General features: G+C 45.8%; 1 protein-coding gene and 1 long non-coding RNA gene across 3 annotated transcripts; both read right to left on the bottom strand.

The window, feature by feature from the left end:
* Window positions 1-21,142: 21,142 nt before the first annotated feature.
* Window positions 21,143-26,807, bottom strand: LOC131382238 (uncharacterized). The gene is made up of 2 exons (XR_009211537.1): window positions 26,273-26,807; window positions 21,143-21,381 (listed from the first exon to the last, which is right to left on the bottom strand). It is a non-coding gene; the product is annotated as an uncharacterized LOC131382238 (long non-coding RNA).
* Window positions 26,808-89,809: 63,002 nt separating this feature from the next.
* STK35 (serine/threonine kinase 35) lies at window positions 89,810-131,909 on the bottom strand. 2 transcript variants are annotated; one of them, XM_032142368.2, is made up of 4 exons: window positions 131,616-131,909; window positions 130,427-131,024; window positions 116,349-117,098; window positions 89,810-89,947 (listed from the first exon to the last, which is right to left on the bottom strand). In XM_032142368.2, the coding sequence occupies exons 1-3, from the start codon at window positions 131,907-131,909 to the stop codon at window positions 116,386-116,388; spliced, it is 1,605 nt and encodes a 534-aa protein (XP_031998259.1). In that variant the 3' UTR covers window positions 89,810-89,947; window positions 116,349-116,385. The 2 variants fall into 2 exon arrangements, with proteins under 2 accessions (XP_031998259.1, XP_058288961.1); XM_058432978.1 differs by having other exon boundaries at window positions 131,239-131,703.
* Window positions 131,910-144,179: the final 12,270 nt, after the last annotated feature.

The following is a 144,179-nucleotide window of genomic DNA, read 5'->3' as shown; positions in this document are numbered from 1 at the left end:
ACTTTTTATTCTGTACCTTTCAGTACTATTTGGATTTCTACCATGTGCATTTATTACTTTTTAAAATAAAAGAAATAGTTTGGCTGGGCGAGGTGGCTCACGCCTGTAATCCCAGCACTTTGGGAGGCTGAGGCAAGCAGATCACCCGAGATCAGGAGTTCGAGGCCAGTCTGGCCAACGTGGTGAAACCTCATCTCTACTAAAAATAATAATAATAATAATAATAATACGGAAATTAGCCGAGCATGGTGGTGCGCACCTGTAATCCCAGCTACTCAGGAGGCTGAGGCAGGAGAATCGCTTGAACCCAGGAGGCAGAGGTTGCAGTGAGCCGAGATCATGCCATTGCACTCTAGCCTGGGCAACAGGAGCGAAACTCCACCTAAAAAAATAAATAAATAGTTTAGTGAATCTCAGAAAGTTAAAAAATAGTTTTTAAGAAAAAGAAAAACTGAGAAAAAACTGCTAGCGGTACAGCATAGATGATGAGTGGGGAGAAAAGAGTAATTCTAGTTGTCCCTTGGTATGTGCAGAGAGGGGGTGAAGGGAGGAATTGGTTCCAGGACCCCGATGGGTATCAAAATCCAAGGATGCTCAAGTCCCTTGTGTAAAATGGCATGGGATTTGCATACAATCTACACACAGCCTCTCCTGCATTTTAAATTATCTCTAGATCACATATAATACTTAATACAATGTAAACTATGTAAATAGTTGCTATACTATATTTTTAAAGTTTGTATAATTTTTTATTGTATTGTTATTTAATTTTCTTTTTTAAAAAAATACTTTTCTATTAAAATAATTTTTTTATCCTAACCCAACATAGATGTATTGTTATTTTTGATTGTGTTTTATTTTTCAAAGATTTTTGATCCAAAATTGGTTGAATCTGTGGGTGTGGTATGGAACTTGTAGATACAGAGGACCAATTATATAGAGAAAGACCCATTACTGGCAGGGCGAGTTAGCTCACGTCTGTAATCCCAGCACTTTGGGAGGCCAAGGCAGGCGGATCACCTGAGGTCAGAGGTTTGAGACCAGCCTGGGCGACATTGTGAAAACCCGTCTCTACCAAAAATACAAAAAATTAGCCAGGTGTGGTGGCAGGCTGAGGCATGAGAATCTCTTCAGGAGAATCTCTTGAACCCTGCAGGCAGAGGTTGCAGTGAGCCGAAATCGCACCATTGCACTCCAGCCTGGGCAACAAGAACAAAACTCGTCTCAAAAAAAAAAAAAAAGAGAAAGGCCTATTACAAAGCCACTGTCCTATAGCAAGATGACAAAATTGAACTAAGGAAGTGGCAGTAGGGCTAAGGAAGAAAACTGAGAGATATTTAAGCAGTAAAAACTCCGGGACTTGGCAACTTGTTAAGTTGCAGGGGGTATAACAGAGGTAGATGTTAAGAGTAACTTCCGCAATAGGAGAGATGGGGGAGCTGTTCACTAGGAACATGTGTGCAAAAGAAACAGCCAGAATGTGGGGAGGATAATGAGTTCAGTGTTGGACATGCTAGGTTTGAAGTATCTTAGGACATTCAGATACAGGTGACCTATTAGAAAAGTGAGTGTAAGGTTTTTGATCATAAACAATTCCATTTACCTTATTGATGGCAATTTACTAAGTTCTAACAATGAAGAATGAAATGAGATTAGCTTTCTGTGTAGTAAAGCATCCACATAGAGGGCCTGAGATTGCTATCCTGAGAAAGGCCTGCCTCGAAAGGCTGGATCTTGGCTGACTTCTGCGAACTTGCCTGGTAAAGAGTTCCTATACTGATATGAAACTAAATGATAAGAGTGGCTCACTAGGCCTAGGTCATATTTGTGCAAACAACATGGTTTATACTTATACTGAATACCAGTTTTCCTTCTGGAAGTCTGGAGTGTTTGTACATGCTAGGCAGAGGGTGTCTATGCGACCAACCCCCGTGTAGAAACCTTGGGCACTGAGTCTGATGAGTTTCTCTGGTAGACAACATTTTTCTTTTTTTTGAGATGGAATCTTGCTCTGTTGCCCAGGCTGGAGTACAGTGGTGCCATCTTGGCTCGCTGCAGCCTCTGCCTCCCGGGTTCAAGTGATTCTCATGCCTCAGCCTCCCAAGTAGCTGGGATTACAGGTGTGTGCCACAATGCCCAGCTAATTTGTGTATTTTTAGTAGAGATGATTTCACCATGTTGGCCAGACTGGTCTTGAACTCCTGACCTCAGGTGATCTGCTGGCCTTGGCCTCCCAAAGTGCTGGGATTACAGGTGTGAGCCACTGTGCCCAGCCTGGTAGACAACATTTGTTGTGTGTTGCCATAATTTGTTGCTGGAGGAATTCAGCATATCCTTTGTGACTACTGGGAGAAGACCGAGGAAGCTCCTGGTTTTCTCTGGACTCCCCCACATACCTCTCCCCTTCATTGATTTCTCTTTGTACCCTTTCCCTGTGATCAATCTTAGCCACAAGTATAACTATATGCTACACCCTGTAATTCCTTCTAGCAAATTACCAAACCTGTGGGTAGTCTTAGAAACCCTCAACACATCTTCCTTCAGGTGGGGCTGAGGAGGGAGACACACTCAAAATCTACATCTGCACGGTCTCTCTGTTCTCCTCACCATCCACCAATGTCTCTCTGTCCTAATTCCTAATGAAGATATAACTTAAATGTTCATTTTTTAAAAGCCCAGAGTTTCTCATAAAAAAGATGTGGTGCAGTGGCTCACACCTGTAATCCCAGCACTTTGGGAGGCCAAGGCAGGCGGATCACTTGAGGTCAGGAGATCGAGACCAGCATGGCCAACATGGTGAAACCCTGTCTCTACTAAAAATACGAAAATTAGCCAGGCATGATGATGCATGCTGTAATCCCAGCTATTCAGGAGGCTGAGGCATGAGAATTACTTGAACCTGGGTGGAGGTTGCAGTGAACCGAGATTGTGCCACTGCAGTCCAGCCTAGGTGACAGACCGAGACGCTGTTTCAAAAAAAATAGGTGTGGTGCAAGCAAGGGGTGCTCCTGCGGCATAGGCCTGTCCTGTAACATGGGTCTTACTGACTCCGTAGCGTGCCTCAAACCAAGCTGCTCATTTCTGAGCTTTGGCAAAATGTTTGGTGATGACTGCATGGGCCTCTAAGTGCCTATTAATTCTGACAGTCTATGCCTTTGTGATTGTTACATATTGGAATGGTTTGGGATTCTCCTGAGACAAATCTCAACCAAGGAAACAATGGCTGATTGACACAAAGCCTGTAAAAGGAGGTGCAGGAAGAATTTTCCACCCCGGCCAGAGTCCAAACTAGCCCCTATTAACATGTGATGAATGAAGGGTGATGCACCCAGGACTTTTGATCTTTATAATCCCCAAGCTGTCCAGTTCAGGAAACTGCTCATTCTCCCAGCCAGGCCCTGGCTCCAGGAGGTCTCAGTCATAAAGGCGTGTCTCAGGGAGGAGCCACTAGGACAAGCAGTGGTTCCTTATGCTGGCTCTGCTCTGAAAACTGCCAAAGCATCACTTAGCAGTGATGCTTGTTTGAGAAACATGGGGGTTGGATGGCCTTTTTGTGTTATAAGTCAGAATTTTTGTTGCAGCCACACCTTGTAAGGCCATATCACCAGCTGGAATAAAAGATGAGGCCTCACAAGCCTTTCATTGTCCACCTCCGTCATCCAAGGGACTGACCTCCTTCCTAGAGCTTTACAGTAGTCATGTCATCTTTTCCTTTTTATTCTCTCTGACAACGCTTCACTCCTCCCAGGAAGATATAACAACGCCAGTCTTGAAAGTAACAACCCTACTCAGCTCCAGATAGCAGAGCTTATTGGGCTATGAAAGGTACGGCGAGAATGCTACTCACACAGTTTCATGCGTGCATGGATAAGTCAGTCATTGATTTTCCCATATAATTATAGAGACCATCTAAGTCTTTGTAAGTCCTAGCCTTTTCTTAAAGAATCCTTAATCTTAATTCTCTCATATAGTTATCTGAGTCTAGCGTTGCCTGTAATCTGGGTCTTTCTCTTGGCAGTTTATTAAGAGATCTCTACTTTCTTCTTATTCTATTTCTACTCAGACTAGAATAGTCCTGCTATATTCCATTACCTTGCAGAAACACCCTTAGTTCTGAGACATTAAAATCCAGAAAGACTCGGTTTCAAATACCACCTGTGGACTTTGGAAGGCTACATAATGTCTCTGAACTTTGTCTTCCTCACTTATGAAATACGGGGCTATGAGGAATAAATGCAAGAATTAATGTACCATACTTGGCCTCATGCCTTACATACGGCAAGCACTGAATACAGGGGAGCTAGTTTATTATACCACTTGCCACAGCTAAGCCCTTCTGAGCCTCCAGTTCTCTTTAATCTCTGAAGCTCAGGTTTTAGAGGCCCCCACATTGACAAAAGCATTGGCTTTTTCTTCCATTTCTTTCTCTTATCTTTGATAACTTGCTATGTATTTTCTCTTTTCTTATCTCCTTATAGATAATTCTCTGAGACACCTGAGTTCTGTTGGCACTTGCACCCTTAGCTTAGAATTTTTTTTTTTTTTTTGAGACAAGAGTCTTGCTCTGTCGCCCAAGCTAGAGTGCAGTGGTTCTATCTCAGCTCACTGCAACCTCCACCTCCTGGGTTCAAGCAATTCTCCTGCCTCAACCTACCAAGTAGATGGGATTACAGGCACCCGCCACCATGCCCAGCTAATTTTTATATTTTTAATAGAGACGGGGTTTCACCATGTTGGCCAGGTTGGTCTTGAACTCCTGACCTCAAGTGATCCACCCACTTTGGGGTCCCAAAGTGCTGGGATTACAAGCGTGATCCACTGCACCTGGCCGCAATCTTTATTATAAGTACACACTATACTTCCTTCTTACCCATTCATTCTTAACACTGCCATCTTAAGTCAATCAGCATATGCTCATAGAGAACAAGACTACAGGCAGCATTTTTATGTCAAATAGGACACCTTAATTTTTCTTCACATGAATCACTAGGAGTTAGTGATAAATGAGGGCTTCCAGTCAAAAAAATTGTTTCCTGATTTAGTTTGAGTTTTGTAATGCTTGTAACAAGGATGTATGATTGATTGAGATATCTAAACAATGAATTTTCTTTTTTGGACATATGCTGCACACATTCTAGATTCTTTTTTCCTCCTGAGATTCTGTTTAGGCCTCACCCCTTCGGCAAGAATAACAATAATCATATGGCACGTTGTCTACATGTGTGGGTTTCTGGAATCTACAGAGAAAAAATAAGTGTGAAACCCCTATCACGAATCTAGCCAGTATAGCTCCAAGGAAAGGCAAAAGAGAGCTCTTAAATGTTAGAGTCAGCCGGGCGCGGTGGCTCATGCCTTTAATCCCCGCACTTTGGGAGGCCGAGGCGGGTGGATCACTTGAGGTCAGGAGTTGGAGACCAGCCTGGCCAACACAGTAAAACCCCATCTCTACTAAAAATACAAAAATTAGCCAGACATGGTGTTGGGCACCTGTAATCCCAGCTACTCGGGAGGTTGAGGCAGGAGAATCACTTGAACCTGGGAGATGGAGGTTGCAGTGAGCCAAGATTGCACCACTGCACTCCAACCTGGGCAACAGAGTGAGACTCTGTCAAAAAAAAAAAAAAAACAAATTGAGTCAAGAAACAGTAAGGTTTAGCCATCAGGAAAATACAAATCAAAACCACAAGGAGGTATCACTTCCCACCCACTAGGACGGCAATCACCAAAAAGACAAATAATAACAAGGATTGGCAAGGTTGTGGAGAAATCAGAGCCTTCCCGCAATGCTGGTGGGAATGTAAAATGGTGCAGTTGATTTGGAAAACAGTTTGGCAGTTCCTCAAAAGTTTAAACTTAGAGTTACCATATGTTTCAGCAATCTCACTCCTAGGTATATACCCAAGAGAAATGTCCGCATATGTCCACAGAAAACCTTGTATATGCATATTCATAGTAGCATTATTCATAATAGTCAAAAAGTATAAATAACTCAGACGTCCATCAACTGATGAATAAGTCAAATATAATGTATCCATATAGGAGAATATTATTCAGCAATAAAAAGGAATGAAGTACTGATACATGCTACAACACAAATGAACTTTGAAAACATTGTGAGAAGTGAAAAGAGCCAGACACAAAAGACCACATAGTGTATTGTTCCTTTTATAGGAAATGGACAGAATAAGCAAATCCACAGAGACAGAAAGTGGATTTGTGGTTACCGGCAGCTGAGGAGGATTGGGGGAAATGGGACTGACTCATCAGTACAGAGTTTCTCTTCAGGGCAAGGAAAATGTCCTAAACTCAATTGTGGCGATGGGTGTTCAACTCTGTGAATGCACTAAAAACCATGTAATTGTATGCTTTCATTAGGTGAGTTGTATGGCATATGAATTACATCTCTAGAAAATGGTTATATTAAAAATAAAAAGGCCAGGTGTGGTGGATCACCCCTGTAATCCCAGCACTTTGGGAGGCCAAGGCAGGCAGATCACTTGAGATCAGGAGTTCGAGACCAGCCTGGCCAACATGGCAAAACCCCATCTCTACTAAAAATACAAAAAATAGCCAGGCATGGTGGCGCATACCTGTAATCCCAACTCCTTGGGAAGCTGAGGCAGGAGAATCACTTGAACCTGGGAGATAGAGGTTGCAGTGAGCCAAGATCACACCACTGTACTCCAGCCTGGGTGACAGTGAGATTCCACCTCAAAATAAATAAATAAGCAGTACAAGATCTTATCTTGATGACAAAGACCAAAGATCAAAAGACAGTTTGTATAGCTGCAAGCCCTAGGCTAGTAGCAGCATGAAACTGGTAATATGTGCTGTAAGAAGGCACTCTAAGAAAATCCAAACCTTCTTAAACAGATAAAAGTGGATCATCTAAAAAGATACTTCAATACCACCTTGCCTAGGCTGTTATAAATTATTCTGCAAACCAATCTGGATTGTTCAGGAATAATATTTATAAGTTAAAAGCTAAATCTGTATCCAATGCTGTTTAGCAATCACACCAGGTAAAGGTGTTATTGGCCCATTGTGTGTACTTCACGCCCTGTGAACAACCCATAGGTCATTCTAATCCCTGACTAGGAGTTGTTTATAGGATCTGATTTAGCACTCTGCCTGTAACATGGCAGCTAAAATCAGCTTAGCCATCTGTCTTAAATGTTCTCAGTTCACCTCTTCCTATGAGTAAGTAGCAAAAGTAAAAAATGGTGTTCCTATATTCAGTAATAACCAACTGAAAAAATATAATAAATAAGGCCCTACTGACAACGGCAACAAAGAATACCAAACGCATGAGACCTACATATGGGAACTATAAAATTGTACTGAAGGACATAAAACAGAAGGCCTGAATAAAAGGAACGATATTCCATGTTCTATGGGAAATTTGGTACTGAAAAGAAATCAATCCTCTCCAAATTATTCCAAAGGTTCAATATAATTCCAGTGAAAATTCTAGTGGAAGCATGAGTGTGTGAGAGTGTTGTGTGTGTGAGCATGTATGGGCATGCATGCATACGCATGTAGACAAGCATGTTTGCAGGGGTTGAGGGCACAATTTGGACAAGCTAATTTTCCAGTTTTCTTGAATGAGACTATAGCCAAGGGTTTTTTGGAAAACAAAAACAGTGAGAATGAAATGAAGAAAGATCTTCTACAGAATTAGAGGAACAGAATAGAAACCAGAAATAGGCCCTTATATTTATGAGAAATTTGTATACGATATTGGGGTAACTAGCTAGCGTGAGAGGCCATGGCCTGGCCTGCTACTGAAGAGGCCCCAAGATGGAAATCTCTATTGCATTGAAAGCCCTTATATTAAATTGAAAAGCTCTAGGCTCATAGCACAGGTAAAAATCTGTTAACAAGGATGCAGACATCGAGACATCTAGAAATCAAGTGTAGATCACAGGGCGGTTATGGAATAGTGACACTGTCATGTGAGGCAGAGCTGGAAGCTATTGTATTAATGATATGACTCCCCATAATCCTGGGTTTGAAAGCAGGGGAGATACAGCAGACTCCTCTAATTCAGTCCTGGCTGTCTAATCTCTGCAATCTCGGTGAGACTGAGCAATAGGTGGGCCTTAGGGAGCTGTGACCTCTTCCCTTTAAGGAACTAAGTAAATGCTTTCCACCACTAACTACATGTTAGGTGTCTTAATTTCTGCAGACTCAGAAACTAACAGGGGTGCCCAGGTGTGGCGGCTTATGCCTGTAATCCCAGTACTTTGGGAGGCCGACGAGGGAAGATTGCTTGAGCCCAGGAGTTCAAGACCAGTGTGAGAAACACAGTGAGACCCTGTCTTTAAAAAAAAAAATAAAAAAAAAATAAATATTTAATGAACCAACAGAGGTCTTGGCCTCCCACACCTCTCCACTGGGAAAAGTGAAAAATTAAACCTCTCACTCTTTTTTTTAAAATATATTTTCTTCTGTAATTAGGGTTAAATATGAACTCTCCCTCACTCTAGACACAAAAATTAATTCCAAATAAATTAACCTTCTGATGCAACAATTCAACTTATAGGAATTTCATCTACTGAACACTCATAAAAATTGGATCAAAATATGTGAAATATTTACTACAGTAATATTTCTATTGGCCAAAAGAGTAGAAAATAATAGTTAATCTATGTTGAGGACTTACTATGGCTTTGATTGAAGCTCTTTACACAGAGTCCCTCACTTGATCTTCACAATAACGCTATGAGATAGGTGGTATTGTTATTTCCATGTTATAGGCAGAGAAACAGTGGTGCAGAGAGGTAATGATACTATCCAAGGTCATGTGTCTGGGTTTGCACTCCGAATATCTGGCTCCAAAGCTCACTCTTTTAACTAGAACTCTTCACTGCCTCAGTCCAAATGTCCATTCTTCATTCATTTATTCAAGAAACGTTAACTGAGTGCTGCCATGCTCTAGGCATTGGGATAAGCACTGGAGACACTATGAACAAAAGTAGATATGGTCGGGTGCAATGGCTCTCAAAATCCCAGCACTTTGAGAGGTTGAGGCGAGTGGATCACCTGAGGTCAGGAGTTCAAGACCAGCCTCGTCGACATGGTGAAACCCCATCTGTAATAAAAACACAAAAATTAGCCGGGTATGGTGGCTTACACCTGTAGTCCCAGCTACTGAGGGACTGAGGCTGAGAAAGGCAGGAGAATCGCTTGAACCCAGGAGGCAGAGGTTGCAGTGAGCCAGGATCACACTACTGCACTCCAGCTTTACAGCGAGACTGTCTCAAAAAAAAAAAAAAAAGTAAATATGGTCTCTCCTGTCATTGAGCTTACAGTCTAATGAGAGAACAAGACATACAACAATGTATACTTATAAACTGTGATGAGTGCAAGGAAGAAGGATATACAGTGCTTTCCTGTGAGACCATTTAATAGGTCACATGATGAAATGCAGGGTTTGGGGAACGTTTCCCTGAAGATGCCACATCAGAGCTGAGATCTGACAGGGGAGTAGGTATGTGTATGTGTGGAGAGCGTGAAATGTATTAGTGAAGGGAACAGCTTGTATAATGACCCTGTGGCAGGAGGAAATGTGGTATAATCACTTACACCAGTCACCACAAGCACGATTTTAGGGCCCTGGCTTCTAAGAAACCTATGCATGCCATCCTTTTTGCAACCTCCAAGCCAGAGGGTACTAGAGCTTGGAAGGGTGAAGGGTTACAGCAGTTTGGGCTATGCCTCTAGGGGATGGGAGAGAAGAAGGAGTCAATACATTCCAGTTGCTGGGCTGGGACTTAGCATTCTTTGCGTGCAAACAGCACTTTGAGTAATACACATCTGCAAGATGGAATGAGTCTGTTCTGGTTTAGAGGAAGGCCACTGTAGACCAGGCCTTCAGACATGTTCCCCTCCAGAAAGGAGACACAAAGACAGATGGGAACAAATAAATGACCAGAGACAGAACTCAGTTCCAAACATACACCATGGTAACAGTAGGAGGTCCTGGCTGCTTCCAAAAGTCAGACAAAATCACACATCCACCTGCCCTCCACTGGAAAAGAAGCTTCCCCAGACTCAATTCCCTGTTCACTCCATAAACACTTGGTAGCAGCAAAGCACAGGACTGCATGCTGCAGGCAACAGAAAGAAATACTGTATGTACTTCTATATCTCATAGTGTTACCAGAAAGGGGTCTTGATCCAGACCCCAAGAGAGGGTTCTTAGACCTCGTGCAAGAGAGAATTCAGGACGAGTCCATAGAGTAAACCGAAGTCATCAAGTTTATTAAGAAAGTAAAGGAATAAAGAATAGCTACTCCACAGGCAGGGCAGTAGTGTGGGCTGCTCGACTGATTATAGTTATTTATTGATCATATGCTAAACAAAGGGTGGATTATTCATGAATTTTCCAGAAAAGGGGTGGGCAATTCCCAGAACTGAGGGCTCCTCCCCCTTTTTAGACCATATAGGATAACTTCCTGATGTTGCCATTGCATTTGTAAACTATCGTGGTGCTGGTGGGCGTGCCTTTTAGCATGCTAATGCATTATAATTAGCATAGAATGGAGAGTAAGAATGACTGGAGGTCACTTTTGTGGCCATCTTGGTTTCAGTGGGTTTTGGCTGGCTTTTTTACTGCAACTTGTTGTATCAGCAAGGTCTTTGTCACCTGTATCTTGTGCCAAGCTCCTATCTCATTCCGTGATTTAGAATGCCTAACCTCCTGGGAATGCAGCTCAATAGGGCTCAACCTTATTTTACCCAGCTCCGATTCAAGATGGAGTCGTTCTGGTTCAAATGCCTCTGACAATAGGGCCTCAAGTTATTTTTGAATAACGAGCAGTACAAATAAATAAACATAGCAAGAAAAACAAGGCATACACACAAAAAGGTCAAATTCTGCATAAAATACTTTGTGAACAGACCATATTAAAACAAACCAACCAAAATGCCATAAATAATAAAACGACTGGAAAGAAATATTTCTTAAAAAGTATAAATTATGTTTTGCCTCTCAAATGTGGAATTATATAGGGCTTTTTACTTTTTATTTTTATTTTTTGAGATGGAATCTTGCTTTGTTGCCCAGGCTGGAGTACAATGGCATAATCTTGGCTCACTGCAGCCTCTCTGCTTCCCAGGTTCAAACGATTATCCTGTCTCAGCCTCCTAAGTAGCTGGGATTAAAGGCGCGTACTACCACACCCAGCTAATTTTTGTGTTTTTAGTAGAGACGGTTTCACTATGTTGGCCAGGCTGGTCTCGAACTCCTGACCTTAGGTGATCCACCTGCCTTGGCCTCCCAAAGTGCTGGGATTACAGGCGTGAGCCCCCACACCCAACCTATAGGGCTTTTCAAAGCTACGTTTTTATATTTCCCGAAATTCTAAAACAAGCACAGACTTCATTTTTTATGGCGAGATAATAAACTTTATTTAAATTAATTAATTAATTCAATGGACATTCATTGAGTGTTCTAGGTACTAGGGATTCAGAAGTGTGTTTGGCATCTGAAGGAACGGAACAGGCAGTGTGGCTGAGGCCAAGGGAGGGAGAAAGGGAGGAGTAGGGAGTTTGGAAGGTAGCAGGATTATAAAGGCCCTTGTAAAGCATGAAAAGATTTTGGGTTTTATTCTAAATGGAATTAACTAAAACACTAAGCAAGGGTTAAATGAGGTTGGGTGTGGTGGCTCACACCTGTGATCCCAGCACTTCGAGAAGATTGCTTAAGCCTAGGAATGAGAGACAAGCCTGGGCAACAAAGTGAGATCCTCATATCTATGAAAAAAAAAATTATATAGGCGGTGGTGGCATATGCCTGTAATCTCAGCTACACAGGAGGTTGAGGCAGGAGGGTCACTTGAGCCCAGGAGATCAAGGCTGCAGTGAGCCATGATTGTGCTACTGCACTCTAGTCTGAGTGAAAGAGCAAGACCTCGTCTCAAAAAAACCAAAAAGGGAAAAAAAGAGTTCAAATGCCCTTGCAGGAGAGATAGCAAAACAGTATAAAATTACATAGTTCAGATAGTGCAGTTAGGACTTTAGAGGAGGGTGAGGACGCTGGGCAGGAGCAGTTAGGGAAGGCTTCAAAGGAGGAGGAAAATGTTGGCTGGACCTGAAGGATGATGTCTCAGGCCGATGAGGAAGGTCATGTGGGCAGAGGACATGCCACAGCCCTTTCCTTAACAAAATCAAAACCAGAAGCCTAGCCTTAGAGATGAATATTTTAAAGGAAGGAAGCTCTGTATTGATAATGGACAACAAGACCTTTTACTTGAGATAAAAATAAGTAAAAAAAAAAAAAAAAAAAGATGGCTGGGAATTGTGAAAATGTTGTCTGATATACCCATATTTGTTCCCATAAGAACCCAGAGTTTGTTAAGCCTCCTGGCTCTTAAGAATATTCACACTAGGGAGGAAAAGAGAATCCCACTAGAGAGCTGCCCAGAGTTTTTGTGCTTTTCTGAACCTATGGAACAATGAAGAAGAGCTTTCAATCAATGAAGAAGAGCTTTCAATTCTTTTTTTTTTTTCTTTTCTGCTTTCTTGTTATTCTTTTAAGTGAGACCTGCCCAGCCATCAAATACAGGCTTTTGACTGAATGCAACACAACACAACCATAAGATATGTGTTCTGAAAAGATAAATAGGGCTTGGCTCCCCCAAGTCATTGTAACGGTACAATTTTAGAGTACTTCAGGGACAGACAAAGTGCCAGGCACAACATCAAGTCAACCATGAGGGTCACTCAACAAGCAATTACTGCACAAGGGGCCAGAGAAGCAAGCAAGGGGGAGGAGGCCAGGGTAGTGTTATAAAAGTAACTGAAGAATTCTTGTGTTTTGTCCTCCCACCAAACAGAAGGCAGCGTGGGCCCAGCATTACTGATCCCCAACCTAGCAACAGAAAGCAGCTCAGTGGGCTCATTCCTCCCTCAGATCTAACAAGAGCCCTTCCAACAACACCAGGTGAGCCTGGCAGTACTCACACAAGGTATAGAGGGGGAGTTCTGCTTCAAAAAAAACGAAAAAAGGCAGCCAAGGGAAGTGCTCTTCTTACCTGCTGGGCCTGAGACTTCCATACCTCACCAAGAGATACTAGGGTAGTGGGGTGGCACTGGTGGGAGGGACTCAGCCATAACAAGCAGCCCAGCCCAGCCCAGTCTAGGAAGCCTCTCTATCCTCATAGGCCTGAAACTCCATTCCCCCAACCCAGGGACATAGGAGGTAGCCCATGGCACCAATAAAAGAGATTCTGCCGGCCGGGTGCAGTGGCTCATGCCTGTAATTCCAGCACTTTGGGAGGCCGAGGCAGGTGGATCACAAGGTCAGGAGTTCGAGACCAGCCTGGCCAATATGGTGAAACCCCATCTTTACTAAAAATACAAAAATTAGCCAGGCATGGTGGTGGGAGGCTGAGGCAGGAGAATCACTTGAACCCCGGAGGTGGAGGTTGCAGTGAGCCAAGTTTGTGCCACTGCACTCCAGCCTGGGCAATAGAGTGAGACTCCATCTCAAAAAAAAAAAAAAAAAGAAAGAAAGAAAGAAAAGAAAAGAAAAGAAAAGAAAAAGAAAAAAGAGATTCTGCCAAAAGTGCATGGCCTAAGAAGCCTCTTTGTCTCCACAGACCTGAGACTCCACTCATCAACGGAGAGAAATCTAGTGGCCCTGGTCTGGGGAAAGTCCTTCTGCCCCCTCAGGCAGCACCAGCAAAGACCTGTGAGAGCCCCAGCAGTGCCAAATACACCAAACAGACCCGAATAACATTGTAAAGGCTCTGAAAATGAAACTGTCATGTAAACCACAGTCCACGAAAGTGGGCCAGGACCTGTGTGCTAAATGTAAACACAGTGAGTGCCTACTAAAATAAAATATTTAAATAGGACCCTGAATATCCTAACATAACAGACAAAATGTCTGAGACACAATTTTAAAAATCATCTGTTATACCAAGAACCTGAAAAATCACAACTTGGATGAGAAAGAACAACCAGTCAACTGATCCCAACCAAGGTGAATTAAATGTCAGAATTATCTGAGAGGATTTTAAAGCAGTTGTCATAAAAATGTTTTAAAAATCAATTACCAATTCTCTTAAAACAAATAAAAAATAGAAAATCTCAGCAATAAATAGAAGTTATAAAAAAGAACCAATGAAAATTACAGAACTAAAAATACAGTAACAGAAATAGAATTCTCAACAGATAATCTCAATATTAGAGGGGAGATGACAGAACAGAATCAGTGAACTTTAGGACAGACCAACGAATTTAACTAATATGAGAGTACAGAAAATGGACTGAAAAAAGAATGAACGGAGCTTCCAAGGCTTGTGAGACTATAACAAAAAAGCCAATATTTGTATCACTGAAGTGCCAGAAGGAGAGGAGAATAAAGGGCCTAAAATAGTATTTGAATAAATAATGGCTGAAAACTTTCCAAATTTGGCAGACACAAATCTACAGATTCAAAAGCTGAGCAAACCCCAAAGAGAAACCCAAAGAAATCCATACCACAACACATGATAATTTAACTTCTGAAAACTGGAGACAAACAAAACATGCTAAAAGCAGCCAGGGAGGAACTATGCACCACTTATAGGGGAACCCAATATGAATGACAGCAGATTTCTCATCTGAAAGCATGGAGGCCAGGTGGAAGTGGCACAACATTGTTCAAGTGCTGAAAGAAAAGAACTGTCAGTCATGAATTCCGTATCTGGCAAAATTATCCTTCATGAATAAAGGGGAAATAAAACCATTCTCAGACAAAGGAAAGCTAAAAGAATTTGACACTAGCAGTTAAATCCTTAAAGATTGGCTAAAGAAAGTTCTTCAAATAAAAAGGAAATTATAAAAAAAGGAATCTTGGAGGATCAAGAAGGAAGAAAGAGCAGTGGAAACAATCAGAAATATATATACATAAAATAGACTATTCTCATCATGAATTTTACAAGTCATATTCACCTATTCTAACAAAAAATAAAAGCCTATCTGATACTCATGCAAATTATATTTAAAATCATGGAAGGTAAATAGACCCAAATGAAAGTAAGATTTCCACACTTCACTCAAAAGGGTTAAGTCACATACGTATAGTGTAATACTGACAGCAGCCTCTAAAAGAATTATACAAAGAGATACACTTGAAAGTCTTGCAAATAAATCAATATGAATTTCTAAAAGATGTTCAAGAAACCCAAAGAAAGACAAGAGAGAGAAACAGAGGAATAAGAACAAGAGGGAAAAAAAACAGAAAACAATAAAATTGCATACCTAAGAGGTAATTAGTAATATCAGTAATTTATCAGTAATTAGTAATATCAGTAATATTAGCTAATATTAGTAATTATCTTAAGTGTAATTTCGCTAGATACAACAATCAAAAGACAGAAATTGGCAGAGTGATTTTAAAAAGACCCAAATATATGCTGCTTAGAAGAGACTCATTTGAAATTCAATAACATAGGTGGGATGAAAGTAAAAGAATATAATGTTAATTTTAAAAAATCAGGAGTAGCTACATTTATATCTGATAAGGTAGATTCAAAGCAAAGAAATTTACTAGAGACAAAGAGGAACATTACATAATGATAAAAGAATCAATTTACCAGAAAGACATAACAATTCTAAATGTGTATGCACCAAATGGCAAAAGCAAAAGCAAAAAATGATAAGAGTTGAAAGGAGAAATAGATAAACCCACATTATAGTTGGGGACTCCAGCATCCCCCTCTAAGCAACTGATATGGTTTGGATTTGTGTCCTCCCCACCAAATCTCATGTCGAATTGAGGAGGGGGCTGGTGGGAGGTGATTGAATCATGGGGTGATTTCCCTCTTGCTGTTCTCATGATAGTAAGTTCTCATGAGATCTGATGGTTTAGAAGTGTGTGGCACTTCCCCCTTTGCTCTCTCGGGCTCTCCTGCTCCACCATGTGAAGATTGTGCCTACTTCCCCTTCGCCTTCTGCCCTGACTGTAAGTTTCCTGAGGCCTCCCGGTCATGCTTCCTGCCAAGCTTGGGAACTGTAAGTCAACTAAACCTCTCTTCTTCGTAAATTACCCAGTCTCAGGTAGTTCTTTATAGCAATATGAGAACAGACTAATACAGCAACTAATAAAATGACTAGATGGAAGATCAGCAATGATAGAGAAGAGCTGAACAACACGATGCTCATTTTAGGGCACGCTTTTCATTCTCTGGGAGAAACTTGTCTACCTCAAAGAGATTCGTACTTTGGGAAAATCCCTTGAGGAGCTCACCATGTCCCTACCCGCTGAGAGCACAAACAAGCACAGAACAGGCTATGTTAGAATCAGCACAGAAACTTCATATGTATAAGTATCATACATAGGTCCTTAAGGTCGGAGGAAACCTTAAAGGTCATTAGCCCAATGCAGATCCCAATGCAGTTATTTATTTCTTAAGTTATTGCCTCCACCAAACAATCTAGCTCTGTAATGTCCAACTAAGGGCAAGAGAAGGCAACTTTCCCCTTTATGGGCCATCGTAACTAATGCTCAGTGTCAGTGAGGGAAAAAGAATCACCACCATGGCTATAGCCCATACTCCAACAGGCCTCATGACAGAAAGCTTGCTGCCTCCCATTCTTTCTTTGGTTGTTAGAAAGTTTTTTCTTATAAAATGAGAAAAATGTTTCCTGCAATGTTGTTAGGTAGTTCCAATTAGTACAGTCTCAAGAAGATGACAATATGGGCCAGGCATGATGGCTCACGCCTGTAATCCCAGCACTTTGGGAGGCCGAGGTGGGCAGAACACCTGAAGTCAGGAGTTTGAGACAAGCCTGGCCAACATGGTGAAACCTAGACTCTACTAAAAATACTAAAATTAGCTGCGTGTGTTGGTACACAACTGTAGTCTCAGCTACCCAGGAGGCTGAGACAGGAGAATTGCTTGAACCTGGGAGGCGGAGGTTGCAGTGAGTGGAGATCATGCCACTACACTCACTCTGTTGCCTGGGCAACAGAGTGAGACTCCATCTCAAAAAAAGAAAGAAAGAAAGAAGATGAAAATATGTATAAATTGCCCTAAAATATTTATACCTCCTCAACCAGCAAATCAGAAATGTGCACTAAGACTGATTACAGATGTTTATAGCAACATTGCCTATCACAGACAAATCTTGATTAAACCTTACTGTCCAACAAAAGAGGACTGGTTGAATTAAATTACAGTATACTCATGGGATGAAATCCCATCCAATCACAATAATTACAGATCCTATTTTAAAAGAATACTTAAAGGCAGGGCACAGTGCCTCATGCCTGTAATCCCAGCACTTTGGGAGGCCAAGGCAGGATTTCTTGAGCCCAGGAGTTCAAGACCAGCCTGGGCAACATGGTGAAACCCCACCTCTACAAGAAATACAAAAATTGTCTGTGTATGGTGGCACATGCCTGTAGTCCCAGCTATCTGGGAGGCTGAGGTGGGAGAATCACTTTAGCCTGGGAGGTCAAGGCTGCAGTGAGCTGTAATTGTCCCACTACATTCCAGCCTAAGTGACAGAGTGGGACCCTGTCTCAAAAAAAAAAAAAAAAAGTACTTAATGACATGGGGAAAGCTTCATAATATATTTTAAAGTAAAAAAAAAAAACAGATGTTACATATACATGTATACATATACAAGTATAAACAAAATTAATAAAATAAAATATGCAATTAATATACTATTAACAGTGACTATCACTAACATTAGAGGGAGATTTATTCAGTGCTTTTGTTTTCCTCTTATTTTATAAAAGTTTCACTTCTGTAATCAGAGAACAACACAGTTTTCTTTTCGTTGTTGTTGTTTTTTCTTTTCTGAGACAGGGTCTCACTCTGTTCTCCAGGCTAGAGTACAGTGGCTTGATCATGGCTCACGGCAGCCTCAACCTCCTAGGCTCAAGCAATCCTCTAGCCTTAGCCTCCTGAGTAGCTGGGACTACAAGTGTGTGCTACAACGCCCAGCTAATTTTTACTTTTTTGTAGAGATGGGGATCTCACTTTTTTGCCCAGGCTGGATTCAAACTCCTGGGCTCAAGTGATCCTCCCACCTGGGCCTCCCAAAGTGCTAGGATTACAGGCATGAGCCACCACACCCAGCCTTTATTTTGATTTTGACTTAAGAATTTTACTCTTCCTCACAACAGCAATTGGCCTACCTCTTGCTGTCCCTTTCCTCCCATCCATCCTTCACCAGTCCCCTGGGGCTCTGAAAGTTTGAATTCCACTGCTCTCACCTTGCCTGGCCCCAGGATGCTCCTGTCTCCCTAATTATTACTTTAGCCCAAATACGACCCACAATCCCCTTTCTTCTTTCTCTTCAGCAGGCTAAGACAGGATGGCACTTTCTAAAATCAATTGGGAGAATGAAAAGAAAATAATTAGAGAGAATACTAGCAGCAACAAAAGGGGCGTGGCAAGAATCGGCCTGCTCACCCAACATGCCGTCTACCCCTGTGCTGTCTAATATGGCAGCCATTAGTCACATGTGGCTACTGAGCACTCGAAATGTAGCTGGTCCAAGCTGAGATGTGCTGTATGTGCAAAATATGCATCAAATTTTGAAAGCTTTATTTATTTATTTATTTTTTTGAGATGGAGTCTTGCTCTGTCGCCCAGCCTGGAGTGCAATGGCACAACCTCAGCTCACTGCAACCTCTGCCTCCCGGGTTCAAGCAATTCTCCTGCCTCAGCCTCCCAAGTAGCTGGGATTACAGGTGCCTGCCACCATGCTTGGCTAATTTTTGTATTTTTAGTAGAGACAGGGTTTCACCATGTTGGTCAGGCTGGTCTCAAACTCCTGACTTCTCAGGTGATCTGCCCTCTTCAGCCTCCTAAAGTGCTGAAATTACAGGCATGAGCCACTGCGCCCGGCCTGAAAATGTTATTTTAAAAAAGAGTGTAAAATATCTCTTAAGTAATTTTTATATTGATTACATGCTGAAATGATTTTGGATGTATTGGGTTAGATAAAATAAATGTTTAAACATTGATTCACCTAGGTTTCTTTTTTTACCTTTTAAAAAACGTGGCTACTAGAACATTGAAAATTATGTATGTGGCTTTATTTCCATTGGACGGTGTTGCCCTAGGGGTTCTTCCCCCTTTCTCCCTTGTCTGCCTCTCCCAGACGGGTTACAAAACTAAATACTCATTTTCCCATCTCTCTTTCAGCTAGGGATGGTCATAGTGACATAGTTCTGGCCAAGTGGAAGGCTGCTGGGGTGGGGATTTGGATGGGATTCTGGGAAAGTTTTGGCTTTCCTGATTTAAAAAAAGACTGACACAATACACCTATTAGAATGAGTAAAATCTGGAACACTGATGACACCAAACACAGGTGAGGATGTGGAGCAACAGACACTCCCATTCATTGCTGGTGGGAATGCAAAGTGGTACAGTTATTTTGGAACACAGTTTGGCAGTTTCTAACAAAACTAAACATACTCTTACAATCTCACTGCTTGGTATTTACCCAAAAGAACTGAAAACTTATGTCCATATAAAAACCTGCACACAGATGTTTGCATCAGCTTTATTCATAATTGTCAAAACATGGAAGCAACTAAGATGTCCTTCAGTAGGTAATTGAATAAACTATGGTACATCTAGACAATGGAATATTATTTAGTGCTCAAAAGAAATGAGTTATCGGCCAGGTGCGGTGGCTCATGCCTATAATCCCAGCACTTTGGGAGGCTGAGTCAGGCGGATTGCCCGAGCTCAGGAGTTCACAACCAGCCTGGGCAACACAGTGAAATCCCGTCTCTACTAAAATACAAAAAAATTAGCTGGACGTGGCAGCGTGTGCCTGTAGTCCCAGCTACTTGGAGGCTGAGGCAGGAGAATTGCTTGAACTCGGGAGGCAGAGGTTGCAGTGAGCCAAGATTGTGCCATTGCACTCCAGCCTGGGCAACAAGAGTGAGACTTCATCTCAAAAAATAAAAACAAACAGACAAACAAGAAATGAGTTATTAAGCCATAGAAATACATGGCTTGATATGTATTGCATGTTACAATATGCATATTACTAAATGAAGAAAAAATCAGAAAAGGCTGCCTACTATATGATTCCCATTATATGACATTCTGGAAAAGGCAAAACTACGGAGACAGTGAAAAGATCAGTGGTTGCCAGGGGTTGGGGGAAGGGAGAGATGAATAGGTGAAGCATTGAAGAGGATTTTTAGGGCAGTGAAACTACTCTCTATAAGACTATGAGACTATAACGGTGAATGCATGTCATCACAGGAGTATCCAAACCCACAGAATGTACAACACCAAGAGTGAGCCCTAATGTAAACTGTGAACTTGGGGTGACTGTGATGTGTCAATACAGGTCCATCAGTTGTCACAGAAATACCACTCGATTCAGGGATGTTGATAATGGAGAGACGGTGGGTGTGGAGGGGTGGGTAGGAGGTGTATGAGAAATCTCTGTATCTTCCACTCAATTTTGTTGTGAATCTAAGAAAAAAAAAATCTAAAGCCACTTAAATAAATAAAGTCTTAAAAGAGAACAAAAATGTTAAAAAAAAAAAAAAAAAAGACCCAGCTGGCATTGTCCCTTCCTCCCTCGTCCCATTTCTTCCTGTCCCGAATGAAGACTTAATGCCCAGAGCCGAGGCAGGCAATTCGTGGCCATGAGAACAAAAGCCAGCCTGCCAAGGGAGGGGAGATGTGAGGCCTGAATTCTTGCTGGCAACGTTTTGCAACTGAACCAAGACCAATTCACATCTCTTGTTATGAGAGAAAAATAAAGCCCTGCTTTTCTGAAGGCACCTTAAGTGGTATTCTGTTTCTTGCAGCTGCACATATTCCTAAATGACAGAACAGGCAAGTCTCCATAGGACAGGCCTCTGGCCCTAAGCCAACACACATGTAGCCTCTGTAGCTGCCACAAGCTTCCTAGCTGCCTTCTCTAGGCTCTTCCCCCTGGACTCCTCTACTCGCACAAGGCCCCCACCTTCATTCATGCCCACACGGGAACTATCTCACCTCCTTGTAGATCAAGACCCAAGAGGCCCAGTTTTAAAACTTCTGAAACCCCCTAGGCTGTTTCAGTTTTTGATCTGGGGAACCGTGGTGGTGGGGTATGCTAACCTCATCTCCAGGTCACACGCCTCCAAGGGGAAGTAGTCAACACCATCAAGATCTACAGGATAATACTTTAATTACAAAAAGCACAAATTATGTATCATTGGAACCAGCAAACATACAGTAGCAGGAAGGATGCTCCCAAGGCTTTTCAGTCATCAGAGGACACACTCAAGCCCCACCTGAGTCTTCTCCCCATTCCATCGGCCATCCCTGCTCAGGATGTGGTGCCAGGGCCATTCCCAACAGATTCTTCCGAGTAGACTCCAGTTCGTCTAATTCTCCTTCAAGGGTGCTCCTGGGAGAAAAGAAAAGGCTGCTAATTTTCATGACACAAACTCTTCTCACAGCATGGAACTACCAAGACATCAAAATACACCAGCTGCCTGAACCTGAAGTGCAGCCAAACAGAAATGAGATTTTTGTGGATGCTAATAGGAACTATGCAGCTTTAGCACCAGGGATCATTTGCTCTAGTTCTAGATCCAACTTGTGTGACTGTGGGCAAGTGACTGTTATGAGAAAACCTCAGCTAAAACACCCTCCTGGTCTCAGACCTTCTGACACCACCTTAGAGCAGTTCCTTCTCCATCGTGAAAAGCAGCTGAATTGGCAAACTGTGACTGTGACAAATGTCTCATTAAACAGCGCCCTTCATCCAGGTGTGCAGGCCCAAGTCTTGAGGTCACTGTCAATTCCTCTTTCTCTCCCACCCAACATGGAACTCATTAGCAGAACGTATAAGGTCTGCCTTCAAAATGCATCCCAAGTCCAAGTGCTTCTCACCTTTCTTTACTATGCCAGTCCAAGCTATTGTCACCTCGCACCTGGACCCTTCTAAAAGCCTCCTTGGTCTTTGCTTCCACTCTCACTCCCTAAGTTCTATTCTCTACCCAGTAGCCAGAATGTCCCTATTAATCAAGTCCTGTCATTCCTCTGCTTTCACCTCTCCAATGTCCTCCCATCTCCTTCTGAGTAAAATCTAAAGTCCTTTCCATGGCTCCAAGGTCCTGGAAATCTAGACCCCCGCCTCTTGTCTACCTCCACTGGCTCTGTCATTCCCTCCTCTCCAGCTGCTCTGGCATCCTACCTCAGAGACTCTGCACAGCTATTTCTTCTGCTTAGAAGATTCTTCTACCATTTATCAGCCCTCACTTCCTTCAGCCGTCTGTTCATTCTACATCCTTGGAGAGGCCCTGCATGGCACATATTTTACTCTGTCTCCTCCCACTAGAATGTAAGCTCTTTGATGGCAGGATCTTTATTTTGTTTCTTGCTCTATCTCCAGCCCCCTAGTAGAGTGTCTGAGAATGTGCTGAATGAATGAATAAATACTGCAAATGCAAAAATAGCTTGCTCAAAGTCCAACAATGGTGCTGACTGGCTTTCAGAGTCTCTATTGAGGAATAAAAAGAAATTTGTTCTTCAGTGTTCCAGAGATGTCACAGGGCTCACTTTGGTTGAACCAGAGGTAGGATGCCCCAAGCTCTACCTGTATAGGTAGTTCTTCTCCCCAGAAGCAGCTCCTGGCAGGATGAGGGAGTCCTACGAATTCTAAAACCCCCACAGAACAGTATTTAAAAAGTGCTAAATTAGAGGTTTCTAAAGGCTTCTCTAACCCAAAACTCAAACACAGTGAGTGGATCAGAAGAAGCAAAAAGACCTTCCCTGGTCTGTCCTTCCCCTACAGCTGCTACACTTCTCTGGAAGTGGCCACAGAGGGACAAAAGAAGGAACCTGATGCCCTGTCACATTATCACCCTGATAGAGTTGCAGTGCTAAACTCTGATTGAGCCCTGCTGTTTCAGAAGTGTAATGTCAAGCAACGCACTAATGAGATGAGGAAACTGCATCAAGGAAGCCAGCTCATCCTTGGGGAAATGAGAACATACTGCCTGACGTCAGCATGACACCCAACTCCTATCTTAGCACAGGCTACGGATATTATGCTGCTGTCAGCTTCATTACGGAAACAATACAGAAATCTGCAGCAGACATTACTCCCAGCTTCTGGACTGTGAATCAATGACACCAATGCTTCAGGAGCCAAATTGGAAGGCTAGACAAAGTCATCAAACTTGAGGATTCAACAAGGTAATGGGACTGAATATGGTTTCTGGCGCAGAGCTGCTATTAGTCAGGGCAATGTGAAATTCACTGCTACTAGAGCTTCCTGGGTGGATTCACTCATTCATTCAACAAACATTTGCTGGCAATAAAGAGATCTGCCAGGCAATAAAGAGAAGAAAAAGACTACAAAAGATTACCCTGCCTTTTGTAAACTAACAATGTAATAACCATGATGACAGTGCTAAAAAAGAGCAGCCAGCTGGGTGTGGTGGCACACGCCTGTAATCCCAGCATTTTGGAAGGCCAGGGCAGGAGGATGGCTTGAGGTCAGGAGTTTGAGACCAGCCTGGGCAACACAGTAAGACCCCATATTTATTTACGTATATTTTTAAAAAGAGCAGCCAATATTTTTTTGAGCACTTGTCCTAGCAGGTGCTATTTGTTTATTTGTTTGTTTGCTTTTTACTTTTTGTTTTTGAGTCGAAGTCTCTGTCACGCAGGCTGGAGTGCAATGGCACGATCTCAGCTCACTGCAACCTCCGCCTCCTGGGTTCAAGCGATTCTCCTGCCTCAGCCTCCTGAGTAGCTGAGATTACAGATCTGCACCACCACGCCCGGGTAATTTTTGTATTTTTAGTAGAGACGGGGTTTCATCATGTTGGTCAGGCTGGTCTCGAACTCCTGACCTCATGATCTGCCTGCCTCAGCCTCCCAAAGTGCTAAGATTACAGGTGTGAGCCACCATGCCCGGCCATGCTGGATTCTTTAAGTGCAAGATCTCACACTGTCATCACAACAGCCCTGGGTATTACTGTCCTTGTTTTGAAGATGAAGAAACTGAGGCTCAGACATTGATTCAAAATCACAGCAGGGCTCAAATCCCCTGACTATAAAAGCCAATGCCCATAACTGCTAGGAAACACTGCTTACTCTAACCTAGTGCATTAATCTAAGTAGGATAAATAGGGACCTCACATTCTGGTGAGTGAAGGGAGGGTTTCTGAAAACACAAAGAAGGCCAGGTGCGGTGGTTTATGTCTGTAATCCCAGCACTTTGGGAAGCCAAGGAGGGAAGATCCCTTGAGCCCCGGAGTTCAAGACCAGCCTGGGCTACATAGAGACACCTCACCCGTTCCTACAAAAATGAAAATATAATTAGCTGGGCATGGTTGTGTGCGCCTGTGGTCCCAGCTACTAGCGAGGTTGAGGTGAAAGGATCACTTGAGCTCTAGAGGACGAGGCTGCAGTGAGCTGTGACTGTGCCACTGCACTCCAGCCTGGACAACAGGGTGAGACCCTGTCTCAAAAACAAACAAACAAACAAAAAACAAAGGGCCAGGCACAGTGGCTCACACCTGCAATCCCGGCACTTTGGGAAGCAGCCAAGGCGGGCAGATTTGAGATTAGGAGTTCAAGACCAGACTGGCTAACATGGTGAAATCCCATCTCTACTAAAAAATACAAAAATTTAGTCGGTCATGGTGGTGAATGCCTGTAACTACTTGGGAAGCTGAGGCACAAGAGTTGCTTGAGCCGGGGAGGCAGAGGTTGCAGGTTGCAGTAAGCCAAGATCATGCCACTGCACTCCAGCCTGGGCGACAGAGCTCAAAAAAAAAAAAGAGAGAGAGAGAGAAAGAGAAGAATATGGTGAATATGATGTTCTTGCCAATGGAAGAAGTCGGTCTAGGAGCCCAAGTCTGGGAATCCATAACGGGCCGGATTACACTGCAAGCAATAATGAATGTAGCTGCCAACATACATCTTATTTCCAACTGAGAAATAAGAAGGCCTCAGAGGGGAAAATTCACTTTCCCAGACTTTTTAGTGGAGTGGAGGGGTAGAATCATTCTCATTTGACCCCCGTACATCTTAACATTTCTACTTATTAGAAATTAAAGTATAAATTAAGACGCTTACTCTCCCTTCTCAGAATCCCATAGCTTTTCATTTGTAACTTCCTCAGAGCACCTGCCATCTTCTCTTACTACCCTGGAGAGTTGCTGACAGATGCTAATTTAGTTTTACTAAATATATTACCTTACCGGAAAGGCTAAACATGCATAATCGATAATACCAGCTACCCTTTGTTGAAAGAGGCTTACAGATGGATGAGGAAACAGTGACCTGCCCAAGTAGCATAACCAAGACCAAAATCCACCTGACTCACAGCCCAGTGATCTTTTAAGGACACGATCCTGCCTCTTCTATAGAACCATGTAAAAGGCTGAAAAACTTTGGGAAATAAAAGGAGAAATGCAGGCAAATGTTTCTGTAATCCAGCCAGAGGCTAAGAGTCCTTGTAGCAGGACGAGTGCAATCCTTTCCAACCTCACAAGGCAAACAGACGATAATAGTTGTCAAAAGACAAAAATTGCAAGAAATTTAGTTTAAAATCTTAATTGGCTTATATTTGCATTCTAGAATCAGCCGATGCCTCGTTCTATAAAACAGAGTGAGTGCTCTGATGAGCTGAGCTGAGGAGGCTGGCTTTATAGACAGAAAAGGGCTGAAGAAAGCAGAAACACAAAACAAAAAGCGAATTGGTGGTTTCAAAGTTATTTTCCTTGTAAAGGTTAAAGCAGAGAGGACTTCCTCATCATGCCAGCTAAAGCTGGTTTATTTGGGGATTTGGCTATATTAACTGTCTCTCCTAATTTCTAGGAAAGTCAAATAAGCAACTTAGTTTCAGCTTGGTGGCATGGAACTTCAGCATAAGTGACTCCATGTTGGGTTGATCTGTTGGACATAGTGCAGGAGCTCAGTCCAAACCAATAGCCTCTTATAAATTTTATTTAACGTAGTGATAACAACAATATGACCATGGCAATAATAGAGGCAGCTTACTATGTGCCTGGCACCATTCTAGGGACTTCACAATTTTTTTTTAATGTCCTAAGTTCTTGAAGGCAAGGGACTTTACAAATATTAACTCCTATAATTATTATAACGATATTAAGTGGGTACTATTATTATCCCCACTTTTTAATGAGGCAAGGTTGAGAGGTCAACTAATTTTCCCCAGGCAAGCCCATGAGCGCTTGCCATGTGCTAGAAACTAAGTCCAGAAATTGTACTAAGTACAATTAACTCGTTTAATACACAAAGCAACCCCAAGATACCTGCTATCATCATCACCACTTTCAGAGGGAAACAACAGAGCTCAAGGCAGCCTGAACCCGGAGCCCGCGCTTAGCCACCAGCTGCGTGGCTGAGGGCAGGGCGAGCTGACCCAGGCTGGGTGCGCGTGGGGCGGGGGCTGGGTAGAGATCTGTTCGCTCGAGTCCTCAGCAAGGGCCGTACTGGACGTCAGCTCTGAGTGTGACCAAGGCCCTCGGCTTCTCCAGATCTGGACGCCCCAGCCCGGGAGCTCCGTGCTAGGGAGCCTCCGAGCAATGCGGGCCGCTACTGCCCCCTGCCGCCGCCCGGGCCTTGCAGGGAGAGCTTGCCCGCAGCAGAAGCGCACGGCCACCAGGCCCCGGCAGCTCCCAGCCACGACCACCCAGATACCCCGCAGAGGAAACAGAAGCCGCCGCCCGGCACTTTCTGAACTCCTCTCTCCGCCCTCAGGTCCCTGCGGCCTCCCGTCGCCTTCGTCACTTCTCGTGGGCTGGCGGATAGAGCCCAGCGGCTCCCCACCCACTCGGCTCGCAGCCCACGCTCCCAACGCCCGAGTTGCCATGGTGAAGGACGCGGGAGAAACGCCGGAAGGGGCACGGACCCCAGGGGGAGCGCAGAGGAGGCCACGCGGGTCCTTCCTCCACCTGAGCTCGGGCACTTCCGGTCTCGTAGGCGTCGGGGAAAGCTCTTTGTGGACTTAGCTGCGGGCTTAGCATCTCCGACATGAAGGGAAACGGGGGCTGGAGGACGCAGAGTCTCTCCCTGGGCTGCTCGAAGTCCAAGGCTGTAACCCGGCTCCTGTCTTCATTTTCCCACCGTCAGTGCTGGCTGCCTGCAGTTGCCATGGTGACGCGGGCCGCGGAGCAGGGCAAGGTCCCAAGTCGGATGCAGTTGCTGCTAGCCGTCGCCACTCTCCTCCCCCAGGCTGTGGGTAGTAGACGTCAAAAGAGATACACCAGAGCGCGACCCAGACTCAGGACCGCCGGGGTGGGGGCTGCTTCAGGCATTGGACACACTTCCTGGGCCCCTCGTGACCGCACCCTCCCGGCCTCACACCGCGGGGTGGGTTTGCACGAGGGTGGGCCGAGCCCTGTCGCTGAGCGACACTGACCTTTTCAAGGCCGCCTAACTTTGGGTACAATGGATGTCTCGTACTGAATTTTAATCAGCTTCTTACTGGAGGACATTAATATTTGTTCAATCTTTTGTTACTACAAAAAATACTAGAGTAGTGTGGTAATATCCTTGTATGTACGTGCACACGTGCAACTTTCTCTGTAAATTTCCAGAAGTAAAATTTCTATGTCAAAGGCCAAATGCAATTTTAATTTTCATGAATGTGACTAAATTGCTCTTCAAAGACACTAGCAAATTTACATCTCCACCAAAACTGGAGTCCGATAATTTTAATTAGGATTATATCAACAGTGATGAACTGTTGCAAAAGAATTTTCCAGAGCATTTGCCATTAAACCAATTCTTTGATCAGTTTTTTTTAATACAACATAGTTAAATAGTATCCATATCCATTTTTATTTTATGGAAATTGTCTTTACTGAGTGATTCTTTTACATATAAATTTCATGATAAAGATTTTACTTCTTTAAAATTTGTATGTCGAATTTTACTTTGGTTTCCATCATTGTGATATTTTGTATTTCATGCTCATTTTATTGAAAAAGAAAAAAAAAAGGCAACCCCGACATTCAGAAGCTAGCCTGGCATCACAGGTCCACCATGTTATCCTCCTATTGTACATAGCATCACAAAATAACAACCTCAGATACGGTTACAGACAGCATGATAAAGTGAGACATAGCAAATCTACTTTGAAATTTTGTCTAAGCACAGACAAAAACACGGTCACTGTGCCACTCACAAAATACCAAACACCCCTCTTGGAGAAAATGAGTGTCAGTCTTGCTGTGTCGCCCAGGCTAGAGTACAGTGGCAGGATCTCGGCTCACTGCAAGCTCTGCCTCCCGGGTTCATGCCATTCTCCTGCCTCAGCCTCCCAAGTAGCCGGGACTACAGGTGCCCGCCACCACGCCCAGCTAATTTTTTGTATTTTTAGTAGAGATGGAGTTTCACTGTGTTAGCCAGGATGGTCTCGATTTCCTGACCTCGCGATCCACCTGCCTCAGCTTCCCAAAGTGCTGGGATTACAGGCGTGAGCCACCGTGACTGGCCCCCTGCTAACTAATTACAGTTTTATCTTTCTTCTAGTTTGCCTTCTCTATAGATTAGATTTATTGAGATACCCAGTCATGGAATTGGCTCCTGCTTCTTGACCATGTCCAATCTAGGGCGAATTCAACTTCCATAGGCCCTCCTTAAATTACCCATAAAAGCTCAAATCCAGTAATAGGTTCTTTATAACACCTCTTTTCGAAGATGCCCCCCATAGTTCTGTCACGGTATGTACTCTCTCTCAATGCAACCCAACTTGTTCAACTACAGGTGTGTCCTGGTGGTCTTTGGCTAAAAGGCATTGACACTAGCAAGTTCCATTTTCTTTTCTTTCTTTTTGAGACACAGTCTCACCCTCTTGCCCTAGCTGGAGTGCAGTGGCGCCATCACAGCTCACTGCAGCATCAACTTTCAGGCTCAAGCAATCTTCCCACCTCAGCCTCCCAACTAACTGGGACTACTGGCGTGCACTACCACCCCCGGCTGATTTTCATTTTTGGAGACAGGCTTTCACTATGTTGCCCAGGCTGGTCTCGAACTCCTGGGCTCAAGGGATCTGCCTGCCTTGGCCTCTCAAAGTGCTGGGGTTACAGGCATGAGCCACCACGCCCAGCCGCCATAGTTCCATTTTCTTTGGCAAAATTTTGTGGGTCCAAAATCCTGTCAGTGGCAGTCCTCTATAAATGTTTAGTAAGGAGTAAATTTTACATGGGCAGTCTGTTTTAGTTTGCATTGATTATTTCAACCAGATCTGATTTCCTTTGCTTGTAACTTCCAGTGTTACCTTTAAGATGTGAGTCTTCTGAGTTCTTTTTTTTTTTTTTTTTTTGAGACGGAGTCTTGCTCTGTCGCCCAGGCTGGAGTGCAGTGGCGCAATCTCAGCTCACTGCAAGCTCCACCTCCTGGGTTCACGCCATTCTCCTGCCTCAGCCTCTCCGAGTAGCTGGGACTACAGGCGCCCGTCACCACGCCTGGCTAATTTTTTTTATTTTTAGTAGAGACAGGGTTTCACCGTGGTCTCGATCTCCTGACCTCGTGATCCGCCCGCCTTGGCCTCCCAAAGTGCTGGGATTACAAGCGTGAGCCACCGCGCCCGGCCTGAGTTCTTTTCATAACAAATTTCACAGGTGCCATCTTAACCATTGTCAATTTTATTTTGTATGATTTGTAGACAAATCATACAAAATAAATGAATACCGGTGATAGTAATTATGAATCAGACAGAAGGTTGATAATTTTTTCATCTGCTGCTTGACTCAAGAACCTTCAGTAGGGCAGTGATGTAGGACCTGGATACATAGCGAAGTAAAAATGGTCTGCTTCAACTGGCAGGCTTACTGTGTGCACCATGCCCTTTACCAGGCACTGGGAACACAGGTCCTGCCATGAAAGTAATTCACAGTCTAATCAGAGCGATATAGCAGCTGGCTGGCCTCAACTTGCCAGATGGATGAGAATGAAAAGGGCCTTCCAAATGGAGGAAACTCATTGCCAAATGCAATGAGTTTATTTATTCATTAAATATTTATTGAATACTTACTTTGCGCCAGGAATTGGGCTGAGCATTGGGGATGCAGGAATGAGCATCTTCCATGTGGCCCCTGCTCTCCAGAAGCTCTTGGTCTGGTGAGGGAGATGCATATGAAACAATCGCTCTAGTGACTGCAATGTGTAATAACCACTGCAGAGAAAATCCAGAGTTCTGTGGGAGCCTGGAACAATGGCAACCTGACAAGTGGGGGTCAAGGAGGACTTCACTGAGAAACTCACTTTTAATCTATATGAAGGATGAGCCAGACAAAGAAGAGGTTGTTCTTGGCAGAGGACATAATTCATACCCTGAAGTGGGAAAAGACTTGACCCTTCTCATGGGATGAAAGCAAGCCAGTGTGGCTGGAATGAAGTGGGTTGGAGGAGGCTGTTGGGGTATGAATGAGGTGGACCGATATCTGACCCTGCAAGGGCTTGTCCACCACCCTAAGTTGTTTGCATCTTAATTCAAAAGCAAGAAGTCAGGGAAGAGTATCAAGATAAGGAGTGGGGCGATTAGATTATAAATGCATTTTTACTATGTCTATGGGAGAATGGATTGGGCGGCGGCAGGGGGGATGATAAACACCATGGAACCAATTAGAAGAACACTGTAGTTGTTTACAGGAGCAACAATCACAATTGACCAGTTGGCACTCAGAGGAGGGAAGTATCCACTGGAGCATTGAGTGTGGAAATGAGATTGGAATGGATTGAGGAGTGTGTGAGGTGAGGAATATCTGTGAAAAATATGAGAAACCAACTCAGTTATGGACTGAATTGCACACCCCCAAATTCATCTTAAATCCTAATGATTCTGAATGCCACTGTATTTGGAGATAAGGCCTTTAAAGAGGTAATTAAGGTTGAATGAGGTCATATGGGCAATGACCTCATATTGACCTCATCCAATATGACTAGTATCCTTCTAAGAAGAGACACCCAGGTTGCACACACAGAGGAAAGACCACGGGGGGATACATTGAAAAGATTGCCATCTGCAAATCAAGGAGAGAGGCCTCAGGAGAAACCAAGCTGCCAACACCTTGATCTTGGATTTCCAGCTTCTAAAACTGTCAGAAAATACATTTCGGTTGTTTAAGCCACTCAGTCTGTGGTATTTTGTTATGGGAGTCCTGGCAGATTAATACGAACCCAAATGTCCATATAATGAACAGTTGGGAAATTATAATGCATCCATACTATGGGAAAGAGTCTTACCCTAAAATATGCCCATGCAAGTTCAAGATTTTGACTTTAGAAAGAGTTTCATTTTCATTAAATTTCTTTTCTTTGGCTTGTGAGGATTTCACTGCATTAGCAAAGACCGATACTGAGCCTCTGGAGCAGCCTCCACACAGTCTTCTTGACGGTGACATAGTTAGCGCAGGTTTAAGTAACAGACTCAGGCATCACTTGCATTGTTTCCTTTGTCTCTCTTATACTGTTTTTTAAAAAAATTTTATAACTTTGAGAATCTGTGTGTATTTTGTTTCTGAAATTGTGCAGTACCTGTGTACCATCGGTTGAAATAGTAATTATCTTTTCCATTTATGAAAATTCACCCTATGAATTTTCTTAGGAACAAATTAACCTTGTAATGAGAGGGACGACTGCTGAATTCTATGCAAATATTTAAAAGAATAAGGTGGGGAAAATTGAGGTAGAGCTATATATAGTGACATGAAAAGATGCCCAAACCATATGGCTGAGTGAAGAAAAGAGGTGTATGTAGATTATGAAGCTTTTTTTGTTTTTTGAGGGTTTTTTTGTCTTTTTTTTTTTTTTTAAGATAAGGTCTCACTCTGACTCGCAGGCTTGAGTGCAGTCGTGTGATCATGGCTCACTGCAGCCTCAACCACCTGGGCTCAAGCGATCCTCTTACCTCAGCCTCCCAAGTAGCTGGGACTACAGGCACATGCTACCACGCCCAGCTAATTTTTGTATTTTTTATACAGATGGGGTTTTGCCATGTTGGCCAGGCTGGTCTTGAACTCCTGGCCTCAAGTGATCTGTACACCTCGGCCTCCCGAAGTGCTGGGATTATAGGCGTGAGCCACTGTGCCCGGCTCTCTTTTTGTTTTCTAATACATATAACTATTTGTTAGTAGATGCTTAGGGGAAAAAATCTGGAAACAGATACAGCCAATTTTTAAAGTATTGTAAAAATCATATCATTTAGGGATCTAGGTTTTGCCAAATGAGCCCTGTTGATGAGTTGATAACCTCCTCTAGCAGAGAAACTGTAACACATGGTAATACACTGAAGGCCAAGAAGTCAGTGAAAGAGCCACGGGCTACCACTCTGACGCCCCCATGCTTACCACCCATGACACATGACCCAGTGTGGCCTTTGGGGTCAGGCCACGTAGCAAACACTAGTAAAACTTAGTGTCTCTCCTAGTTTCAAATAAACATAACCATGAATATAAATGCTAATATTTTCTCATCCCAGTGGATCATCTTGAGCGAACACTGATATTTCTATAACTCTTCAGATAGAGCACTCTACAAATGGATTGGAGGGTGATTCATTAGCATAGTATGTATATGCAATCAGAATACAATTTTGGGTGTAAAACATCCACTGTATATGATTCAGGGAACACAACTGTTCTGAGAAGGGAAGCACCAACACTATCAGGTATTTGTTTTCTGAGAAAGGAGGAAGATAGACTTTGATGAACTCTAGGATGGCTTCCCACTGACTCTCTAAAACCCCTGGACCTCTCTAAGCCATTGAGGAAGCAGTTGAAGTGGCTGTAGTGGAATGAAGTGGTCTCTTTAAAGAAAATTGTATCCAGAGTGACTGTTAACCAGTGTGATACATGGCAGTCTTTGAAATAAATGTCTTTAAAGTCATTCAGTGTGATTCTATGTAGCTCTTCCACATTGAAGATGTTCTGTTTTATAAAAACCTAAATTTAATAAAAGAATTTAATAACTATCCCCTTATGATACATCAAATATTACTTTTCAGACTTTTAGCTACTTCTCCTGGAGGCAGAGTTTCCATAAAGAAGTCTCAGCTAAATGCTAAGCACTGTTACCAAGCAAAGAAATGAAGATTGAACATCACCAAAGCAATTGTGTACATTTTTGGAAAATAATTTTATTTGTCAGAATGAAATTCACAGCCCTTTTAAGCAAAAAGTAGGCACATGATTAAAATGGCATTGAATTAGATGAAAAAAGTTAATCAAGCAATCTTTATTGAAACCGTCTGTGCTAGGGTTCGTGAAGGAAGCATTGTAATCCTGGCTGACATTTATCATGACATTTATTGTATCTTGTGCCAAGCGGACCCAGATCAAAAGGTGGGTTATCTGTGCAGCTGTCCAAAGCACTAATCCATAAGCAGCACTGAAATGTCAAGGGAACAAATGGGAAACTGGTGCCAGTTACCTGAGCATTTTACAGGATTCCTTCAAAGTTGGCAAACTAAGTTGGTTTCACTCCCACCAATTGTAGGCAGCACATTCCAGTGATGTGACAGGGAGTAGGGGTGTGTTGGGGAAGGGGGTGAGGTCAGGACTTTCAAGCTGGGACTACCCGAAGTTGAAGGAGGAGCCAGCACGTGGAGACATCAGGCACAGGGACAGTGGTGTAGACAACCCCATCCCAGGTGATGAGGGGCTGGAGCACAGGGAACCTGGGAGAGAGGCGCCAGTGAGGTCGGGAGGTAGTCGGAAGCCACAGGAAATAATTTTAATATTATCTGAGCTGTGATGGGAAAGCATTGACTTTTTCAACAGGGAAGTGACATGAGCTGACTCACCTTTGAAAGGACCCATTTGGCTAACGGCTGGAGAACGGCTCCAAGAAGGCAAGAGTAGAGGCAGAGAGTGCATAATGAGAGGCCATGGAGGTGAGAAGTGAGGGTGATGCACTTGGGATGATACTTCTCTTTAGAGCCAGCAGGGTTTGCTGAATACAATAGTTGCTTCCTAACTGGGCAGGGCTGGGCTGGGGCTTCCATGCTGTCTGCTACACTGCAGCCTCCTGGCAGCAGCCAGACAGATTTTTCTGAAATATAAATCAGAATATTACCTTAAAACCTTCAAGTGAAATAACCTAAATGGTTCCCAATAGGGAACTGGGTAAATAAATAACAGTACCTTATGCAATGCAATACCATGCAGTCAAGACAAACAAATGACAATGCAAACACTCTACCAATACTGCCGCAAATGCTCTCCAAGACAAGAATTCAAAAAAACAGAGTGTGAATATTATGCTACCATTTGTAAAAGAAAAAGAGAGGATGCATGTGTGTGCACATTTGATTTTATATGTGTGTAATATCTCTGTAAGAAAACACAAGAACTTTGTACCTAAATGGCTTCCAGGGAGAAGATCTGGACAGTAACGGGTTAGGGTGGGAGGGAGACTGTCTGCCTTTGGTACTTTTGAGTTTTGAATCCTATGACTGTAAATAGTCATATCATCTGTTTAACAATAAGTCAAATTAAAATTTTTACATGAATTTGGCCGGGTGTGGTGGCTCATGTTTGTAATCCCAGCACTTTGGGAGGCCAAGGCAGGAGCATTACTTGAGGTCAGGAGTTCAAGATCAGCCAGGCCAACATGGTGAAACCCCATTTCTATTAAAAATATAAAAATTATCCGAGTGTAGTGGTGTGCACCTGTAATCCCAGCTACTAGGGAGGCTGAGGCAGGAGAATTGCTTGAACCTGGGAGGCGGAGGTTGCAGTGAGCTGAGATTGTACCACTGCACTCTAGCCTGGGCGACAGAGCCGGACTCTGTCTCCTACCCCCCACAAAACTTTTTTACATTAATTAAATAACTAACTCACTTATCTCACTTCCTGTCTTCACTTAACAGAAAATCTAGACTCCTCAGTTACAAGGCCTCGTAACTCAGCCTGCCTGTCTCTGCCTTCATCCTCTAGCACTTTCTCACTGAGTTCCAGCCACACCAGCCTCCTCTTGATCCTCACTATGGCGAGCTTAGTTCCTTCTGAGGAGTTTTGCTCTTGCAAAGAAGAGGTGTGTACTTTGACCTCTCAGGATAGCCCTATATGGCTCTACTCAGAAGTCATTTCCTCAGAAAGGACTTTCCCAACCTCGATTTAAATTTGCTACCCCTCACCTTCATTATTGAAAACCCATGTTCCAGCCAGGCACGGTGGCTCACACCTGCAGTCCCAACACTTTGGGAGGCTGAGGCGGGCGGATCACTTGAGGCCAGGAATTTGAGACCAGCATGGCCAACATAGCAAAACCCTGTCTCTACAAAAATTAGCTGGGCATGGTGGTGCGGGCCTGTAGTCCCAGCTACCCAGGAGGCTGAGGTAGGAGAATCTCTTGAACCCAGGAGGCGGAAGTTGCAGTGAGCTCAGATTGGACCACTGCACTCCAGCCTGGGTAAGAGAGTCAGACCCTGTCTCAAAAAAGAAAAGAAAAGAAAAGAAAACCCATGTTCTACTGTCTTCACAGCAATCGCCCTATCTGAAATTATGTCATTTACTTGCTTATTTACTGTATGTCTCCCCATTATGCTCAGCTGCCACCATCATCTTGATGCCAGGTGCCAGGAACGGTGCCAGGCTCATACTAGACAGCAAATATTTGTGAATGAATGAATATTTTTCTTTTTACTTCAATCTCTTGGTGGTCCTCACTGTCATAATATTTTAATAGCTCTCGTCGTATTATTTTATAGTGTATAGGGACAGCATACAGACTACAGTTTTAATCCTGGCTTTGCTTCTTTTTAGATCTGTGAACTTGGGCATGTCATGAACCTCACTGGATTTTGTAAAGATTGAAAAAAGATCCAAGGAATAAAGAGCTGGCTCTGAAAAGCCTCAGTGTGAACAGTATGAATGGGAAGGACTGCTGCCTATTTCAGGACGAGAGATGGGTCTAGTCAGGGCAGGTGACCCGCCCAAGGTCACGTAACCAGGGGTCCAGAGGTCTCCACTTCCTGGGCTTCCAACTCCACGCTCTGTGTGTGATTGTTGGCGTTGTCTCCTTATCATTTCTAATCCTACAAGAGCCCCTGCCTCTCCTCCACTGGGAATGGAGTCTACGTTTATGATCAACAAATAACCCTCATTACTGGGAATTGGTAGTTTGTCTTTTGATTTTCTTCTGGTAAATGAGTGATATGTTTGGGCCTGGAAAACAGTACACAGAGTTTCTAGACAACATCATGAAATTAAATGCTGTGACACACTGACTTAGGGAAGCTGTTCATCTCGCCGTTTCTTAAAAGGAATGAAACGGTCGATCAGCTTTGCCTCTGCATATTTATTTGTTATAACTGATAGAAACACTAACATTTGGAGCCAGAGAATTGAACCTGTATTCTACTCTAAGTGCCTAAATACAAAGTCATTTTCCAGACATCGTGTTCATATTTTATTTTCTCAATTTAGACTGTAGTCCGCAGGAATAAGGGCTGGATTTATAATGACCTGGAGGAGGTTGTGAATCTCTGAAATTTGACAACAGATGTCACTAGTGCCACATTGCTCACAGAGCCATCTTGCTACCTGGCATTTCAGAATTCATACATTTTCTTTGGCATAATAAAACATTTTTACAAAAATGCAGCAGCTTATTGTTAAAAATGTCTGCCTCCTGTGCCAGGCACTAATACCATGTCTGACCTCATTTATCCCTGCAATGGCTTTAGAAAGTCACAACATAATCCCCATTTTATAGGCAGGGAAACAGGCTTAGAATGGCCTAGTATTGCCTAAGGTCATGCAGAGAATGACCCATGCCTATTTGTCTCCAAAGCTGTGTTCTTCCCGTGCTGCTATCTTTGATTAAAGTTCAGCATCGCTATAAACAGCCCCCGAAGTGTGCCATCCTTGAAGGGTGTCTACCTTGCAGCCGTCCATCTGAGCCAATTAGAGCTACTCAAATTAGGAGTGTTGCACTGAAGCAGATGAATAGAGGCGGAGTGGGCTGAAATACAGAATTTAATCGAGCAAAATGATGGCACAGAAGTTCCCAGAAGCAGAATCCCAATAGGCCCCCTAGCCTGCAGCTCCCTGATGCTAAGTCACTGACATTTGAAAAGCTTGCTCCTTAACAAATTATGCATCCCATTTTCTTTTTCCACCTCCTCTCTGTGAAGCAGCAATCAGCTTTGTCATTCATTCTTCAGGAAACTAGCCAGGATATGCCAGGGAGAGTGCAACTGAGAGCTTAAGATGTCTCTGTCTTGAAAAATCTGGGAACAAAGAAGCTGTTGTTGTGCCTTCGACTCATGTCACTTTTCAATAGGTGTAGAGAATGTGTTCATCGTACAACCAAAACTCACGTGAGGTTGGGGATGGAAAAGGGGGAGGCATGGAGGTCATTCTTGGTGTTTAGGGGTGCAAGGGGGGCACTAACATTTACTCTTCCCTACCTGTGGGGCAAATGCCTTACACATGTGCTCCCATTTAATCCAATGGCCCTGCTAAATAGCTATGTGTGCCCTTCCCATTTCAAGGATGGAGAATGAGAGGCTGAGAGGTTGCATGACTTAGTCAGGACCCAGAGTCTGGATTTAAATCAAGTCCCCCTGACTGAAACCATCTCATTCTGCTGTGAATCCCCATCCTTTGTATTACCAGTGCCAGCCCCTCTGCCATGCCCTTCTCCATGGTAGATCACCAGAGATGTGACTCCCACATCCAAGCTCTGATCTAGGCTGGGCAACCATGGATGGCCACGCCATCCCTCTGATCCTCAGTTTCCAATGATAAAAGTCAAATGTTAGTTGTTAAAGGCTCAAATCACACATGGTCTATTCAACATCGTTGCTGGAGCTCCTGCTTTGGGTTGGGCGTTAGTGCCAAGCTTAGAGGAGCAGAGAGTCTTACACTTGTTCGTGGGGCCTAGGTGATGTTTTGCAATCTATAAAGCACCATCCAACAGTAAGTTCCTATGAAGTGAATGTCGTTACCTCCCTGAAATGTGGAGGAGGCTCCTTTTCTTACAGTACCCTAACACTAGGGCGGAATTTTTCAAACAGAGCATCAACTAAGAAACTAGAGAAAAATATACTCTCCAAAAAGCAAAGAAATAAGAGAGTTTGCCAAAGACAGATGCAGGGTCTCACCCTTTAAAAGCCTTTAAGTCTAGTGGACAATTATATGGGCAACGGGCGAGAGAGGACAGGAGGAAGAGAGTTTTCCCCTACAGGGGTCCAGATGCGATTTTGGTGCAGAGAGTCTCTGCTGCCCACTTCTTGTTGGGACTGCTTTCTTTGCTCAGGCAAAGGACTTCTGCCTGTTTATTAATCAGTTCATCATCCATAGATTCATTCATTCGTTCATCATTCATTCATTCATGTCATTTCTCCTATATCCAACATTTAGCATTAACAGCTTACACGCTACAACTAACTTCAGAAGAATAATTCCTGTTCAAACACAAAGAAAGGATGCTTTTTCGCATGAAGGTACTTACAACAGGAAGCTGCAAGTGTAAAATTTCTCTGTGATTCTGTGTCCTCCATTAACCCAGCTCTGTTCCCCACATAGGGCTCCTCACTCCACAGGTATTAATAATCAGGGAAGGAAGGAAGAGAGAGAACAGGGCCATGTTTGACAAATGGGAACCCAGGAGGGCTGAGCCCACCAGAGTCGTCTGGGTGACTCTGAGGCCGATTCTGGTAGTGCGGAGGAAGTGTCCAGTGCAGACTTGGCCCTCTGGAGGAGACAGAGCCACCAGGAGCCCACAGCCACATGGTGGAGCACTCCTGGCATGTCAGGGATGGGGCAGAGGGCTGAGGGCTCTGTGCACCAGGGCATCTGCACCCTTCATTCCATTAGTATGTGAGGCTCCACTAGCTCCCAGCAAAGTACTTTGCTCAGGGCCCCACTGGCACTGAGTAATACAAACCCGGACTGCAAGGTGATTCAAACCTAGACTCATTTAACTCCACTCTGCTCTCCAGCCTACTCTGCATAAAAATCACCCAGAGGCAATGGTTTTAAAAAAAAAAAATGCAGAATCCAGAGACTCATCTGCTCCCTCAGCTTAGGACCCTGCAGATCTGGGCTGGGGAGCACAAATCCGCTTTTTTTGGGGGGGCCCGGAGGGGGAAGGAGTCTTGCCTTGTTGCCAGGCTGGAGTGCAGTGGCGCAATCTGGGCTCACTGCAAACTCCACCTCCTGGGTTCAAGCAATTCCCCTGCCTCAGCCTCCTGAGTAGCTGGGACTACAGGCGCGCACCACCACGCCCAGCTAATTTTTTGTATTTTAGTAGAGACGGGGTTTCACCACGTTGGCCAGGATGGTCTCGATCTCCTGACCTCGTGATCCACCCACCTCGGCCTCCCAAAGTGCTGGGATTACAGGTATGAGCCACTGCACCTGGCCAGAAGTCCTCATTTTTGACAAGTAGCCAGGTGATTCTGATAAGGGCTGTCCACTCTGACCCGGGTACAAACAAGGAGGGTTCAACACATCTGAGCGTTTGTCAGAATGACCCCAGAAAAACCTGAGCAAAGATTAACTCAACACCTACTATGTACCAGGCACTCTTCTGAGGACAAGGGAACTCACTAAATCTTCCCAGCAAATTCATGAAGTGGGAGCTGTCATCATCTCTTACCTCATATTCCATTATAATAATTGTATTATATGTTATAAATCAGGAAAGGGAGCAATGTAAATTGAGGTCAAGGAAGACCTCTCTGACATATAAATGAGGAAACTGAGGAATACAGGGGATACCTAACTTGCTCAATGCCCTAGAACTTTTTTTTCTTTTTTTTTGAGACAGTCTTGCTCTGCCACCCAGGCTGGAGTGCAGTGGCACCATCTTGGCTCCCTGCAACCTCTGCCTCCCGGGTTCAAGAGATTTTCCCACCTCAACCTCCCAAGTAGCTGAAATTACAGGCGTGTGCCAGCATGCCTGACTAGTCTTTGTATTTTTAGGAGAGGCGGGGTTTCACCATGTTATATTTTTAGTAGAGAGGTGGTTTCGCCATGTTTCAAGACCAGCCTGGCCAACAAGATGAAACACTGTCTCTACTAAAAATACAAAAATTAGCTAGGTGTGGTGGCTCATGCCTGTAATCCCAGCTACTCAGGAGGCTGAGGCAAGAGAATCACTTGAACCCTGGAGGAGGAGGTTACAGTGAGCTGAGATCACACCACTGCACTCCAGCCTGGGTGACAGAGCAAGACTCTGTCTCCCAAAATAAATAAATAAATAAAAATTAAAAAATAAAAATAAAAAAAGAAATGCATCACCTGTATTGTAGGAAATTCAGGCAGGCCCCCCCAAGACTCGCTGAATCAGACACTGTGGGTGCGGGGCTCAGCCATTTGGGTTTCATCACAGCTTCAGGTAATGCCAATGCCTGCCCAGGTGTGAGAACCACTGAGCTATTAATAGATCATCTCGTGGGTAGGTGGGTGATGTCCTGCAACCCCCAAGTTGGCCTCCACCATGTCCTCTTGGCCTTGAGGTTTCTGAGGGTTTTTCTTCATCTCCTAGTTGAGTTCTCCAGTTCATTCCACACATAATCAATAGATTGACAGTGGGGGAAGGCGGAATTCAGAACGTTCTTCTGTTTTGAAAACAATCCCACAGCCAGAAGCACCTCCAGAGAGAGACATCCTGAGTGAGTGTGACAGCGGCCCGCTTGACCCGCCTGAGGTGTGGGCGAATGGGCACAAGTGGCTCTTAAACAGATTAATTTCTGGCTCCATTGTTTCTGAATGCAGGTTTCTGGCAGGACCTCAAAGAGGTGGCTCCGAACTAGTTTAAGCACACAGCGACAAAGATGTGCAGCTGTCAACTTGCTTGCCCTCTGAGGTTGGGGTGTGATGCCCTGCGCTCTACCCTCAGGCTCTAGCCCAGGGCCTTCCTGCCCTTTGGCAAGTGTGTGCCCTTCCCCTGCTTACAATATTCTTCCCCAGGTCTTTGCAGAGGTCTGCTCTGTCACTGTATGAAGGTCTCTGTTCAAATGCCACCTCATTAGAGAAGCCTCCCTGGCCACTATAGCCAAAGTAACCTCCCCCCAACCCCATTCTACTCAATCTATTTTAGTTTTCTCCCTCTTGACATTATTCAACCTACTTATCTGTTTCTTTTTCTTCCTTTTTTTTTTTTTTTTTTTGAGACAGAGACTTGCTCTGTCGCCCAGGCTGGAGTGCAGTGGCACGATCTCAGCTCACTGCAATCTCCACCTCCTGGGCTCAAGTGATTCTCCTGCCTTAGCCTCCTGAGTAGCTGGGACTACAGGAACACACCACCACATCTGGCTAATTTTTGTATTTTTAGTAGAGATGGACGGGGTTTCACCATGTTTGCCAGGCTAGTCTCGAGCTCCTGACCTCAGGTGATCCACCCACCTTGGCCTCCCAAAATGCTGGGATTACAGGCATGAGCCGTGGTGTCCGGCCTGTTTCTTATGTACTCACTCAGTCCCCCACAACCAGAATATATTTCATGAAAGCAAATACTTTGTTTTGCTCACGACTGAATCCCCACCTGCTAGAACAATAGTAAACACATGTTAGAGACTGAATAAATCTTTGATGAATAAATGGATGAGGCTATCAAGATAAACTTGGCTGAAGTAACCAGCTGCTTTGGGCAAGTTTCGACACAGCTTTGGGATTCCTGCCCTTGGCCTGGTGCTACAATCCAGGTCAGAATGAATAATCTTTCATTCATATTCCAAAAAATATTAAGTGAATCCTTACCAAGTACAAGGCTCTAACTAGGCATTAGAGATATAATGATTATCAAAAACAAGCAATGCTCCTGGAGCTTACAGTCCAAATGCTACCAAACAAGCACACAAACAAAATACGAATGTGGAGCAAGCAAAGAGAACTGCTGCCCCGAATCCCTCTAATGGAAAGACGGTGAATGTGGGGCAAGGAAAGGTAACTGCTGCCCCGAATCCCTCTAATGAAAGGACCTGATCTGGTTTGGGGAGATAGGGACAGCTGCCCCAAGGAAGTGACGAATAAGGAGTTAAGAGTGGAGAGGAGTGGGGCCGGGCACAGTGGCTCACACCTGTAATCCCAGCACTTTGGGAGGCCGAGGCGGGCAGATCACGAGGTCAGGAGATCGAGACCATCCTGGCTAACATGGTGAAATCCCTTATCTACTAAAAATACAAAAAAATTAGCTGGGCATGGTGGTGGGCACCTGTAGTCCCAGCTACTCGGGAGGCTGAGGCAGGAGAATGGTGTGAACCCAGAAGGCGGGGCTTGCAGTAAGCTGAGATCACACCACCGCACTCCAGCCTGGGTGACAGAGCAAGACTCCGTCTCAAAAAAAAAAAAAAAAAAAGTGGAGAGGAGGAAGGATGATGGGGAGAACATTCTAGACAGGGTGAACAGTATATGGAAAGGTCCTATGGCAGGATAGAGAAGCCTGGTAGTGTGAGAGAGCAGAAGGACGCTAGTGTGTCTGGAGCAGAGACAGTAACAGGGAGGGTGATCTGAGAGAGCCCGGGTGGATGAGGCTCATCAGTCATAATAGGGGATTTTGCTTTGATCCTAAGAGTGGATTAGAACTACTGATACATTTTAAACTGGGGTGGCAGTGGCAAGTGGGTGAAATGATCAGATTTTTGTTTTAAAAAGGTCTCTATGGCAGATGATTTTGCATGCATATATTGCTCAAAGGGCCATATACACACATATTATAGGTGGTAGGTAAGAACTCTGGAACGGAACACCTAGGTGCAAATCCTGGCTTTATTACTTACTATCTGTGTATCCTTGGGGGAAATTATTTAACCTGTCTATGCCTCAGTTTTCCTTTGTGCAAAATGGGGATTGGTCGGGTGCCGTGTGCTCACACCTGTAATCCCAGCACTTTGGGAGGCTGAGCGGACGGATGACTTGAGGTCAGGAGTTGGAGGCCAGCCTGGCCAACATGGCGAAACCCTGTCTCTACTAAAAACACAAAAATTAGCTGGGCATGATGGTGCGTGCCTGTAATCCCAGGTACTCGGGAGGCTGAGGCAGGAGAATCGCTTGAACCTGGGAGGTGGAGGTTGCAATGAGCCGAGATTTCTCCACTGCACTCCCGCCTGGGCGACAGAGCAAGACTGTCTCAAAAATAAAATAAAAAAAGAAAGATGAAGATAATGATAGTTAATGGTAATACGTATCCTGTAGGGTAACTGTGAGGCTGACAGCAGCTAATAATACATGTAAGGAGTTTAGAACAGTGTTTGACTCACAGTATACATTCAATAATGTTTGTTACTATTATTATAACATTTAATGTTGACTGGTATTGTTATGCTATTGAGCAGATTAAAAACTGAAGTACAGAGAAGTTAAAGCATGGGCCCAACGTTTTTAGGCAAAGTAACAGAGACAAAATTCAAACCCTAAGCTCTACATTATCAGACTTCTCAGTAGCAGAGATAAATAGGACCGGTTGGGTAGGTCAGTTCCCAGTCCGAAGCACCAAAATGAATCAAGAACATTTGTGGGGACAGACCAAAAGGCAAATAGCTCTAAAGTAATTAAGCTACCCTGACAATAGTTATTCATTAGTTTGCCAATATTTTATACATATACTAAGTAACAGCCCCAGTGCTGGAGAGTGGAAATTCTAAGACAAAATAGACATGTGATCTTGACTTAAAGAGATTACAGTCTAGTGGAAGAGATATGCCAATAAACAGAAAAATGGAACGCTAGAGTGTCACAGGTGTTGTGAATGAATATCTTTTAGGCTAGGCCTTACCTGCTGTCACCTTTCTAGATGGAAAAAAACTCTGCTGGCCTTGGTTCAGTCCTCATTAAGTTTAAGATCAATCAGGATGCTATTGGCCATGAGCTACAGAAATGTACAATAAGGATTTTTAAAAAATTTTTTATGTTTATTTACTTATTTATTTTTTTGAAACAGAGTCTCACTCTGTCACCCAGGCTGGAGTGCAGTGTTGTGATTTCTGCTCACTGCAACCTCTGCCTTCTGGGTTCAAGCGATTCTCCTGCCTCAGCCTCCCAAGTAGCTGGGATTACAGGCGTCCACCACCATGCTCAGCTAATTTTTTGTTTTGTTTTGTTTGTCTGTTTGTTTTTTGAGATGGAGTGTCCCTCTGTTGCCAGGCTGGAGTGCAGTGGCACAATCTTGGCTCACTGCAACCTCCGCCTCCTGGGTTCAAGCGATTCTCCTCCCTCAGCCTCTTGAGTAGCTGGGACTAGAGGCGCGTGCCACCATGCCTGGCTAATATTTGTATTTTTAGTAGAGACGGGGTTTCACCATGTTGGCCAGGATGGTCTCGATTTCTTGACCACATAATCCTCCCGCCTCGGCCTCCCAAAGTGCTGGGATTACAGGTGAGAACCACTGCGCCCAGTCAGGAATTTTTTTTAACCTCACATAACAAGAAATTGAAGAAGTCAGTAGGCAGGGAAACTCCAGGGTTGGCTAATTAAAAGATCTGAGTCCCATCTTTGAAACAGTTTCTGGAATAGCCATCTGAGGAGCTGTGTAGATATTTCCCTGGTGAATAAAACAGTACCTTGTAAAAATTATTTTTAAAAAGAAGCATTTAGAGTCTCTGGAGACTGTCTTAAACATATATAGCAAATAGTGCAGGCACGGTGGCTCACGCCTGTATTCCCAGCACTGTGGGAGGCTGAGGCAGGCAGATCACGTGGAGTCAAGAGTTCGAGACCAGACTGACCAACATGGTGAAACCCCATCTCTACTAAAAATACAAAAATTAGCTGGGTGTGGTGGCACACACCTGTGTAATCTCAGCTACTTGGGAGGCTGAGGCAGGAGAATCTCTTGAACCTGGGAGGCGGAGGTTTTAGTGAGCCGAGATCATGCCACTGCATTCCAGCCTGAGTGACAGAGCGAGACTCCATCACTCTATCACTCGCTCTAGGAAAAAAAAAATAAAATAAAGAAGAAAAAAGGCATATAGCAAATAAAGAAACATTTCATGGTAAGAATAGCATGCATCTGGGGTATCTGAGCCATAGCCTGTTCCTTTCCCCTTCCCAGCTCAGCACGATGAAGCTCTGCCACAGGTGGGTACAGACAAGAACATAGGATTTCCTCTTCCCCCAGATCCTAGCTGAGGGCAGGAATATATTGCAGGTTACCAGAAACACTTATTCCCCTAGCTCTGTGTTGTAGAAGCTACATTCCAGGCAAGAGCAGCTGAGAGATCTGGAGTTCCTTCCTCTACCCAGTCCCTGCTCATTCACAGGGTAGGATCTCTACCCGAGACTTGTCAGTCTGAGAATACTGGGACCCTGATTGCCCTCGTTTCATGTTGCTTATAAGGGGGAAATTCTGCACTGGGAGAGGAAAACTGAGGAGACCAGAGACAGCCACCACCACAAGCACACTACTTGTAAAGTCTGGATGTTGCTGCAAGAGGAAGAGGCTGCTGTCTTCACCCCTAGCTCTGAAGCAGTGGTGTAGAGATTTTGTCCAGAGGGAGAGGCCGGCCTTCAGAACAGAGAGCTTCAATGTTCTCCCCCAGGGGAACAGGCTTTATTGTGAACAGAGTGTAGAGGGGAGTTCAAATCAAATGATATGAACAAACAAAGAATGAATGTGGGGCAAGGAGAGGTAACTGGTGGTAATTAAACAATGGATCTTTTGGTGGTAAGCAATTACGAGGAGACAAGTAGCTTCTTGAAAAAAAGAAGCTAAACCTAAACCATCTAGTAGTTTAACATGAAGAATCAGGGAAAGAGACAGTTAAGAAGAGCTCTTTTGGGATCAGAACAAGACTCAAAAACTGGCCTTAAAGACTACCCCTGTAAAGGAGCCCAAATGTCACAGAATCCTATTGTAGAGCAATTTTTGCCTCACAGCACTGTCAAAAACAATAGAACAATCAACCATCAACTGGTAGAGGCTAATATCTAGGTATGATACCAACAGAGGCAGACAGCATAACAGAGATAAAAGAAAAAGACAAAGACAGCCCTGCTAAAACCAGTGGCATCCTAGAAAGGCTGTGCTCGTGCCCAAGGCTGAGCTCTCTGAGGAACAACATCAGATGCTGCACCCTGTGGGGGAAATAGACTTTCCTGAAATATAAAAAGAATATTTATTATGGAAGTAAGCTTTATTTCTCTTGTCCTTTCATATTGGGAGAAATATTGAATACATAAAAAGAGTCCTGGATTTCTCTAGCAAAGTTACTAACCAAATAAACAAGCAAACAACAAATCTGTGGGAGCATGGAGAATTGGTATTCAGAGTTGCTACAACATATTATATAAAATGTCCACTTTTCAAAAAAATTGTTCAGTACCATAGGAAAGGTAAAAAAATATTGTGAGACATGCAAAGAATTATATAAATATGTGGACAAGCAACAAAACACTCTAAAGCAGCACTCAGATTGGAATTTATAGCTGTTAATATGTATATTCAAAAAGAAGAAAAACCTCAAATCAATAGCCTCATGCTCTACTTTAAGAAACAAGAAAAAGAAGAGCAAACTAAAGCTAAATGAAAGAAATAGTAAATATAGAGTAGAAAGAAGTGAAATAGATAGAAAAACAATAGAGAAAAACCCAACAAAACCCAAACTAGTTCTTGGAAATATGAACAGCATTGATAAACTTTTAGCTAGATTGATCAAAAAACAAAAAAGAGAGAAAAAAACTCGTATTACTAAAATGAGGAATAAAAGGGGGAACATTACAAAATCTAAAAAGGAATATTGTTAACAATTATATACCAATAAGTTAGGTAAACTAGATGAAACACACAGATTCCTAAAAAGAAACAACCACCAAAACCATCTCAAGAAGAAAGAAAATCTGATAGATCTATAACAAGTAAAGATACTGAATTGGAAAACTTATCACAAAGAAAAGTTCTGGCCCAGATGGCTTGGTAAACTCTACCAAATGTTTAAGTAAGAACTAACATCAATCTCTCACAAACTCTTCAAAAAAATACAGAAAGAGAGAACACTTCCCAACTCCTATGAAACCAATATTACCCTGATACTAAAATCAGGCAAAGACATTACAAGAAAATTACAGATCAATATCTCTCATAAATATAGATGCAATAATCTTCAACAAAATTCCTGTAAATCAAGTCTAGCAACATATAGAAAGTAAAGTATTATAAACCACAACCAAGTGGGATTTATCCCAGGAATGCAAGGCTGGTTTGACATCCAAAAATCAATTCATGTAATATACAATATTAATAGAATAAAGGAGAAAAACAACATGGTCATTTCAACAGAGGCAGAAAAGCATTTGGGAAAATACAACACTTTCATGATTTTAAAAGATCAACAAGCTAGAAACACAGAAGAATTTTCTCAACTTGATAAAGGGCCTCTATCAAAAACCCACATTTACCATCATTCATAATGATGAAAAACTGAATACTTTCCCCTTAAGATCAAGAGCAAGAAAAAGATGTCCATTCTCAACACTTCTATTTGCCACTTCTTTTTTTGTTGTCTTTTGTTTGTTTGTTTTATCCTTAGCAAACTAACACAGGATATTTGCCACTTCTATTCTGGAGGTTATAACCAGAAAAAATAGGCAAGAAAAATAAATACAGACATTTAACTTGGAGAGGAAGAAGTAAAACTATTTTTACTAAACATGACATAATTTTGTATAGAGAAAACCGTTAAAAATCCACTCAAAACTATTATAATAAATGAGCAAGTCAGCAACTATGCAGGATACAAGGTAAATATACAAAAATCAATTTTATTTCTACATGCCAGCAACAAACAATCTAAAAATGAAATTTAGAAAACAATTTAAGAGATAAACCTGGAATCCCTTTTTTTTTTTTTTGAGATGAGTCTTGCTCTGTCACCCAGGCTGGAGTGCGATCTCGGCTCACTGCATTCTCTGCCTCCCAGGTTCAATCCTGGGAAGCTGGGATTACAGGTACGTGCCACCACGCCCAGCTAATTTTTGTATTTTTTAGTAGAGACGGGGTTTCGCCATGTTGGCCAGGCTGGTCTTGAACTCCTGACCTCAGGTGATCCACCCACCTTGGCCTCCCAGAGTGCTGGGATTACAGGCGTGAGCCACCAGGCCCAGCCCAAAACCTTCTAGATATTTAAATAACACTTGTAATATATTGACCCTTAAGCCTCCTTAAATGTACCAAATCAGTTTACACACTTAACAAAATTGCTTATACTTTTTAATGTAAAATCATAAATCTAAACCAATTACTCAATTACACATTTCAATTAAAATAATGAATTAATCTCTTAGATACTCCAGTATGCCCCAAAATCTTAAATATTACAAGTATTAAAAAAAACTAGACATGAACAAAACTAGTCAGATAATTAAAGTACCTAAAAAGAAAACCAATTATATTAAATTTATTAATACAGTTAAAAATGTTTAAGTTAATTGCAAAGGCTTCCTTAAACTTGGTTATTAAAGTTTACTAGATCTAGAGGTTAAAAAAGTAAGAATTATAAGCTGGATTTAAAGGTTTAAAGAACTAGGATTTTCTTAGAACTAATAATTTCTAACCTTAATACATTTAATATTAAATCTAAAGTAATCAAAAATAGTTTTATCCATGTATAAAAGCCATCCTCAGGAGTCGTAAACTGATGTTTCAGGGATGGGCACATGACTCACTGGAGCCAATGAGATAGAAGAAAATGCCAGGATTTCTGGAAAGTGAAGTTTTTTTTTCCCCCATAAAGCCTACCAGCACATGCCTTTTCTCTTCCCTTAGTCAATACTGTAGATGATACGAGGTCTAGAACAGGAGAACCATCATCTGCCCAGGAGAACCATCATCTGCCCAGGAGACAGGAGAACCATCATCTGCCCAGGAGAACCATCATCTGCCCAGGAGAACCAAGACCTATTTTATGATGGTGTAAATGTAGGGCCATAGGAAGAAGCTAAGCAATACAATGCTGTGAGAGCCAAAGGAAATGGGCCCTGAGTGACATCATTTGATGTCATCAACCTTTACCTGAACCTACACCTAGGCTCTTTGGTTACATGGTTCTATAAATCTCCTTTCCTGTTTAATTCCATTTTAGTTGAATTTTCTGAACATGTCCTGACTAGTAGAAGGATCCAGCGGAGTGCAACGGATTGAACCTGGATTTGGATTTAGACATAAATGGGTTCAAATCCTGACTTGGCACTCACTCGCTGTGAGGGCTTGATCAATACTTCTCCTCTCTGGGTCGCAGACCTCTTCTGAAAAATAGCAATAACTCCTCCACCCATATACCTAAGGTACCCACCATAGTGCCTCTGCAATACCATACATGCCTAATCAGTGTGTTCATTTAGCATGTTATAGGTGCTAGGGACCAATTGGGAGCAGAGTCCCTGTGCTCATGGATAAGCCCATTCTTGCCCTCTTTCTCTTTTTAGTTTTGTATGCTCACGTCATGTATGTCCCAAAAGTAATTGAGGAGCTGAACTGAGTCACTTCTTCCCATCCACCAGCAACGCAGAGTCCAAGTTATTTCCCTCCCCAAGACACTAGTGCATTTTCTTCCTCTGACAAGACTCCCAGGATCCCTTTGGTTGATGTTGTAGTTATTTGCTTTCACAGTTTATGGTCCTCACTGAACTCAGGGCATCTCACTGACACCCAGCATAGGACCTGGTATACAGCAGGTATTTAATAAGTGTTTGATGAATAATCAATTTAAACACAAACAAAGCTCTTAAAACTCTCATCTTGTCTGTTTTCTTATACATATAAGATAGGGACAGTAGTTACCTGCTCTTGATGGATTCTTCTTGCCCATGAATGCCTACTCTGGTTCCTGCAAGCTAGAGGCATTGCACCCCTTCTCAGCTGTCTCACCTCATGTTTGATCACCCATCTCTCCAGTGGGATCCTGAAGCTGTTGGTGATTAAGGGACTAAAACCATAGCAAGCTAACAGCTGATGTGGTGGCATCCATCACTGGAGTCATTTTTCTGCCTTGGATATGCCAGTGGATGAGATTGAAATACACCATTAACTTTGATGCTTCACTGGAGGGCTGTTTTGTGCCTTCGGTAATGAGACTTGGCAGTTCTTTTCTATTCTCTACCGGGGCTAGAGCTCAGCCTGTGATTCCAGGCATCTGATTAAATTGTCCTCTGAATTTGTCTTTAATTCTCAAACATGAGTAAAACCAAGTCCTTTGGGAGCAGTTTCCTTCATCCACCTCTATACCAGTTAGAAATGTGTTCAGTGCAAGAAACAGAAAAGCTAACTGTATTGGTTCTAAACCAATAGAGGTTTGTTTTTCTAATATAAGAGGCCAGAGGCAGATGGCTGCTAGTTTTGGTTCAGCAGCTCAACTATGTTGAGACATGACTCTGATTCTCTTGACCTTTCACTCATGGTAAAGAGATGGCTGCCACCACACCAACCATCGTGCCTGTGTTCAAGACAGAAGGGGGAAAAAAAAACTTCAAGAACCCCCACCCTCACCCTACATCCAAATTGGCAGACTTTTCCTTAGGTTTCGTTAGCCAGAAGTGGGTCACAAGGCCACCCTTAGCTAGCTTTGAGCAATTGCGATTCATGTCTCTTCCTGGGTATGTCTACCTCAGCCTTCTTCAGATGCTGCTGCAGCTGTGCTCAGGGATTAGTGCTTGGAGTTGCAATCTTCTATGTTCTCATCCAACCCCCGTGTGAGCTGGGGCCTCCTTGCCTCTCAAGATCTAAATATGATTGGCTAGAACACTTGGCTGTTAAAGATTTCCTCAAGGTATCCTTGAATTTCCAGGGTTGGGTAGGAAGATTGCTGATGCCCTCAATGTCAGTTCCAGCTTTGGGCACCTGCTTTCCCAAGTGGTGTTTCTGTTTCACACTGAGTGCCTTCCAATGTCTCTCATTCTGCTCCATCCTCTCCACTATCACCACCCTGTGCTCCTTCAGCCAAAGAAAAGAAAACAAATGAGTAACAGTCAATCATAAAGTCTTGGGACTTTGATATTTGAGACAAAGCTCAGCCAATCACAAAGTCTTATCACACCTCCCCTTCACCATGACCTTCTTTATGTATATACATCCTGAGGTGGAGAGTTTCATCTTCTTTTTGTGTGCAGTGAGCATGTATAAATGAGTATGAGTTCATATATAATCTCACACAAGGCTTCCATGCCCATCATCTCACCAGATTTCTCAGGAATCCTTGGGTAGGTGTGAGAAGGTCCCCCCTGCACCCGGACCTGCCTGACTTTGAGCCCATTTGCCTTTGAGTTTCAACCCTGAGTCTTAGAGAATCCCATTACAAGAGTTAGGATTTTTTGTTGCAAATAACAAGACCTTGCCCCACAACCCCCACCCAACTTCAGCTTAAGGGAACAAAGTATACAGTGACACAGCTGTTTTTCCTGATGCTCCAAGGACAAAGGTAGAGCCCAGACCTGGGACCCAGAAGTCCTGCAAGAGACTGTCACTCACTTCATTCTGCTGTACCCTTCCTTCAATGTGAACTGGCTTTCTCTACTTCTCTGCCACAACCACCAAGAGCTGTAATGCTTTTATATAACAGCTCCTCCATTCAAGAGACCAACCCAAACTAAGCTCTTTGTCACAAATCAATATTCCCAGGAAAGAGATTGGTTCAACCAGGATCAAGGATCTAATCAGCTATGGTGGGAGGAATGGGGTCACATTGTTTAAATATGACAGCCTAGTGAGCTTAAAACCAAGCTCCAGTGAGTTATCTGGGAGCATGCAGGCTATTAAGAATTTCATTTCAGCTGGGCCTGGTGGCTCAGGCCTGTAACCCCAGCACTTTGGGAGGCCGAGACCAGTGGATCACTTGAGGTCAGGAGTTTGAGACCAGCCTGGCCAACATGGTGAAACCCCGTCTCTACTTAAAAAATACAAAAATTAGCTGGGTGAATTGGTGCATGCCCATAGTCCCAGCTACTCCGGAGACTGAAGCAGAAGAATCACTTGAACCCCAGGAGGCGGAGGCCACAGTGAGCTGAATTGGCACCACTGCACTCCCGCTTGGGTGACAGAGCAAGACTCAGTCTCAAAAAAAAAAAAAAAAAAAAAAAAAATTCCTGATAAAATTGAGGAGCATTGCAAGAAAATACTTCCTTTTTAATCCATCCCCTTCTTCCTTCTTTGACTTTGGTTTTATGAAATGACAGCAGCTATTTTGCAACCATGAGATAGACAACAAATCTGAGGACAAAAAGCCAACACAGCTGTATCAGTTAGCTTTTGCAAACAAAATATTCCAAAATGTGGTCGCTTAAAATAACATTTATTGCTCAGGATTCTGTGGGTCAGAAATTTGGGCTGGATTCAGTTGGGCTGACTCATCTCTGCTCCACACGGTATTGCCTGGGATTCTTTTTATGTCTGGGGTGTCCAATGGAATGGCTGAGTCTCCCTCCGTGAGGTGGAGGTTGACCTAGGCTTGTTCACACAGCAGCAGCACTTCAAGAGGACAAGAGTGGAGGCCTAGGCTTAGAACATTCACACTCTCACTTCCATTGCATTCTACTGATCAAAGACAGTCACATAGCCGGCCTGGGTTCAGGAGGTGGAGAAATAGACTCTATGTTTTGATGGGGCCATTTGCAATCGAGCACAACAGACAAGGATGGTTGAGAAAAACAGAAAAAGTCTGGCCAGAGATGACACCTTTCTTGAGCTGTTGCAACAATGCAGAACAGCCCTCCTTCAGACTTCATTATATGATTATACAGTTAAATGTCCTGTTTTAAAGAAGGCAGTCTTTTACTTGCAAAGGGGTCCCTAGCTTATACACAAGAGATAAGAATAATATCTATTCATCAGAGTGTTGGGAGATGAAACGAGATATGTACGTAAAGCCCTTAGCAGAGCTCCTAGGATATAGTAAGCACTCAGGAAAAGTTTACAGGTATTGGCAATTATGGCGGACTGGTCCATCCCAAAAAGGCATTAGCTGTTCTCATCCTAAACAGAACACACACGCTTTATGGACTTCAATTAGCAACTTCCAAAGGGGACAAGCATATGCCGAGCCCAGCCCCACAGGGACCATATAGGCCAGTTACTAGGGGTCAGTATGGACTGTGGTTAGGAGGTCAGCTGCTGCAGAAAGCTGGGGTCCCATAGGAAACTAAAACTTCAGGCCCACAAAGAGGGGTTCCAGCTCCAGTTCTAAGCAGAGAGGCTGGAGGAAATCACTGAGGTTTTTTCGATGGGGAAACAGAGGTCCAGGGAAGAGAGATGACATGTCCAGACTCACACAGTGAGTTAGGAACCAAGTCACAAGAGAACTCAGCCTCCTGACTCACAGCCTAGAGCTCTGATCATTAAACTATGTCCACTCAGAAACTGTTTTGCTCTTTCCCCACCAAAAATGGAAATTCTCGAAGGGTTATACCTTGGGGATAAAGATGTGGCTAAAAGGCAAAACTGGAAGTAAAAGTACTTGCCCATGAATAGTGATGGGTTGTGGCCAAGCTTCTGGAGGACATGGTCTGTTTCTTGGCCTGGATGTTGGATGCTGGATATATGGGTGTGTTCATTCTGTGAAATCCATAGAGCTGTGTGTTTATGATCTATGTTATATTTCAATTTAAAAATATTTAAAAACTGCTTCTCCAAGATCTTATCCCTACTAGAGCGCTCATGGAAGGCAGACACAGCCTGGTGTCATGGAGAAGGCATTGAATAAAGGCTCTGGAAATTTGGGTTCTAGACTTGCCCAACACTTGCTAGCTGGGCAACCTTGTCTTAATGGCCTCAATGTCTGCTTCCTGATTTCTGAGACAGGAATACCAACACTTCTTCCACTAAAGCTTAGGCTGGTTTGGGGGCAAACAAGATCATAGATGTGAAAAGACTTAAGAAACAATCAGGTATGTGTGCTACGTGCTGTGCATGTGAGCATGCATCATTCTCCTTTTGCAAGTGATTGTGTGGGGCAGTGGGAGGGGGGCTGTTCCGGCTCAAAGTGGGTGACTCAGTCCTCACAGAAGCAAATTAGAACCTGGCCTTGTGCATCAGCTGTGCTGAACCTCAGAATCCCGTTTGTGCGAGGGCTGCAGATCAAGGCAAAACCAAGACAAATGTGATTTCACTGGGGCAGCCGGTCTCTGTGTCTCAGGCATGCGTACCCTCTGCGGAAGCTGAGGCTCCGCTGACATCACCGTGATTAGCACCCTCCTCCACACTGGGACAGTAGGAGGCTGTTCCAGGTCATCAGGCCTGAGGGAGGGGTAGATGGAGCGCTCCTAGACTGGCAGAGCCAGTGGAGGGACTGTCAGTAGCAAATTAAAAGTCTCTGGCAATCTGGGTCCTCATCTCTCATGCCATCAGTGTCTGTGAAATTGTAATTTATGGCTAGAATTAAAGGCTAAAAGGAAAATACCATTGGCATGAGACCAAGGGCTGAGGTGGGGCAGGAGTGCAGGTAGGTTAGGGACTGAGCGGCGGGGGCACCGGCTGCTGCCAAGAGCTGTGGGTGGACTGAGGTCTGAGAGGTCAGTTCCAGGTCAAGTGCATTCTGAGACCCCTCTCCACATGCACACCCAGCCCCCTTCACTGTGCTCCACTTACAGCTCTCACTAAGACCCACTTCATTTTTAGTGTATTTCTGGCACTCCTGCATCCCTCAGGGCCCTTCCACCCTTCTCTCCGCCCATAGCTGCTCACGGCAGCACCACTGACTCTGCCTGAGGACTTCCTCCAGCTGCAGGAGCCGCTCAGCCTGCACGGGCCAGCCCAGAAGTGCCCAGGAGCTGAGGGCCCTGGGAGCAGCCCTTGGCCACTAAAAGAACAAAAGGTGCTGGATAGATACCACCATTCCCCTCGCTCCACAGGTGAGATGCCAGCCCTGTAGTCATCAATGTTCTCCAGAGAAACAGAAGCAAAGGGAAATCTACACACAGACATAGATAGAAAACGATTTATTATGAGGGATTGGCTCATGTGATTATGGAGGCGGACAAGTCCCGCTATCTGCCGTTTGCAAGCTGGAGGAGGCCCAGGAAAACTGGTGGCGTAGTTAGTTCCAATCTGAGTCTGAAGGCCTGAGAACCAGGTGCTTCCTGTCTCTCTCAAACAATCTACTTATGCTCAAATCCTAACTCAGGGTCTGCTTCTGAGAGAACCCACTGCAAAGTGTGCCCTGTGTGTCTTCCCTGCTGGAATGTACACGAGTAGGAGCGAGGGACTCTGGTCCACTGAGGTAGTCCAAGTACCTAGGATTGTGCCTGGCACATCAGAGGCTCTGGAAAAATATTTGTTGAACAGATTGTTTACACAGTGAATGGCAATTCAACAAATAGTTCTGAAGTGCCTACTTTGCCAGCTCTATGCCAGGCATCCAGGACATACCTGGAACAAGACAGAAGGGAGTCCTACCCCCTGGTACTCATCGTCTAGCAGGAGGAGAACAATAGACAAACCCATTGCAGGCGATCAGTACTGAGACAAGGACAAGCAGAGGGCTGTGGGGGCACAGAGGAGGCCCCAGGTGGACACTCTGGGGTGATAGCCTGGAGCAGGGCTGGCTTTGTGGGCATGTGACCTGTGTGGTCACATGGGGCCCTGCCCTTGGAAGGGCCCAAAACTTGGTTTATTTTTTTATTTTTATTTTTTTGAGACGGAGTCTCACTCTGTTACCCAGGCTGGAGTGCTGTGGCGTGATCTCGGCTCACTGCAACCTCCGCCTCCTGGGTTCAAGCGATTCTCCTGCCTCAGCCTCCTGGGTAGCTGGGATTACAGGCATGCACCACCACACCCGGCCTCTAAACTTGGTTTATTGCTTTGCTGTTGCCATCTTGAAATTCCTAATTATTTTTGAACGTTTTCATTTTGCACTAAGTCCCACAAATCACGTATCTGGTTCTGCCTGGAATGATATCCCCACTGAGACCGGGGGTGCTGCATGAAGGGAAGTAGGCTGCAGAGCTCTGTGTTCCATGAAGGAGACACAGCATGTGTAAAGGCTCAGAGATGAAAGGGAGCCCGGTATGTTCCAGAAACTGTAGTACTTTGGTTCGGTTGGAGCACAGAGGGTATGGGATGCCAGAGAAGGTGGCAGGGGCCACACTGAAGGGCCTTGTGGGTCTCCCATGCTCAGGAGTCTAGACTTTATCCAAAGGCCATATCACGTGTTAAGAGTGGGGCAGGAGGGCACAGGGGGCAAGACCGGTGGCAGCGAGACCTGTTTGAGCCTGTTCCAAGAATCTGAGGCAAACAGATAGTGAGCCTGGCAGATTTGAATGACACTTAGCGGGTGGAAGACAGTACTCAGAGGCTGACTGAATACAGAGGGAGAAACTGCCAAAGTCTGTTTAGACTTCATATTCAGAACCCCTAGGGAGGGGTCCCACAGGCCTGGGCACTGTGCCTTTTGGATGCTGGCATGTGATGATGCATTTCTGCTCAAGCTGGGGGAGATGAAACCCCCGTGGGGAGAGGCTTGGCTCTGGCCCCTCTTCTCCCAGCACAAACACAGGCTTCAAATGAGCTTTCTGTCCAGAACTTTAATATGTTAAAAATGACTGTGGAGCTGGACTCTGCCTCCCAGTGCCTGATGCTGCAGGAGTGGAAGCCGCCCGGGGCATGAGAGGGAGAGAGGGGATGATGAAGGGGACCTGACTTGATCCTGCTAGAATCCCCAAGGTCAGACTGTTCCATTCTGGAGAATCCTGGAACACAGAGTGTTGGAGCCAGAAGGAAAGTTAACTGTGGTCTCATCTGACCTCCTTCCCATGACAGATGGGAGCAGACTCTGCAGAGAAGAAATGAATTGCACAAGGAGGGTTGGAGAATCCTGGGCTCCTGGCCCCTGTTCTGGTGCTCTGATTCCCAACCCCTGGCACTCCTTACTCCAGAGGGTTTGAAAGGCACATCACTCAAGGTCACAGGATGCCTCTGGCTTTTTAAATAATTAAAGATGGGGGTCTCTCTGTGTTGCCCAAGCTGGCTTCAAACTCCTGGGCTCAAGTGATCCTTCTGCCTCGGCCCTCAGAGCAGCTGCAGGTAAATTACAGGTGAGCTCTACCATGCCTGGCTGCTTCCTTTGTTAATAAACGAAAACTCTAACTTAAAATGCTTTATACTGATGATTTTCCAAGTGTGGTTCCCAGACCAGCTGGCATGAGCCTCACCTTGTTAGAAAGGCTAGTTCTTGGCTTTACCCACTGAATCAGAAATTCTGGGGGTGGAGTCCAACCACCTGTGCTTTAACAGGTGATGCTAATGCCCACTCCAGTTTGAGATCCACTGCCTTAAGCAGTAAAGATGTCTATCATCACACAAATCAAGACGCCCAGGGTTGGTTATCTCAGTGGCCCAATGACTATAGGGTCCCAGGTTATGCCTGTCTTCCCATTCCTCCATCCTCAGTGTGTGGGCCTCTGACTTCAGGCTTGGACTCTCCCAGTCACTAGGTGGCTGCTCCATCCACAGCTTCACCATGACTTCAAGAAGCCGAGGAGATGGCCTCCCCAGACATCCCTTTTCATCAGTGAGAAAATCTTGCTGGAAGTTCCCTAGCAGACATCCCCTCATATCTCATTGGCCAGAATTGGGCTGTGTCCCCTCCTCAAACCAATCACTGCCAAACCAATCACTGGGAAATGGAGTTATGATTAGTTAGGGGTAATCTTCAGCTACAGAGAGGTAATATAACCTAGTAATACAAAGGCACAGGTCCTTTGCAGCAACCTGGACGGAGTTGGAGACGATTATTGCAAGTGAAGCAACTCAGGAATGGAAAACCAAACGTTGTATCTTCTCACTTATAAGTGGGGGCTAAGCTGTGAGGACGGAAAGGGATAAGAATGATGCAATGGACTATGGGGACTTGGGGAAGGGCAGGAGGGGTGAGGGACAAATGACTACCCACTGGGTACAGTATATGCTGCTTGGGTGATGAGTGCACCAAAATCTCAGAAATCACAACTAAAGAACTTCTTCATGTAACCAAATACCACCTCTTCCCCCAAAACTTTCAAAATAATAATAATAATAATAATAATAAAGCTGAAACGAAAAACACAGCTCCTGGAGCCCCTTCCTCTTCAAATCCGAGTTTTGCCATTTACTAGCTTCCTGACCTTCATCAAATTACTAAACCTGCTGGGTGTGGTGGCTCACGCTTGTAATTCCAACACTTTGGGAGGCCGAGGCAGAAGGATGGCTTAAGCCCAGGAGTTCAAGACCAGCTCTGGCAACATAGCAAGATCCCATATGTACAAATATATATATATATATGTTTTTTAATTAGCTGGGCATGGTGGTGCACACCCGTTTTTTAAAAATATTACTTAACCTGTGTGTCTCAGTTTTCACATCTGTAAAATGGACATAATAATATTTATCTCAGGAGTGTCAGGAGGACTAAGTGGATTCATATTTGTAAAGCACCTAAGACAATACCTGGCTATAGAAGAATATGTAGTTCTTTATCTTGCTTTTTTATAACTCAACTATAGGGCTTGGAGATCACCCAGTAACAATACAGAGGCCACTTCCTCATTCTCCTTTTTATTGTTATTATTGTTGTAGGATATTCCATTTCATGAGTGTATATAATTTATTTAACAATTGTTTTAATTTATTTGCTATTACAGAGTTGCAGCGGATAAGCTTGTCATGTTGTTTCACTTGTATGAGTATCTATTGTAGGACAAAACCCTATAAATACAATTGCTGGGTTGAAGGATTTGTGAATTTGTAATTTGATAGACATTGCCACATTGCCTTCCACAGAATGTTATGCCAATTTACACTCCCACCAGCAGTGCATAAAGGTGCATGCCTCTCCACAGCCTCACCACCAGAGTAGTTACCATTTCACCACACCCCTCCACCCATGACAATCCGTGTGTGTTGTTGCCTTCAATTGCCAGGAAGAAATAGACCCACGAGGAAAGACAACTTGGCTGAGATGGATCAGTGAGCTGCAGGAAGTCCCAAATGAGGACCCTCCTCAATCCCAGTACCACACTTCACAGTTTACAAAGCACTTCCCATCCTAGAGTAGACCATCCCTTGGGTCCCATACTGTGTACAGCAGCTCCCAGGATGCTCTCACTCCCAGCAGCCAGCACTTGTGTCTTTCAGAGGACAGTTTGTAGCTTGCTCGACCCAGCTTTGCCTGCACGTATGGAGAGCTGGAAGTGCCTGGAAAGGTATGTCCTCCAGAGGGGAATTTACTCCCTCTAATTACCAATGAGCACAGGAGTATAAATACCCCAGCTCCCTTGCCCCCCAAATGGGCCATCTCTGAGGTATGACCTATGCCACCTCCTTTGCAGGACTGACCTGGTGGGGCTTGGCGATAACACACCCTTGCTGGCCCTGCCTGCTTCCCCTTCCTCTAGCTGTTCCTGGAAATACTTCACACACAGTAAGTCATTTTCACAGGAATCCTTGGTTCAGGGTCAACTTCTGGAGATCCCAACCTAAGACACCTCCATGGTCTCCTTCATGCTTCCCTGTCATTGGACCCATGGTACAGATGAGAATACAGTGGCTAGTTAGAATTGACAGAGCTACCAAGTGGCTGTGGTGGGGACTAGTACCTAGGACTTCTAGCTCTTCATCCATGTTCCTTCAAAGGAAGGACCGTAACTGCAGCCAGAGCTGAAAATGAAATCTGTCTCTTTTTTCTTCTCACCTCCTGAATGCAGTAAATTCATGAACACCTGCCCGTGTGTGCATCTCTCCATATGGTGTGTCCCTGGGCCTCTGCCTCTTCTCATCTCCAAAGTGAGTATGCTGTCTGATACTAAAATCAGTTCAGTATTTCATGTGGGTCACATCCTACATGTTGAGTTTGACTATAATTGCGACAGGCAGACCATAATACATTTATTTAACACTAACATACTTTAAATTCAGACCTCTTGCATGTTATTTGCATCTATTTGATTGGGGAGGGGGATCAACAGATACAGCTCCTGCGTTGGTCAAGCTGGCCTCTCATGACCTAGAATGGGAGCTGAGGACCAACAGGCTTGCCCCTGCCCCAGGGTCTGTACTTAAATCAGTGGCTTGGTTGACTCCCACCCTGCTCTGTCTACATACAGGGTAGAAGCTAAGGCGCTTATGTGAGCCTTATGTTGCCCCAGGACTCACCTTGCCTAGGACTGGGGTGATGCCTCCTCTGTGTCCAAGTGTCCACTCCCACACATGCCACTGGAGACCATGAGCTCCATGAAGTCCAACAGCACCTCTGGTCACTGCTGCATTCCCAGGGCCTGGCACACAAAAGATGTTTAAAGCACATTTTGGTTAGATGAACGAATGAATGAACGAATGAGTGAATGCATGAATGCACACTGGCTGGTTCATCTTTCCAAAGCACAGTTCGGATCCTGTCCCTCTCTTGCTCAGAAACTCTTAGTGGCTCCCAACGACTGCAGGATAAAATCCAAGGCTTCATTCTGGCATTCAAGACCCTTCATACCTTGTTCCAAACCTATGAATGTACAAACAATTATTGCACATGATTCGTGTCAGACCTGTGACAATGATCTTGAAACTGAGCCTTGCAGAGGGAAAGAGGTGAATGCTCTTACCTGCGTCACAGTCCCTCCCCTCCCCTCCCCTCCCCTCCCCTCCTTCCTTCCTTCCTTCCTCCCCACCTGGTTAGAACATACAGCCCAGGCCCTAGGCCAAATATCAGAAATGATCTGAAGACCGTGCCTGGGCAGGGACAGCTATCCGAAAGGAAGGGGAGTTAGGATTAGCCTGAGGTTAGCATTGGAGTGGTTTCCCAGAAAGAATCTGGCTGTACTTTCCCAATCTTTCCAGGAGGGGGCGGCAGCATCCCTGGTTACAGGCGCTCACGCATCTCGGAGCTCCCGGGCAGGATGTGTCTAGGGTGGAGAAGTGTGTGTGTGTTTGCAAGTGTGGCAAAGGGTCTCAGCATATGATTGAGTGGACACGAGTGAGAGCGCTCCAAGTGAGGTGTGTGTGTGTTCATTCGACTCTCACTCGGCTTTATGGTGTGTCTACTCTGTGCCAAGCCCTGACTCTGATAATTGGGACCAGCTCAAGAGACCAGGGCTCAGTAGAGGGGAGCAAAGAAAAAAGCAAGTAATAAATAAATAAATAAATAAATAAATAAATAAATAAATAAGTGATGTCACCAGATAATAAAGATCTAAGGTGCGGGTCGGGACTGATTTGAACCACGTGGTCAGAGCACCTCACCAAGAAGGCAACCTCCATACTGAGACCAGAAGGACAAGAGGAAACCAGCCAAGCACAGATAGATGTGGGAGATGGTTCCAGGCAGAGGGAGGGCAGGAAGGGCAAAGGTGAGATGCAGTGCTGCCTTGTAGGAGTTTGAGTTTGAAGATTTCGAATTTAATTCTTTTTTCTTTCTTCCTTTCTTTCTCCTTCTTTCTTTCTCTTTTTCCTTTTTTCTTTCTCTCTCTCTCTCTCCCCTTCCTTCCTTCTTTCTTTCTTTTTTTTCTCTCTCTCTCTCTCCCTCAGACTCTCACTCTGTCACCCAGGCTGGAGTGCAGTGGTGCAATCTCGGCTTGCTGCAACCTCCGTCTCCCGGGTTCAAGCGATTCTCCTGCCTCAGCCTCCCGAGTAGCTGGGATTACAGGAGCACACCATCACGCCCGGCTAATTTTTCGTATTTTTGGTAGAGACGGGGTTTCACCATGTTGGCCAGGCTGGTCTCGAACTCCTGATCTCCAGTGATCCACCTGCCTCGGCCTCCCAACATGCTGGGATTACAGGTGTGATCCACCGTGCCCGGGCTGTTTTTGTTTCTTGTGTTCGAATTTAATTCTAAGGACAAGAAGTCCTCAGATGTTTGAACAGCCAAGTGATGCGATGTGATGTTTGATTTACACTTTCAAAAGATCTTTGGCTGCTGAGTGGGAATGTGTTAGAATTGGGCCAGTGACAGTGAGGAGGCTACCGCACAGTCCAGGCCAGAGCTGCGGTGTGACCGTGGGGGCTGAGGAAGTGTGTGGACGCAGCACATTTGGGAGGTGGCACTGTTGACAGTGGGGGCGAGAGGCGGAAGCAGGGCAGCTCCTGGTTCTTGGCCTGAACCAAGACTTCTAAGGGGAACAGCTGTACCAGGGGCAGTCTGGCATTTGAAAGGCTCGTTTCTGCCTGAAACCTCTATGGTTTGGCTCCCTGACCTGACCAGTTCAGGACTTCCAGGGCCAGTCCCTTCTCCATCCTCCTGTTTTTTGGAGGGAGGTTCTGGAAACAGCTGGTTCCATCCTAACCTCCAGGCTTACCAGAGCCCTGCAGGGCTCAGGAACAGAACATTCTGCTTGGATCCTATACGGGGAATTTTCAGTTCCAGGCAGCTCTTTTCCTGCCCTTCCTCCGTCCTTCCCTCCCTCCCTCCCTCCCTTCCTTCCTTCCTTCCTTCTTTCCTGCCTGCCTGTCGCCTGATTGCCTGCCTGCCTGCTTGCCTTGCAATCATAGTTCACTGTGGCTATTTTGTTGTTGTTGTTGTTGTTAGAGACGGGGTCTCATTATGTTGCCCGGGCTGGTCTCGAACTCCCAGGCTCAAGCGATCCTCCTGTCTCAGCCTCCCAAAGTACAGGTGTGAAACACTGCCCCTGGCTTAATGCTTTATTCTTGACTCATTCAATCCTTGATGGGAGGGAGAACACTGGCTCTGGAGACAGGTAGCACGTTGTGAGGAAGGAACCCAGACCCTGTGGAGAGGCACTCAGCTAAGGTCGCAGGGGACAGCGAGACCACTCACCCAACACATAGTGAACGAGCCTTCAGAAAACTCCATGCCCAGCTAATGCCAAGAGAAGCAGAGATGAGCTCTCTGCCAAGCCCTACCCAAATTGTACATTTATGCACACAGTATGTGTTCCTGTGTTAGTCGTTATGTTATGGGTTTGTTATGCAGCAATAGATAACTGGAATAAATAACCTTGAATCTCAGCCCTGCCTTTTCCAGCTGTGTGAGCTTGAGTAAGTCACTTAACATCTCTAAGTCTCAGTGGCCTCAACTGTGGAATAATACAAATAATAACAGAAGGAGAATCATGCTGCTATAAAGACACATGCACACGTATGTTTATTGCAGCACTATTCACAATAGCAAAGACTTGGAACCAACCCAAATGTCCATCAGTTATAGACTGGATTAAGAAAATGTGGCACATATACACCATGGAATACTATGCTGCCATAAAAAGGGATGAGTTCATGTCCTTTGTAGGGACAGGGATGAAGCTGGAAACCATCATTCTCAGTAAACTATTGCAAGGACAAAAAACCAAACACCGCATGTTCTCACTCAGGTGGGAATTGAACGATGAGAACACATGGACACAGGAAGGGGAACATCACACACCGGGGCCTGTTGTGGGGTGGGGGGATGGGGGAGGGATAGCATTAGGAGATATACCTAATGTAAATGACGAGTTAATGGGTGCAGCACACCAACATGGTGCATGTATACATATGTAACAAACCTGCACGTTGTGCACATGTACCCTAAAACTTAAAGTATAATTAAAAAAAAAAAAACCAGAAGGAAGATAGATGTCTCATGAGAAATTCTCATAATACCCAGAAAGGGGAACTCATTTGTGAAGCATCCCCCAAAGACAGCAAGCAGAGATGTGCAGGCTTGAGCCTGAGGTTTGTGCAATACACAGTGCAGGGGTTTTTGTTCAATACTCTGAAGCACTCCCTAAGGATCCAAGCTGGGTTGTTGTGGTGTTGGATGTGGTGGTGTCTGAAGAAATAGTCAGTATCCAGAGGCTTAGTGCTTCCAGGCCCATGATCCTGAGCTGGTTCACCAAAGGGCCCGCCTCCCCAAGCCATGGCCCAGGTGCCATGCAGGCCCATCCCACCGCAAGGAGCTCAGGGCCTTGAAAACTTCACCTCTGGGACCACCACCACCATTGCGGTCACACCCTGGACTTGCAGTCCTTATATCAGCAGGACTCAGGGGGTATCAGGCCCACAAACGCTGTTTCTAATCACCTTCTGCTCACCTTCCAATTCCCACTGAACCCATTCTGAACCCTACCTAGGAGCTACAGACCCTTCACCCCTCTTCCAGCCACAGTGGAGGGGCTGTGCTGCAGACTCAACACGCGATCCTGGCAAGACATTCGCCAGGCTGTCTCGTTTCTCTGATCTATAAAGAGGGCAGGGTGACCTTATTTGCGGCGTTCTCATCAGGATTAAAGATAATAATAACTACACAGTCACTGGCCCTTCTAGTAGGTGCTAGAAAGCTGGAGGTCGGGAGAACTACACACAAGTGCTCCTGCAGACGGAAGCTTTGCTTCCATGCCTCCAAGGACACTCGCCAGCCCTCTCCAGCACCCAGGCAGATCTGGGCTAGGCTGGAGGCGTGGGTCACCACCAGAGCCCTTGCTGCCCACAGTGTGTGATGCTGGCTGTTGCCGAGCAACAGGCCTCAGCTCAGGCCCTGAGCCCCAAGGTCAGCTGCCCACCAACTGGCTTGCTATTTCTGGGCTGTGGGGGCTGCCAGTGCTCCTGGATTCCTTGCCTCAATGGAGCCTCGTGGGAGGAGAAGCATACCCCGGGCTCTGCTTTAGGAAATCCATAAGTTGCCAGGCCCCCTTTTTTTTTTTTATTTTTTTTGAGACGGAGTCTCGCTCTGTCCCCCAGGCTGGAGTGCAGCAGCGAAATCTCGGCTCACTGCAAGCTCCGCCTCCCGGGTTCATGCCATTCTCCTGCCTCAGCCTCCCAAGTAGCTGGGACTACAGGCACCCACCACCACGCCCGGCTAATTTTTTCTATTTTTTCGTAGAGACGGGGTTTCACCATGTTAGCCAGGATGGTCTGGGTCTCCTGACCTCGTGATCCGCCCGCCTCGGCCTCCCAAAGTGCTGGGATTACAGGCGTGAGCCACCGCGCCCGGCCTGCCATGCCCCTTTTAGAGATGATCCAGGAGAGGCTAGAATGAGAAATCCCAATCTGTCACCAGGTTTGGGGCCCAGAGAAGGGGAGGGGCTCACCAAGACACAGAGCAAATCAGTGGTACAACATGGGCTGTGGAACATAGATCTGATCTCCTAATTCCCATCCCCACTGGCAAGATGATGCAGACAGCTCAGAGAGGTCAAGGGACTGACTCACAGTCACGCAGCAAGTAAGGGGCAAAGCTAGGATTCCAGCCAGGTCTGTCTATTCCAAGATGACTGTAGCATCCTTTATGTACCCTTGTGATTTGCAGGTGGGACTCCTTGGAGACTCAGGTATCTGCAGAAGTGTCTCAGGGCCTCGGAGGGAAGGTAAAAGAGACGCTGAGCTCACAAGTGACACTGTGGTATGCCGTCCTCATTTTCATCTATTTTATTTGGGTCTCACAAGGAAAAAAAGAAAGGCTAAAGTGTTTTGGGGAAATTGATGATCCATTCAGCGGCTTAATTGCATCAATGTGAAAAATGAGGCTCACAGAGGGGAAAGGACTTGCCCAAGATGCACAACAAGAACTGGGAGCCAGCCGGGCACGGTGGGTGGCTCACGCCTGTAATCCCAGCACTTTGGGAAGCCGAGGCGGGTGGATCACGAGGTCAGGAGATCAAGACCATCCTGGCCAACATGGTGAAACCCCGTTTCTACTAAAAATACACAAATTAGCTGGGCATGGTGGCACGCACCTGTAGTCCCAGAGACTCATGAGGCTGAGACAGGAGAATTGCTTGAACCCAGGAGGCGGAGGTTGCAGTGAGCCGAGATGGTGCCACGACACTCCAGCCTAGTGACAGAGTGAGACTCCATCTCAAAAAAAAAAAAGAACTGGGAGCCAGGATCCCTGACCTTCCCACTCCCCACCATGGGTTCCCATTGCTCTCCATCTTGTGGATTGGAAACAACACGTCCAGAGGACCTACATGCTGCCAGCTCCTCCATAGGGACTGTGCAGCAGCTACTAAATGCTGAATCACTCCTTTTAAACCAGCATCATGAGACTTCTTTCATCCCCATTCAACTCCCTAAGTAGCATCTTGTCCCTTTTTTTCTCATGCATCTTGGACTTGGTGCACTCAGAAATGACCATGTGATTTATTGATTCACTTATTCATCGCCAGCCTCTCCCCAGCTAGAAGGCCAGCTCCAGGGGAGCAGGGACCAAGTCCCTCTTGTTGACACCTGTCTCTGCCTCGCCTGCACTAGGCTTGGCACACAGTAGGTGCTCAGGAAGAGAAATGATGAAGATGGAGCCTCACAACACCGCTAGAGGGGACAGTTGTCATTTTTAGTCACCCAGTATCCTACTCCCCTTCCTAATAGTGCCCTGATCTCCACATCCTGCGGAGTCTTAGTGATTTGCTACATCTCCCAAAATACAGTTCTCCCCTCCTCCTGCAGTATCAGTTAATAATAAGAAATAATAATAATAACACTAACATTTATTGAGTGTTCTCTGAATGCCAGGTACTAATGTTCTAAGCGCTTTACATAGCTATTTCATTGAACCTTTACCATAACCTTAAGCCCAGACACAGATGCAGCTCCCAGCTCTCTTCCAGGGAAAAAGCAAGGCTCAGAGAAACAGAAACTTGCTAGGAGGTAGCAGACTGGGATTTGAACCGAGATCGACTGGTTCTGGGGGTGCCAGGCCTTTTACTCCCTTGCGAGTGCATTTGCCTTAGGCCCCGCCTCTCACTGCACTCATACAGCCGAAGCGAGATGTGTGACCTCACCATCTCGCCATATGGGACTTTATCGTCTGAGTGGAATGATGAAGGGTGGGAGAATTAGTGGAGATGCTAATCCCATAGTTGGGGTCCTGACAATCAGGTAACTTCTTTTCTGGTTCCTGCCTGATTCCAAGCCTGCCTCTCCAGCCTTTGCATCAGTTCTGTGTTCCCTAATAATCTCCCAATAAATTCTCCATTCTCCCAAGAACCAAAGATTCTAACAGGTACAAGAACAAGAGGGGACGTGTCAGCTCCTATTGTGCAACGAAACATCCCCTAAATGGAATGGATTAAAACAATAAGCAGGCCAGGTGAGGTGGCTCACGCCTGTAATCCCAGCACTTTCGGAGGCCCAGGCGGGCGGATCACCTGAGGTCAGGAGTTCAAGAGCAGACTGGCTAACATGGTGAAACCTTGTCTCTACTAAAAATACAAAAATTAGCTGGGCGTGGTGGCGGGTGCCTGTAATCCCTGCTACTTGGGAGGCTGAGGCAGGAGAATCTCTTGAACCCAGGAGGCAGCGGTTTCAATGGGCCAAGACGGCGCCACTGTACTTAAGCCTGGGCAACAGAGTGAGACTCCCTTTCAAACAAACAAACAAAACCAATAAGCAATTATTTCTAACAATTGCATGGATCTTCTGTTCTAGACCAGCTCATCTAGGATGGCCTCACGCATCTGTCTGGCACAGCTGGGAGGGCTCACCTCTGTCTCATGTTGCCTCTCACCCTCCAACAGGCTAGCTGAGTCTCATTCATGGTGGTCTCAGGGTTCCAAAGAGTGGGGTGCTTCCAAGCCTCAGCTTGCATTATGTTTGTTATTGTCGCCATTGGCCAAAGCAAGTCATGTGGCCATGACCATTGTCGGGGTAGGAAGAGATTTCCAAAGGGCATAGAGAGAGGAATGGGATCGCATGGCCATTTTTACCATGTACCACTGCCGGGAATTACTGGAGGTGGTGCTGTGCTGATCACTACCGTACAAATGGGGAAACTAAGGCACGGAGCAGGAAAGCGGCTCTCCCAGCAACACACGGTGAACTGGACACAGAGAGGAGGCTTTCGAAACCCTGTGGAATCTCTAACCTCAGCCACTGTTTAAGGCAGAGCTTGGTTTTTCTCACTCTGATGGGAAACAAGCTGGTACAACAATCTCTCTTGCAATAAGGAAAATGCAACAGTGAAACATTTGTTGTGCAAAATTAGAGTCCCATTTCCTGTGGGAAGTGCTGACCTGGGATAATTGCCTTTATGCGCGGAAAAATAAGAGAGGGACCTGAAAGTGTTTTCCGGAATCCAGAAAGGTGGCTTTCTTTAAAAAATCAATTACCTATTCCCACTTCAGAGAAAACACTTCACAGACGCATTTTACATTCTAAGTAGAATTCAGTGCTCTCGGCTGAATTCTACCTGAAAATTCTCAAGCACTGAGCGGCCAGACAGAGGCCCCCAATTACCTCTGCTATCGACGTTTCAGGCGCAGGACGCAGTGGCCACCTCAATAATGAACTGCTTTTTTTCATCCAGAGGAAAACTCAAAATTGTAAAATAGGCCTCGGACTTGGCTTTCCCTCCCACACCTGAACTGCAGTCGACCGGGCTGACGCCTCCCTGGCGCATGCTTAATGGTCACATAGGAAAGGCACTGAAGGGACTCCCTTCATCTAGGTCTGCTGCTTCGGTGTTGGGCTCAGGTTCCCTCCTTCTCATTGTGGGGAACTGGCCGATGACCCAGTAGCACTGGTTTTCTCATTTGTAGAATAGGGGCAGTAACAACACACCTAGCAGCGTGCAATTGTGTCACAGTGTCGTGTCACAGTGAGGCTTTCCAGGCTGCAGTATTTTGTCTGAAGGCAAGGACGAGGGAGCTAACATTTGTCAAGCACTTCATATGCACCTTGGGCCTCCACCTCCCCACAGTCCCATCTGGGCTCAGTGGGCAGCGAGTGAAGGGTCAGGCTCTGGAGTAGGACTGCCCAGGTTCAAATCCCAGCTCTGCCAGTCACCCGCTGGCTGACTTCAGGCAAGTGGGTTAACATCTGTGTGCTTTGCTTTTCTCATCTGTACAATGGGGTTACCCATGGTGCCTAGCTCCTACAGCAGATGCCCGCAGCGAATATGTTAATACCTGCCAAGGGCTGGGAGAAGCATATGCGTCCTTGTCCCCAGGGGACAGGAGGAGTATGATGGAGGGTGCAGATGGGAGAGGAGGTTAGCTCCACGTTTCACCTGTTGAGCTGAGGCACCCTTGGACAGGTGGGTGGAGGTATGGGCACATTTGGGGGAAGCGGGAAGGCACAGATGGGTAAAAGGCATGGAGATGTCACTGGCCCTGCAATAGGGTAGGGAAAACCGTGATGGGCGCCCATCTTCTCAGAAGAAAGTGCTATGTGACTCTAGAGAAAACAGTTTGAGATGCTGATGGGGTGGAGGTGAGCCCTGGCCTCAGCCACAGCCTCTTTATAAAGGAGGTCTCTGAGAAAGGGAAGGACGATCCTCATGCTGGTGCCTAGGCTGAGCCAGCAGCCCTTGGTTCAAGTCATTCCCCACTCATCGAGCCTCAGTTCCTCTCTATTTAAAATGAGGACCACAGTGTGCGGTTTCAGGGGGTGCTGTGGAGATTAGAAGTGCACCCAGTACATCAGGGCATGACACAAAGAAGGTGTTAAGAGTCAACAGCTGTGCTCCCAACACCCCATTCTCCCCTCCTCCCCAGGACGAGGGAGCTAACATTTGTCAATCACTTCCTATGCACCTTAGGCCTCGACCTTTCCACAGTCCTGTCTGGGCTCAGGGGGGCAGCAAGTGGAGGGTGAGGCTCTGGAGTAGGACTGCCTAGATTCTATTGTCATGGCCAACCTGTCGGCCACTCCCGGAGCTCTCCAGGCTCTGGCCACTTCTCACGTCTCCACCCTGACAGCCCGGCCCAAGAACCTCCAGCCCTTCCGAGTTCATGGGGCTCCTCCTGGCCCATCTGCCTGCTTCTTCAGCCATCTCCATCCCAATCCATTCCTAATATAGAAGCCAAGGGGCCCTTTGAAACTGGAAGCCAGATCCTGCCACTCTGCTCAAAACCCTCAAAGTACCCCTCCCTACTTTGGAGGAAAAGCCAGGGACCATGCAAAGGCCTGCAAAGCCCCTGATCTGATGCCTCCGACTTCCCTTCTTCCCCTTGCTTCCTCTGCTGCAGCCAGCCTGGCCTAGACGCCCCCAACCCTCCACTCGGGGCTTCTGAACCTGCTGCTCCCACCTCCAGCCACTGCCTGGCTCACCCCAGCTCCAGTCAGGGCTCTGCTCAGCTGTCACCTCTGCAGGGAACCCACCCTGACGGCCTGGCCCTCCATATCCCATGACCTGACTTCTCTCTTCAAAGCTCTCCCTGCCTGATGTATACGTATACGTTTGTTTATGTATATGTATCTCCCTGTACCGGGCTCCACGTGCCGACAAAGCAGGGACTGGAGGGATGGATGATTCTGAACCTCCGGGAGCTGGCATGGCCTTGCTCACCGTGGACCCTTGGGGACTGTGACTACAACAATAGCTGTCACTCACTGACCTTTGAGAAGGAGCTGGACTCGTGACATGCACCATGTCCCCATAACTCTGAGAGGTCAGTGACAGTGCTAGTCCCCGGTGGACAGAGGATGAGCTGCCCTGAGACACTCTCTGGGTAGGAGGAGGCACCTGGTTGTGCCCACAGGGGCAGCTCAGGCCGTGAGTCCAAGCTCAGGAAAGCTCAGAAGGCAGCAAGGCAGCGCCCAAGGGAGCACCTGGAGCCCCGCGTGTGCAGACAGGAGGATGGGGAGGCTTGGCCTCACAGGGTCATCATTGCCTGGGTGGGGCTCAGGCCCCAGGCAACAGCATCCGGAACATACCAGGGCCTGGGCTCCTCCCAAGCTCCGAGCGTCACCCATGCAGGCTTCTTTCAGAGCCAGTGGGCCGGGTGAATGGGTGGTGGGAGCTGTCAGGGCAATTAGAGAGCACAAAGCTGAAGAGCTGGCAGCTTAGGACGTGACCTGGGGAAGTTTCTCTGGGCAAACACAGAATAAAGGCTTTGCCTGCCCCTCACTGCTGCCCAGTGCCAGATTATGTAATGTGTTGATGCTGCAAGTGGCGTCCTCACAGCCCTCTGAGAACTCTGCCTGCACCCCAGGAAATGAGTCCCAGAGGAATGACCCAGCTGACTGGACACCCCCCAACCTGCCCAACTGACACGCGCACACACACACACACACACACACGCACACACAGACACCACTGTCCAAGGGAAAGCAGAAACCTGGCTTTGGAGTCATTCACTCACAAACTCTTTATTGAGCACCTACCATGTACCCTGCACCCTACTAGATGCTGGGGATATGGCAGCGAACACAGTGGACAAAAATGATGCCCCTGGGGAACTGGCATGTGGGGGGAGAGACAGACAAGAAGCATGACACGCAGGTGGGATGTCACATGGTGATGGTGTCCTCTGGAGAAAAACAAAAACAAAGCCAGCAAGGAAGACAGAGGCAAGGGTGTGGCTGGGCAGACATCAGGGCAGGGGCAGGGGGAAGCAGTGCAGGAGAGTGAACAAGTGCAGGGGCCCTGGGGCAGGCCTGTGTGTCCTTGCCATAACACAGCAGCTCGGGGCAGGGCGGGGGTGTGGGGAGGCTGGAACGGCGTGAGTGAGGGGAGAGGAGAGTAGAGGATGTATGCATGGTGAGGACTTGGAGGGATGGACACCACTGCAGGCTTCCAGCCAGCAGACCTGAGGGCACATCTGGTCCTATCAACGTGCACAGAGTGGCGGCTGCAGGTCTCTCATCTACAAACAGATCTGGGGGTCCCCTACCTCCTGAGGCCATGCTCCCTCCCATCTGCAGCCTGCCCATCTATTACTTCTCCATATTTGCTCCCTCCCCTGCAACTCACCTATGCTTTCATTCTGAGCTATGGGCAGGAGGAGGTGACCTCCTGCTCCCAGTGGTCCAGGTCTGGCAGGATGGACAGCAGTGTGGCTGCTGGGAGAAGGAAGATGCCGCCAGGTGGGCAGGAGGGGCCCAGGTACTGGCAATCAAAGGTCAGAGCTGGTAGCAGACTCCTGGAGCTGGAAGGACCCTTCTGGACCAGCCACCCCTACCTTTCCCCTCCAGCTTTTGTTTATTTAAATGATGTCTCGCTCTGTCACCCAGGCTGGAGTGCAGACGCACAATCTCAGCTCACTGTAGCCTCCGCCTCCTGGGTTCAAATGATTCTCCTGCCTCAGGCTCTTGAGTAGCTGGGATTACAGGTGTCTGCCACCATGCCTGGCTAATTTTTGTAATTTTTTTTTTTTTTTTTAGTAGAGATGGGGTTTCACCATGTTGGCCAGGCTGGTCTTGAACTCCAGATCTCAAATGATCCACCTGCCTCGGACTCCCAAAGTGTTGGGATTACAGGCGTGAGCCACCATGCCCAGCCTGCCCTCTAGCTTTTAATTTGAATATTTTTGTACTACAGAGAAGAGAATCATGCAGTGAATACCCTTACACCCTTCGCCAAGGCTCCCCAGTTAGCATTTTGCCACATTTGTGCTGTTCTCTCGGTAGGCAGGTATGTGGCTGGGGTGGGGCAGGGTGGGAGAGAGCGAGAGAGATATCATAAAGCTTCACCCCTAAAAACTTGGGCATGCATCCGTGTATCAAGCAGAATACTAAAACAAGCGGCATTCTCCCACACAACAAAAATACTAACTAAATACCAAAATAACCAAAATGTTTAACATTGTTACAAGGCTGTCTTCATACAGCTCATATTCTAGTTCCCCAAATGTCTTGGTAATGTCCTTTATAGCAGTTTTACTTTTATTCTTTTCAGTACGGGATTCCATCAAGGATCAGGCACTTCCTTTGGTTGTTACATTCCGTTAGGGTCTAATCTGGAATGAATAGTCCCCACTGTACCATCCCCCCCACCTTTCTTTTCCTTTCATGACATTGACATTTGTAAAAGAGACAGCCCAGGTGTCTTGTAGAATGTTCCTCAATTTGAGTGTGTCTGATTGTTTCCTTGTGATTAGACTTGGCTAAGCCTTCTGGGCACAAAATCTGCAGAGGGGAGGCTGCGTCTCCCATTGTGTTATATAAGGAGGGGCCCCTGCCAGTTTGTCCCATCATTGGTAATGCTAGGGTGTGATCATTTGACTAATGCGTTCCCAAAGATCTCTCCATCATAAAGCTAATCTTTCCTTTTGTATGTAATAATTCATCTGTGTAATGAATTATGATATTTGAGATATGTGAATATACTGTTTCTTCACGAAATTTCACATAGTGATTTTAGCAGCTATTGATGCCTTGCCTGAATAAATTATTGCATTAGTAGCTGCAAATAGAGATTTTTCCATTATCCTTTCTACGTTCTTCTGTAAAGTTTTCCTCTCCCTTCCCTCTCCCCTGCTTTTGTAGTATCATCATACACAGATTAAAAAATTGTTATTATTGTTCGATGTGTTGTAAATCCATTATCATCATTGTTCTTATTTGATGCTCAAATTGTTCCAAGTTTGGCCTCCAGGTAGGGGCCCCTTCAGGTGAACCCTTATGTCCTTCCTACTTTTTAAAAACAATTTGATTGAGGTAGAGTTGACACATAATGAATTGCCTATATTTTAATATACAACTTAATAAGTTTTGACATATGTGTACACGCATGAAATCATCACCATATTCCAGGGAGTGAACACACCCGTCACCCCAAAGTCTCCTCAGGTATCTTTGTTTTCTTGTTTTGTTTTGAGACAGACTCTTACTCTGTTGCCCAGGCTGGAGTGCAGTGGTGCGATCTCAGCTCACTGCAGCCTCCGCTTCCTGGGTTCAAGTGATTTTCATGCCTCAGCCTCCCTAGTAGCTGGGACTACAGGCGCCCGCCACCACGCCCCACTAATTTTTGTATTTTTAGTAGAGATGGGGTTTCACCATGTTGCTCATGCTGGTCTCAAACTCCTGGCCTCAAGGGATCCACATGCCTGGGCCTCCCCAAGTGCTGGGATTACAGGCGTGAGCCACCGCCCCCGGCCCTCCTCAGGTATCTTTTTAATAGTCCCCTGCAGCCCTTCACCATCTTGAAGGAACAACTGACTAGCTTTCAGTTACTATAGATTGGTTTGCATTTTTTAGCGTTTTATGTAAATAAAATCATACTGTTTGTGTCTAGTTCCTCTCCCTCAGCATTGTTACTTTGAGACTCACCCATGTTACTGCATGTATGCCTAGTTTTCCTTTGTGTTCTTGAGTAGCATTCGGCTGTGTGGATATACCACAATTCTTTTATCCACGCATTGATATGCGGATGGACAGATGGGTTGTTTCCAGTTTGGGACTATTACAAATAAAGATGTACTTACCTAAGTCTTTGCATGTACATGGATTTCCTTTTCTTTTGAGTAAGTATCTGGAAGTGAAATGGCTAGAGTTTATGGTTAATTTTTGGAAATTGCTGAAGTGTTTCAAAAGTGGTAATACCATTTTCCATCCTGCCAACAGGGCACAAGAGTTCCAGTTCTTCCTCCTACTTACCAACATAGGTGTGTAGCAAGTAGCACCTTACTGGAGATTTAATTTGATTTTTTTTTTTTTTTTGAGATGGAGTCTTGCTCTGTCACCCAGGCTGGAGTGCAGTGGTGTGATCTCGGCTCACTGCAACCTCTGCCTCCTGGGTTCCAGCAATTCTCCTGCCTCAGCCTCCTGGGTAGCTGGGATTATATATGCATGCCACCATGCCCGGCTAATTTTTGTATTTTTAGTAGGGGTGGGGTTTCACCACGTTGGCCAGGCTTGTCTCCAACTCCTGCCCTCAGGTGATCGTCCCACCTCGGCCTCCCAGAGTGCTGGGATTACAGGCGTGAGGCACCGTGCCTGGCATAATTTGATTTTTCAATTTAAATTTAAAATGTATATAAATTAAGTATAAAACAATTAAATTTAAATTTAAAACTTTTAAATTTAAGTTTCCTTGATGGCAAATGATGTTGAGCATCTTTTTATGTGCGATTTGCCATGCTTATGGTCTCTGGTGACAGTTCTCTTCAAATCTTTTGCCAGCTTGTGGGGGGATGTTTTATTATTATTCAATTTTGACAGTTCTTTATATTCTTGATACAAATTCTTTATTAAATATATGCTTTGTAAGGATTTTCTCCCAGTCTGTATTGTCTGTTTATTCTCTTAACAGTGTCCCTTGAAATGCAGAAGTTTTTAGGTTTTTTTTGAGACAGAGTCTTGCTCTGTCTCCAGGCTGGAGTGCAGTGGCACTATCTCGGCTCACTGCAACCTCTACCTCCCGGGTTCAAGCGATTCTCCTGCCTCAGCCTCCTGAGTAGCTGGGACTACAGGTGCGTGCCACCACACCCAGCTAATTTTTGTATTTTTAGTAGAGACGGAGTTTCACCATGTTGTCCAGGATGGTCTTGATCTCTTGACCTCGTGATCTGCCTGCCTCAGCCTCTCAAAGTGCTAGGATTACAGGCATGAGCCTGTTTTAAATTTTGATGTGGTTCAATTTATCCATTTGTTCTTTTATAAATTGTGCTTTTGCTGTCATCTAAGAGATATCTGCCAGTGCCATCAGGATTTTCTTCTATGTTTTCTCCTAGAAGTTTTGTCATTTTATACTTAAATCTTTGATCCACTTCAATTTAACTTTTGTACACAGTGTGAGGCATAGATTGAGTTTATTTTTTTAAAATATAGTTATCTGGTTGTTCTAGCACCATTTGTTAAAAACGCTAGCCTTTTTCCACGGCATTGCCTTTGTAACTTCGTCAAAAATCAGTTGTCTAAATATATGTGGATCTAATTTTGGACTCACTGTTCTTGTCTATTGATCTATATGCCTATCTTTATGCCGAAACTATGCTGTTCTGATTAATGTAGCTTCATAATACTTCTTCAAATCAGATGGTGTTAGCCCTCTGTTCTTTTTCAGAGTTGTTTTGACCATTTTAGGCCCTTTTATTTTTTTATATGAGTTTTAAAATCAGCTTGTCGATTCCTACAAAAAAAGCCTGCTGAGATTTTGATGGGGATTCCAGTGAATCTATAGGTGAGTTCAGAGAGAATTGCCATCTTAATGACTTTGAGTTTTCTGGTCCATGAACAAAATATGATTAATTCTTGTTATTCATGGTAGTTATGTTTTGTAAAGTGTCCATGAACACTGAATTAGCAAATACGGAACCATTGATCCCAGGGGAAGTACAGAGTGCAGTTCCTATGAGCCTCTGGTTCCAACATTCTCATCCACTGATAATACATTACTTTGCTTTGTGTGCGTTTCTCTTTAAAGGCACCTTATGTAATAGCTATTTTCTTTCTTTTTTTTTTTTTTTTTTTTTTTTGAGATGGAGTTTCGCTCTTGTCGCCCAGGCTGGAGTGTGATGGCATCTTAGCTCACTGCAGCCTCCACATTCCAGGTTCCAGCGATTCTCCTACCTCAGCCTCCTGAGTAGCTGGGATTACAGGCGTGTGCCACCATGCCCAGCTAAGTTTTGTATTACTAGTACAGATGGGGTTTCACCATGTTGGTCAGGCTGGTCTCAAACTCCTGACCTCAGGTGATCCACCCACTCGGCCTCCCAAAGTACTGGGATTACAGGCGTGAATCACTGTGCCTGGCCTATAATAGCAACTGTTGATTCATCCACATTCAGCTCACATCCAACAGCACCATAATTCCCCCCTGAATGGAGCTTTCCTAACACATGTGTCTTCTCCATGAGGCACACTGCAGCCTGCTTGTACGTGGGAACATGAGGCAGCACTTGGGCACTATGCACAGGGACAGTTTAAAGTCACCAGCGAAAAGAATACATGTGAAAAACATGGCACTAAATAGACTGTGGAAAGGATCCTTGTCAACAGTTATAAGACCTGAATCAAGAAGGCAGAGAGTTGACTTCAGCTGGGAACATGAGCATCTGGCTACTCACATTTTTGCTGCCTGTACATGTCTCTGAGTGACTGCTACAGCACTGTGGTTACTGATTTGGGGGTTACAAATAAATTTTAGTGAGTAGGTTAATTTGCAAATACAAAATAGTGAGAATCAACTTATATTTCCTCATTTATTTAAATTTCTTTAATTTTCCCAGCAATATTTTGTAGACCGTGCAAATCTTTGATTTCTTTTGCCAGATTTATCCATATGTAGTTCATACTTTTTGATGATATTTTAAATGGGTATAATTTTTTCCATTTCAATTCCTGATTATTTATTGCTAGCATATGGAAATACAATTGATTGTTGTATATTGATCGTGAATCTGGCAACCTTGCCAAATTCACTTAGTTCTAATAGCTTTTTAATAGATTTCATTAGATTTTCTACATAGATGATGATGTCATCTGCAAATAAAAAGTTTTAATTCTCTTAATCTCATGCCTTTTATTTCTTTATTTCTTGACTGATAGCACTGGCTAGAAACGCTAGTACAATGTTGAATGATAAGGGTGGACATCCTTATTCCTGATGTTAGGGGGAAGGTATTCAGTCTTCTACCATTAGTATGATGTTAGCTGTAGTATTTTCATAAATGCCCAAGGAAGGACAAACTTGGAAGGAGTTTGGACTTTATTGGAAAAGCTGTAGTTCAGCCACTGGATAGCAGAGAAGTTTGATGGTGTAGCCAGGCTGGAGCTGGCCTGGAGCTGCTGGGTGAGCAGTAGGCCCTCCAGAGTGTGGTTAAGGAGACCAGGCCTTCAGCAACCACTGTCATGGGCGCGCAGCCTCATGGACATGCAGTGGGAGTCCAGGCACCAGTGGAAGCAAGAAGTCTTTAGACAATCAGGGCTGAACATGAACTTGCTCTGCTGCTGGGGATGTGAGACCCCAGCCACAGTCAACTGTGTGCAGGCCACACGAGGGCTTTGGTTTTATGAGGCTGTAGAAAGGTTACCACTAAACTAAGGCTGCAGGGTCGCAGAGAAATTGTGTTCTGGGCCTATGGCTAGGGTAGGAATCCACTGCAGACCCCTCCCCACTCCCCCATGTAGGATATTGTAGGGAGCCTTTTCCTCCTGCAATGTCCTTCCAGCATTCTCCTAGTGAGGGCTGTAAACCATGCATAGTGGAATTCTGTTGCTTACCATGGAACATATATTGAAGGAATGCTTGGAACTGACACAGTCGGGCAGAACTTGCTATTTTAACTGTTCTCCAAAGCTGGCTGGAGAGTGGGTGTGAGATTCTCAAAGGACAGTCCAGGGAAGCGAGTTTGGGGTCCTGAGAGCAGAGCACTGGCTGGGTTCCGGGGTGCAGGCAACTGGCTCAGCTCGGCAGGCATCCATGGCTAATCATCTTTTGTTCCCAGATTACTGCTCATTTGATGACCCAGGAAAATACAGTACTACTTTTCTGTGCTGGAATTGGGTGTCCTCCTGCCCCAGGCCCCATCTACAGGTCAGGCTTTGCTGCCTGTCCAGAATTATGCAACACAGATGTCCACACGCTACCTCCCACCAACAGAGCTGGGACCAGACCCACCTCTCTTAGCCCCTTAGATCCCTCTTGCCTGGAACAAAAGTTCTCAAGGTATGTCCTCAATATATCCCACACCTGCCTCCACAACTCTGCCAAGTCTCTTTCAGTATTGTCATCTGGTGCATGGAGTTTTGCACATAGCAGAGGCTCAGGAAACATTTGTGTGATTAGGGGATACAGGTCTACATGCATTTCATCTGTGAATCCCCAGTACCTAGCAAACTACGGGCTTTTTATTTGTGTCTCTAAAATAAAGTAAAATAGTAAAATAAAACAACAGGAAACTGCACCTGTGTCTTTGAGGATTAGGTACCGCTGGACAAACGGGAGACCCCAAACAGCAGCCGCAGAAAAAGCTAGAGCTTGGTTTCTCTCTCACGTGAAATGGTGGCAACCCAGGACTTTCATGCTGGTTACCCAGAGTCTTCAAGGATCCCATCTCCTGGTCTTCAACAAGTGGCTTCTATCTTCAAGGTCACCTCCTGGGCCAGGATGGCTGCTGGAGCTTCAGGCATTTCATCCTCATCCCAAATAGCAGCAGAAAGGGAGAGAGGAGAGAACTTGCCCTTCTTTTTAAGTAACTTTCCTGAAGACACAACCAAACTTCCACTTATATCTCATTGGCTAGAACTCGCTCACATGGCCGCATCTGAAGCCAAGGAAGCCAGGAAATGGGCAATGGTCCTGTCACAAAGGCCAAGGGGAGACTGGACGCTGGGGTAGGCAACTAGCTGCTCTGCCACACGGAGTGTGCCCCTGGCTCATTCCAATAACGGCTAGGTATTATCATTATTAATATTAGCTCTGCAGACCCAGGCAAAGACAAGAAAACTGCCTATGCCTTGTCTGTTGGTGTACCATTTATTCAGTAAATATGCATGGCATCTACGTGTCAGCTCTCTTTTCGGGCTGGGAAAATAGAAGAGATGTGGGAAGAGGCAGTATCTTGTGATGAAGAGAGTGGGGTCTGAAATACAGAGCCTGGGTTAGAGCCCCATGTTGGCCACTTCCTATGTGATCCTGAGAAATGGATGTAACTTCTGTGGGCTTTGTTGTCTTCATCTCTAAGATGACGAAGATGGTAAGAATGCCATCACAGGATTATTCTCAGGGTGAAATACATTAATACAAATAAAGGGCTTTGAATACTGGGAGGGAGAAGGCTCTGATTCTTTCAATGGACCCATAAAGCTGCTCCATGGGTCCGTGGAGCAGCTTGCTTTGCTTTTACAAAGCTTTACTTTGCTTTCACCCTGCCTGCCTTAAGTATTCACTGAGCCCGTAGTTTGCTAGGTACTGGGGATTCACAGATGAAATGCATGTAGACCTGTATCCCCTAATCACACAAATGTTTCCTGAGCCTCTGCTATGTGCAAAACTCCATGCACCAGATGACAATACTGAAAGAGACTTGGCAGAGTTGTGGAGGTAGGTGTGGGATATATTGAGGACATACCTTGAGAACTTTTGTTCCAGGCAAGAGGGATCTAAGGGGCTAAGAGAGGTGGGTCTGGTCCCAGCTCTGTTGGTGGGAGGTAGCGTGTGGACATCTGTGTTGCATAATTCTGGACAGGCAGCAAAGCCTGACCTGTAGATGGGGCCTGGGGCAGGAGGACACCCAATTCCAGCATAGAAAAGTAGTACTGTATTTTCCTGGGTCATCAAATGAGCAGAGCTCTGGCACCAAGGCTGGAGTGCAGTGGTGTGAACATGGCTCACTACAGCCTCAGTCTCCCAGGCTCAAGGGATCCTTTTGCCTCAGGCTCCCAAGTAGCTAGGACAACAGGCTCATGCCACCATGCCTGGCTAATTTTTTTATTTTTTGTAGAGACGAGTTCACCCTATGTTGCCCAGGCTGGTCTTGAACTCTTAGGCTCAATGCTCCTCCTGCCTCGGCCTCCCAAAGTGTTGGGATTACAAGCCTAAGCCACCAAGCCTGGCCCAGGTACAGTCATTATCCCCATTTTGCATATGAGGAAACTGAATCCTAAGGAAGTAGAGTAACTTGATTCGAAGCCGGGCAGTCTCATGGCAGAGCCCGTGTACGGAACCACTAAATGATAGGTGCTCCCCAGAAGAATGCTAATTGCACGTATTAGGCACTGGGTAAACACTAGTTGGAGGGTGGCTGGGGTCTGCCAGTGTGGGAACTAGGAATGCAGGGGTTTTGGCAGTGTCTGTGGTGTGCTGGCTGGGGGAACTGCACTCTGTGTTCTTACCACATTCAAGTGGTTGAGGCCTGGGCCCTACAGCATTTTGGCAGGGCACTCACTGCGGTTATTAAATTCTTCATATTCTTTCTGTCCTTAAGGAACAGTAGACCAAGCAAAGGCAATTTTTGGAGGCTTCCACAAGAGGAAAGTGATTCTAGCCCCATGTGAAAACAGGGTGGGGCAGCTAAAGTCCTCGGAAAGGGAATTAGGATTTTAGAGCTGCAAAGATGATCTTAGTTAGCATCTCTCGAAGTGGGCTCTGCAGCATTTCCCCCAAAACACTAGAATTAGAAGATGTTAATAGGTGTTCAATGTAGAAGCATCACGGATCCAAGAAGCTTGAGAAACCGGGTTATTGCAGGGCTTGTCAGAGCCGTTAGCATGCATTGGCACCTTCTAGGAAGGCAAGGAAATACACAGTATTCCTTAACATCACTTGAAGTTGGAGCCCTTTTATTTGAGAAGCACTTCACAGGATGTCTTTCTGGTTTTTAAAAAATACTATCAATAGATAATATTTATGAATAATTTACTGCATGCCAAGTACTGTGTTATGTAGTATATATGCACTATCTCATTAATTCTCAGAAAAATTTATGAAGTGGGTACTTGTATTACCATTTTATAAACGAGAAAACAGGCTCAGAGAGTAACATGGCCAAGGTCACAAGACTAAGTAGTAACGCAGAGGTCAAACCCCTCTGTCTGATTACAGAACCCACCACGCTGTTAGACTCAGGAGGTAACTTGCCATATCCGACACTGTTGGCAAGAGGCCATGATGGATCTGGATTCAGGTATTTTGACTCCTTTTCCAATTACCGTTTTGTACTTTGCTGCTTCTAGGTCACGGATGTGCCAGATGGTGGGTGATGCCCATCTCCCTACACGGTACTTCTCTCCCACACACCCAGAGCTGTGGCCAAGGGACCAGCTGGGGATGAAGCAGAACCTCTGGGCCTGCCCATCACCAACATGCACATGGCCTCTCCTTCCCCCTATGGACCTGACACGTGGACTAGTCCCTGAACTGAACCCATCTGTCATGGGCCATGCTGTCCAGAAGCCAGCACTCAAAAGCAAGCCCTGCACCACTCTAGGTGTGTGGTTTTTACATTTTTAAATGGTTGAAGACAAACAGAACAATATTTTGCGACAATTTGGTGAAAACTATGTGAAATCCAAATGTCAGTGCCCATAAATAAGGCTCTACTGGCACGCAGCCCTGCTCATTTGTTTACATGGTGTCTATGGCTGCTGTGTGTTGGGACAGCAAAGCTGAGGAGCTGCTGCAGAGGCCCTATGGCATGTAAAGCCTAAAATATTTGCTTTTTGACCCTTCACAGATAATGTTTGCTGACCCCTGTTTCCAGATGAAAAAAATCAAAGCCCAATAATATAATCATTCACATCTGGTGATTTCTTTCTCAAGTAGCTGGTTTTATTCCTACTTATCAGGGGTTGGCGGGAATGAAGTGGACTGTGACTAAGCCTCAGGAAAGAAGAGAATTTGCAGGCCAGGCACAGGGTGTGGGCCAGGGCTCAGGAGGCCTAGATTCCTGTCCTGGCACCGCCCTCTACCCTGCAGGTACCTGAGGAAGTTTCTTCTACTGGGGCTGTGAACTAGCATGCTCTGATATGATATGCAATCAATAAATACATATTACACATTTACTATGTGCCTTCTCAGGCACTGCTTAAGCATATCTATATCTATCTATCTATCTCACATACATACACACAGATTTATATACACACGTGTATATATACAATATATAAAACTTTCTGCTAGTGATAAGTGCTACAAATAAAAATAAAGCATGCTGAAGAGGTGGTGATGGTGAGGTGTTTCTTTAAATAAGGGTGCCGGGAAGGCTCTCTCAGGTGAAATGAGACCTGTATCAGGCAGTGAAGAAAGAACGCATTCCAGGTAGCAGAAACAGCCAGTGTGAAGGCCCTGAGATGGAAGTGTCCTGTGTGCTTAAGCAATAAGGTCAAGATGGCTTGGAGGCAGAGCCTGAGGGGGTACTGGGTAGGAAATGGACCTGGGAGGCCATGGAGAGGGGGGTCTGGAGATTATCTTAGGAGTAATAGGAGCCTACAGTGTCCTGTGCCACAGCATGATCTGTTCTGATGATTTAAAAGGAAATCTGTTAGTTGGAGACTGGATTGAGGAGTGGAGCTCAATGCCTCAGGATCTCTTTTGGATTCTCAGGGTGAGATATCACGAGGTAAAGACCCCCTGGGAGGCCAGCAGACCCTGCAGCTCTCCAAGTTGAAAGGCTCAAACAGGGTGAGGGCACCATGCCCACGCCTCAGAACAATGGGTAGTGAGCAGTCTGTCAGGGGGCACTGCAGGCTGAGGGGCAGTGGCATGGCCTGGAGAGGGGCAGGCTCAGGTCAGGCAACAGGGTGGACTGAGTGTGGCCCTTTAGACCTCGCCTCTTCCAAAAGTTTCCCCGAGGGCCCTTGGGTTGCAGTGGGGCCTTCTCCACGCTCCATAGCCCCTGGAGCTTCCCTCTCTGTTATACCTGGCATGCTATGAGGATGTACCCGTCTTCTGACTCCCCTTCCGTGGGCCAGGAGCTCCTTGTTGGCAAGGCCTGACTCACGAGCACTGAGTAGGTGGCTGGGAGTGGGTATTAATCCAATGACTAAGGCAGAGGCTGGAGCTGGACAGCCAGCAGCGGCTTAGGAGAGGAAGATCAGTGAGGGCCCGGATGTCTAGTTTCTTCCACTGGCATGGACACTGGCCTGGTTCTGTATTCCAGATCCTTCCCTCCAGGGTCTGGGTGACACACCTCAGACCTTGCATTACAGTGATACGTCCCACGTTCCTCACCATTTATCTTTGAGCCCTGCCCTAACTCCGTAGGACACAGGGAAAGGAGATGCTCACTGAAGGGGTGCCCGCCAAGCATTTTGCAGGGAGAACCTTTAGTCCTGCGAAGTGGATATTTACTACTTTGTAAATGAGAAAATAAACTCAGAAAGGTGATCTGTCTCAAAACGAAGAGCAGAGTCAGTTTGTGTTCTTTTAACCCTCCTAGGCACAGGCTATGCCCCCAACAGTTGCTGGATCCATCAAGTGTCTGGGTCAAGAGTCTACAGCATCTACTGTCCATTCTCCCCTTATCCGCTATTAACCTGTAGTACAATGGCGTAGACCTAGCCTGTAACAACTTGTGACCACTTTACACCCACTCAGTTGACTACAATAAAAAAGACAATATAGCAAAAATGTGGGGCAACAGGAACCCTAGTGCATTGCCAGTGGGAATGGACAACGGTGCAGCCACTCCGGAAAAGCCTGGCAGGTCCCAAAAAACTAAACACTGACTATATGACCCAGCAATTCTACTGCTTGGTATATACCCAAGGAAATTAAAAACATGGAGGGACTAGGAAGTGACTGCCAGCGGGCATGGATTTTTTTTTTTTTTTTTTTTTGAGATGTTCTGGAATTAGCTAGTGTAATGGCTGGCCAACTTTGTACATGTACTAAAAACCACTGAATTGTACTCTTCAGAAGGATGAATTCTCTCAATAAATCTGTTAATAAGAAAACAAATTTGTGGGCTGTCCTTCAAGCTCCAGGTTATCGCGCAGGCTAAGGATAGAAGTATCCTTTACTAGAAGCCCCATCCCCAGCAGCCACTGGACACCAACTCTGGGTGCAGAATGTAGCTTATTCACTCATAGATTAGGCAAGCCAGTCTTATATCTTCCTCTAACTCACACCTTCCTAAGTCCTGACTCTATCCTCCTGCAGGAGTTTTATTTTTCCTGGGTTCCCTGGGTCTCCCTGGGAGAGCCCCTGAATGATGCGCTCCACAGTAAACATCAACCGTCACCAGACTGGGAAGCCTCACCAAGGCTGCACGATGCCAGGAGTCGGGGCTTAGTGCTCAGCAGACTCCGGGAGAATCCCAAACCTGTCTCTTTGGGAAAATCAAAAAACCATTTGAGTGCCTACTATGTGCTGGGCCCAATATTAGGTTCTTATTTAGCCTGCAACTTGTCTGAAGGTAGCTGTCATCACCCCCACTTTCGTTGAGGAAGTAGATGTTCAGCAAGGCTCAGTTACCTGTCCCGGCTGGCAAGTGGCGGGAGCTCTTTCCCCAGCCCGCCTGGCACTCACCCAGCAGTCTTGATTTCTCTGGGTTTTAGTTCTCTTATGCGTAGAGGGGCACACATCACACCTACTATGCAGTACGATGGTCACAAAAACATCTGGCTTTTCATAAATTCCAGTCCCTGGTCCTCATGGAATCTGGCTTTTGTTGGCCCAGGCAGAAAGGGAGACGGACTATGTGCTTTTTCCCATTCCCAACCCAACCAGGATGGCCTGGCTTGATTGGACCCTTTTGCTTTTTGGACATGGATACTACCAACCTCAGGCCACTGAGCTGACCTCTGACCTCTGATGGAACCGACCTCTCTGCTGAGCTTTTCCAAAACTTGATCCTTATACCCTTGCTGCTGTGGTATGGAGACCCACGCTTTTTAGCTCTTTGTTAAAACTCTCTCAAAGGTAGAACTTGCAGAATCACAGGGTTGGGGGTTGAGGGGGCTTCTGAGATGTCTGGAGGAGGGGCCCACAATGTTTGCTTAGGCCCCAGACCCCCTGAAAGGGCAGACTAGGCTTAGTTTGGATCCAGGATCCCCCAGTCGCAGCTGCACAATTTCAGATAGCTTCCTGTGCTTCCAAGTGCTGGTTTCTCAGGTGTAGAACGGGAAGGCCAGTCAAAGGCCATCAGGCAGCTGCTTCAAGCACGGGGACATGGAAACGGCCAAGGATCCTTCTCTCCCACCACCCACCGGGTGGGATGGGGGCGCTGCAGCATGGGCTGGCCTTGCCGCCCTCCCAAACAGGGGCAACAAACCACAAAACACTCTTTTTCAAATCACATATGGCTTCTTTGACCCCATCAAATAACTTTATTCACACAAACGTCCCTTAATTTACAAAGCCTCAGTCATTCATACACATTAGGGGATCCACAGTGTTCAAGGAACTTAAATATAATGTATCATACCAACCCAAGTAAACCAAGTACAAAAAATATTCATATAAAGTTGTTCACACGTAGGTCCTAGATTACCAGCTTCTGTGCAAAAAAAGGAAATGAAGAAAAATAGATTTATTAACTAGTATTGGAAACTAACTTTGTGCCTAGCTTAAAATCTCTCTCACGCTCGTCTGTCCCACACAAATGTTTAAGAAGTCAGTGAAATGTACTCCCCGGCTCTGATGAAAAGCTCCTGGCACAAAAGATTCCAGTGCCCCTGAAGAGGCTCCCTTCCTCCTGTGGGCTCTCCTAGAAAACCACCGGGACGGCCTCCCTGCTGATACCGTCTATAACCTTAGGGGGCCCTCGGACAGGCAACGGCAGCAGACTCATCTCTTGGTGATGGCTGTAGATGCTAACACTGGCCAATTCAATGCCACACCTACTGGTTACCCTTTGAGGGCATTTCTCCAGACAGAAGCCCCTCGAAGCCTAGGGTAGGGCAGGATCAGAGATACACCTGTGTTGTCTCGAAGGCTGTGCCACAGCCCAGTATGACAGCTTGGCAGAGCCAATATCTCTGGACTTCTGCCTCCAAAACCCAGTGGCCTAAAGAGCTAAAAAATGTCAGCTTGGCTCTTCCAAGGTTGCCAGGGCCGAGACTCCCAGGAGCTACGTCTGTCTGGGGGCTGCTAGACAGGCCTAGGAGGGAAAACCAGCCAAGGGGAGGGATAGTCTGAGACCCACCTAGAGTAAGTGCCACCAGCGCCCCCAGATGTGGGGGGAAGAGGGGCGTATGGGCAGGATGGAGAGTGGGAGCTGCACTTGGTGGGCAGGACTGGAAGGAGCCACATGGAACCAGGCAAGGGCAGAACGTTAGGGTCCCTCCTTAGGGGGTGGCAGCCTGACTCCTGCTTTTCTAAGTTTCCAAAAGATACCCCAAGGCTAAAACCCAGACATCCATCCTATTAAAAGATGTCTTCTAAGAAGGTAAACAGCTAACAGCATAAAAAGAAAATTCCCACAATGCCAGCTCTTTTCCTTCTCTTAGAAAAAGATTCAAGCAAAAATAATCATCTTATTGCTCCAAACACTGGTTTTCTAGGCTAAGAGACAACTGATATGTTAAGGAGCTGAGATCTTGGAGGAAGGGAATGTGGAGGTGGGGAATGTGCAGGGCGAGGAGGCCGTAAGGAAGGCAGGGAGTGGTCCTAGCACCACAGGGTCGGGAGCAGAGGGAGCGGAGGGCGTTTGCCCCTGCCCCGGGCATCTCTGCCCTCATTCGCTCTGGGGCCCCCCTGGCAGTGCCACTAAGGAGGCCAGGCCCTGTCCCGAGTCAAATCTCCACCCAGTGTTGGGTATTTCTCCTCTGGCTGTAAACAGGGTGTTTCTTAAGTAAACATTTAATATACTCCCTCAGAAAGGCAGCCACAGGGGCAAACTATGTCCAGGTGGGAGGAAAAAAATTCCCATTCTCCTGACCCAATGCCTCTGGGATGAGACAAGGCTAAGGCCTGCAACCTTAGTCCCCAGCGCCCAGAGAGGGTTCAGACAGGGCCAGTCTTGAATGAACAGACTGAGGCATCCTCCTGGCTAGAGGTAAGAGGCAGAGAGTGTGCACCTGTCCAAAGCACAGGTTTTCTGTCCTGGGCTATAGCTGCGAGTGAGTGCCCTGGTGGTGGTGGGGAGATGTGGACCTGGCTACAGCCCTCAGGAAGAGGGTGTGGGGGGTGAGAGAGTGATCCCTCCCCCGTGGCTCTCTGGGAATGAGAAAGACAGTGAAAGAGCAAGTGACAGAGGACACAGATAAGGAGAAAGAAGCCATGCACTTCCAGCTGAGCCAGGAGGCCTGGCCAGGGGAGGACAGTGGAATAAGGCACTACGATCTGTCCTGCTGATTCTTCTGATGGGAAAACCGAGTTCAGATCCCTAACAGCCGAGGTCAAGAGTCCCCCTCCAAAGGGCTAGTCTTGCCACAGAGCCGAGGAGAACGAATGACTGCCGTTTTAAGGTTTGAATACTACTAGAACTGGGGCAGGTCCTACAAACTTGGTGGTGTTGAGATGATGCACCAGAGAGCTGCTGGCAGCCTGAGACCCAGTGAAGACGCAGGAGTGGGGACGTGACAGTGAGTGGAAGCCAATCCACAAGGGGACAGTGGAGAGTGGCACTGAGACTACAGGTGGTACCCGGGGCTGAGCCACGGCCAGTTCTCTCACCATGGTGGAGCCCGCTGAGTGCCTGAGGTGGGCAGGTGTTTGAGAAAGCAGGGGAGGGATAAGAAGCAGGGGCAGGCACTTGGGGCTAAAACGGTGGCCTGCATTTATGCTACGGAAAGAGGTCGTGCCACTAAGCAAGAACTGGAAGATGAGGGGGCATGGAGGCTGGCGACCCCTACCAGGCTGCCCACCTGTCACCTACAGGGGTGCTGTTTCTTGCTGCTCTGATAGCAAGAAAAATAACAAAGGGGGAGCACGATGGCTCCAAGAACTTTTTAGTTAGAGCTACGGGACCTGGGGAGGGAAGAAGAAGAAAATAAGGGGCTCATTAGGCTGGAGCCTCACTAGGGATGTTACAGTGTGGGCTGCAGCCAGGGAGAGGGGGGTGCTGGGTTTGGGGACTGTTTTTTCCCATTTGCTCATGTACAGAGAGACAGCTGCCCCCAAGAGAAGGCAGGGTGGTGAGCGGAAAAGGAACCGTGTACTTCAATTAGGGGATGCTGCTATTCCCACCCTCTCGGATACAACTCAGTGCACTCAGGAGGCTGCCTGAGAAGTCAGAGACAGGAGAGACAGGCAGTCACAATGGGTTTTGGCCTAGGAAGGGAAGGGCCTGGTTATCACCTGTGGGATCCTGCTAACAGCAGCCAACCTTCCGCTCACAAGGAAGAAAGTCTGGTGTTGAGGGGGGTGAGAGAAGGCTGAAAGAATGTGAGCAAACATATTGCTGAGCCTGGCCTGATGCACTGTTCTCTCCCAAATTCTCAGGGCCAAAGGATTGCTTCTTAGTGGGTAAAAGCCCCTGCCTTGGTCACATAGAAACGGAAATGCCCTCCAACCATCTCCCCTATCAATCCTATGCTGGTTTAGGTGAAACAAAAAACAAAAATGAACACAAAAGGATTCCCTTCTCCCTCCCCAGTGGCCCTATACTATTTGGCCATAATGGGGTGAAAAGCCTTCAGAGTGGCCAGGCGTGTCCAGACAGAGGGACAACACAAGAGCATTGCCCCTTCTTGCAGGGGGAGAACAGATGGGCTCAGAGCAGCAGCCCAGGGGGAGGGAAGCGAGAGTGTCGCTGGAGAGTGCAAGGATGGCTGCAGCAGACAGGCATGGGTGGCGGGGCTGAAGTGTCATGGCTGGGGAAGCCTGAAGGTGGCGAGCCCGCAAATGGGCCCCTAATGCTGCAGGGGCTCTACCCAGTTCCACAACACCTCCCTGCTCTGGGCAGGTCCGCTGTTTTCCCACTGGATACGTCTATACTGAGGGCAGGCACCTAACAGTAAGTCTCCAGGGGTGAGGGAAATGGCGCTTGACAGTGTGTGTCACTGCATATGACACCACGGACCCCGGCACACACGGCACGCCCTTCACTGTGAGAACACGACAACGGCAGCCAGTTCAGGACACGCTGTTATCATGGCAAAGTCACAACCAGATCTTAGGGCCTCAGGCCGTCTCTGTGACACCTGGACACTATGGGACACATCTGGGAAGATGACAATCCAGGAGGCAGTTAGGTGAGAAGTGCTGACCTCACGGCAGTGACAGATGCCTGCTGAAGACCCAGCTGTGATCCACACAAGAGTTTGGCACAACAGTTTTTCCCAACAGAAAGGCAGGGATGGCTGCTCCACCGCCAGCAAGTGCGAGATGGTCGCCCTCCACCCTTACCTCCTAGTTCCCTGCAACACAGGGCGGAAGAGGAATGGATTCGCACCACTGTAAGTCCTGGTGTGGCCTGGGGCTCCCAATAGCTTAAACAGAACAAAGCCTGGAGTTGAGACCTTCTTAGTTCTCTTGGCCAAACCCTGGCCTTCCTCTTCCAGGCGGTTCTTCGCCTCTGATCATCTCTGAGGCCCAAGGGCTAGCCAGGGCCAGCCCACCAAGGAGTCCAGGAGTTCCTGCATCTGGTAGGGAGGCGTGGCCCAGAGGCCTCCTTGTGTCCTCATGCCCCATTCCAGAAGAAACCCCCAGATTCCCTATGGGGAGGCAGGCCTTCTCTAGGGAAGTGAGGTGTCGTAAGTAGAACTGAGAGAAGTATAAAGAAGGAAGACAGAGGGAAAGTGAAGGACAAAACCAAAAATAGCTCCCTAACCCCTTATAAAAATTAAAAGTGAAATTTATACATATGCCTTGCCCATATTGAATTTCTTTTAAGAAATTGGTGCCTGTCCACAGCATTGTGTCCTGCTCTTCTGAAGTCTCAACGGTTTAAATTAAAAAAAAAAAGGGAAGATGAAAAAAAAAAAAAAGAAAAGGAAAAAAATAAAGCAAAACTAAAAAGAAGCGGGGAAACCCAAACAAAAGCTTCACATTGCCGGATCCAGCTGTCGGGAGATCGCCAACCGGCCAGGCCACCACCTGTACCCTCTGCCGTCCTCTGGAGGAGACGTGGTGAGACTGTGGGTCCCGAGGAATCGACCTGGAAGACAGAAGGCAGATAAGGGGGGACATTGGTCAGCAGGCCTGGGCACCAGCCCTCAACCCAGAGGAACACTGAAGCTGTGTGTGCTGGTGGCTGTGGGGCACAGCTCTAAATAGATGGGGTAATAGATGGGGTAAATCTAGCTTCACAACCTCCCTGGTCTAGACACACATGCTTATTTTTCAGATAGGCAAACTGAGGCTCAGGTTAAGTAACTTACCCAAGGTCACACTGACTAAGGGGCAGACGCTAGCTGGGAACCCAAGCTTGCTGGCTCTAGCTGTCAAACCAATCGTGAATCCTGGCTTCCCCATACTATTAGGAGCAAGACACCACAGGGCCCACCCTGGAGAGTCTGTCCCCACAGACCTTGCCAGCATTGCTTCCACCCATGCTTTCTTCCTCACTCTCTGTGACTAATTGTGCTGTTTGTTATAAACGCCACAGCAACCCTCTCTAGGTTCAGTAATCCTGTTTTACAGAAGAGAAGAGTGAAGCTCAGGCCTCTGAGAATCCGAACCAGGCTACCCGCTAAGGTCTTAACAAGGGCCAGAATCCCACACCCAGGGGCAGGGGTGGACTGGGCCTGCACTGTCTGCTGCAGTGCACTGTGGGGGTTAAGAAAGAGGGCTCTGGAGCCAGAACGGGTGACTGAGTAAACAGGAGCTGCCACTCGACTGTGGGGGAATTTAAGTCCTCTGTTCCCTGGTCTCATCACCTGTACCTGCATCACAGGCTATTATGAAGATTAAATGAACGTAAAACCAAGAAGAGTGCCTGATCCTATCAGTATTGGCTATTATTTGGAAACTGCCTTAGTGCCAGGCCTCAGGAATAAGACAAGAAGCCTGCCCTTCAGTGGCTTATTCTACTGGAGGCCTAGAATACAAGGGCCCACAGAGATTAGTCTTGGGCAGCCCCCGCTCTGAGCTATCGGATCAGTGCTAAGTATAGCACTGTCCTGGGCAGGGCGGGCCATCTAGGGCAACAGTGCTCCAGCCTCGTTACACATGGAATCATCTAGGAGGTTTTTTGAGACAGGGTCTTGCTCTGTCACCCAGGCTGGACTACAGTGCCTTGATCACAGCTCACTGCAGCCTTGAACTCCTGTGATCAAGTGATCCTCCCACCTCAGCCTCCCGAGTAGCTGTGACTACAGGGCACATGCCACCACGCCAGGCTAATTTTTGTATTTTTAGTAGAGACGAGGTTTTGTCATGTTGTCCAGGCTGGTCTTGAACTCCTGGGCTCAAGTGATCCACCTACCTTGGCCCACCTAGGAGTTTTTAAAGTGCCTGAATGACCAAGGCAGACAAGTCTTTCACTGTGCGTGCAATCCCCCAGTGGCTTCCTTTGTCAGGCAGAGCCAGCACCGTGGCTGCCATGACTTGCCACCTGCGCAGGCTGACACCACCAGCTCATTGTCCTCAGCTCCTGGGAAGGGACCTGGCTAGTCCTCCCAAGAAGCAGCAGGATAGGACAATATTGGATAATTTACTGCCTGCTGGCCTCAGTTTCTCCCTCTGAACACTGGGGACTCTTGGTTGAGGTCTGAGTGGAATGACTCAGGTTCCTGGCCCACAGCAGGGACGAACATACTCAATGAGTCCACCCCTTCCTAGCCAACTGTCCCCAACCAGAGACTATAAACCTGTTAAATCTGAACAGGCCGTGGTTCTCAGCCATGCAACCATTAAAAGTGTTTCTGGCTGGTGAGGGTGCCCTGCACACTGCTGGAAGAGGGGATCAAGCTTCTGGAAGGTAGTATGGCACTGTTTTTAGGGCTTCAAAGGTGTTTAGATTGGTGGCTCCCTGAAATTCCACTCCTGAAAGCCAAGCTTAACAGTAAACCTAAATATGAAAAGAACTTTATGGATAAAGAAGTTCACTGAAATATTTAAATTACAAGACAGTAACTCACAAGTCCAAAAATAAGGATAAAGTAAGCAAATGATCCTTCAATGCATTGATATACTACAGAGGAAATGAGATCACTGCATGACATTTGAAGATTATGACAAAAGCACTTCCCTGGGGTAGGTGGAAAAGAGTAGGTTACAAAGTTGTGTAGCGCACAGCATGACCATAACTATGTAAAAACACAACCCTCAGTGTAGGAAAATCTGACAAGAAATACACCAACATGTTGTGCTTGTTGTGAATGATTTTCCTCTTCCCTCACTTCTGATTTTTAGTATTGAACACACACCAATGTCACATTTTACTTTTTAATAGGAAAAATAGGGTACTTTAACGAACAAGAAAAGCTGGCAGCTCCAATAGAAAGGTCCAGATGTGGGGTCTTGTCTGGACTCTTCCATGCCCAGTGGACAAAGGAGAGCTTCCACACTGCCAAATGGGAGGTTAGACTATGTGACTCCCTGCTCTACTGCCCAGGGAGCGGGTGACCAAGAAAGTGGGTGTGGCTGATCTGGAAAGAAAATACAGGATTTCTCGGGCCCAGTCTTTCACTCTGCTGCTTCTGTTCCTTGGTCTGTTAATTCCCCTCAAAAAAAATCCACTTGTGGGTCTTGTATCCCAGTTTTTGACTTGGAAAAAGAAAATCATCATAAACATATTCCCTGATGATTCAGCAGCCATCTCAGACTCTAGCTCTATTTAGCATGCCTATTGCTTTCTCTCCGTGCCTTCCGTAGACACAGATCAACCTGAAGATGGGGGAAGAGGGTATTTAGGGTAGGCTCTCACCATCTGAGACATTAAGACCTTGTGAAATACGACGAGAAATTATACAGCCACATGTGATGTGCTAAAATAATCTTTGGGACCAGTTATGATTTTCCAGCATTCCTTTCCTCCCTCCCTGTGGACAATCTCCTGAAAGGGATGCCCATCAGCAGGAAGGTAGCACGTGGCAGCTGAAAAGCAGTGTTGGCAAGGAGGCAGGTTCAGAAACTAGAGGTTCCTTTTTACATAATAAACTAGCAGAACACAGTATGACTACAGAAGGTCAGACCAACAGCACAGCACTCTGCAAGAACTCCTGAGACACCAGCTTGTAATGACCGCTGTAATCACTGGGTCCCATGCCAGGAAGTGAAGCTGACATTTTCCAAAGGCTCCTCCCTGCTCCCTCTAGCTCTGGCACTGGCTCTGGCCCTCCTGTTGGAAGCCTCAGAACAGCCTACAGGTCTGAGTCTGGTTCTCTCTTGTGGGTACATAGAAGGAAAATATGAGGGCTCTCTATTGGGGAGAGGATCTTGGCTTGGGGTTCTTTTCCAGTCTGCCATCACAGAAAGAGCACTTTTCCCAGGGAGCTAACAGCACAGTAAACTCACCGAAGGTAGTGGAGGTGCTTTCTGTAGCTACGAACAGGAATGGCTCAGACCACATGGTTCTGAGTTTAAGCAGCAGACCCTCCCAGGTACTTGTGGGCACAATAAAGGTGTAGGTACTTGTGGGCACAATAAAGGGTGTAGGTCTCAGCCCCAGTGGGCCCTTGGGGAGGCTTTAGGCTTGTGGTGCTTCATCCTAGCAGATGCCACATCTCAGCTTCCTGACCGCTCAGGTTGTGCCTGACTGCCTGGCTACCAGCTTCTACCGGGGCTCTTCTCATCTCTCTTTGTGGAACCCCTACCTCTGACCAGAGCCCGCTCCTTGAGGGCAAAAATCACACCTGCTAAGCATAATGAAAAGTGGTGATGTGATACACCTGCAACTGACATCTGTAGTGCCCTTCCATGATTACTGTGAGGAGGGATTTGGCCAGTTTTCACAAGAAAATGGGCCCAGAGAAATGGAGCAACTTGCCCCACACCAGAATTGCTGAGCAGTAGAACCAGCACTTAATCCAAAGTTTTCCAGCTTCACTACCTAAAGTCTCTGCACTATGACAGTCTTCAGTCAGTGCTTCTAAAGCCGGCTCAGCAATGGTTCCAGTAGCTTGCACCTGAGATGATCTTGGGGGTGGAAGGTGTCAGTGATCTGGGAAAATGTGCCATGAATCCTTACCTTTCTCATTTTAGCTCTTGGGCCAAGTTCTCTCAGTGCATCCCACCTTCTTATTTCTCTGTAACTGGCATAACAGCAATCACTTATTGAGCAGTCTGTATGTGCAAGTTCTAACTGTGTTATAGGGAACAACCTCGTAAAGCAACACTGCTTTCCAATCACTGTTAAAGGATCGAGTGTTTTACATCCATCGCCTCATTTCACCCCAGCAACCCTAAGAGGTAGGGGTTATTGTGCCCCTAGTCCTAGAGATGAGAAAACTGAAGCTCAGAGAGAACAGCCTCATAGCCAGTAAGTGGTAGAGAAAAGGGTTTAACTCAGGGCAGTCTCACTCCAAATCCCCTGCTTTTGGCATGTAACGATGCAAGATCCCTTCCTAGAGAAGACAAGAAGAGTCTTAAGTGGAATTTAAAACCCATCTAATCCCTTCATTTATAAATAGACTCACTCAGAAAAAAGGCTCATGGAAGGCTTACGTGCCTGTGCACAGGTCTAGTGTTCGGGGGACAAAGGGGGACATGGTGCCAACCAGGCAGTGAACAGTCTTCCAGCAAGCTCCTCTGCCAGTCAGGCAGGTGTCTGGTCTGTTTAAGGAGACTGAGAAACTGAACTACTTTCATGAAGGCCATTAGCAGCTTGGAGAACAGAAGCCTGGGAGATCTGAGGGGAACATGCACAGGAGGATGGGGCTGGAGACAAGGATGGCACATGTTCACCTCCTTCCCCTACTCCTCAGCCTGCAGGCACAGAATACCTTGGTGATTATCCCTTACTCTAAAAGGATGGCCTTCCTACTTTATTAGTGTCAAAATGTCATTACCTTTTGCTTTCTTTTCTAAGACACAGGGTCTCACTCTGTCACCCAGGCTGGAGTACAGTGGCACAACCACAGCTCACTGCAGCATTAAATTCCTGGGCTCAAGCAACCCTCCTGCCTCAGCCTCCTGAGCAGCTAGGATTATAGGCACATGCCACTACACCTGGCTAGATTTAATTTTTATTTTTGTAGAGACGGGGTCTCATTATGTGGCCCAGGCTGGTCTCAAACTCCTGGCTTCGTTCATGCAATCCTCCTGCCTTGGTCTCCCAAAGTGCTGGGATTATTATAGGCATGAGCTACCGTGCCTGGCCTAAAACGTCATTTCTTTGATGAAATGATGATGAAAGCAAGTAGGAATGGTTTTAAAAATTGCTTCCCTCCTGGACCTGCCTCCCCAGTTTTTAAAATTGCACTGTCTTAGGAAATGTGGAAGTCTGGTAACCACAAGGTTTATCGTCACTCCAGTGCTCTCTCAGGGAAGAGCACAGGCTCTATGGCAGACAGTCCTGGTTCAAATACAAGCTCTGCCATTTACTAGCTATTTCTATGATCTGAGTCTCCTTCTCCTAAACTAGAAAATGGGCATGGACCTCTTTCCTCTTCAGGGGCCTGCTGTGAAGAGTGAAGAATTCTTCAAGTAAATTGCCTGTCATGGCACCTGACACAGGGTGGGGCATTCAGTAAGATCGATCTTGCTGTTATTCATGTTAATGGTCATTTTGGTTCTTAGGGTATCATAGACTGGGACTCCAAACCCAAAGCCCAGTTTTCTCTTTCTATCCTGCCTCTCAGATCTAGTTAATAGAAAAGAAAGTCATCCCATTGGCATAGTCATAGACTAAGGCACAGTATAAACTCAAAGTGGGTATTATTGGGTGGCTAGCCAAGAATTCACTCCTACCTAAATTCACCCGCAGTCCTGTGTAGTGACATTATCACCGTAGCTAATGATACCTATGACATGCTAGCTGCCGTGCAAACTTAATATGCAATACCTCATTTGTCCAAAAGACCATGTAAGAATTATCCTCATTTTACAGATGAGCAAACTGAGGCTCAGGTTATTAATTTTCAGCACATCGTGCTGTGGAGCAAGCAGGCCTCACAAGGGCACAGAGGGAAAGTCATCTGTCGGGGTCACAGACGGCAGTCCTCTCCTTCCTCTAAGTGGGGTTAGTCATTCTTCACTTGTTTAATACACCAAAGCATCTGGCTTTTCACATTCAGACATCAACATGCCAGCCCTGGGGGTTCGGTGGCCCCAGCACGAATGTCTCCTCCAATCACTCAGCGGCACCGAGGCCAGGGAGTCACGCTTCCTGATGCATCATTCCTCTAAGGCTGCGCTCCCAACTGCGGTGCTTAAAAGTAGGGCAAAAACAGGGATGACTGTGCTGTGAACGTGCCTGTTGTCAGGGTCGAAAGAATGGGAGTACTGACAAATGGGATAACACTGTTTTCACTCTTCGGGTATACAGAAGGGGCAAGATGTTAGGAAAAAGAGGAGCAAGAGGGCAGAGATTATACAACACATACAACAAGAGCTTCGAAGTGCTCCATGACAACCCAGAAGACCACAGGTCCACGCCGTATGACATCTGAGCCCTGACCAGGAGACCAAACCAAGGCAGCTCACCCACAGGCAGATATCCAGGGGCAGGCCCCAAATGCAGAGGAGCGTGGCTCGGAGGTGGTGTTCTCTCAAGGCATGGGCTTTGGAGTAGGAAGATCCAAAATTTACATCCCAGCTGACCTTCCTTCACCAAGTCAGGGTCCCCCAAGCCTCAGTTTGCTCAGCCTAAAATGAGGAAATGCCTACTTTGCTGGGTACAAAGACCAGTGATAGTATACATAGCAGGCAGAGTGAGGTGCACAGGAGGTACCTTAATAAGCTACGACAGTGGCTGCAAATCACATCCAAAAAAACACAAAACCAAACCCACAAAACCTCACTGCAGTCACTTGCCGGGGCAAAAATTCCAGACAAGATGCCTTGGCCTCAAGTTGATCTTCTCTTGAGGTGACAGCCTCCCTCCTGCTTTGGGTCTTCAGCTCCTGTTGGTCTGGCTACCCCAACTCCCACCCCCATCTGTCACTCAGATCACACTCACCCTTCGGGTTCCCATTCACACACCTTCCCCAGGAAACACTCCCAGAGGGCCCAGTCTCTATGGGAACTCTTCTGTCCCCCTGCCCAGTGAAAAGGCATGGATGACCTCAGATCCCACTAGCCTTGTTGTGTGCTCCAACCTTACCATCTTAGACCCTAAGCTTCCTGCAGGACAGAGAGAGTCTGCTGCTTCTCTTAAGCCTTTCAGGTGACCAAGCAGCAGTGTTGGGTTTTTAGGAAGAGCTCAAATACCAGGTGATTGCTAGAAACTGGGAATTAGTACACAGCAATAAAACTTCACAGAATCATTCATTCCACATGATGGGGTTTTAACATAAACACACGATTATAAAAAAAATCTCTGCCTTTGGTTGAGTTCCTGCGTCACTGCCAAGTGCTCTGCACACATTCCCACAGAAAATCCCGGCAAGGCAGGTGTGGACAGTGATGCTGAGAGCTGGGCCACTTCTCCAAACTCCAGCAGCTGGTAAGGGACAGAGCTAGGACTGTGTCCAAGTCGGAAGCCCATGCTATTTTTCTACCATGCTACAGGGTGCTGCTCCCCTCTCTCACACCTTCAGAGCTGGGTAAGAGAAATGAGGCATGCAGGGATTACAGATTTTCCTGACATTATATAGCCTATCAGTTACACAACCAGGGGGCTCCTGTCTCGATTTCAGCTCTCTCCACTACTATTCCCCTTACTTCTCAACAGGAGGCCTTCTTTCAAGGGGAAGACGACGGCCAACTTCGGCAAATACATTTGTTTTACGTGGAGGGGTTCCTTGAAATCCAAGTGTGGCTATTTGGAGAAGGCCCGGCCTCAGAATGTGTCCCGAGTCTAAGTTAGGTATGGTAAGAGGTTAGTGAGAAGAGTAGACTTATGACTGGAACACTGTGGTTTAGTCTGAAGGTATGGACTTCTCAAGATGTCTTTTTATTTTCTGAGATAGGGCTTTGCTCTGTCAGGCTGGAGTGCAAAGGCATGATCCTGGCTCACTGCAGCCTTGACTTCCCTGGCTTAAGTGATCCTTCCACCTCAGTTTTCTGAGTAGGGACCACAGGTGCATGCCACCGTGCCCAGCTAATTAGTCTTATTAGTCTTGCTGTCGCCCAAGCTGGAGTGCAGTGGTGCAATCTCAGCTCACTGCAACTTCCACCTCCTAGGTTCAAGTGATTCTCCTGAGTAGCTGGGACTACAGGTGTGCACCACCACGCCTGGCTAATCTTTGTATTTTTAGTAGAGACAGGGTTTTGCCATGTTGGCCAAGCTGGTCTTGAACTCCTGGGGTCAAGTGATCCTCTTGCCTTGGCCTCCCAAAGTGCTGGGATTACAGGTGTGAGCCACACCACCCTGCCCAAGGTCTTAAAATGCACAAAGCCTTTCTAGACCCAACCATTTGTAAAATGGCAAATACATCCTACAAGTCTCTTTAGCTAACAAGTGGTCCAGGAGGTGGAGTCCTGGCTGAAGTGCTGCCAGGTATGGTGGGGCTGGTGGAGGACTCCTATATGCCACATTCGTAACACATGGATTGTTGAAAGAGGTGGCTGGGGCAGCCCTACAAGGAACTGAGCACCAGCCTGTGCTCAGCAGGAGTCCACCCTTTACCTAGCCACCCCCTGCCGCCATCTTCCACATTCTGTTCACCCACTTAAGTGTATCCAGAGGAAGCCAGTCCCACGGATTCTCTGAAAGGCAGACTGTCGCCCAGGCTGTAACAGCACAGATGCAATCATAGGAATGTGCTCCCAGGAGGCAACCTACTGAGAGGCACTGAAGTGAAACACAGGAAGATGAAGGATCTTGCCTGGTGCTAAGAGTAAAGGTGGCAAACCTGGTTCCAGGCCCCTCTAGCTCTCTCCCTACTCCCCTCTGGAGACTTCATTTCTTCACCTGCCAAGTGAAGGACCTGGGGCCAGCACAAGGGTTCTTAACCTGGACTCCTTCTAACCCCAAGGATGCACAGGCTCTGCAAAGCCCCTGAGGGCTGGGAAGTTTAATGTACATCCCAGGCATTTTTTTTTCTTTTTTTTCTGACACAGAGTCTCACTCTGTTGCCCAGGCTGGAGTGCAATGACACAATCTCAGCTCACTGCAACCTCCACCTCCTGGGTTCAAGCGATTCTCCTGCCTCAGCCTCCCGAGTAGCTGGGATTACAGGCGAGTGCCATGACGCCCGGCTAATTTTTGTATTTTTAGTAGAGATGGGGTTTCACCATGTTGGCGAGGCTGGTCTTGAACTCCTCACCTCAGGTGATTCACCAGCCTCGGCCTCCCAAAGTGCTGTGATTACAGGCCTGAGCCACCACACCTGGCCCCAGGCATTTTTTTAATGGTAGGATAACACACCATTCAGATTCTGAGAAAGGAACATGGCACAAAGAATAACGAGAAGAGGCCCTTTGTAGGCCCCTTATTTATTAAGGCAAAAACCAACTGGACAGAGGCACATGAGTGCTCTAAACAGGGCACCCCCAGCACAGGTGAGACGTACAACTTGTGTGGCTGGGGCTGAGGGAAATCACGCCAAAGAGTGTTTGGAGGGAGGCAGACTTCAGCTCAATGCACCAGAGCCCTTTCTAACAGGGCAACAGTGAGGCCCTCCTCCTCCTTGAAAGTTTCTAACAGAACCTGAGACCCGCCCCACCTTTTTTTTTTTTGGAGACGGAGTCTTGCTCTGTTGCCCAGGCTGGAGTGCAGTGGCACCATCTCAGCTCACTACAACCTCCGCCTCCCAGGTTCAAGCAATTCTCCTGCTTCAGCCTCCCTAATAGCTAGGATTACAGGCGTGCACCACCATGCCCAGCCTGCGACTCCCCTTTAAAGTGGATGAATGTTATCAGGAGGAGACAGGCTCTATGCTGCGTCCCTGAAGCTCAATCCACGCCCCACTTATACAAGGAAGACACAAACTATTGCAGCAACAAGTGGCAGGCCCATGTAAGGCCCAGTAAGTCAGCAGGGTATGACTTACTGAGGGAAAGGGTCTGAGAAAAGCTTAAAGCCGAGACAGCATGCTGCTGCAAAGAGATGTCAGCTGTATCTCAAGTGTGCCAGAAAGTCAGGGCAGTGGAGCAAGCAGTTACTGTGAAAGCTCCTAGACATGAAGACTTGCTTAATATTGTTTTAAACAATTTGATTCCTTGGAGTATACTGCCAAAAGTGCTAGTATTAAAAAGTTTGCCAAATGCACACAGAGAAACAGTAGGCAAGACTGCAGATTCTGAGATTTAGAGGTCTCTGTGGTGACCAGCAGGCAGGGCTGCACACTGAGTCATCTTGTCTGTGTCTGAGAACCCAGACTCACTTAAACCTCGTCTTTCTGGCCTTGGGAGGTCAAGAGGCAATGGGGCACTGGGATGGTAGTTCCTCTAAGCACTTTAGTTAGTACACAGGCACTAGGTGAAACCCAACACCAACTAAGGGGAACTATTTGTCTCTAGAAACAACCCGGGTAATTGGCAGTTAGCTGTGTGGATACCCTAATTCCCTTCCTCAGCTTATTAAGTGTGGGGCTGAAAATAAAAGCTGCCAACTGCCTCAATTGGTCCCCAGAGACAGATTCAGCTGTGGCTGCTGTGATTAGCAAAGAAAGAGCCCAAGGGAAAGGCTGAGGTCCTCAGGGCCCTTGCCAGGAGGAAGATGCTGAGGTGCCATTACTAGCTAAAGGGGAACGGTCACTCTTCCATATGGGGACAGAATAATTTGTGGTTATAAAAAGAAAGAAGCCAACAAGGTCGTGCCTACAGAGAGGTCCATATGGACTTTTGGTTACAACAACCAGTTAAAGCCCACTAAGCCAAGGGGAACTCACTGGAGGCACTTGCTAAGGGGTTTGGAGATCTCTTTGGGGGAAAGAATGCTATCACAAATTGTTAGTGAGAAGCAAAGTGAAAATGTATGATTAGCCTATGAGGATGTGGCAAAAACAAACAAAATAGCAGGATGGGGGCAATACACAGAGCCACCATTGACTCAACTCTAATCAGGAGCTAGGAACTGTGCCGGACACAGCCTACAGTGAGGAACACTTACTGCACTGACCAGACAAGGAAATGGGGGCCCAGGGAAGGTAGATCACTTGCCCAAAGCTGCCCAGCTAGTTAAGTAGGAGAGCTGCCGTTTAAACCTAGATTGACCAGTCCAACAGGTTCAACAGCAAGTCTCTTGATGTCTTGACACCAACATAGAAGCAAAGGTTTCTCATCTTCCTATTTAGATGCTACCCTTTCCACCTTCCCATGTGCTCTGGAAGGTGCCTGTGCAGTCTCACACTTTCTGGAGACATGTACTGCCGGTGTGGCATCTCATCTTCCCCTCCTGGGGGACTGACAGTTCTCCCCTCATTGTTACTGACTCACCTGCCTAAAATATAGCCTTGCTCACCACCACCCACTCACCCTCGTCTTTTTTGGCAGGATGAAGTTCATTCTCCTCAGGCTGGCATTCAAGGCTCTTGGCAACTTAGCCCTATTTAGCTTTCTACTCTAGCCTCTGTGTGAACCCACCCAGGGATAGGCACTCTCCACAAATTCCAGTGTTCTGTCTTTGGACGTGCTATGGCCCCTGCTTCAAATATCCTAATCTGTTCTTCTTTCTTCAAGGTCCATCTTAAGTCACGTGTCCTCTACTTTGCCATCACTTCCTTCTTCGGCAAAAGCCAGCTCCCTTCTCTGAGCTCCTGGCGGCCCTGAGACAGTGCGGTGCATATGGACTTGCTCACATGACCGCTCTTTGGTAGCTCAATGGAGCGCATGAGCACTGGAGCTCTGGCCCTTGAGCTGGCATGAGCTAGCCACGTGGCCAGTGCTAAATCACTTCCTTTCTCTGGAGTGGGAGTTGGGGGGACAACAATACTCAGGATGCAGGTGAGGATTTCACAATATTTAAAAAAGAGTGGGGAGTACTGACGCCAAGACTGCACAGGCCTAGGCTAATGTGTGGGTTTTTGTTTTTAAGCAAAAAAATTTAAAAAGTAAAAAAAAATACTTTTTTAAAATAGAAAAAAGTGTACAGAATAAGGATATGAAGAAAGAAGGGCCAGGCACGGTGGCTCAGGCTTGTAAGCCCAGCACTTTAGGAGGCTGAGGCAGGAGGAGAGCTTGAGCCCAGAAGGTCGAGGCTGCAGTAAGCCAAGATCGTGCCACTGTACTCCAGCCTGGGTGACAGAGCACGACCCTGTCTCATGTTTGTGTTTTACGCTAAATGTTAATGAATCAAGTTTTTAAGTTTAGAAAGCAAAAAAGTTATAGTAAGCTAAGGTTAATTTATTTTTAAAGAAAGAAATTCTACAATAGTGTACAGTAACGTCCTAGGCCTTCACACTGACTCATTACTCACTCACTGACTCACCCAGAGCAACTTCTAGTCCTGCAAGCTCTATTCATAGTAAGTGCCCTATACAGGTATACCATTTTTAATCTTAAAAAAAAAAAAAAAAAAAAAATTAATATAATTTTGTAGAGATAGGGGTCTCTCTCTGTGGCCCAGGCTGGTCTCAAACTCCTGGGCTCAGGTGATCTTCCTGTCTCGGCCTCCCAAAGTGTTGGGAATATAGGCATAGGCCAGCAAGCCCAGCTATTTTTTATCTTTTATGCCACATTTTCACTGTACCTTTTCTATGTTTACATGTTTAGATAAACAAACACCACTGTGTTACAACTGCCTATAGTATTCAGTACCACAACATGCTGTACAGGTTTGCAGTCTAGGAGCAATAGGCTCTATCTACCATATAGCCTAGGTGTGTAGGAGGCTATACCATCTAGGACTGTGTAAGAACACTCCATGATGTGTGCACAAAGACAAAATCGCTTCACAATGGATTTCTCAGAATATATCCCCATCATTAAGTGACGCATGAGTATATAGTGAATGCAAGATGATCAGCAAGCTCCTAATTCTCAGCAACCATTTGCTGAATTTGTATAAAGACCTAGGTCCCCAGGGGGTTCCAGGGAAGGGGGTCTGGTGAGCAGGCAGATGACCCAACCTCTACCCACTCCCTATATTGTCATTCAAACCACGGTGTGACGGAATGGCCAAAGGAGTGACTCCGAAGCCCCTTCCCCACTGGCTGACCGTCCAGATAAGGTTGGAGGGCCACCCCTCAGCTCCTGGTGCTTGCACTTAGAAACCTGAAGATCACTGAAACCAGGGACTACAGACCTTCTTCCCCCACCTCCCTCCCCTGTATGCCTTTCCCTAACCCAAAATAGAAAGTATTTCCCAATTTACAAATTAAAGTAGTTCTCAAAATCAATTTTACAGCCAGCAATCATGACTCTGATGTTATATAACTAGTAAAAATAAATAAATAAAGAGAGAGCGAGATGCCCATACTGGAGAGCTGCCCCGTGACAGGATCACCAGGCTGCCCATGTGACAAGACCCTGCACAGGTTTTCAGCTCTAAAAAACAACAAAACGCCATGTTCTTGAGACACAATTATAGCAGAGTACAGATGCAAATAAGGACAGAAGAGCAACACATCATAACCTAATGAGAAGCTGATTACCAAGAAAAGAACAAAACGCAGCAAGACTCAGCCATGAATGCAGCCCCGAGTCCAAGGGACCATTCTGTGCCTGTGAAGGTGCTCTTTGTTCAGCAGCAAAACTGAGATCCAACAATCCTCTAAAAAAAACCCAGATAAACAGGTGCCACTTACCACAAACACCCACGCAGGAGAGAGAGTACAGTCTCATGTCCGCCCGTCCAAGACACATTTATGTATCTCCCTACTCCCCTAAACCCTCTCCTGCTGCAGCATTCACTCTTACATGGCTCTGTCCCCACCACCCAGTCACTCAAGCCACAGATAATGGAGTCAGCTCTGAGCCACTCCTTCCTACCTTCCGAATTCAGTCCATCTGAGAGCCCTTTTGAATCTCCAAAATGTACCTTGAATTCACTCCCACTTCACCATCTCCCCTAACCTGGACAGCTACAGCCTCCTACCTGGGCTCCCTGCTTCCATACCTGCCTCTCCAGTTCTACTGGCCACAGAGCAGCCAGTGACCTCCTCCTGGCCTCCCACGCCTTGACCACTGCACTCCAGCCAGCTCCCTCCTCCTCTGCTTGGCAGAGGCCTCATCCTTCAGGTCTCGGCTTCAATGCCACCTCCTCAGAGAGCGTTTCTCTGACCGCCTTGGGCAGGTCCTCACTTCCTGCTATTTTCTTCATTTACACACAACAACTGAAACTGTACCTATGGTACTCTTGTATGACATGTCTCTCAAACTCAGTGCCTCAAGGGTGAGGACCATGTCTGCTTTTTTCACCCATGTGTTATTAATAGAGGCACCCACCACAGTGCCTGACACACAGTTGATCAAAAAATTAATGGGCCCCCTCGGGCACACGTTTTCCTTTTTATTGGTGGGGGAGGGGGAAGCACACGAGCCTGCACACATTCTGAGATGCTAATTCTCGCTCTGCCACCAGCATGCCTGAGAACTGGCATGAAAGGGCAGCAGGACCCAACACCTGTGTGGTACCTGCTGCATGCCTGACAGGCCTATGCCAGCTTTTCATTCACGTTCTGTGTAATCCCCACGGCAATCCCTCCAGGTGTTAGCAACCCCCCTTTACGGAGGCGGACTCGGAGGCTCAGAGAGATGCCCAGGGTTTACATGGACTGAGGATGGGAATTCTCATCTCCATGGCCCAAACCTGGCTCACAGCGGGTGCTCAATACATGTCTGTGGAACAGAAAAATGAAGTTTGCTAGTCACGATTTAAAGTCATGTTTAAGATTCCACTTAGAGGCCTGGTGCAGTGGCTCAAACCTGTAATCACAGCACTTTGGGAGGCCGAGGCGAGTGGATCACGAGGTCAGGAGATTGAGACCATCCTGGCCAACATGGTGAAACCCTGTCTCTAATAAAAATATGAGAATTAGCTGGGCGTGGTGGCATGCACCTATAATCCCAGCTACTCGGGAGGCTGAGGCAGGAGAATCCTGTGAAGCCAGTGAGCCGAGATTGTGTCACTGCACTCCAGCCTGGCAACAGAGCGAGACCCTGCCTCAAAAAACAAAAACAAAAACAAAAACCCTACAAAGATTCTACTTAGAGACCTAAGTTCCACCTATGCCTCGGAGGGACTTCCCTGTTTCCTATGCCCTGTTGCTTCTCAATTTCTCCTTCCTCTAGGGGTGACCTCCCTACCATTCAGACTTCACAGGAATCCTGTGGTTGCCCTGACAGTACTCACCTGAGATCACCTTGAGACATTCATCATTATTATGGCTCAGAAGTCCACTTCCCCAGGGAAGCCCACGGAGAAGTTAAATTGTTTCCTCCTACTCCCAGGAGCAAGAGGCCACAGGGCTTCGCCCCATCCTAAAGACAAATGCACTGAGAGAGCCTGAGCGGGAGTCAGTTGTCCCAGGGTCCCAGAACCACATCCACCATGGAACTAGGAACATGCCAGGGCAGAAGGAATGGGGGAAAGGGAAAAGAGCGGTCCTTCAGGTACCTTGGTTCTCTGGAGGATTGACTTGTCCAAGTCACAGTGCTAGGTAATTATACAATTACTGATGGAATTATAGAGGCCAGGACCTTACAGGCCCTCTCGATTCTCACGCTTAGGTCCAAGCTTTTTGAAGGTAAAAGGATAAAAGGTGAGGGCAATGGTCTGCATGTCTAAAAGATGGCAGGGTGGCTGACTGCACATTTACCCTCTTTTGCCAGAGCAGTTCTGAAGCTTTTGTGTTCATCAGCCATCACCTGGAGAGCTGATACAATACCACTCCCCAGTTTCCAACTCAGTAGGTTTGAGGTGCAGCCAGAAATATGCATTTTTAACAAGTTCCCAGGTGATGCTGCTGGTCTGGGAACCACATCTTGAGAACCACTGGTGCTAGGGTTTCTCACTGACACTGTGTGTTGGGGGGTGGGATTGAGTGAGGAGGAGCAGAGAGGAGACAAGGGCTTGAAGATATCTTCACCAACACTCCTTACTCATAACATCCTCTGTTCCTGCTGCAGATAAAATAAAAGCAATCTTTTAACCATGGTTAAACTTCACCCAGGTTCATATAATTAGGCTGAAGACTCACATCTGGGTCTCCCTATGGCAATGATCCCAACTCAGTTCTAAGAGCAGGAGCAAGTCTGGTATTATCGCGACAGCTGTTGTCCTGCTTACAGGACTCCAGAGCAGCAGGAAGGAGCTATGTGCTCTCTGAAGACTTTTCCTGCTATACCTGCTGGTACTCTGGCCCGAAGATGCTCAGGTCAGAAGAGGGAGGAGGACCTCTAGACCATGTCAGTGGTGACATCTGGATTTCAGTTTAGGCACCTGGCCTAAACTCCAAAATATTTTTAAAAGTTAAAGTTAGCCTGTTTGTCTGGGGTGTGGTATAATCACTTATTTCTGCTGTTCTATGCAAACCAAGGGTTCCTTCCAAACGTCATCAGATCCAAGATGCAATCTGGTTACTAACAACAGAGTCTTTACTTGTGACTTCCAGTTCTCTTTGTGTCTTGTACAAGGCCGGGCTGTGCTGGTAATGCCCACACAACCTGCCAAGATCTGACAACACTATACTCCCAACTCCATGCCTTAGATTTGCCCTAGGCACACCTAGCTTTCTGAGAGGGCATGTCTTAAGCACATCCAAAAAAAAGTAGAAAAGAAAAAACAAAGGGGTGCTGTACATGGTGAAGGGTTTTCTTTCCCCACAAAGATGGAAGTAAATGCACAATGAGTCAATTGGTTCACATCATCTTTGTGATTTTCCCATTAAAATAGATAATCAATACTAAAACCCAACACGATATAACAAAGCCAACCTGCCTCCCATTACAGCTACGCTACCATGCCTGAGTTCAGGGGAAAAAAAAATAAAGGTGACCATTCATAAGGCGACTTCCCCAAGCCCCACATCAAGATGCTTTTTGCAGCCTGGGAAAATGCAAGCATTTTCATCTTCTTCACTATGGCCTATGGAGTGCCTGGGTGGCCCTAATCCATTCCTCCCATGTCCCTAGACATCGCTTTCTTTAATAAAGAAACAAAATATAGAGTTCTGACCTGTGTACGATGCAGGCTGAGTTATAGCTTTCCCCTGGCACCTCTGAAAGTGAAATTTCTTTAAAGTTGGGAAATTCATTGCAGTGTTTTATGGTATTGATTTATTTTAAACTTGCTTGGCAGTTTTAAGGCCTGCCATGCCTCTGAATCCTAGAAACGCTGGAGGAGATCTCCATTTCCTCTGATTTTGCAATACCACGGTGGACTCACTAGTGGAAATGAAAAGAGGGGCTGGGAGCACGAATGCGGCTGCCCTAATCAAGACAGAGCCTTGGGCACTCTCCCTAGGTCCTGGGTCCACAATATATCTCCAGTTGGGAATTTCAATACCTCAACAGTAGTACCCTTTCCTCCTGTAGCTGAGAATACTGTAATCAAACCAAACCTGAGTATGTACCGAGATGTGGCCCCTGCGCATCTCACCTGGCTTACAAGGTACCCCTAGAACCTACCTTCAAGAACCAGCCTGGAATACCACCTCCTCCACTCTTTCCTGTCTTCCTGTATCTCTACTGAGCCATCTATAACCCATTACAACCAAGTGTCCATATCTCATCTGCATAATTAAACTAAGTTCCTAGGAGACCATACTGGGGTCTAAACAATCAATGCCTCCACTGGGCAAGTGCCTACCATATGCCAGAAGGGCTCTTGCCCACCAAATCTGACTTGGCCCCAGAATACTTCGACACAGGGCTATGGGCAGCCATATCAATTGGAGTAAGCATGAGTGACGGAATCCCTTGCATAAGTCAGGATTCAATGAGTGAGCCGGAAGGTTTGTCAGAAAGAAACAGAGTAACCGCTGCCATTCTGCTGGGTCCTCATCAACTTTAAATCCCTGGGTTCACTCAGAATGGGCTTCTGCCAGGACACCAGGACCACAGACACGTACGATGCCTTTGGCTCTTACTGGAGCCCTTTCCTTGTAGCTGGTGCCAGACGCTGGCCTAATGACAGCATTCCCTCAGTGCCGGGTGCTTTCCCAGCTGCCTGTGGGTGGAGGTGTGCTTTGGATCTCCTACTTTCCAACCTTTTGGCAATTTTGACCTGGCTGCATACGTGGCTCCTGCCTTCTCTGCTGCCAGACCTTGGTTATATGGGCACCTCACACTATCCCAGCCTTGCCTCCTCTGCCAATGTTTGGGGCAGTCATTGTAACACAGGAGGAATCCACATGCAGGCTGATCTCACCTGAAGGGATGGCTGATGACCCTGCCACAGTGTGCCTGTGCTGAAACCAGTGTCAGACTGTGAAGGACACCCATGGCAGCCCTGGGTGCTTTACTGTATGGTGCTATTGGAGGGGAACCCACTATCTGCCTCAGAATAGAAACTCATTAAAAGTGGCTTTAAGAGGCTGTAGAATGCAGAATGGAGCAGTAGAATTTCCAGACAGATACACCTTGTCTCAAATCCTGGCTCTCAAAACCTTAGGAAAGTGATTTTCTGCTTCCTTATCTGCAGAAAAGAGGGCACATAACAGAATAGCTAAGCAGATGATGTATGATAATGATACATGTAAAGTTAATTCAGGGCTTGGAATAAAAAGGCAGGGTCTCTGCCCTGCACAAGTCAAGGGGTCCCTCAAAGCAGGTTTTGATAACCAGCAGCTGTTGGTGGGAGTGTCTTTGCTTCCCTGGGGTAAGAGGAAATGGGAGTTGGAAGCACCCCTGAACCATCAGGCAGCTTTGCTCACAGCTGGACGATTACAAGAGCCACTTTGATTTGCCCAAAGGGATGCTATCTAGGTTAGGTGGAGCCAAGGATGCCACGAAGGAAGAACATGTGAGCAGCAACTGGGCCTTGACGTCAACAGCCCCCGGCCAGGCCTGTCCCTTCATGGATGCTTTCATGTCCTGCAGAGCTGCAAGGGACAGATTATCCCTGGGGGGGCCATCGGCCCCATTACATAACTGATAGCTCAGCTTCCTGCTGTTGATGCGGCAGAAACAATCAAGAGATGGCAACAGCAGGTCACTGGGGAGCTTGTGGGGACTTACAAAAAAATTAAAATACCAGCCTTCCCCACCTGGAGAGGAAAACTCCTCAGAAAACACCAGCAGAGAGATGAGGCCCCAAGGGACATGTCTCTTTGTATACAGGTATCTAGCGCCACTAGGGTCTTCACAGTTGAAGACTAAGCTTCAATTTCCTGAGAGAAAAGAGAACCAAACACTCTGACTCTTCACTCATAACCCACAGCTCTTGTGAAGCTGTTTAGTGCTAGTGAGATGGGTTGTGGCAAAGCTGTGACCCCTACTATATGGGCAGGGACTCAAAGAATCTCAGGGGTTCTGGATCTGCCTGGATTAAAGAATTGATCATCATCAAGAGACACCACCTCGACCCCATGATCTCTCTGCTCTTAATAACACCTCCATTCTTACCCACTTCAGGGTACAGCTTAGCGTTTCCCTTTTCCCATCCTCCCTTTGGGAAATTCAAGGCTCCACCAAAGACTAAGTAGGGATCAGCTTCTGGGGTGCAAAACCAAACCACTGACTTCGACCCCTTGGCAGTTACACCTTCCCATGAAGGAAGAACCTTCCTTGCTTCTACTTTCCCTTGGGCTACCTGGCTGCTTATCACCATATTCTGGACCTTTTCAGAGTAGGAGAGGAACTGTCTCCTCTTGAAGCCTACTAAGTGTTCCATACCATGCATCTCATAATGCTCTGGGCTTGGTGGGCAGGAAATTCTATCTACTTTGATGCTCAGTTATTTGTTGAATTCAATTAGGAAAACATTTTAAATTTAAAGATGATTCAATGAGGCAATACACCAAACTGGTTAAAGCCATAGACTGAGTCCTGGGTTCAAGGCTGGGCTTTACCCCTTCTTAGCTATGTGACCTTCAGGAATTTACTTGAAAATAAGTAAATGAATTATTAGTCATAAAGCACTCAGCCCAGGGACGACCATGAATCATTGCCGTTTTGGTCATCTTTGGCACTGCTGTCCTTCTTCACAGCCTAACCCCTCAGGCTGCCACACTCCTCAGCCAGGCACCAGGTACAGGCAAGGGAGGGCAGTCCTGTAAGGCAGGAGCTAGTTCCTGGCCATCCTGAGAGCTGGGCCAGGAAGTCATAGAGTGGACCTATCCAGTACTGGGGGTCCCAACTTCTCACCTAAAACCATTTTAAAATTTACCCTACAGAGACTGTTTTGAATACTTTGCTGTTTAAAACAAACCATGTTAATTAAGCATTTCTTTTCCATTTTTTAGTATCATTGCTGATTAACTTGACAGCTACAGTGTAACAACATAGTTTGTGTGTAATTCTAGCCCAAAGCAAAAAATTGGTCATTGAATTGGGCTTCTATGGCTTCAACAGGCAAATATATTCTTGCCTGTCAGATAAGCTGAAAGGGCTTGTGAATTCCTATCTTTGATTAGGGTCGTACTAGGGTTAGATCTTGCAAAATAGAAGTAAAATCTGAAGCGCAGGTCAAGGGGCCAACGCAGGTCACCCAGTATGTTAGCCAAGAGCCACATCTTAGGACCCCAGGCCAGGGATAAATGTATCAACTATTACTTCAACAGAAATTGGGCCTGATTTCCTTCTCTGATGTTAGGCAGCTACCAAGATCTCATATGGAACTAGAAATACTTTCTGTGACCCCTCAGGTCACACCAACATCTGATTTCCTTCAGCAGGCCTTAGCTGCCCACTCCAAAAAGACGTCATTCAAGGGCTTTGGCTTCAAAAGGCCCTAGTAACGGAGGTTTGTATATCAGACAGCAGACTTGGCCATGAATGCAGATTCCCTCATCCCACAACACTCTCCCTGGTAACACGTGGGTGGAGGCACCTGGAACATCAGTTTGGCTGGCTTCCTGCTTGGGATAAAAGGCTGTGGCTAGCTGGTAGGAACCATTAGGAACTATTAAATATCTTTTGAAAGTGACAAATAAGAAAGAGATCAGACCCATCATTGAATGGTCTTTAAAAATAGATATACTTTTCTGGAACAAGTGATTGGACAGTGTGGGCCTTGACTACAGCTTTGTTTCAAAAGAAAAGCTATTTGGCAATCCACAAAAGTGAGGCTACCAAAGACCACTATCTTCAGAGGGAAATGGAAGCCAACACTTCTACCTAGGCCAAAGTATGGATCTAAACAATGCTACTGTATTACAATTAATTCAGACTGTTTACATAGGGCACTTTCACAACCTCTTGTGATTCCCCCCAACAACCTCAATAAGATATACAGGATCAACTCCATTTTATAGATAATAAAACTGAGGCCCTGATAAGTGGAATAATTTGCCTAAGGCCACACAGTCAGGAAAACGCAGAAATAAGACTCCATCCCTGCATTGTTACTAGACACCACTTCTTTCAGGGGAATCCCAGGTTTCCAACCCAAAATGCATTTCTTTTTATTTTTGCAAAAAACTGAAACTAGTTAGTCCTGACTTAAATGCGACTCTGAAATCTACAATCCTAAAACATTGAGGTGTTTTTTCATCTTGGTGGTATAGGGGTCAAGTGTGTTTACTTATGCAACTGGAGTTTTTTTGTTTTTTTTTTTGAGACAGGGTCCCTCTCTGGTGCCCAGGCTGGAGTGCAGTGGTGCGATCTTGGCTCACTGCAACCTCTGCCTCCCTGGTTCAAGCAATTCTCCTGCCTCAGTCTCCCAAGTACTGGGCCTATGGCATGTGCCACCACACCTGGCTAATTTTTGTATTTTTAGTAGAGACCAGGTTTCACCATGTTGCCCAGGCTGGTCTCAAACTCATGAGCTCAAACGATCTGCCCCTACTCGGCTTCCCAAAGTACTGGGATTACAAGGCATGAGCTACCACGCCCCAGCCTATTTTAATTTTTAATAGTACAAACATCCACAGATATAACCCAAAACAAAAGCTCTTTGGAGTCCGTAAATTCAAAAATGTAAAGAGGCTTTCAGACCAAATACTTTGAGAACTACTGGTCTATTCTTTCACTGTCTCCAATTCCTCTCCTCTTCCCCTCTCAAATCCACCCTAGTTACAGGTTTCCCCATTACTCCACCAAAATTGTTCATGAGTACTGATGCTTTCCCATTTACTAAATCCAATGATCAATTCCTCTCAATCAACTAGCAGATGATGCCACAGCTGGCTCCCTCCTCCTCTTGATGTCTTTTCCCCTCTCTCTGGCTCCTTTCTTTCTTCCCACCCTCAATGTTGCACCACCTGGAGCTCAGTCCTCTGACCTCCTCTTGTCTATACCCACTCCAGTACTGTGGCAAATCTCTAAATTTGTATCTCTAGGCTGGACCCCTCCCTTGAACTCCAGGCTCATCCAACTGCCTACTCTACATCTGTAGTTGGATTCTAAATAGGCATGCCAAACTTTCAGATAACTAAAACCTAACTTTCTCCTGCCAACCCTATTCCCCCAATGTCTTCCCTATCTTATTTAATGGCAGCTCTATTCTCCCCATCACTTAGGCTGACACCTTGAAGTGATGATTAATTCCTTTCTCTCACACCTCACATATGATCCAGCCGGAAATCCTGCTGGCTCTGACTTCAAAAAAATACCCAAAATCCAATAATCACTTCTCTGTTCCATTGTTTCAAGCCATCATCATCTCTCACCTGGATTACTGCAACAGCCTCCCATCTTATCCCGTTATTTCAAGATGCAAAGTGATCCTTTCAAAACAGCAGATATCACACAGCTGAAAACATCCCCATGGCTTTCCATCTCACCCAAAAACACGAAGCCAAAATCTCTACAGAGGCTTAAGAGGCCTATTTGGCTCCTAGTTATCTATCTCTTCCTATATGCTCCTTGTTCACTCTAGCCAACTTTCAGGACCTTCACAGTGGCCATTATCTCTGTCTGAGATGCTCTTTCCCCAGAAATCCTTGTGACTCACTCCCTCAACTCCTTCTAACATTCGCTCAAAGGTCACCGCCTCTGGGAGACCCACTCTGATATCTTCCATTGAAAAGTACAACCCCACCCCTCCCCAACACCCAAGCTTCAGATCTCCCCTACCCTGCTCTACTCTTCCCATCCTACCCTCTCACCGCACCCAGCACCGAGCACTTTCTTATACATTACCTATGGGTACTGTCTTCCCAACAGAACGAATGTTAAGCTCCACACTGCAAAAACTTGTCTGTTTTGTTCACTGATGTATTATCTGTGTCTAAAATGGTACTTGGAAAGAGTTTCCAAATAACATGTTGAATGAATAAATGAAATTATCTTGTCCATCTACAAAACTTGGCAGGGGAAAGCGAGGTCGGACTCAATGTTCTTCCCAACTCAAGCCTCAGATTCTCTGACCAGCCAGATATGGGGCATCTACAGAAGCTGATTTGAAGCTTCTGGCAACACAGGGTTTGGCTCTGGTCACAGACCTGGGCCCAGGCCCACAATTCTAAGTGCCCACCTAAGACAGGGGAGGATAGGCTATGGTCAAATTGGCACCACCAGTACTGTAAAGATTAGCTGTAAGAACCACAAAATGAATTAACAAAACAGCCTGGGACACTCACCAGTAACCATATTCCTAATCTTTTCCCCTGTTCTCAAGGTCGCCTATTTCTCCTACATGAAGGAATCACTCCAATTTAGCCAAAACTGCCCTGCAAAACAGCACAAATCTCAAGTGTGGATATCCAAATGGAAGCCCCGATCTCAATTAGTTATGACAACCCCATAATCGTAACCTAAATTCAGGTCCCTCTTCCAATGACAACCTTCCTACACCAGAGCAAATCTGAATTTTAAGAGGTCTTTCAAAAGCAGAAAGCATGAGATAGAAATGGGAAGTGACAGCACAAAATACATTTAAAACACTGTCTAGCCAACCCTTTTGGTTTCTAATACAGCACTACCCTAAACCTAGCTTTGGGGAGTGCTGTTCTCCTACCCATGGGTGGTAGGACCAATTGGTTCAGCACCTGGAATACATGTTTGCGGAATGAAAGAATTAAACCTAAGTGACTCACTCCAGAAATACATTCACTGAGAACACGACACATGAAAACAAGCTCAACTTGGTATGAGCCAACCCCACCTAGAAACCAGAGGATAATGAAGAGAAAGGGAGGGAACCCACCCAAGTGATGGAAAGCTCCGTGCCTTATGGCTCCTGAGGCTCCTTGTGACCACCAGGAGGATCAGCACTAGCTCCATCACCTCATCAAGACTTCAGCACAACGTAAGAGCAGCTTACGTCTAGCTCACCATATTAAGGGAAAAGGGGGTAGGGGATGCTTGAATAAGATATACCCGTCCTTAACTTAGTAGGATCTGGGGTAAATTACTTAATCCCTTGCAGGGTTGTAAAGGTGAAACAAAATGGTTCATGTGAAACTACCTAGCATATATGCTGGTCAATTTTTCATCTTATTTCTCTTACACACACATCAAACTTCAGTCCAACTATTCTGCTGTTCCTATAAACACCTTTGGGTTTTCCAGTTCAATTTCTGTCTACACTGTTCCCTGTCCTCTCTAATTTCCATGTCTACTTTCCTCACTAACCCAAATTGGTCTAGTTTCTCCAACGTGCCAGGCTCCCTCTGGTTTCAGGTCCTTCGCAGAGGTTGGTCTGTCTATCTGGGATGCTCCCTCACCCCCGATTCCCTCCTCTTGACTCTGTGCATCAACACCCGAAAGGTCAATTTCCCTGAATACCTATTCTCCTTAAACAGCTATAAAAAAATTATGATTTGAAGAATTAGACCTAGTGACTCACTACAAAAATACCTTCATTGAGAATACTACACATGAAACCAAGTTCAACTTGGAGTTTCTCTCCCTAATTAAGATGCAGAATTCATGAAGATGGGGAAAGTCTCTGATTTGGCTTATCATGTCACCCCAGAGCCTAGCACATACAGTCATGGGTCGCTTAACGATGGGCTGCTTAACAATTTCTGAGAAATGAGTCATCAGGTGATTGTTGTGTAATGTCAAGAGTGTACTTACACAAACCTAGACGGTGTAGCCTACTATACACCTAGATGACATGTATGGCCTATCATTCCTGGACTACAATTCTGTACAGCATGTTACTGTACTGAATACTATAGGGAGTTGTAACACAATGGTAAGTTTTTGTGTATCTAAACACAGAAAAGGTAACACACCGCACCATAATATGCACTATAACATTACAACAGCTACATCACTAGGTAATAGGAATTTTTCAGTTCCATTATAACCTCGTGGGACCACCGTCATATAGGCCATTCCTTTTTGACCAAAACATTGTTCATGCGGAGCATGACTGTACTTGACAAAGGAAAGCTCACTTTTTTTTTTTTTTTTTTTTTGAGACGGAGTCTTGCTCTGTCACCCAGGCTGGAGTGCAGTGGCACGATCTCAGCTCACTGCAAGCTCCGCCTCCCAGGTTCACACTATTCTCCTGCCTCAGCCTCCCGAGTGGCTGGGACGACAGGTGCCCGCCACCACACCTGGCTAATTTTTTGTATTTTTAGTAGAGGTGGGGTTTCACTGTGTTAGCCAGGATGGTCTTGATCTCCTGACCTCGTGATCCGCCCACCTCGGAATAAATTTTTTAAATAAGCAAAGACTTCTACATAAATATTCACTAATACATTATTTAAGTATCTAAAATGGAAAAAATCTGTTTTCTGAAGTAAGAGAATGGTTAAATTATGGTACATATAATAGGAATGTCATACAGTCCCTGAAAAGCCATACTTCCAAAGTATGACATGGAGGAATGCTCAGATTAGTAACGAGTAAAAAGAAAAAGACCTCGACCAACTAGGGCAAGATCTAAACTATGTGGAACTGGATGTGTGAGTAGGTGGGATACAATTAGAGATAGTGTTTATTCTCTGAAAACCTGTCTACCTCTTATGCACGTTTTCTACAGTGAGCATTTATAATGATGAGAAAGAGCGTTTCTAAAAAAAGGGAGACTCGGCTTAAATGCAACCTCCTCTCAGAAGACTTCTCTAGACTTTCCAATGTGTACTCAGACAATTGCACATTTCTCCCATCAAGGCATGGGGGGATCTTTGAAAAGAAGCACTTCGTTTTCTTCAACTTTGTATTCCACTCCAAGTTCACAGGGCCCATGCCAGGGTCCAGAATGAAGAACCCAGTCCAAGAAGCAGGCATACAGAAAAAAAAGGGAGGCTGGGCATGGTGGCTCACGCCTGTAATCCTAGCACTTTGGGAGGCTGAGACCGGCAGATCGCTTGAGGTCAGAAGTTCGAGACCAGCCTAGCCAACATGGTGAAACTCCATCTCTACTAAAAATACAAAAATTAGCCAGGCACGATGGCGGGTGCCCGTAATCCCAGCTACTCAGGTGGCTGAGGCACGAAAATCGCTTGAAATCGGGAGGTAGAGGTTGCAGTGAGCCGAGATCCTGCCACTGCACCCACTGCGCTCCAGCCTGACCAACAGAGTGAGACCCTGTCTCAAAACAAAAAACAACAACAGAGAGCACTCACCTAGTTTAAAATCACCCAAAATGCTTAGCCCTGAATTTTAAGCAGCACATGTGACCTGGTCCATTCTGGTTTCAAGTTCAAAGGCATCAGGCCGGTCCTGTGGGTTAGCAGCTAACATATCTTTCAAGAGCTGCTTGATCCCCTCAGACATGGAAGTCCTGCGTTTTTGGGGGATGTGCAACTCCATCTTTGGGTTTTCTAGCAGCGCCTCACCAACAGGGACGATCTCAGTCCCCTGTTTAATGTAGGTCCCCAGGAGCTCCTTCTTGGTCTCAGAGTCAATAAAAGTGATTCTTTCTATCATTGCCCAGATGATAATGCCCAGGGCAAAGATGTCCGCCTTGGCTGTGTAGTGTCCCTCCCAGACTTCAGGAGCCATGTAGAAGTCCGAGCCGCAGGCTGAGGACAGCCAGTACTTATTCACATTCACATTTTTGTTGTCTTGATTGCCCTCTTTGCCTCGGGGTGCCAGCCCAGCACAGACCTTGCTTAGTCCAAAGTCGGCCACTTTGAGGATGGGGGTGCCAGACCGCTCTGTGATGAGGATGTTGTCTGGCTTCAGGTCCCTGTGCACAATATGGTTTTTGTGCAGGAAGGCAATGGCGCTCGTGAGCTGTAGCATGAAACTTTTGTTGGTGGCTGGGTCCGGCCTCCGGGACAGGACATACTGATTCAGGTCTCCACCTTCACAGAACTCCATGACAAACCAGAGATAGCAGGGCTCCTCAGCATAACCCAGGATCCTTTCTCCTAAATCAAAGAAGATAGGAAGGAGCTTGAGTGAGATGGACACAGTCACACTTCTTTTGAACTAAAGGATGCAGTGTATTCAAGAGTGACATTGGTGACAAACAACTGCTCCAAGGGGACCTGCACAACTGACACTGAGTTCCTTTCTAAGGTATGACACAGGCACCAGGGACTGGTATCAGGCACCTGGGTTTGGAATGAGGCCCAGGTGGAAACTCAGGTTTACTGCTGTCTGGTTGACTGCGAAGCCTTTTTGTTTCATTATACTGTCTCCAAACAGGCAGTGCCATACCACCCACACCTCCCAAGGCTGCTGGGCAGATGGGACAAGGGAAAGCATGCAAGAAGGCTGTCACGGGTCTTTGCTTCTAATATCATTGTTACTCCAAGCTGAGCAAATGACTTTCCCTCTCTTTTTTCCTGACTTGTAGAAGGATTCTTGTTAATGTACCTAGAATGGCACTACAATTTCCTTTATTTCAGAAGCACACTCCGATCCATCAATATTTTCTGCAAGCCCACCACATGCCTAGCACAAGTTAGGTACATAACATGCCCCCATCTCTATGAGGCTTAGTTTCAAGGAGATGACAGGTATCCACAGCAGCAACCATCAAAAGCTGTACATCTCCATCAGGGTTAACTCCTACAAACAGTGAAGTGGGGGCAGGAGCCACCAGATCTGAATGCACATCTCCATCAGGGTCAACTCATATAAACAGTGAAGGGGGGGCAGGAGCTGCCAGATCTGAAGGTGTCAGAGGGGGCAGGACTGAACTTACCCCCTGTAAAAGGCAGGCAGTAGATCAGTGGGGGAGCAGGAAGGTAATTCTAGGCTGAAAGATGGAATGGATGATGGAATGCAGGACAAAAAGACCAGAAAGGTGTAAACTGGAAGTCTGGTGGGAACAGTGGAGTCTAAAGTCGATGTACAAGACAGATTTAAATTGTGTGGGCTTGAAACTCTAGGAAAGCTGGTGACCAGCCTCTCCAAGCAAATCTCAATGTTCTTTATAAAGCAACTGACAGTCCAGCGAATCTTTATGTGGATGTTATCTGATGACTACAACTGCTCCCAAAGCTAAGCCTAAGAAGGCAGATTATTTTATCTCACTGATGAGGAGAGGCTGGGTCTGCAAATGTGCTGGCTTGTTCTGGGTGGTCACAAGGTCATTTGTAACTGAGCCAGGACCTGAAGAGAAGTCCTCTCTCTTGGCCCCAGTATGGAGTATGCATCCTACCAAAAATGACTGCACTTCCTCAGACAGCTTCTGGCAGAGGGTTCCTTTTACTAGTCATTTACTCTATTATAAAGAAAACCAGTGATCTGGGTGAGACTGCTAACCCAAACAGCCCTGAAATTACTAAGGCACACAGTCTACTAAAGTCAATGGTCTGAGAGTTCTGGGTTCAGCCAAGATGATGTGACGTACAAAACAAAAGCTTTACGTTTCTGATCACAATCGGATAGACTTCACTTCCCTTGTAATTATATAATTTATTTGCTTATATTACTCACAATCAAAGTAATACAGGTAGAACCAGTTTAGGGCAGACGTTTTTTGTTCTTTTCAAATCAGTTATTTCCCCTCTCATAATCCTCTATCTAGGTCATGGGCAGAGGCCCTCTATGTAAAAATACTGCACAATGAAGCATCGGTCGGAAGCCCAAGTCAATCCAGATGCTAAAGACCCACAAAAAGGAGAGCAAGAAATGTATACTACAGGTAGAACCAGAAAGGAAACGATGAAAAGGCATCCAATTCCTTCTGCAAAGGCCACATCAGAAAACACTGAAACTTCTGGTGGGGGAATAAAGGAAGAGGAATGATGGTTATTTTATATACAAAGTTAGTAACTATGGCAACCTAAGGAAAAAGAAAACAAGTCTGCAAAACAGACTATAATCTAAGTCCAGGTTATGAGAATCCAGGGAAAGCAAAAACGGTAAAAAAAGAACCCAAAGTTTGTGAGTGGTTGGGGGAGACTGGACCTTCTGACTGACGAGCTGCTCTGAGGAAGGAGCTAGACTCAGGAGATGCTACAGGAGGGGCTGTTTGTTGAGAGGAAAATTCTGGACAGGAAGAAGTATTCTCAGAATCACACCCAGCAACAGTGGGTATGACAGAATGGAAAACTGGGAGTGCAGCTATTTGTCCCAGATACAAAAGTGTTATTATTTTTACGAGTCAAGGTTTCACTCTGTCACCCAGGTTGGAGTGCAGAGGTGTGACCATAGCTCACAGTAGCCTCCAACCCCTGTGCTCAAGTGGTCCTCCCACCTTGGCTTCCCAACGTACTTCCAAAAGTACTTTTGAGGCCGGGTGCAGTGGCCTCAATAGTCCCAGCTTCTCAATAGCACCTGGCCTCAAATGTACTTCTTTGTGCAGGAAAGGCCTCTGGACTTACTTCATGAGAAGCTGCAGCGTGTGCTTTCACACACGAACTCCTAGCTGCCTGGGAGAAAACAAACATGTCAGAATTCTAGTCCTTTACTCCAAGCAGACTGGCTAACGGGGTCTCAGCTACCTCACGGCCAGATGGAAGGAGGGGACGTGGATGATGCCAGGCACTCGGAGGCACTTGGTGAAGTAACAGGAAAAACACAGACCAGGAAACAAAGAGTTTGGGTTTAGACCCCAACTCTGACCACTGCCTCACTGGGTGGATTCTTTGTTTCAAGGAAAACACAGGGAGACTGAAGTGTGATGAAAAGATGGCTAGAACCCTGGGCAAGTCCCTGAACCTCTCTGAGCCTCAGTCTTTTTGGTACCTCAGTCCTCACATCTATCAAATGAGAGAATGAAACTATACCACATGAGTACTGTGAATTAAGTCAGATATGAACTACATTCGGCAGAATGTAAGATCTTTTTGGGGAAATGAACCACTGACCATCACTAACATCATCATTCCCACTCAACCCCAACCAAATCCTTGGAAGTCACCGATTTCAATAATCCCAGTGCTGTAGGCCATACAAGTAAGTTTTTACATGTTAGGCAAAAGATGAAATTTAGATCTTAGAATGAAAGTGTATTATTCCATCTAAGACATCACACTTCTTAGGCTGTAACAGCTGAAACCCATGTTCTAGGCAGACCAGGTTATTCCTATTTGAAGTGAGCCCTCTCCCTAGGCCTGCTGCCCCCACAATCTCTGCAGGTACAATTGAAATGTGCACCTTAAGGCTAGCTGCAACGCCAATCTATCCTACACTCACCTGATTTCCCAGTAACTTCCCTCTTCTGACCAGCCAAGGCCCTAGTTTCATATTTTTATTTTAGTTTTTATTAAATTATACCAGATATTCTGGTTAGCAATCTACGGCTTAACTCTTCTACTTAACCCTGAGAAATGCTGGCTCATTCTGCAGATGTTTTGAGGTCGGGGGACTAGATTTCTTACTCAGTCTTCCGGCCTCCCCAGGGAGACCTGCAGTCATTTCCAAGGTGCCTGTGCATTGAGGAAGGGAAAGTAATCAAACTTTAGGGGATTACTGAACACCAGTTCCAAAAAGACACTAATTCCCAAAGAACCAAAGTGTCACTGTGGTCCACCAGTCAGAACAGGACTGATGGAGGGCAGGTGATCCATGGAGTTTCAGCTCAGGCCCATCTCACAGCCGGCTCCCGACCCACCCACAACTGCAGGTATTTCCCCAGTTTCAGGATATATAGTTGGAATAGACATATGCAGCAACCACTAAAATCCCCATGTGAAATTCAGTTTTTTGAGCTGAGAGGAACAAATAAAATTTACTTAAGTTTTATAATTCCCTTGTCTGGTATAATCTGACAGTTGTATAAGATTAATAAGAGTTACAAATTTAGCTTCCTTCCCAGAGAGGGAGAAAACAGGCAGGTTATTTGGAGATAGTAAGGATTTGAGGTAAATTAGCCTGTGAAAGCCTATTGGGTTCCAGGTACTATTTTAAAAGTTTATTATGTGAGCTGTCTCATCTTACCAGGCACTGTTTTACAGTTGGGGCAACTAAGGCTGAGAAAGGCTTCAGAGTCTGCCCGAGGGCCCTACCATGAGTAGTAACTGGGGAGGATAGGAGAGAACCCCCACAGCAAGTCCTCCCCCCAGACCATGCTGTCTCCCAGCTCAGAGGGCTAAAAAGTGTACTTCCAAGAGAGGCAGGCCTGCCTTTGGGGACAGTTTTACTACCTTTCCCTCAAGTCTGACAGGTGACCACAATATAAATTATGTATTTCAAAACATATCCTATGCCACAGTTCACAGGGAGAGAAGATGCTTAAAGTAAACCCAAGAACAAAACCAAGCAGGTGTCTTGCATCTCATTAGTCATGGAAATTGATCAGTAGTGCTGAAGTTCCCAATAAAAACATGGCTTGCTTCGCTGAAAAACGTGAGGCCAGCAGGCTCAGCATAAGGACAAGCCAGTAGGAGCTTTGGAAAGACAGGCACTTCCTGGAAAGAAATACAAAATGCTCTAGATTTTTACAAGCCTATCCTTAAGCCTTCTCCAGAAGTTAGATTTCCAGGTTTTAATCAATGCCACTTAAACAATTTCTGAGCACACACTGCTCTTGAGACAGAGGTGCGGTGAGATGAGGGGCATCCCTGCCCTTACATAGGCTTCTGGTCATTAGAAGCAGAATGACTACAGCTGTGAGAACTAGGAAGTGGGCCCGGATCTGCCAGAAGAGTCCGGAGAGAAGCCGGGATGAGAGGAAGGCAGGCTGAGAATAACTGCGAGAGGCCCTGCAGCTGCGTCTCCCAGAATGAGGGGAGTGGGCACAGGAGCACGTGGGTGTGCGCCAGGGACACGAGTAGTCTGGGTAATCACGGAAGAGTTTCTGTAGATGTGCCGGAATGAGGCTGGATATCTTCTACGGTGGATTTAGACTCCAAGAAATGGGAAGTGACTGAAAGTTCTTAATACATTTTATTTATTTACTTATTTTGAAATGGTCTAGCTCTGTTGCCCAAGCCAGAGTGCAGCCAATCACAGCTCACCGCTGCCTCTGCCTTCTGGGCTCAAGGGAGCCTCCCGCCTCAGCCTCTCGAGTAGAGTAGTGGGAACTACAGGCATGCGTCACCATGCCCAGCTATTTTTTTCTATTTTTAGTAGAGACAGGGTCTCCTTATGTTGCCCAGGCTGGTCTTGAACTTCTGGGCTCAGGCAATCCTTCCACCTCAGCTTCCTTAAGTACTGGGTAATTACAGGTATGAGCCACCACGCCTGGCCACTGACGTATTTTAGAGATACGTTGCTTACAGAATCTACAAGTCACCAATTTTAAGACATATTATTTAAATAAGCCATATAGGCTGCTGACAACGCTATGGGCACACCACTGACTAAGTCAACTGCTGATTTCAGAGACGTTAAAGTGTGAAAGAGCATATCTTGGACAATGAAACAAGTTCCTTATGGAGGCATGAGGGGCTGGCGATGGGAGTCAGACTAGTGGCCGACGGACTTGGTTGGCGATGGGAGTCAGACTAGTGGCCGACGGACTTATCAAGAGGCTCTGAAACCTGGTGAAGTGAGGGCTGGCAAGGGAGGAGGTGAGAAGAGGATATGAAAGGTCTTAGAAGTTTAGGATAAATAAAATTTAATAACCTGTCACATAAGATGGAAAGGAAGAATTCAGAGAGTGCTCTGCCATTCCTCTCTGGTTACTCGAAACTGCTATCTATTCAGATAATAATTACATTTCCTCTCACAGGTGAGGAGACTCAGGAGCAAAAGATTAAGTAACTTGCCTAGTTGAGGGCAAGAACTTGAGTTTCCATAGCCTAGATTCTCAGCAGAAGCACTGTGACTGCCTTAGTGCCAGCAGCAAAATCGCACACCTGGATGTGCTAGTTCCCACAGCGGACTCTGATGCGTGCCCCCAAGAGTTTAATGTTCATCCAGTCCCTCGTGATGGTCCAACCACACAACATGCAGATCTTTCAGCAGAGGACTAATTAGGACTTTGACTTACGTGCACTTTAGCAATTCAGCAATACATATACGAAGTCTTAAAAACGCTCGATCCATTTGAAAGCAAAATCCCACTTGAGGAATTCATTCCAAAAGTGTCAAAAAGACACAAAACAAACAAGCCTCCCCACCCAACAAAAAAACACACACCAAACACCAGAAACACTCACAACTGGTATTGTATACAGAATAAGCCAAAGTGGAGGATTGGAAAACAACTGTCCAAGAATGAGAATGAGTAACAGTTAACTATGGTAATACCAATTGGCTGAAAGTTTTAAAGGACCATATTATACTTCAACAGAAGTTTATTTACTTAAAAAGCCAAAACAGAAAGTCACATAGCATGTGATAAGCAAGTTTTAATGTGAAGGGGGGAAAAAGGCAGAATATTAAAATTATAAAGTTATGTCTTAAGAAAAAGGATGAGAGAATCCTGAAAAATGAAGTTTGAATAAATTATGACTATAGCCATCCCTGTTTAATTAGGAGTTGTACATTAAAATATTTTAGTTAAAGACCTAGCTCAGCCGAAGATCTGTCCTGAGAAGCTAAAGACACGGACTCATCCTGGCACATCTTCCCAAAGAAATACGAACATGCGGACCAAGAATTGGTCCCATTCTCAATGATTTTGGGCTGTTATGTCATTATAAAGAGGCTGGGTCCCATATCAACACCACAGGGTGTGTCCAAAGTACTTCCTAAGATTAACAGACTTGTTCTGCTGGCTGCCAGGGCAAAACACAGTGTCCAAAAGAGGACAAGAGTAAACCCACTGGCCGGACAGGGGTTGTAAAGCCAGCCAGGCCTGGGGTCAACATTCCCTCTACTACCTGCCCCCGACTCCCCAATTACATAGCTATATGATCCTGGGCAAATTTCTTAGGACACTAAGAATCTGTTTAGTTTTTTATAAATTGAGAAGAAACACCTACATCACTGGACTGCTCTAAAGCTTAACTGTGACATACAAAGCACCTTGAATGGTGCCTGGACACTAGAGCAGACTGCTACTGGGTGTGAATTATGCTAATGTCTCTGGACACCACTGGCAGCTGTCCAATACAGTCACAAGGCAGCCTGTCAAGAACATGGACACTGGAAAGAGCATCTGGATGTAAACCTAGGCCTTGACCTTTCTCTAGTGTCGTGCTGGACAAGCAACTTGACCTTGATGGATATTAATTTTCTTGTCTGTAAGAACAAGTTATATAAACACCAACTTTACAGCGGCGATGATTAAATGAGAAAAGGAATATGAAAATACTATGAAACGCTAGCTATTACTACTTGGAACATTACAGGGGTTTGTAAAAATGTAGAATCCACCAGCCAGGCAGAGAGTTGGGGTACTCCTAATCAATGGCAGTCCAGGCTCAAGTATCTCTCTCCATATGCATGGGCCTTGTCACACACCTAAGCCTCAGCTCTTGCCAGGGTTGTTTCTGATTTACCTTTTGCAACTCATCCTTCCTTTTGCCAGATGTAGTCCACATTCCTGGCAGCTGATTCACCCAGAGCACCTCTTACAGGCTACAGTAAAGTAACATCTCTTGTACTGTAACCATCTCTTCCGTTAGACTGGGCACTCACGGTGGAATGAAATCAAGTCTCTGGGTTCCCCACAGTATACCACACGCACACCTAGGTGGTCGATAAGAGGGTGAAATAAATCAAGATAAAAGTCATGAGCTGGAGAGGTGTAAAAAGAGAAAGAACATAGAAAGTAGTAGTAGGGTATGCAGAATATGCAAGTTAAAGACAACTGGGCCAGGATCCAGAATTTAGAAGTCACTAAGGAGGGTTCCTAGCCCTACAGATACCAGCAAAGGCCACATTTGAGGTGAAAATGAGCAGACTACTTCAAGTTCTACTTAGGAAGCACTCCTCGAGAGTTTACACTATAAAAAGCCTTACCCAACGCAACCCCAATTAACCAAAGCTCTCAATTAAGGAAGGGCTGCTTCTATCTCCTGGGGCTGGTACCTAAAATCCCCAATGCATATAAAAAGCAGTCAGTCAGGAGCAAGAAGTCTGTGTGGTTGCCCCAAGTCATTCAAAAGTAGAGCAGAGAGCAGGTGGGGTCCCTGGCAGCTGAGACACACAGAAGGAACCAACAGAAATCAGCAGTGCCACAAGCACTGATCAATATACAACTAAAAACAAAGAGGAGCCATTAGTTTCTTTTAGTTTCTTTCTTTTTTTTTTTTTTTTTTTTGGAGGCAGTCTTGTTTTGTCGCCCAGGCTGGAGTGCACTGATGCGATCTCAGCTCACTGCAACCTCTGCCTCCCGGGTTCAAGTGATTCTCCTGCTTCAGCCTCCCGAGGAGCTGGGACTACAGGCGCCCGCCACCACGCCCGGCTAATTTTTTGTATTTTTAGTAGAGACAGGGTTTCACCACTTTGGCCAGACTGGTCTCGACCTCCTGACTTAAGGTGATCCGCCCACCTCGGCCTCCCAAAGTGTTAGGATTACAGGCGTGAGCCACCGCACATGGCCTGAGCCATTAGTTTCGGAGTAAAATATGATTATGCCCATTTTACAACCAAGAAAAACAGAAGAACCTAGAACTTAAGCTACCTGTCCCAGCAGTACCCCACAGCGGTTAAGAAAGCATACTCAAGTTTGAATGTCTGGCCTTGAATCCTGACTTGGTTACTTGCTTAGCTGTTTTACATTGGACAATTTCACTAACCTTGGTACCTCAGTTGCCTCACCTGTAAAATGAAGATAATCACGGTACTGACTTCACCTGATACATAGCAACCTGCAAGTTTCAGCTCTTATTTACAGGGTGAAATTGGGATTAAAACCTTCTGACTCTGAGCCTAGCATTTTATTGTATTGTGTTAACTTATATTTCTCCAATGCCAGCCAGCTCTCTGCCTCTTGACCTGGCGGCTCTCTAAACTCTTGAGACCCAAGCCACAGAAGAGGATTCAGAGTTGCTTTCTAAGGGCCGGGGAGGGAACAGCCTTGCTCTGCTCTGAAGGTCCCCTAGGCACTCGACAAGTTGGGGAAGTTTGCGGGCTGACAACCCATCTATTGCTAAGACCCTGGTCTATCCTATGCTATTATAGTTCCTCCCTCAGCTTCTTCCTTCCCCTGCTTCCCCGCAATGCCCCTAACTAAACTCCCAGACAACTGTACTGTTTTCTAAGATGCTACCACTTGTGACCCTGCATTATGTTCATATGGACATGAGTCCTCTGCATGCCTCATGGAGAAAAACTCTGCATGGCCTCTTATAGTAGCCTGGCTCAAAGCCACTTGGTGTGCAGGCAAGATTACTTTCCAAGGCCTTGGTTCCCAGCCACCTAAAGGCATCAACATCAAACAACTGGTAAACAACAATTAGTGTCTTACAAGTTGAGTGTAAGCTAGGCTCCCAGCTCTTCCAAACTTCTAACTATTCTGTTGTATGAGTCTTGAGAGTTTGTCCTGGATTAGTGTGTGTGTGTGTCCTCACTTGCTATTTGTCAGAAGAATCAGTGTGTACCTTAGACAAAGCAACAGAATTTCTGACTGACAATGACTCAGGCTTGCCCGCTGTCTTAAGTGGCAGTAATCTTGAACTTTGTTTTAGGCACATTCAGGACAGGCATTCTCGCAATGGAGAACAAGGGGATAAAAGCAAACTGTTGATGCCTTCACCCCCCTCTCTTTATGTGAGAAGTATTTCAAAGTTAAAAACATAGGCACCAACCCTTCAACCAAATAATTTACAGGATTGTAAATGCGGTTTTAAAAAGCCTGGGAGGCTGGTTTGAGTGCTATCACTAACTCATTGTGGATAAAAATTTTGTCCCTTTTCTGGGCTTCAGTTTCCTTCCTTGTGAAACAGGCAGCCAGGTCACACATCTAAGACCTCTTTCTATTCCTCCAAAGCTTCTGCTGTCTTAATGCTTCTGGGCAGGAGACAATGCATTTAAGGCTATCAAACAAAATGGGGTAAGACCAAGAACAGCATTTCAAGACATTTCTCTTTTTGATACTGGATTATTTTATTGGCCAAATAGTGAAACGGACTACTTTTGTCTCTTCGCCTATCCACAGTCCTAGGCACCCTACTTTCAAGCCCACCTTCTCCCTAACTCCTGATTCTCTTTCCTCTTAATTCTTGTACAAAGCCCTTGCTTATGAGTTGACTGGTCATTTCCTCCAGTGATCTTGAATAGCATTTAAGTCTTCTTCCAGTTCTCAAACTTTTCAAATGTAAGTTCCATTGGGGCAAGGTGTGGTGTGTTTTGCTTTGCTTTTTTTCTTTCCCTTCAAATACCACAGCAGGGACTCAGCATTAGGTTTAGTTGAGACTTCAAGGCAGATTCACACTTTTTGGCCTGTTCAAAATCATTCTGAGTTTTAGAGGAGGCAGGGCCAAGGGTGACTGCAAAGGACTTTTCTATTTAATGAGAGAGCTGAACCAGATTATCTCTAGGATTCCTTCCAGCTTTAACATTACTGGGTGGTATTTGCATGCTGTAAACCCAAGGCCCCAGGACAGATCAAGACCTCTAAATTTTGGAATCCAGAATAAGGAAAGTTTAACTTGGAGTAATTTTGGTCTCTGTTCTCTATTTTAATATTAAGAAGCAAAAATGATTACCTATTTACTACTTGAAAAATCAACATATTGCAAGTCAGCTTGAATGTCATTTTCATAAGCAGAAACAACACACATTTTCTTCACTGCTCTGTCTCTGAGTGCTCAACACCGTAGAGGTTCAAATATTTTAAAGACTCCAAACAACTGAAAGGGACAAATCCAATCCAGTGTATGGCCTAAAGCAAAAGATTGCATTTTTCTAGGTCTCGGTTTTAGTTCGCAAAGAGAGGATAAAAACACCAGTGTTTCTGTCAACTTGGTGTGCCTGACAACACAGAAAACAAGGTGTGTTCTACGATGAAACAAGTTTGGGAAACTTGAGCAAGAACAATGTGAATCTTGAAGGGGGTGAAGGTAGAGGAGTACAGAACATGGTGTTAACTTATGAAAGGCAGTGAATTCCTCCCTATGTGAAGCACTTGCTGACATTAACCGTTTGCACAGTGACCCTATGTACCTAATGTCATGGGTACATACCCACTATCTTACAATAAAGGAATGCTCCTCACAGGGTTCAAACAATTTGCTCCATGTTTTGTGCAGTCAGTCCTGGGATGAGCCAGAGGGTCTAACCCCAAAGTCCATGGTACTAACCACTATGCTATGCTGCCATGGGGTCACTTCGGAATTTTGACGAATTCTTCAGGTGAGGAAAGTCTGTATAGTATTTATATGTTGAGAGAGTAAGCAAGAGCTTCAAGCTGAGGTTGAAGGTTCGAGACTGGCATCAATGAACTGAGGACACAAGGAATAAACATTTGGCAAGGCAAATTCCCACATCCCAGGGCAATCTTGTAGTAGGAGGTCCAGACCATTCACTGGCAGTAAAGGAGAAGACTAAGAGAAGTCTGAGAATAGAAGGACTTCAAAATAAGTGATGTGCTCCTAGAATATAGGTAAGATAAACGAATCCCCTAGGGAGTCTTTTTTATTTTTTTTTTGAGATAAGGTCTTGCTCGGTCGCCCAGGTTATAGTGCCATTGCACGATAATGGCTCACTGCAGCCTCAACCTCCCAGGCTCAACTGATCCTCCCGCCTCTGCCTCTCAAGTAGCTGGGACTATAAGCCTGTGCCATCATGTCCGGCTATTTTTTTTTTTTTTTCTATTTTTTTGTGGAGACCAGGGTCTCACTTTGTTGCCCAGGCTGTTCCCAAACTCCTGGGCTCAAGCCAACCTCCCGCCTCAGCCTCCCAAAGTGCTGAGATTACAGTCGTGAGCCATTGTGCCCGACTGGAAGTCTTTTCAAAACAAAAACACTCTACCCTGGGGACAGGGTAGGCGTCTCAGAACGGATGGGGCAGGGACGGACTTTATAAAGTTAGACATCTATTTAAAGGACTCTAGGTGATATTGATTCATGTTTCCAACTCCACTGTCAAACAACTGATTTGCAATGGGACAAAGCATTCTCTTGGGAAAGACTTGTGGGATTTTTAAGTTGTGCAAAAGCTCCCAACAAGATTTTGGGAAACCACCCCCTCCAAACTCATCCCAAATCCTACCCACTCTTAAAAGTTCATCCTCAGGGTATGGAAAACAGCATTACACCTTTGAAAGGATCCAGGCCTTGAATCAAGACATATCTGGGTTCCCCGTCACTTAAGCTCTGAGAAATGTAAGGAAACCAGGAGTACAGTCTAACTTCCCTTTCAAGCGGATTAACCCTGATCAAGTTATTTGTTCACTTCTAAGCCTTAGTTTCTCTATTTATAGAAACAGGATAGAATTTACTTTTGAAGTTATTACCTAAAAATCACTTCAGCACTGAGACCACAGCTGGGACTCGGATTAGTAAACTTTCTTCCCCTGGATCCTCCTGCCTCAGAAAGTCTCCTCAAACTTTCTACCGCCCCTCTCCTCTCCCAGCAGACACTTAGCTACCGGTAGTATGAAAAAGGCTTGTGGGTACTGAGTAGTTAGGATGAACACATTCCCTAACTGCAGTTAAAACCCGGAAACTAAGATAATTAGTTCTTCCAGGACTGCAAGACCTCTTGCCTCAATGAACCCCATTTTCCTTTTAAGTAAAACCATTTCCCAGCCAGCCTCTGAGGTTAAGAAAAAGATTAAGAATGTAAAACGGAGGGAAAAGATGCTGGATGCTTTGTTATGTGACAGCTCTCAGGCCACCTGTGAGGGTTGTCAGCCTGCATCCCTCAGAGGACCAAGCCAGAAAACCGTCAATTTGCTTGGCTGCCTGGGAGGAAGGGCTGGGGGCCTCAGAGGAAAAAGCAGACGAGGAAGCCACAAGAGTTTGGGGGTTGGAGCTGGAGGGTGTCAGGAAACTTGGAACCAGACAGGGAGAGGGTGTGGGTGAGTCCAGTAAAGTTTTTTCTTTTTGTTTGCTTTGGGAGGGAAAGAAAGAGGCCCTAGGGGGGTGAGGAGGGGGGTTAGGGGGCTCCGCAGTTCTGCTACTAACTGAACCCAACCCCTCCTCCACTCCCCGACCGATCTTAAAAATAGAAGACGTATAATAACCATAGCTCACAATTATTGAGCACTTATTAAGTTAATGGTTAGCACTTAAACGAGCTCTTATTATGGAAATACCAGCCAACTTTAGGCCCAGGGACTGATCTCGGGACCTGAGAAGAGGGCCGAATGCCTGGGCCCAGGAAAGGAGGGTGTGTCTGGGCACAGAGTGTCAGGGACCAGGTCTGAGGCCTAGGAAGGCCGGGAACAGTTTGGGCCAAGCCGTCCGGAGAGCAGGGGGTCCAGGCCCTGCGTGGGTGGAAAGGCCCGCGGTGCTCCTACCTTTGAGTGAGGTCTCCACCAGGCGCAGGTAAAGCTGCGAGCTCTTGTTGCCGTGACTCATGCGCTGGGCTAGCCCGTTGCGCTGCAGGACGCACTCCTCAAACTGCACGACGTTCTGGTGGCGCCGCTTGAGGCTGGTGAGGGCCCAGAATTCAGCCAGCGCCAGCTCCACGTTCTCGGGGGCGTCGCAGCGGATCTTCTTGACCGCCACCCGGGCCCCACTGCGCCCGGCCACTGCCTCATAAACCACGCCGTAGCTGCCGCGCCCGATCTCCGCCAACAGGCTGTAGCGCGGCCGCGCGGACCCGCCACCGCCCTCAGGCCGTCGCCGCGCCAGGAAGGCCTCGCCCGGGGCCTCGGCCGCCACCGGATCCATGGCCTGGGCCGCCGCCGCCGGCCTCAGCTTCGTGCTGGGCGCCCGCGGCACTGGGCTTCGCCTTTTCCGCTCCGGGCTTTGTGTACCTCTACGGGCGCCGTCCTTCCCCGTTTCCATGGCTGCGAGCGGCGGGGGGAGCAGCAACGGCGCTGCCCGGGCCCCCCCTGCCTCATCCCTCCGTCCGGCCCTGGGACGCGGAGGAGCCGGACCTTGGATTGTGACCTGCGGGCGAAAGAATCGGTTAAACGGCCAGGCCGAGGCGGGGAGGCCAGGAGCGTAGGCCGCGGGGCGTCCCACCTCCTCCTTCCCCGGCCGCCGCGGCCCCTTTAAGACGGAAGCCACCGCGCTGATTGAACGGGGGAGGGGAGGGGAAAGCAGGAAAGACCGAACCACTGGGCAGCGGTTCAGAGGGGGAACCGGAAAGAAAAGCACAAACTCTCCGCTCTCTCTGTTAGCTTGTCAGGTAGCGATAGGAAAAAGAAGAGCCAGCAAGCTGCACGCCTTCTGAATACCGCTTAGAGACGCGATTTGGCCGGCGGAAATCTTTTTCTTTGCTTGGCCCGCTCTGTGACGCTCCTCCCCGCGCCCCGCCTTGTGTTCGCCCGGGTGTAAACAGTCCATTGAATTAAGCCCTAGCGGAGCCCAGCGGATCGACCCAAGTCCCCGAGGGCGACGGGTAGAAGGGATTGGCTGAAAAATTCGGCTTCTCGGAGCGCGACCGGCCGAGGACCCGATTTCCCTTCCCAAGCGCGGAGGCAGTGGCAGTAACTCCAGCCTCGGCGCTGGCCTTGAGTCCTCGAACCGCGCCCTTACCTGGCCCGCGCACCTCCACTTCCGGGCGGCCCGTTTCCCCCCTGGAGCCCCTGCCTGGGGATGGTCCGCTCCGGGCCCGGGCTGCCTCCGGGACCTAGCAGCGCGGGAGGTGGTAGCCCGAGTCCGGCGTGCGGCGGATCCTTCTGCTGCCGCGGCGCTCGCTGGGGAGGCCTGGGCTCCTAGGCTCCCGTGGCTTTCCACGTGTTCGCGCCAGCTGAGCCCTTTACATAACCTCTTTACATAAGCTGCACCTCCCGCCGGCGCTCGGGCCAGCGGAGACTCCTGGTGGCCCATCCCCCGGGAGGCCAACCGAGTGAGTCCTGCACCGCCGGGTCCTGCCAAGGTCGACGGAGCAGCCGCAGCCGAGCGCACCGGCACGCCTTGCCGGGACCCAATCACCGGCGAGAACACCCAGCCAACAAAAAATAGGCGCCAAATTCCCGTGATCCGCGGCGGGCTCCGGGTCTCCGCAGCGGCCCGCGCATCACTACCCCTTCTCGCCTGACCTGCGTGAAGACCAACCGTCTGCAGTAGGCGCCTAATAAATACTGATTGGGTGATTGTCTTGGTCGTTTTATTCATAGCTCGGGCCTGGGAACCTCAGGGATTAGGTTGGAATCCCGACCTTCCCTTCTACCAGCCCAGTGATCTTGTGCAAATCATTGACCCACCCTGAATATCCGTTTCTCTAATGATCCTCTGCAAAATGGATAGAATGGGCTTTAATTCTCAGGAATGATAGACCCAAATGAAATACCTAGATGGAGGCTAATTGGGTTTTGGGGCTGAGTGTTAGTACTCAAAGCTCTCATTTAGGCACAGATTTTTGAATATTTTGTTCTGTACTTTGTATTCCAATGTAGGCCTAGTGGGTGCCCAGTGTTTGTCAACTGAATCTACAGATGTTTATTGAACACCCGTAATGTGCTAGGCACCATTCCAAGTCGCTGGGGAACGAGCATAGACAAGGCAGTTTCTGCGTTGGTTGAGGTTATGTGCCACTGCAGGAGACAAACCACATGGGCGGCCTTGGGCAAGTTAACCAACCTTCTTGTGTGTTTGTTCCTTACCTGTAAGAAGGTTCACAGAAGTTACACAGGTAAAGTACTTAGGACAGCCTTGCACACAATGTTAAGTATTAATAAATGCACAGGATAATTTTTGCCAGTGTTAAGTGTGATGGAGAAAAAGAATGAGCTAAAGAGTGCTCACTGGGGACAGGCCATTTCTGATAATGTATTTGGTCGCTGAAAACCTCTTAACTTTTTTGTGATTAAATTTCAAATTTACACATAAATTTCAAGAATCGTAAAGATCATATACTTTTCCACTAGAATAACAAATTGTTATATTTTGCTGCATATCCATATCCTCTCATGTGTATGTGTGTATATATATACACAAATACATATTGTGTGTGGATATCTATATGGTATATACCCCAAAAGAAAGGAAATCAGTATACGGTATATAGATATTCACACACACACATATATAATGTATATGTTCTTTTTTACTACATCATTTTAGAGTTTCCAACATCAAGCTCCTTTATCCTAAATATTTGTGTGTTTCCTTTAAAAAAAAGACATTATCTGGCATAATCTCAGTACAGTGGTCAAAAATCAGGAATTTTAACAATGATACAATTGTTTTATTTAATACACTCCATCCATATTTAAATTTTGCTAATCGTCCCAATAATGTCCTTTATAGCTATTCCCCAGGATCCAATTCAGGATCACACGTTGCACTGAGTTGTCATGCCTCTTTAGTTTCCTTTAATCTGGGAGGGCACTTAGTTACCCAGCCTTTCTTTGTCTTTCATGACCTTGACATTTTTGAAGAGTACTGGCGAGTTATATTGTAGAATGTCCCTAAATTTTTATTCCTCTGATGTTTTCTTATGATTAGTTTCAGAGTATCCATTTTTCTCTCCTCCCCCACCCCCCACCAACCCACCCCTTGCTTTTCTGAGAAGGTATGCATTTTTTGGCAGGACTACTACTGAAAAAAGTTGCCTCCTCAGGGCCTTTATCAGGAGGCACATGGCATTGTGTTTGTCCCAGTATTCGTGGTGTTAACTTCCATCATTTGGTTGAAGTGGTGTAGGGGTAGTTATACTCCACCATAAAGTTACGATTTTTCCTTCTGTAACTATTAAGTATTCTGTGGGAAGGTATTTTGAGACTATTTAAATATCCTGTTCTTCAGACTCTTACCCACTGGTTTCAGAATTCATGGTGATTCTTACTTGAAACAATTATTACGTTTGCAAAATGGTGATCAGAACGTCTTTTTAACTATGACCATTAACCATCCCCACATGCTCATTCCCCCTCCACCCTTCTCAGCCTCCGGTAACCATCATTCTACTCTCTATCTCTATGGGTTCAATTGTTCTGATTTTTAGATCCCACAAATAAGTGGACATGCAGTGTTTTTCTTTCTGTGCATGGCTTGGTTCACTTAACATAGTGATCTCTAGTTCCATCCATGTTATTGCAGATGACTGAATCTCATTCTTTTTAATGGCAGAATAGTACTCCATTGTGTGTAAGTACCACCTTTTCTTTATCCATTCATCTGTTGATGGACGCTTAGGTTGCTTCCAGATCTTGGCTATTGTGGACAGAGCTGCAACAAACACAGGAAAATCGAAATACTTATTTCCTTTCTTTTGGGTATATACCCAGCAGTGAGATGGCTGGATCATATGGTGGCTCTATTTTTAGTTTTCTGAGGAACCTCTAAACTGTTCTCCATAGTGGTTGTACTAATTTACATTCCCACCAACAGTGTATGTTCTCCACATCCTTGCCAGCATTTGCTATTGCCTGTCTTTTGGATATAAGCCATTTTAACTGGGATGAGATGATATCTTATTGTAGTTTTGATTTGCATTTCTCTGATAATTAACAATGTTGAGCACCTTTTCATATTTCTGTTTGCCATTCGTATGTCTTCTTTTGAGAAATGTCCATTCAAATTTTTTACCCATTTTTAATTGGATTATTAGATTTTTTCCTATAGAGTTGTTTGAGCTTTTGATGTATTCTGGTTATTAATTCCTTGTCAGATGGATAGTTTGCTAATATTTTCTTCCATTCTGTGGGTTGTCTCTGTTGATGGTTTTCTTTGCTGAGCAGAAGCTTTTTTAACTTGATGTGATCCCATCTGTCCCTTTTTTCTTTGGTTGCCTGTGCTTATAGAGTATTACTCAAGAACTCCTTGCCCAGACTGACGTCTTAGAGAGTTTCCCCAATGTTTTCTTACAGTAGTTTCACAGTTTGAGGTCTTAGATTTAATTCTTTAATCCATTTTGAGCTGATTTTTGTATATGGCAAGAGATAGGGTTCCAGTGTCATTCTTCTGCATATGGATATCCAGTTTTCACAGCACCATTTATTGAAGAGATTGTCTTTTCCTCAGTGTATGTTCTTGGTACCTTTGTTGAAAATGAGTTCACTGTAGGTATGTGGATTTGTTTCTGGGTTCTCTATTCTGTTCATTGGTTTATGTGTCTGCTTTTATTCTGGTACCATGCTGTTTCGGTTACTGTAGTTCTGTAATATAATTTGAAGATTTGAAGTCAGATAATGTGATTCCTCCAGTTTTGTTCTTTTTGCTTAGGGTAGCTTTGGCTATTCTGGGTCTTCGATGGTTCCGTTTAAATTTTAGGATAGTTTTTTCTATTTCTGTGAAGAATGTCATTGGTATTTTGATAGGGATTGCATTGAATCTTTAGATTGCTTTGGGTAGTATGGACATTTTAACCAATGTTGATTCTTCCTATCCACGAACATGAAATATCTTTCCATTTTTTGTGTGTCCTCTTCAATTTCTTTAATCAATGTTTTATAGTTTTCATTATAGAGATCTTTCATTTCTTTAAATTAATTCCTAGGTATTTTTATTTACGACTGTTGTAAATGGGATTACTTTTTAAATTTCTTTTTCAGATTGTTCACTGTTGACATATAGAAATGCTACTGATTTTTGTATGTTGATTTTGTATCCTGCAACTGCACTGAATTTGTTTATCAGTTCTAACAGTTTTTTGGTGGAGTCTTTAGGTTTTTCCAAATATAAGATATAATATGCAAACAAGGATAATTTGACTTTTTCCTTTCCTGTTTGGATGCCATTTATTTATTTCTCTTGCCTGATTGTTCTAGCTAGTACTTCTAGTACTGTGTTGAATAACAGCGGTGAAAGCGGGCATCCTTGTTGTATTCCAGATCTTAAAAGAAAGGCTTTCAGTTTTTCCCCATTCTGTATGGTACTAGCTGTGGGTTTGTCGTATATGGCTTTTATTATGTTGGGGTATTTTCCTTCTATTCCCAGTTTTTTTTTAGGGTTTTTATCATAAAGCCATGTTGAATTTTATCAAGTGCTTTTTCAGCATCAATTGAAATGATAGTATGGTTTTTGTCCTTCATTCTGACAGCCTTATTTTATCTTAATTACCTCTTTAAAGACCTTATCTTCAAATATAGGCACATTCTAAGGTACTGGGAATTATAAGTTCAACATGAATTTGGAGTGAGGAGGGACACAATTCAGTCCATAGTAGCCTCTTCGGCATTCGGCATTTGAATTGAAACCTGAATGTCAAGAATCCAGCTCTGAAACCTAATGGGAAGTCATTCCAAGAAGAAAGAAGAACAAGTACAAAAGCCATGAGATGGATACAAGCTTGTGAAACCAGCCATGTGGTAAGATTTTAAAATGGTACAGCCACTTTGGGAAAAAAAAACAAAAAACAGTTTGGCAGTTTCTTATAAAGTTAAATATATGTCTACCCTGTGGCCCAGCAATTCCATGGGTCTAAGGTAAGTGAAAACTTCTGTTAATAAAGCGACTTGTATAGGAATTCACAGTGGCTTTTCCCATAAGAATTCCAAACTAGAAAATGCTTCAATGTTCAGCAATAAATGAGTGGATAAACAAATTGTGGTATTCCCATACAATGAAATGTTGCTGAGGGTGTGTTGGTGGGGGGAGGAATAAAGTATTGATACAACAGCATGTATGAATCAAAATAATTATGCTGAGTGAAAGAGGCCAGGCACGAGAGAGTACCTGCTAGATGATTCTATATACAATTCTTAACAATGCAAACTAATTTGTAGTGACAGAAAGCAGATCAGTAGTTGGGGTAGGAAGCGTGGATAGAAAACAAAAGGACATAAAACTTTTTGGGATGATGGGTTATCTAGACTATAGTAATAGTTTCAAGATAGGAATATATTAAAACACTTCAAATTGTACCCTTTAAATTAGGTGTATTTATGTAAATCAGTTTTACAACTTTAACTCAATAAAGCTATAAAAAAAATAGGAAAAGAACACGTACTATAATTCCATTAATATAAAGTCAAGCAACAATAGTCTAGGGTGGCAGAAATCATATCAGTGGTTGTTTTTCAGGTGGGAATTGATTGCTGAGGGCCACAGGGGAATTTTCTGGGTGATGGAATTTTATTGTGTGTAAATTGTACCACAACAAAGTTGAATTAAAACATGAAAAAAAAAAAAACCCAAAACGCTGTAGCCACGAACACTTGTGTCTTTACTTAGCATTTTCTAAGGACAGAAGGCTACACTGTGTGGCCCTGGCCCCATTCCTATATCACTGGCTTCGTAGGTTGAGCACAGCCAGCAGTGTCTTTCCTCCTGGCTAGTTTTCCTACCTGATTTTGTTTTTTTTTTTTTGTTTTCTAATACACATATACATGATTTTATTTTGTTTTTAGGCATCTTATCTATTCATCCATCTATTTGAGACAGGGTCTTGCTCTGTTGCCCAAGCTGGAGTGCAGTGGCATGATCATGGCACACTGCAGCCTCAACCTCCTGGGCTCAAGTGATCCTCCCACTTCAGCCTCCTGAGTAGCTGGGACTGTGGGCGCATGCCACTAGGATTTTACCATGTTGCCCAGGCTGGTCTCGAACTCCTGGCTCAGCCATCCTCCCACCTTGGCCTCCCAGAGTGCTGGGATTACAGGCATGAGCCACTGTACCCGGCCTATTTACTTTTTATAATTCCAGCTTTTTTTTTAGATTTTGGGGTACCTGTGCAGGTTTGTTACATGCATATATTGTGTGATGCTGAGGTTTGGGAGACAATTGAGCCCATCATCCAGGTAATGAGCATAGTAACCAGTAGCTTTTTCACCCTTGCCCCTCCATCCCCATGCTAGTAGTACACAGTGTCTATTCCTGTCTTTATGTCCATGAGCACCCATTGTTTACTCCCACATATAAGTGAGAACATGCGGTATTTGGTTTTTGGTTTTCTGTTCCTGAGTTAATTTGCTTAGGATGATGGCCTCCAGCTGCATCCCCTACCTGAATTTTGAGAGAGATTGAATGTAAGTTCTGGGAGGACCACAAGGAGTGTGAATCCTTTTATATGCTGTTAAGAGGGCCGGACTACTTGGTAAATCACTGATGGCTTGACCAAATTTTTAGTTTTTGTTTTTGTCTTGCTTAACTTATGGAAGTAACCTACACTTTACTGTTAGGACTAATAGCCAACATTTACTAAAGTTTTCTTTCTGCCAGGCACAGGGATTAACAAAGAATTATGATAATTCCATGAGGTAGTGACTTTCATTAGCCCCATTTTACAGATGAAGAACTGAATGTGAAGCTGGCACATCTGGGTTTCAAACTGAGGCCCCAGACACTCCACACCTCTTTATCGCACTCAGCCCCTCACCAAGCTAAGCAGCGTAAACATTACAGCGAGCCCTCTTGTACATCTTTCTTGTTGACAAACATGCCTGCCTCAGTATCCCTGGAGCCTCAGACAGTGCCAGACATCTGACAGAGCTCAATATTTAGTGATAGAAAACATGAAGAAGAGAGCAGTGAGGTTTTTTGTTTGTTTTTGAAATGGAGTCTCACTCTGTTGTCCAGGCTGGGGTGCAGTGGCATGATCTCGGCTCACTGCAACCTCCACCTCCTGGATTCAAATTATTCTCCTGCCTCAGCCTCCCGAGTAGCTGAGATTACTGACACCTGCCACCACACCTGGCTAATTTTGTGTGTGTGTGTGTTTTTAGTAGAGTTGGGGTTTCATCATGTTGGCCAGGCTGGCCTTGAACTCCTGACCTCAAGTGATCCATCCACCTTGACCTCCCAAAGTGCTGAGATTTCAGGTGTGAGCCACCGCACCTGACCAAGCAATGAGGTTTTCAGCCCTTCCAGCAGGCCAGGGATGCGGAAGGAAGCCCTTCCTCTGCTGAGCACAGAGAGCTGCATGGAATGTCACATCATTGGTTGTGCTCTCTACACTCAAGGAGTCACTGACACTGGCTGAATAAAGCAAGAGCTACACTTTTACTGTAAGAAAAGTCATTCATTTAACATTTTTTGAACCCTTACTCCTTTATGTGCAAGGCAATTTGGGAGCTGATTGATGTATGGGGATGAGCAGGAGAAAACTCAGTGTCTGCCTTTGAGGGGCTGACACAGACAATACGACAGTGCAGTTATGCAGTGCCACACCACAGTAGTCCCATGAGGGACCAGAAAGTAAACAAAAGTTAGCAAGGGATGGAGGCTGGGCACGGTGACTCACGCCTGTAATCCCAGCACTTTGGGAGGCCGAGGCAGGCGGATCACCTGAGGTCAGGAGTTTGAGACCAGCCTGACCAACATGGAGAAACCCCAACTCTACTAAAAATACAAAATTAGCCAGGCATGGTGGCACACACCTGTAATCCCAGCTACTCAGGAGGCTGAGGCAGGAGAATCACTTGAACCCAGAAGGCAGAGGTGGCAGTAAGCTGAGATTGCACCATTGCACTCCAGCCTGGGCAACAAGAGCGAAACTCCGTCTCAAAAGAAAAAAAAAGATAGCAAGGGGTGGGGTCGATGGTATTTTAGAATGGGTGGTTTGGGGAAAGCTTTCTAGGGAGGTGACCAATGAGCGGGGACCTCATTTAAGTTAAAGAATAGGTCAATTGCATCTCTACTGGAAGAGCATTTCAGATCAGAGGGAAGAGCAAAGGCCCTAGATGGGAGGGAGCAGGCAAGCAGGCCAGTGGGGCCTGAGATGAGTGAATGGGGGAAGACTGGTGGGAAACACGGGAAGAGGGATATGTGGGGCCCCATAACAAGGCAGGGACTCGGGGGCCAGGAAAAGAATGGTAGACTTACTGAGCACTTGCTATATGCCAAGCACTTGTGGTCGGTGATGTGGCTGGACACCATTGGTCCTCTTTTCACACGAGAGTGCCGAAGCTCAGATAGATAAGAACGGTCCCAAGTGAGAAGGCAGAACAGTAAGGCTGAGGCTGGTGATCCATCTCTGTACTTCAGGGGGCTGAGGACACCAGAGGGGCAGCCAGCCCTGGGGGTGGTGCCATGGGAAAGCAGGGAGCCTCATTCTGGGAGGGAAGGGTGGATGAAGTGAAGGAGTGTGGAGGAATGGAAGGTAGGAGACAGGGGGCTGAGACTGCTCCAGGGGGCTGGAAGAGGGATTATGAGGAGTGAGGAGGAAGGATTGGGGCTGAGGATTAAGGCTGGAGGTGGCATGGGGGTAGGGGCTAGGAATCCGGTGGTGTGGTGGCTGTAGAAGGGGGAGCCGAGGGTGGGAGAGGGTTAAAGGCAGAGAGGCTGGCACGGGGGTATAGGAGGAGGATCTCAGGAGCAGGAGGTGGTGAAGACAGAAGCTTGAGGTGGCTGCCTCAATGAAGGAGATCCCCCGAGCAGGGAGTACTACGGAGGCCTGGAGTAGGAGAGGGTGCCGTCGCCTTGAAGAGCTCCCCTCCCATAATGGCTCTGGATTTCAGAGGGCTCCAGGAAGGCTGTCTCCAGGAAACACTGGAGCTTGTCATGATGCTTAACACCACACAACTCGCAATAACTCTACATGGGAGAGGCTGTTTTCTTCCCCATTTTATAGATGGGAAGACTGGCCGCATGTGATGGCTCACGCCTGTAATTCCAGCACTTTGGGAGGAAGAGGTGGGTGGATCACCTGAGGCCAGGAGTTTGAGACCAGCCTGGCCAGCATGGTGAGACCTTGTCTCTACTAAAAACACACAAATTAGTCAGACGTGGTGGTGCATGCCTGTACTCCCAGCTACTTGGGAGGCTGAAGCGGGAGAATTGCTGGAACCTGGGAGGTAGATGTTGCAGTGAGCCAAGATCATGCCCTGCACGCCAGCCTGGGTGACAGAGTGAGACCCTGTCTCAAAAGAAAAAGAAAGACAAATAGGAAGACTGAGGGTTGGAAGTTGTTACATCACCAATGACTGGAATACCTGGTATTTGAACCCCAGTAGCCTTAGGTTTGGGTATCCATGTTTTCAACCATTAGACCTATGGCTCTCAAGCTTGAGTGCCCAAACCACTGGCATCACCTGGAGAGCTGATTAAAACCCAGATAGCTGGAGCCACCCACAGTGCGACTAATTCAGTAAGTCTCAGGTAGAGCTTGAAAATTTGCATTTCTGACACGGTCACAGATAATGCTGATGTTGACGCTGTTATCGCGGAACCATGCTTTGAGAACCACTACATCACACTGTCATGTTCCTAGACTGAGCACAAAGCAGAGGGAATTGAAGAGGATTTGAGTTCTGGTAAGAATTCGAGGATGAATAGGAGCTGAATGAATTACCTAGGAAACTAAGCAAATAAAACATGAAGTGATTACTAAAGCCAGGAAAACAAAAACAATTGATAAGAAAAACATTGTAATCATCATAAACTACAACACTCAGCTGGAAATAATATTACCTTGTCATTGTCATGTAAAACAGCACTTTGACTTAACCAAAAACTATGATATAATTATATTGAGAGACTTGGAGAGGGAAAGTGTGTCTGTGTGTATGGTGGAGGTGGAAGAAAAGGAGAGATAACTAAATCCTTATCTTCCATAGCCGTGAGTTAATAAAAAGAAATTTTAAATCAAGGAGCGATCCCATAATCAAGCATGGAAAAATAACTACAGAATTAAAGTTATTGCTCCTGGGATGGGATCAGAGGTGAAACAGGATTTTTGTTATAAGCTTTGTGGTAGTATTTAACTTGTAATGGTATCTAACTCTTAAACATTATGTCTATTTATCATTTGGATTAAAATTGAAATTAAAAATAAAAGTGGGCATGAGCTTTAGCCACCACTGAAGCAGCCTGTCAGCTTGGTGGCGCTGTTCAGCTTCTGCCCAGGGGTTCACCTGTCCTCTTTGTATTACCTAAACACATCTGGAGGGCTAACAATAGTACCCTTATCACACTTGGGGAACACTGGATTAGAGACACTGCATCAAGTAAGACTCAACAGAGAGGCTTCTTGTCTGTTAAATGAGGGTCTCAGTTACAGAAAACAAAGATGGGTGCAGATAACAGCCACCCTGTCTCCAAAACTTAATAGATGAGTCTAATTTCAAGTGTTCTTCCTACTGGCCACTGAAAAGGCTAAGAAATGTCTGACATTTCTTCCTCTCCCATTTGGGAATGGCATACACATTTTTGTCAGGCTATGTATCTGAATATTTGCTGCAGGAAATTGGTTGCTAAGTTCTTAAGAGTTGTTTATGATTTTTGGAAAGATAAAGGGCTATAATGCCAAATGAGCAGGGCAAAGTCCTTAATTCTGTAACTACTGGGACATTCAAAATAAATTATTGGGGCGTCTGGTTAAGATGTACACAACCATAAGGCAACAAAGTACACTCATTCATCAAAATGTAAAGTGATACAGCCTTTTAGAAAGGCAAATTGATAACTCATTGTTTATTAATATAATTAAAAATTAATACACTTTGATCAGCAATTCTATTTCTAGGAATTTATTCCATAGAAGTACTCACCCAAGTGTGGAAAAATATATGTGCAACAAGGATTTTATTGTGGTGATATATATATATATATATATATATATAAAATAATAAAATATTAGAAACAATACCAAAAGTAGAGGCTTGGTTACACAGGGTCATATATTTAAATACAGTATATGCCCATCAAAAGAAGGAATTAGCTCTGTATGTACTACCATACAATACATATACACAATATTCTGTTACATAAAAAAGCAAATGCAAACAAGCATCTATAATATGACCTCATTTTGTTTAAACATGTATACATAATTGCTAACCTTCATTGAGTTACTTCTGTGTATTCTCATGGTTCTAAGTGCTCATATGTAATAACTAATTAATTAATCCAATAAGCCTTAAGGTAGGTTTTATTTTTATCTCTATTTTCCGTAGAAACTGAGGCACAAAGAGGTTATTACTTTCTCAAGGCCATACCACTAAAAAGTGATGGAGCTTGGATTCCAACCCTGGTGTATCTGATTCCAAAGCTCTTGATCTTGAACTAGCACATGATATGGTGTTTGTACTTACATGTTAGTTTTTGTATACATAATGGAAACATTTGTATAAATAATACTCTAGATGCCAAGAATTCTCCCTATGTGATTCTTTCAGGATAATTTTGTATGATTTGAAGTTTTTATGTGTATATTTGGGTATTAATTTGAGTTCTTTTTTGTAGGTATTTAAAAAAGTAAAATTCAGTTTAAAAAACAAGTAATATACAATAGTGTATAATGTACTTCATCACTCATTTGGTCAGTGAGTACTTATTAAGCCCCTACTGTTTTTTTTTTTTTTTTTTTTTTTGAGACAGAGTCTTGCTCTGTCTCCCAGGCTGGAGTGCAGTGGCGCAATCTCGGCTCACTGCAAGCTCCGCCTCCCGGGTTCACGCCATTCTCCTGCCTCAGCCTCTCCGAGTAGCTGGGACTACAGGCGCCCGCCACCACGCCCGGCTAATTTTTTTTTTGTATTTTTAGTAGAGACGGGGTTTCACCGTGGTCTCGATCTCCTGACCTCGTGATCCGCCCGCCTCGGCCTCCCAAAGTGCTGGGATTACAAGCGTGAGCCACCGCGCCCGGCCTAAGCCCCTACTGTTTGCCAGACTGGGGACTGAGATGAATTGAACTCAGTTCCTATTGTAGAGGAACTCTCATTGTTTAGAGAAGACACGAAGAAACATCCAGTCTTGAGTCTTTTCCAGCTCTATCGCACTGTGATGCTGTTTTAGAGTTTGGTTGGTCAGTGAGAAATGAGGCTGAGCCAGTTATCAACACTCACAGTGAGCCTCTTTCAACTAATGGGAGCCAGGGTCTGTGTTGGGCCCCGAACTTTATATACTACCTTTCTTTCTGTATAGAAATTATTATTGGTTCAACAAACATTTACTATATGTTAGCCTCCATGTTTGAGTTGGGGATCCCGGGATGAGTAAGGCACAGTCCCTGGTGGTAAAATCTCACCATATGGTAAAGAAAACTGATGTGTTTACAAACAGTTACAGTTCTCCGTTGCTGAAAATAATAACTAACGTTTAAGAAGCATTTACCAGACACTGTTATAAACACTTTCAATATAATGATTTATTGAATTCTCAATCCTGTTATTATCTCTATTTGACAGATGAGGAAACAGAGACACAGAGAAGTTATGCAGCTTGCTTAAGATCACACAGCTAGGAAATTAGCTGGGCACGGTGGCTCATGCCTGTAAT

The sequence above is a fragment of the Hylobates moloch genome, unplaced genomic scaffold (genome assembly GCF_009828535.3).
Source record: "Hylobates moloch isolate HMO894 unplaced genomic scaffold, HMol_V3 SCAFFOLD_21, whole genome shotgun sequence".
In the NCBI taxonomy this organism is placed as follows: domain Eukaryota; kingdom Metazoa; phylum Chordata; class Mammalia; order Primates; family Hylobatidae; genus Hylobates; species Hylobates moloch.
The sequence above is the reverse complement of the archived record's forward strand: the minus strand, read 5'-3'. Positions and strand labels throughout refer to the sequence as shown.

Bases quoted from the DNA above. Each gene is read 5' to 3' on its own strand.
- STK35 (XM_032142368.2), bottom strand. From the start codon at position 131,909: ATGGGCCACCAGGAGTCTCCGCTGGCCCGAGCGCCGGCGGGAGGTGCA. The intron at 131,025-131,615 runs GTAAGGGCGCGG...TTTCGCCCGCAG, and splicing joins AGTGGAGGTGCGCGGGCCAG to GTCACAATCCAAGGTCCGGC. The intron at 117,099-130,426 runs GTAGGAGCACCG...TCTTTGATTTAG, and splicing joins GGTGGAGACCTCACTCAAAG to GAGAAAGGATCCTGGGTTAT.